Source organism: Capricornis sumatraensis, chromosome 23, assembly GCF_032405125.1.
Source record: "Capricornis sumatraensis isolate serow.1 chromosome 23, serow.2, whole genome shotgun sequence".
Lineage (NCBI taxonomy): Eukaryota > Metazoa > Chordata > Mammalia > Artiodactyla > Bovidae > Capricornis > Capricornis sumatraensis.
This window is the reverse complement of record NC_091091.1, coordinates 12068365-12212543: the sequence shown is the minus strand read 5'-3', so window position 1 is coordinate 12212543 and position 144179 is coordinate 12068365. Positions and strand designations below refer to the sequence as shown.

At 42.1% G+C, this 144179-nt stretch overlaps 1 protein-coding gene and 1 long non-coding RNA gene across 3 annotated transcripts; one reads left to right on the top strand and one right to left on the bottom strand.

Moving 5' to 3' along the window:
* The first annotated feature begins 32811 nt into the window (after positions 1–32811).
* PANK1 (pantothenate kinase 1) lies at positions 32812–90042 on the top strand. Of its 2 annotated transcripts, none has more exons than XM_068961273.1 (7): positions 32812–33493; positions 65468–65820; positions 75205–75458; positions 80135–80311; positions 80814–80937; positions 84218–84343; positions 88552–90042. In XM_068961273.1, exons 1-7 carry the CDS (start codon positions 32812–32814, stop codon positions 88609–88611), a joined length of 1776 nt encoding a protein of 591 aa, XP_068817374.1. In that variant the 3' UTR covers positions 88612–90042. The 2 variants fall into 2 exon arrangements, with proteins under 2 accessions (XP_068817374.1, XP_068817375.1); XM_068961274.1 differs by lacking the exon at positions 32812–33493 and adding an exon at positions 34249–34402.
* A 32852-nt stretch (positions 90043–122894) lies between these two features.
* Positions 122895–130011, bottom strand: LOC138070294 (uncharacterized). Its single transcript, XR_011144146.1, has 4 exons — positions 129905–130011; positions 129077–129373; positions 125714–125897; positions 122895–124245 (listed from the first exon to the last, which is right to left on the bottom strand). It is a non-coding gene; the product is annotated as an uncharacterized lncRNA (long non-coding RNA).
* Between the last annotated feature and the right edge of the window lie 14168 nt (positions 130012–144179).

The following is a 144179-nucleotide window of genomic DNA, read 5'->3' as shown; positions in this document are numbered from 1 at the left end:
AAACGTCTCCAAAGACCAGAGGCTGAAAATGTGTGGCCACCTAATTGCTAGCCTTGAACAGCGTGTGTTTATCAGTGAGCAAGAGACGATGACTGTTGACTCATTTAAACAGAAGCTGCTGGAGTCCCGCTGTGGTCCAGTGGCTAAGAATCCACCTGCTGGTGCAAGGGGCATGAATTTGATCCCCAGTCCAGGAAGAGTCCACCTTCTTTGGGGCAACTAAGTTCATGCAGCCACAACTCCTGAAGCCCGCTTGCCTAGAACCCGTGCTCCACAAGAGAAGCCACCACAATGAGGAGCCTGCACAACACATCTAGAGAGTAGCCCCTGCTCGCCACAGCTGGAGAAAGTTCTTATGCAGCAACAAAGACTCAGCACAGCCAAAAATAAAACTCAGTGAATAAATAAATTTTTTTTAAAAACAGAAACTGCTTAAACACAAGCCTGAGTTTAGGGAAACCAGTAACACTGAGGAAAGTCTTGAAAAAGGAAAGTCTCTCTGTGTTTGTAAACACTTCATCACTTGAGGTTTCTATTTCTGGCTCCTCATCAGATGTTCAGCTCCAACCTGGTTTCACAGGCAATGGTAACACCAGCATCATCTCTTCAAGAGGTGATATTTGCTTCACGTGTTACAGGTTTGTTTCCATCAGTATAAATTTTAAATATTGCTAAGACCTTTCCTAGAAATAAGCTTTATCATAAGCAAGGAAAGAAAGAAACTTGGGACTTCCTTCGCAGTCTGGTGGTTTAGAGTCTCCCACTGCAGGGGACACAGTTTCAATCCCTGGTTGGGGAACTACGATCCCACATGCCCAAATTTGCTAATTTATTTACATAAATAAGGTGTATTTTTTATGGTCTTTTTTTTTCACTTTGAATTTTCATATATTTCTTTGCAGAAATATTAATGCATTACACACCCATTTGTAGTGTTACAAAATCTGGAGTGTATGTACCATATTCCACGGAATTCCAATTTCTTTTTAGATTGAAACAAAAATCTAATTTCCAAACACATTCCTCCCCAGGCTTTTGGATAAGAGATTGTAGACCTGTAATACTTACCTGAGAGATATGTTGTAAAGACCCCATGAAACGCCTAGCACATAGTAAGCGCTCATTTAATGTAATTACTATTATTATTTCATTCCCCTGCTCTTAAGAGTAAAATGTTGGATAAGGTCTTTTTGGCATTGAAGTTAATAAGTTGACAGCAAAGGTAATAATAATCATGAAGTTAATAAGTTAACAGCAAAGGTAATAATAAGCATTATTCAAATTTTATGACCCTAATAGATGCTTTGGAAATATACTGCTGATAATATTTACTAGGAGTTAACTCCCTAATTTTCATCTAAAAAGCATTTCCTAAATCAGAGAACAGAAAATGTTATGCTACAGTAGGCTACATTGCACGTTAGCCCTTATTTTATTCATCAAAGAAATACAATTATTAATACATGCTTATCTGTTAACCATTCTTTCAGCTCTCTCTTCCGTAAGTACCATATAAACCATAATTTAATCTTCCTTGTGAGCAAGGATTTATCCTAACCCTCTGTATAGTCTCAGCCGCTATCATAAGATCTTGGACATGGCTAAATAAATAAAATTGGCATTGTGTTTTATAAATAAAGCTGTTGTTAGCCTGATGAGTGTGAATCGATTCTCTATAGCCTAGTCTCCTTTGTTTTCATTTTTCTGTAGTGTTTGTATATTTAAAATATAAGGTTCATTGCTTTTCTCTCATAAAAGGCATACATAGCTATTGTAGAAAGCATGACTTATAAGGAAGAAAATTGACTCACTCCTAGTTTTACAACCACTTCCAGGTGGCTTAGCAGTAAAGAATCCGCCTGCCAGTGCAAGAGATGCAGGTTTGATCACTGGGTCAGAAATATCCCCTGAAAAAGGAACTGGTAACCTACTCTAGTATTCTTGCTGGGGAAATCCCATAGACAGAGGAGCCTAGAGGGCTACAGTCTATGGGGTTGCAAAAGGGTTGAACATGACTTAGCGACACTAAAAGAACAATATTACAGCCAGTGATAATCACTCTTAACCTTTGTTTACTTTGAAAGCTGTGCTGATCTATAAGCCTTCAGTTTAGTTCAGTCGCTCAGTCGTGTGCGACTCTTCGCGACCCCATGAATCACAGCACGCCAGGCCTCCCTGTCTATCACCAACTCCCAGAGTTCACTCAGACTCACGTCCATCGAGTCAGTGATGCCATCCAGCCATCTCATCCTCTGCCATCCCCTTCTCCTCCTGCCTCCAATCCCTCCCAGCATCAGAATCTTTTCCAATGTGCTGGAGTTTCAGCTTTAGCATCATTCCTTCCAATGAAATCCCAGGGTTGATCTCCTTCAGAATGGACTGGTTGGATCTCCTTGCAGTCCAAGGGACTCTCAAGAGTCTTCTCCAACACCACAGTTCAAAAGCATTTCCATTCATTCCTCTTGTCTGCAGTGCCTTCAGCATGTACTGTAGCAGGCATATAACAGATTTAAAGAAAACACACCCTCACACCTTCAGGGATCAAACAGTGTTCACAGGTTCTTTTATCCAGATTATTTTTAGTTAACACTATCTTGTATTTTCCCATATCAGTCCTATTTGATCTGACAAAATCTGCTTTTCTACACTGCATTCTGCTTATCCTCTTTACTTCAGGACCTCTACTCCCTAGCCCTGGGGGAACACTGCCGCAGCCCCTCTGCCAGACCAGCCTTCCTTTCTCTGTTGTCCTCACCGCTTCCCCATCAGAATCAGTTCAGTTCAGTCGCTCAGTCGTGTCCGACTCTTTGCGACCCCATGAATAGCAGCACGCCAGGCCTCTCTGTCCATCACCATCTCCCGGAGTTCACTCAGACTCACGTCCCTTGAGTCAGTGATGCCATCCAGCCATCTCATCCTGTGTCGTCCCCTTCTCCTCCTGCCCTCAATCCCTCCCAGCATCATAGTCTTTTCCAATGAGTCAACTCTTTGCATGAGGTGTCCAAAGTACTGGAGTTTCAGCTTTAGCATCATTCCTTCCAAAGAACACCCAGGGCTGATCTCCTTCAGAATGGACTGGTTGGATCTCCTTGCAGTCCAAGGGACTCTCAAGAGTCTTCTCCAACACCACAGTTCAAAAGCATCAATTATTTGGCGCTCAGCCTTCTTCACAGTCCAACTCTCACATCCATACATGACTACTGGAAAAACCATAGCCTGGAGTAGATGGATCTTAGTCGGCAAAGTAATGTCTCTGCTTTTGAATATGCTATCTAGGTTGGTCATAACTTTTCTTCCAAGGAATAAGCATCTTTGAATGGTCCCTGTCATTTCCCATTATCTCATGCCCTGCCTCTCTGCAAGCTGCTCTTAAAAGGTATAATAACCTTCACCTTCGTGTGGACTCACAGGTATCCTGACTGGAGATTGGTTCCCATTCTCCACTCAGCACTGTTCTTGGATTGGGACGAGCTGATGTTGTGCAGGAAAGGCATGGCATGGAAGAGAGAGAGAGTCTCCACAGAGAGAAAAACAGCAGCAACTCCGTTTTGGTAAGTAGGGATGTGAGGGGTGGGCCCTGTGTCCTCCGTGGTACCCACATCAGTCTCCAAATTAGTCACTGAAATAGGTGTGAGCCAATGGGAAGACGCCTGGAGTTAACTGTGCTGTTATGGAAATCTCAGCCCAGCTCGTGATTAAAAGTGCACCCCACTGGTATGTAAGCCAGATGAACAACTAGCCCTAGATGACTCTAGAGTTGGTATTGTGAGCCAGACCCTGGGAACTGGCCTTGTGTGATTTTGTTTTTGGACTTTATTCCCATGTGACGCCAGGGTTTTCTATAATTTTTGTAAAATTATAATAATAGATGATGGTCTCCTTCTCCCAAGTAATATGCTTTACTTTAGCTGTTAATTTCTTCACTTAGGGATAATTTTTAAATTGTCATCTATCCTTAGTTTTCTGAAATGTTACCAAGTATCTGGATGTGATCTGGGTTTTGTTTTGTTTTTCTGTTCATTTTAAGCAGCACTGATGGGCTCTTTTTATTGGAGGTGTCATGTCTTTCATTGACAATGAGCTATTTTGTCCTGTTGGTTTTTTAATATTTCTTTCCCTTCATTCCCTCCATTCTTTCCTTCTGGGACGCCTCTCTGTTTTTCTTCACGTATTTGGTGATTCTCAGTTGTTTTTCCATTTGCATTCTCAGTTGTCTCTTAGCCTTGCGTATATGTTTGAGTTGGAGTTTGTCGTTTCTGCTTCCTGTGGTTATAGAGGAAGGACATACCACCAGATCAAGTGGATCAGTAGCTGGTCTTCTGAGCATGGGAACTCCCACTTCTTCTGGGGTACATACATCTCTCGGTTACTACTCTGCTTATAATCCCCAAGAGGTCCCACTGGAATTACTTTGGCTGTTTGTTGCGTAGCACAGGTGGAAGGAAAGAAAGAGGAACTGTCTGATTTTCCCTGCCGCTGGAATGCTACCAGAATCACCCTAAATGTTGGTTTGGGACTGCCTCCTGACCGTGTATCTCCTTTCCCTAACTACTGGAAAATATTAAGTATTGGAGCAGTACTGAAGCCTGACTCACAATTTATAGGTGCCCTCTTCTTTAATGTGGGACAATGGGTGCCTTTTCCATGTTATCACAGTTCTACTTTCTGTGTTTCTGCAGTTCTTGCAGAATGTTTGATCCATTTAGAGAAATTCTTCTTGCAAGTCAACAGGATCTTCAAATATCTATATATCTAAAGACATATAGAATCTATATATAAGTATCTGTAGATATATATCCTTTAGGTTAGTTTTAGGGTTTAGATCAGAGGAGGAAGGCTGGATAAGCATGTTTTTGTTTGGATTGCCCTCTTGATCCAATATTTCTGTAGAAGTTTTCCAACATTTTTAAAAGACATACTACTTTTCAAACAAAATCTCGTGTAGAGGATCAATGTATTAAGCAGATAAATGCAAAACTGATCTAGTTGAAACCAAGGAGTCAGCCCTGTATGTGAACTCATTGGTTTCATTTTGACCCTTCACTGCAGCTCCTGAGACCCTCCATGGAATCTTAGAACTCCACAGAACAGATGAAAAACCTCTGACAAGATTTATAGTCCAGGAATGTCTGATCCATTACAGGTTCTTAATAAATACTGCCTATCGTTATGAATAAAAGGATACAGTATGTGGCTAGAATGGAATACTACTCGACCATAAAAAAGAATGAAGTTTTGCCATTTGCAACCATGCAGATGGGGCTGAATGGCATTAGGCTTAGTGAGATAAGTCAGACAGAGAAAGACAGGTATTTTATATTAGTTCTTCTGTGTGGAATCTGAAAAATGAGACTAGCGAATATAACAACAACAACAACAGAAGACTCACAGTTATAGAGAACAGGGTTAGGGTACTAAGAGAGAACTGAGAGATGTAAACTAGCATACATGAAAGGAGCTACTAGGGCATATTATACAGCACAGGGAATATAGCCAGTGTTTTATAATAAGTATAAATGGATTATAATCTTTTGAAATTGTGAATTTTTACTTGTGAATTTAAAATTGTGAATTCAGGTACTGTATACCTGAAAGAAATTATTGTAAATCAACTTATGTGCACTTGCATGTGTTCCCAGTCGTGTCTGACTCTGTGGCGCTATGAACTGTAGCCTGCCAGCTCCTCTGTCCATGGGGTTTCCCAGGCAAAGTTACTGGAGTGGGTTGCCATTTCCTTCTCCAGGGAATCTTCCTGCTGCAGGGATCAAACTTGAGTCTCCTGCCTCTCCTGCATTGGCAGGCAGATTCTTTACAACTGAGCAACCTGGAAACCCCAAATCAACTTAAACCTCAATATTAAAAAGTCCCCAGTTAATAGACCCCCCAAAAAATTAGCAATCATTATTATTACTTTTAAAATCACTGCTCCTCTGCCTTCCCTAACCCAAAGCCTTCCATAGGTCCAGATACCAGCTTCTGCCATTCATTCTGGCAGTCCCATCTTGAGGAGAAGGAAAAAAAAATTTTTTTAGAGAATCAACAGCAACCAACCACCTAGTGAGTATGGCCAACTGCCTTCCCCATCTTACCCTAACTTAATCCTTACAGTGATGCTATGAGGCAAGTGTTTGACCTCCAGGATATGAGGAAGAAATAGAGGTTCAAACAGCCAAAGCAGAAATATACACAAATTCAAATGAATAAGAAATGTCCAGTTATTTTATTCTCTAAAATTTAATTAAATCTAACTCCTAACATGGCTCCGCTGGAATGGCAAGAAATGACATCTCAGCCATTTGAGGGCTTCCTTCATGGGACCTGACTCAGGATTCCAGTTCTTGCCCAGTGTTCTAAAGCATGGAGGGGCTTGCTCCTGTCCTTTCTTATCCAACTGCAGGATTACCTGCTGGATGCCCATTTTCTGTACTAGGAAATGTCCTCTGAAATGAGACCTGCCATGTCTTCTGTGTGACCTGCAATGTCAAAGATCTTTGAGGGGCTGGGGTAGGTCAAGGTACACCTCACCACACACCTTTCCTCTCTGGGCACTAGCATCCTCCTCTAGCTACTCAAATCTCTGGGCTCCTCTCCTTCCCAGGCCTCCCCTTTTTTAGTGACAGATATGTTTGTCTCTTCCTTCTTGCTTCCCTCAAAGAGTCTCCCTTTCTCCTCCCTTTCTAAGAATGCATAGAAGAAGCTGGCCGAGTTTGAACTTTAACAAAGCAAAAAGTGGTCCATGGCAAAGTCTTTCCTTGTGCAAAAAACCCCAAGGCAGGAAAATACCACGAGTCTTCTGCTGAGAAAGGGGATGGTGAGCACAGGGTCTGGAGAATGTAAAAAAAATTGATTCTCAATAAGTTTTCCTGCCACAAAAAGTAAGTTACCGATTAACCCAAAGCCCCACAGTAGTAAGATGCAGACCAACAGCAGCTGACTAGAATATGCCTGGATGGACCAAGTTCCAATCTCTGCAGGGCAGGTGCTTGGGACAGGGGAGAGCAGCAGCTGCAAATGCCAGCCCAGAGCGGCCCTGTGACCACACTGACGGAGATCATGGCTGGACCACATCCAGGGACTTGAGTCTTAGCAGAGTCTGCTGTCGGAATCCAGAGCCATCTCACTAGAGGGACATTCCGTCATCTTACACGAGACAAACACAGTGTGTCCCCAGGAGAGAATCTGAATTATTCTGACCTTGGAATTTCCACATGGGGATGCTTATGTAAAGCTGTACTTAGAAGAAACAGCATGGCAACACTATTAAAGAGCACTTACATGGAAGAAACTCAGCCTCCTTAAATTTTAGTATGTGAGTTACGTAAGGGAGAATTAAAACGACCTTTTTACACATAAATGTGCTGCTTTCAGACTTTCAAATTATATCCCTGTGAACAATTTTTCTATTTGTGTATGGAAGACTTTTAGTCCTTTTTTGGACAACCAAGAATTGCATTTTGTTCTGAATTAATTTACTTTCAATGCTAATAGGAATAGTTTGTTGTTACTCAGAGATAAAACTTTAAATGGCCAAGAAGTTAAATCACAGAAAAGACTGAGCCACCTAGTTTTGGACCTTTCGTTATTTTTATGTTTACAGTAGTAGTTTTATGTTGACCTCAACTGTCGAAAACACATTGAAAATAAAAAAGCGGGGGTGTGGGTGGTAGTGTGATTTCTCTGAACAGCCAGAATAGTGGTACTAATGTTTATGTTTTTATAAGTGAGTCCCTTAGAGACACAATTTTTATGTTTATCCCAGTTCACTTTTTCCTTACTAAACATCCTACATGCGTCCTAAATTAGGAGGGGAAAAAAAAAAGAAAATTGAAAGTTCAAAGAAAAACTGTCCTGGAAATCTACCACCCAAAGACTACCACTGTTAACATTTCCATCAGTTTTTTTTGGGCTATTTTCTTACACATCTGTTTCAAATTCCCAATACTGTTCCTGTTACTTCTTTCTTTTATAGTCAGCGTTGACTTCTCTTTTGTCTTTTTTACTTATTATCGTAAAATAAGAAATTCCCCCATTTAAAAATTATACTCTTCATAAGGCTTTTTAATGGCTAATGTATGTGACTACATTACAATTCACTTAACTAGAGAGATTGTCTTGCAGAGAACCCATTCCTCTGGGTTCCATACCTTTCCTCTCAAATGTGGCTAAGGGTTTCTGGATGCCACAGAATACATACCTGCATGTACATTACCATATGTAAAATAGATAGCCAGTGGGAGTTCCATGTATGATGCAGGGAACCCAAACCTAGTGTTCTATAACAACCTAAGGGGTGGGAGGGAGGTTCAAGAGGGAGAGGACATATGTATACCTAATGCTAATTCTTGCTGATGTATGACAAAAACCATCACAATATTGTAAAGTAATTATCCTCTAAATTATATATATATAAAATAAAGTAACCAATTTTCCACAAAATTAGAAGATGCATTGTAAGATGAATCCAGCTCAGACATTATGAAATAGAGCAAGAAATGTAAATAAAATTTTAAAATAAAGCAGGAAAAGGATATTTTAAATTAGATGAAATGTGATAGAAGAGAAAATTATTAACATTTGTGAAACGTCATCACAACCCGCAATGTGATGGCCATTTGCGATTCATATAATATTCGCAATGTGATGGCCATTTGCGATTCATACATTTGTCTTTTTGTGACTGGCTTATTTCACTTAGCATAATGTCCTCAAGGTTCATCCATGCTGTAGCTTGTGATAGAATGTCCTTCTTTTTTACGGACAGATAATAATGTTCCTGTAAACCAGATTTTGTTTAGCCATTCATCTGGGGGTGGACATTTTTGTTGCTTCTACCTCTTGGTTACTGTGAACAGTGGTGTCAGGAACATGGGTGTGAAAATATCTCTTTGAGATCCTGCATTCCACTTCTTTGGATGTACACCCAGCAGTACGATTGCTGGATCATGTGATGGTTCTGTCTTTAACATTTTGAGGAAACTCCATATTATTTTCCATAACAGTATAATCCATTTAAAAAGGAGGAAGGTATACAAAGAAACATCCTATTTGTAGAAGGTCAGACTGGGCCAACACTCTTGATTCACAGGGCATAGAAATTCACTTAACAACGTCAGTTGTTCCCATTCCTTTCCCTGACAAAGCCCTGATTTTTGTTCAGTTATCCACTTTTTCTTCAGGAGGCCCAGTACTCAAAGGAACTGAACCTCATTCCTGGCTTTGGGAGTGTGTCTTGCTTCCCCTGACTCGTGGTAATCCCGCCACCTTGCCGTTGAATGGTTCAGGAACTCAGGCTTCAGTCATTCATGCCACAGCTCCCTTGGGGAGTGTAATTGGCAGAGGAGTGGAACCTGTGACCTCAGCTGACCCCTCAGTCATCCTGAAGGGAAAGGTTTCTGTGGTACAGTGGGTGAAAGGTGGTCTTTTTCTCCTGTAGAACATGAAGAAATGTGTGTCTGCATTTGCTCTCGTAAGCCATTTATTCACAGTGAGGGCTCTAATCTAGAGACAAAACTGATACACAGGGGAAGACTGAACCGGGAGAGCGTCACGGAAACGGAGGGAGGCCCTCATGGCAGTTGCCCTGCAGCCCGTTGAGCTCTGGACTGCCTGTTAATAAATTTATCTGTGTGTAATCTAGCCTCAGCTGGATTTTCGGTTATTTGCAGCCCTAAACATCCTAACTGATAGAACTCTCCTCTACTCTTGGGGAACCTTTGGGGGAAGGTTTGAGAATCAGCTCCTCATCTTACAGCCCTGAGGTCGGCATCTCCTGTTTACACACTGGCTGGTCAGTGTCGCCTACCCGCTGCCAACTGAGGATGTCGCGCCTCGGGATATTTGAAAATTTGAGAGAAGAGTTCTGTTTTGCAGCTGAAGGAGAGATAAGGGAAGGGGATATCCCTCCGCCAGCAGATGGCCTACGTCTAGATCTGACCTGGACGAGGAGAGGCTGTACCCTGGTGGTGGCTTTGCAGGAAGCGGACTGCAGGACCACTGCTCACCCACACTGAATTAGAACAAAAAAACAGCCTTCCCGAGACAGTTTACCTCCATATCATGATAAACTGTCACAATACTTTGTTTTTACCCACAATGAATTAGAACAAAAATATAGCCTTCCCAAGACACTTTACCTCCATATCATGATGAACTGTCACTGCTGCTGCTGCTGCTAAGTTGCTTCAGTCGTGTCCGACTCTGTGCGACCCCGTAGACAGCAGCCCACCAGGCTCCCCCTGGGATTCTCCAGGCAAGAACGCTGGAGTGGGTAGAAACTGTCACAACACTTTGTTTTTGTTAGCACAAAACATTTTCCTTTCATTTGCCAGAAAGCTGTCATAATGAATATACAATTGTATGCTATCTAGGGTGTGAATAGTTCTCAGATCTGCCACCACTGAGCCTGGCACCATCTGGACAAAGAACAGGTCAGCCTCTTAGAGACAGAATACAGAGCAGATGAGAGACTGGTGGAGACATACTTGCAGTTCAGACATAATTTTGATAAGTAAACACCTTTAACAGGTGAACTGGGTAAGGCAGGTTTTTCTTAATTTCTAATTTTAAAATAATTTCAAACTTATAAAAAATGATGCAGGAAAAAGTCACCCAGAACCAAAAATAAGTTCTCATATATCCTTCACCCAGTTTCCAAATGTTCACAATGCATAATGATAGTACAATTATGAAGAATAGAAAATTTTCTTACCATACTATTAACTGATATACAGATATTATTCAAATTTCCCTAATTGTCACACTGATTTTTTTTTCCTGGTCCTGGATCCAATCCAGGATCATACATTACATTTAGTTGTCATATTTTTCTATCTTCTTCACGCTGAGACACTTCCTCAATTTTTTTTGTCTTTCATGGCATTGATACTTTTGGGGAATACTAGCCAGTTACTTTGTAGAATGTCCTTCAAGTTGGGTCTGATGTCCTTATTAAATTTAGCTTGTGCATTTTTGGCAGGAACACTATAGAGGTAATGCTGTGCGCTTCTCAGGGCATCATTTCAGGAGTCACATGATATTGCTCTGTCTCATTACTAGTGATGTTAACTTGGATTACTTGGTTACGGTGATGTGAGCCTGCTTTCTGCACTATGAAGTTACTATTTTTATAGTTGAGTTTCTCATACTTTTTAAATATGCATCTATCCTGTTTTTCATCAAACTTTCCCTCACTAATTCTACAATCCATTGATGGATTTTACCTATATCAGTTATTATTGTGGCATTGGCCAAATGGTGAGACCAAGATTTGGGCTTTAGAATAAAGTTTGGAAAGAGTTTCCAAATGTAGGTGAGGAATATCTCACAACCTGCCAGTATAATCGATACTATAAAATGAGAGCAGGAATTTTGCAGTCAGACAGATCCACCTTCAAATATTGGCTCTACTGTGTATTAGCTGTGTGATCTTAAGCCAGCTAACCTCTCTGAGCATCAGTTCCCTTATTGGTAAAGTAGGGATGATGGAGTCCACTTTATAGAGTTTTTAGATGGTTATAATGAATAGAAAAACTTTTGCAGAGTCTCTGTCACACCATAAATGCTCAGTAAATTTTAGCTATTATCATGATAATGGTTCATCTTCAGCAGAAAAAAAAAAAAAAAAAAACCGAAGGTACTTTCTTGGCATAGTTACTTATGGAAAAAGTGCCTTTTTTTTCTTTCTTTTTAATTTTTAGCTTTTTGTTAAGTCTAGCTGGGAAGAATGTACTTCTGATGTACCAATTAGATGGGCAAGAAGCAAGAATGAATACACACACACCATGTGCCCAGCCCTTTGGATATGATGACAAAGGAAATATACTAGCTGCGATAAAAACTAATATAAACACAATATCCAGGATTATTGAGCACTTTGGCAGATACCACTGGATTGTTTGTTTGTTTGTTTTTGATTTGTTTTGGTTGTTTTTTGTTTGTTTGTTTGTTTTTTAACCCAATAGCCAATCTCCCTTTCACAGGAGAATTCTGCTCTATGAGTAAGTGGAAATGTGCTCAACTAAAAAAAAATTTTATTTCCCAAGTTCCTTTGCAACCAGAGGTGGCTAATATGACCAATAACAAAAGTCTGCTAGATATGACTTCTAGGAAGCTACTGAATTTTGATAAAAGAGACATAGCTGACATGTGCCTTTAAACCTTCACTCTCCATTTTCCTCTCTGGAACTCAGAAACCGTGCTTGTACTTGCAGCAGCCACCTTGCAACCTAGGGGCAGAAGGACACACACTGAAGATGGCAGAACAGTTAGAATGAAGAAGCCTGCTTCTTTATGCAACTTTAATTCTCTTATTAGAAGTGAGGAAACCCAAGGCTCAGAGGTGTTAAGCAAAGTATCCGTGGTCAGTTAGCTCTTAAGCACTGCAGCTGGGACCCAAATCTATGTCTATATGACTTCAAAGTTGTCTGCTTTCTACTACAATACAAGCTTCCTGGACTACCTTGGTGGTTCAGATGGTAAAGAATCTGCCTGCAATGCAGGAGATGTGGGTTCAGTCCCTGAGTCAGGAAGGTCGCATGGAGAAGGGAATGGCTACACACTGCAGTATTCTTGCCTGGAGAATTTCATGGTTAGAGTAGCCTGATGGACTGCAGTCCATGAAGTCTCAAAGAGTCGGACTCTACTGAGTGACTAACACTCTGACACTTTCACAGGCTTCCTGAAAGGATGAACATACTTAGAACCCTTTCTCCCCACGTTTACATATTATGATGGACAAAACAAAGTGTGATGGCAAAACAAAATATCCAGTGGCTGACAGGAGAGCCACAAACATTACTTACTCTTTCTCTTTGTTGAGGACCAGCAACCCCAGTCCGATAAGCAGACATGATCAGCAGTTCCCTGGCACTTCATCTCCTACTCATGCCAGTAAATAAGGCTTCAAACCATGATAAGAAACTTCTGATGAGTGTCACCAACAAGTAGTTGCCACCTAGAGAGCACATCCAGAACATCCTGGCCTATGTCAGAGGTCACAAAGAAATGGTAGATGTGTCTTGATTGCCTGATTTGGGTGCTTAGTTAATTGCTTGAGCTAAGAAATATCCCATAATAACTGAGATTCTTGCTGCTCTTACAAAACCGAGGCCTGAATTCCTGGGTGGCAACATTTGACTAGAGTGGCCCCCACTTCCAGTTCATCATTCCATTCCATACTGCTGCTCTGATGCTAAGCCAGAGTATTTGTTTCCAATTATCATCAGGTTTGTTCACTTCCTAGTGTCGACTGAAAAAAATGCACAAGGGAAGGGTTGTGAAGTTAAGTTTTTTGGGGGGCAAATTGAAGACTATAGCCTGGGAGACGGTTTCTCAGGAAGCTCTAAGGAACTGCTCTGAAGAGGTAAGGGGGGAGGTCTGCATACATGTGGTTTGGGAGGTGGGGGTGATATGTGCAAACAAGCACATATTTTGGCAGAAGGTTACTGCTGGTCACAAGAAGGTTGGTGCTTGTCAAGAGGAGCAGATTTCTCCATTAATTATTTTAGTGCTTTTCTAGCTGTGAGCAGATACAAGAAATTCTGTTCATAAAATCTTCTGAAAATATCTAACTATCTGAAGGACTATTCTGCGAGTTTTTCCCCAGAGCACAGAGTGCCTCATTCCTGATTGCCTCCCTGAACTCTTTTCATGGGCTGTAGGTCACCAACTGTGGTGGACCTAATCTTTGCAGAGGCAGATGGCAAATGACAAATTTCAGTTGGCAGTGTAAGAAAAAAATGTTTTCTCTTTATTAAATATTTCATCTCTATCTGAAACAAAAATTGATAGAGCTATTTCTTATACCTGGGCCAACTTAAGGTATTTCAGTTACTTACCAGGAAGCACAGAATTGAAAGAACTCTCAGACATACGCTTTCTAAATCTGTTTTCAGATTAACACCCCTCTGGCTCATTCACAGTCCCCCCATGTATATTACTTTCACGAGCCTTCTCAACAACTATTAAAGTTGGTATTGTATTATCTTTCTCACTGGGATAGGATAGGTGAGATGAATGTTTGGAAATCTTGTGTAATTATTGTGTTGGTTAGCATTTTGACTTCCATTTTGTTGATTTGCAAAGTTGTTTTCTCTGATTATTCTTTTTAGAAATCAGGAATGGAAGAGACTTTTCTGGTAGTTCAGTGGAGAAGACTTCTCACTCCCAATGCAGACTTGGCACAGCCAAATAAATAAATAGTAAATTTTTTAAAAAGCAAAAGGAATCTGTAGAAAAGGTAGGCCAACAGACTTTTGTCTCACATAAATTGGTAACCTCACATCTTTACATCTTCACTACCCTCTTCCTTAGCATTATAAGTTCTGTGCCAGTCATGGTGCCAAGGGCATTAATTAATTTATTCATCATAATAACACTCTGAAATCTGTTGAAGGAAAAATTTTTTAAGTTGAGTCATGACTCACAAATATAAACATGTGTCTGGTTTGATTAATTTAATTAATGATATAATAACTAAGATGTTGCAGCCAGTCCAAATGAGAATCCAAAGAGCAAATACATTAAGCCATCAGGAATGCTTAAATGCACTTACTTTATTGGTGTAAAGCTGATCTTTATCCATGGGCATACCCCTGGACACAATTTGCATTTCTATGTATAAGAACATTTGCATTAATCTGTTTTCTACAAATTGTAGAGTTGTAAAATAAGTCAAAGCCAATGAAATGCAGAGAATAAACTTTTAATAGATTAACAGATAGGACACCCAGTAATTTTTTCTCATTTCAAAGTATTTCACAATTTCCCTCCTCCCCCGAGAAGTACTTCTGTTCTCATTCCTTTCGTCCAATTAAGGAAATTGTAGTCGAAAGAGGTTAAGTAAATTTTCCAAGGTCTCATAGCTGGTAAATAGTGGAATCATGTTTAAGCTTCAGTCTTACTGAATCTGGCAAAAGTAATGCAGTTAATTAAATCATTTTCCCTCTTGGATTTATCATGCTTGAAAAGTTCAATTCAAAGCAAGCAAGACTCACAAAAAGGGAGCCCACTGTTTCTTGCTTTACCTATAGATGTTATAAATTGGTAACCTGAATTCAGTAGAAGGAATTTTTTTTTTTTAATATACAATGTTTAAATTTTTAAAAAAATTTTTTAAAAATGGGGCTTGCCTGGTAGCTCAGTGGTGAAGAATCCACCTGCCATGCAGGAGACATGGGTTTGATTCCTGATCCAGAAAGATCCCACGTGCTGGGCAGCAACTAAGCCCATGAGCCACAACTAGTGAATCTGTGCTCTAGAGGCTGGGAGCCGCAGCCAAGAAGCCACCACCTCACAACCAGAGAAAGGTCCATGTAGGAACCAAGACCCAGCACAGCCAAATAAAGTATTTAAAAAATGTAAAATATGACTTATGACCATTATTAGTTATCCATTGCTCAGCAGAAAACTGCCAAAAAATTAGTGGCTTAAAACAACAAGGAAAAAAGAAATAAGAATCTGTTAACTCAGAGTCTTTGCTGGGTGGTTCTAGCTCACAGTCTCCCATGAGGTTGCAGATGTAATATCAGCTGCAGCTATATCATCTGAAGGCTCGATTGGAGACGGATGATTGATCAAAGTGGCACACTCGCATGGTGGGCAAGATGGTACGACTCTTGATGAGAGCTATCAGTAAACCTATGTAGGCTTCTTCACAGACTGCCTGAGTGTCCTCATTCCACAGTGGCTGACCTCCCCCAGGGTGTGTAATTCCAGAGAAAGCAAGATAGTCTTTCTTATGTCTTATGACCTGTCTTTGAAGTAGGTCACATATCATCAGTCACTTCATATTTTGTTGGGTCATTCAGATCAGCTGTGACACAGTGATACACTTGGGATAAGTAACTACACAAGGACATAAGTATTATGGTCAGAAGATCACTGGAGACCATCTCAGGGAATGTCTAATACATGAACATTTAAACATCACAGTTCAATTCAGTCACTCAGTTGTGTCTGACTCTACGACCACATGGACTGCAGAATGCCAGGCTTCCCTGTCCATCGCCAACTCCCGGAGTTTACTCACTCATGTCCATTGAATCATCCAACCATCTCATCCTCTGTTGTCCCCTTCTCCTCCTGCCTTCAATCTTTCTCAGCATCAGGGTCTTTTCAAATGAGTTAGTTCTTCACATCAGGTGGCCAGAGTATTGGAGTGTCAGCTTCAACATCAGTCCTTCCAATGAATATTCAGGACTGATTTCCTTTAGGATGGACCGGTTGGATCTCCTTGCAGTCCAAGGGACTCTCAAGAGTCTTCTCCAACACCGCAGTTCAAAAGCATCAATTCTTCACCGTTCAGCCTTCTTTATAGTCCAACTCTCACATCCATACATGACTACTGGAAAAACCATAGCCTTGACTATGTACTTTATTGTCAAAGTAATGGCTCTGCTTTTTAATATGCTGTCTAGGTTGGTCATAGCTTTTCTTCCAAGGAGTAAGTGTCTTAATTTCATGGCTGCAGTCACCATCTGCAGTGATTTTGGAGCCCCCCAAAATAAAGGCTGCCACTGTTTCTACTGTTTCCCCATCTATATGCCATGAAGTGATGGGACCAGATGCCACCATCTTAGTTTTCTGAATGTTGAGCTTTAAGCCAACTTTTTCACTGTCCTCTCACTTTCATCAAGAGGCTCTTTAGTTCTTCTTTGCTTTCAGCCATAAGGGTGGTGTCATCTGCATATCTGAGGTTATTGATATTTCTCCCAGAAATCTTGATTCCAGCTTGTGCTTCATCCAGCCCAATGTCTCTCATGATGTACTCTGCGTATAAGTTAAATAAGCAGGGTGACAATATATAACCTTGACGTACTCCTTTCCCTATTTGAAACCAATCTGTTGTTCCATGTCCAAATCTAACTGTTCCTTCCTGACCTGCACACAGACTTCTCAAGAGGCAGGTCTTGAGAAAGACCTGGCTTTTGTGGTGATCTATACAGTCAAAGGGAGAAGGCAATGGCACCCCACTCCAGTACTCTTGCCTGGAAAATCCCATGGGCACAGGAGCCTGGTAGGCTGCAGTCCATGGGGTTGCTAAGAGTCAGACACGATTGAGCGACTTGACTTTCACTTCTCACGTTCATGCATTTGAAAAGGAAATGGCAACCCACTCCAGTGTTCTTGCCTGGAGAACCCCAGGGATGCGGAGCCTGGTAGGCTGCCATCTATGGGGTCTCACAGAGTCGGACATGACTGAAGCAACTTAGCAGCAGCAGCAGCATACAGTCAAAGGCTTTGGCATAGTCAATAAAGCAGAAATAGATGTTTTTCTGGAACCCTCTTGCTTTTTTGATAATCCAACAGATGATGGCAATTTGATCTCTGGTTCCTCTGCCTTTTCTAAATCCAGCTTGAACATCTGAAAGTTCATGGTTCATGTACTGTTAAAGCCTGGCTTGGAGAATTTTGAGCATTACTTTACTAGCGTGTGAGACGAGTGCAATTATGCGGTAGTCTGGACATTCTTTGGCATTGCCTTTCTTTGGGATTAGAATGAAAACTGACCTTTTCCTGTCCTGTGGCCACTGCTGAGTTTTCCAAATTTGCTGACATATTGATTGCAGCACTTTCACAGCATCATCTTTTAGGATTTGAAATAGCTCAACTAGAGTTCCATCACCTTCACTAGCTTTGTTCATAGTGATGCTTCCTATGGCCCACTTGACTTTGCATTCCAGGATGTCTGGCTCTAGGTGAGTGATCACACCATCATGATTATCTGGGTCGTGAATATCTTTTTTGTAGAGTTCTTCTGTGTATTGTTGCCACCTCTTCTTAATATCTTCTGCTTCTGTTAGGTCCATACCATTTCTGTCCTTTATTGTGCCCATCTTTGCATGAAATGTTCCCTTGGTATCTCTAATTTTCTTGAAGAGATCTCTAGTCTTTCCCATTCTATTGTTTTCCTCTATTTGTTTGCACTGATCGCTCAGGAAGGCTTTCTTATGTCTCCTTGCTCTTCTTTGGAACTCTGCATTCAGATGGGACTATCTTTCCTTTTCTCCTTTGCTTTTCACTTCTCTTCTTTTCAGAGCTATTTGTAAGGCCTCCTCAGACAGCCATTTTGCTTTTCTGCATTTTTTTCTCTTGGGGATGGTCTTGATCCCTGTCTTCTGTACAGTGTCACAAACCTCTGTTCGTAGTTCATCAGGCACTCTGTCTATCAGATCTAGTCCCTTAAATCTATTTCCCACTTCCACTATACAATCGTAAGGGATTTGATTTAGGTCATACCTGAATGGTCTAGTGGTTTTCCCTACTTTCTTCAAGTTAAGTCTGAATTTGGCAATAAAGAATTCATGATCTGAGCCACAGTCAGCTCCCGGTCTTAATTTTGCTGACTGTATAGAGCTTCTCCATCTTTGACTGCAAAGAATATAATCAATCTGATTTGGGTATTGACCATCTGTTGATGCCCATATGTAGATTCTTCTCTTGTGTTGTTGGAAGACAACATCACCAGACTTCACATAAAAGTATGGATTTCTGGCTACTTTAGAAAAATCAGATCTGGCAACCCTGCATTCCCACCTGACAATAAGCAGTTTTAGTTGAGTGGCTGCTGCTCACTTTAGAAAGAATATGCACTTTCTGAATTCGTCCTGGTTCCTATTCAACTCACTTACATAACCTCCTGAGCTTGTGTGCCATACTGGTGATTTCTGACAAATGAAATGTATGCAGAGTGAGACCACCACTCACAGACCCAACTCCTAAAACAACCCAAATGATCATCTGTGCTCTCTGTCCTCTCCCAGCTGCTGGCTGTATATCTATGCTCAGAGCACCCTTGGGAGTCATGCATTGAAGATGATAGGGCCTCTGTGAGCCTCCTCTCTGACTGCACAGCTCAGGGTTCCCTCTCCACACTCGCCCTCACGTGTACATTGGACTGTGGGGTGAAACATGAACTTGACTGTGTTTGTTGTCTTAAGGTACTGAGACTTGGAGGTTCTTTTTATGCAACTAGCATTAATACCATAACAAACAGCACAAATGGGACCTTGATGTGGGCGTTGCTGTTGTTCAGTCACTAAGTCGTGTCCGACTCTTTGTGACCCCATGGACTGCAGCCCCTCAGGCTTCCCTGTCCTTCACTCTCTCTCAGAGTTTGCTCAGACTCGTGTCCATTGAGTCTGTGATGCTATCTAACCATCTCATTTTCTGCCACCCTCTACTCCTTTTGCCTTCAATCTTTCCCAGCATCAGGGTCTTTTCCAATGAATCGGCTCTTTGCATCAGGTCGCCAGAGTATTGAAGCTTCAGCATCAGACTTTCCAATGAATATTCAGGGTTGATTTTCTTTAGGATTGACTGGTTTGATCTCCTTGCAGTCCCAGGGGCTCTCAAGAGTCTTCTCCAGTATTACAATTTAAAGGCGGGAACTCCTAAAATAAAAAACCCAGAAAACCTAAAATAAGTGCCACTGGCTTAGCATGCCAGTTGTGGGAAGAAAGGAAACTGATCCTGGAGGCAGAAAAGGTGGCAATGCATATGGTGCCTGGCAAAAACTTGGCAAGAATTCTCAGTTGAGAGGCCAGCCATATGCTTCCTGACTGTCAGCTCCAAGAGAAGCAGTTGGAAGGAATCAAACTGTTAGTGCGTTTTGGCCACAAGTGGCTGGCACATTTCGGCAGTTTGCAGGAAGAAGTGAAAGAAAATAGAAAAACTACATAAATTGGAAGTCTTGAAGTAGACTACATCTAGACTTCAAATGGTAGAAAACGAAAGTGAGAAAATTGTGAGCAACAAAGAACTGCTAGGTCACCACCACCTCTGGTACAGATCACCTCCCAGGTGTGGCTTTCCATTTCGATCCTGACATCGTCCAGGTGGCTGCCATTAAGATGAGGGAGGCATGAGGATAAGGGAAAAAGATATAAAGGATGTTGAGAACACTGCCTGGGACACTGTTTGGTCTTCAGTTTGTGGCATAGGAACTGTCTAGAAGGAAATCAATGGGAAGTCTGTTAGGTTTTTGCACAAATGATATTTCCAAAGAAAACAGAAGTCTGGGACAGAGACGAGTCAAGGCACAAAACAGGACTTCCCTGGTGGTACAGGGAATAAGAATCCACCGCCAATGCAGGGGACATGCGTTCCGTCCCTGGTCCGGAAAGTCTTCACATGCTGCAGGGCAACTAAGCCTGGGCACCACAATGGCTGAGCCCTGACTCTAGAAATCCTGCTCTGTAACAAGAGAAGCCGCTGCACCTTGATGAAGAGTAGTAGCCTCTGCTTCCCCCAACTAGAGAAAGCCTGTGAGTAGCAACGCAGAGCCAAAGCAACCAAAAATAAATAAATGTTAGAAAAAGGTACAAAGCAACATCCAGCCTTGGACTTACAGGTTTCCATGAGAGGGAGGCAGACTACAAAATCTGCATAGTGTCAGAGATAATTTGCTCCTCATCACCCACTTCAGATATTGCCACAGAGGATAGATAATGAACAATGAAGAGAATTCCAGAAGAGTGGAACCAGGAGTCACAGAGAAATATGGACAAGATAATGCCTCTCATAGAGGAGAGAGAGAGTCCAATCAAAAGACATCTTCCAGTGCTTTCTGGTCAGGGAAATGTCACAACGCCTGACCAACCACTTTGGACCACCGTCGCCTTTCTTTTATTTCTTCCTTTTCCAGATGGGACCCTGAGGTTCCTTGTCTCTGCTCGCCAGTGTATATTTGGGGATGAGGAAGGAGCAGGGGGCAGACGACTCCTCTTTTTAGTTTGTAAAGTACTCAACCAAAAAGAACAACTTGTGAACCAAATAGAGCTGGCTCAGCATCACCCAGGCCTGCTGCTGCTGCTGCTGCTAAGTCGCTTCAGTCGTGTCCGACTCTGTGCGACCCCATAGACGGCAGCCCACCAGGCTCCCCCGTCCCTGGGATTCTCCAGACAAGAACACTGGAGTGGGTTGCCTTTTGCTTCTCCAAAGCATGAAAGTGAAAAGTGAAAGTGAAGTCGCTCAGTTGTGTCCGACTCTTAGCATGCACTGCAGCCTACCAGGCTCCTCCATCCATGGGATTTTCCAGGCAAGAGTACTGGAGTGGGGTGCCATTGCCTTCTCCAACACCAAGGTCTAGAGCTTTGGATAATGTTCTAGGAAGTGAGTGGGGAGGAGTTTATTCTACAAATGGGAGAAATAATGAAATGTAGTTACTGACCATGTATTTTCCATGGTCATTTCGTTTTCTTCCTAGGCATTAAGTTAAACTACACTTCTCAGGCTCTCCTGCAACTGGGCTGGGTATGCAGAGGGAACACGTGACTGAGTTCTGCCCAATGAGATGTGGCCAGAGTTGATGTATGCTGTTTCCAGTTTTGGTCCCTAAAACACCACCACCATCCTTTCTACTCTCTTTTGTCCCTCTTCTGCTAGCTCATGTCAACATCTAGGGCACCACTAGTTTCCAAATGAACTACACAGACCAGGCACCGCCCCAGCTGACAACATTGAACTCTTTGAGAACAGCAAACATACTTTTATTGCATTAAGTCACTGAGTTTTAGATTTATTTATTTACACAGAAACTAGTATAAAGTATGCTAATAAAATTTCCAGTATACTAATTGAACATGCTACATGTTATATGACCAATGGACTGTTTAATGTTTATTCAGAAATTCCAGACCTTTTAAATACATTATTTCAGCTGTTAGATGATTGCAGCCCAACTGACTTGATAAATTTTAATTTTCTGAAGGTTGCATTTCTGACACAAATATACCCACCCGTAATGGAATAATGCAGAGAAGGTAATGGCACCCCACTCCAGTACTCTTGCCTGGAAAATCCCATGGACGGAGGAGCCTGGTGGGCTGCAGTCCATGGGGTCGGTAAGAGTCGGACACAACCGAGCGACTTCACTTTCACTTTTCACTTTCATGCATTGGAGAAGGAAATGGCAATCCACTCCAGTGTTCTTGCTTGGCGAATCCCAGGGATGGGGGAGCCTGGTGGGCTGCCGTCTATGGGGTTGCATAGAGTAGGACACGACTGAAGCAACTTAGCAGCAGCAGCAGCAATGGAATAATGAATATCATACCTCAATGGGCCTGAGGAGTGGGCAAAAAAGGGATGCCATGGGAAGTAGATAAACCCTTAAAACTGTTTTTGGGTATGGTCCTAGGTCCAATCCTGAGTCAACATCATAGATGGTCTGTCATCTAACATCCAACCAGGGTGTTCAGAAGAGAGAGAAGAAGAAGCAGAGAAGCTAATCAGAGGACAGTGAGGCAACACAGACATTAGCAATGGCACGAAGCCATCACCACCTTAGGCTGGCAAGAACCAGGGAGAAAGTGATAGAATCAGATCCCAGGAGTTACAGTCACCAAGCAGAAGACAGAGTTAAGGCAGGCGTGTCCGTAGGTGATGGAGACCCCAGAAGAGGGTTAGCAACTTTGGGGAGATGCCTTCCTACACAACGAGGGAGGGAAGAGAAGATTCTGCCATTCTCACCAACATTTCCCACTGACTAAGCCTGCTGGAAGACAGCTGACCCTGGACCCCAAGAGAGCTGGCTTTCCGGAGCCAGCCCCCTGCCTCATCAGGCAGGGCAGGGGCATGGCAGGCAACAGATCTGAGCACATAACCATAAGACCCACAGAAACTGGTTTAAAAAAAAAAAAAAACAGATATAGAACATTCTATTCTCCATAAAAATAAAAGCTCAAGTGTCAGAGCAACTTAAAAGAGTGTTGCAATCAAAGGTGGGATATTTTTAAATGTCTTGCTTTTGAGAGGTCCTATTCCAGTTGTTGCGATTTAAGGCATCACTTTTTTCATGTTTTATGTTAGGTCATGGAGAAGCCCGCATGTGGGTGAACTTCTTTATCCTGTGTCCTCTCACCCCCTGTTATTCTGCAAAAGCTCTACCGTGTCACTTCCTTTATACTGCGGACTATAAACTGTAGGTGTTTTATTTGTTCACTTGTTAAATGGGTCTGATTGCCTTACTGGTTGTAGGCCTCAGGATGTTTTCCTGAGCACAATACCTGTAGATGCTCACAGAAGATACTGTATAAGTATTCATTGAATAAATGAATGAAGTAGATACCACTATTATCCCCATTGTATACAGTGCCATCCAATACGGTAGCTACTGGGCCCATATTACTATTTGAGTTTAAATGGTTCAGCTACTATGGGAAACGATATGGCTATACTTCAGTGTATACTTACAAATTTGCTAAGTATACACTGAAGTATAAGTCCGTAGATGTTATATTAAGTGTTTTGATCATCATCATCATATAATAAGAGGGAAAGGGCAGAAGGAGACTTTTGGAGGTGATGGATAAATTTATGCCAAATTGTGATGATTTGACAGGTATATACTACTTATCTCTAAACTCATCAAGTGGTATACATTAAATATGTACAGTTTTTATCTGTCAATCATAGCTCAATACAGTTATTTTTAAAATAAGCTAACTTTTTAAATGTCAATTAATTAAAACATAAACACAATTTAAAATCCAGTTCTTTTGTCACATTAGCCACATATCAAGTACTCAGAAATGATGCATGGCCAGTGACACATTTACCTCATCACAAAATTCTTGGAAAGTGCCAGATAATAGAGGAAGCTGGCTGAGAGGAGGAGCTGGGATTCAAGCCTATGTCTGAGTGACTTCAAAGATGGAACTCTTAACCCCGTAAAGTAGTATCATTGTTATTATTAGTTGCTTAGTACTGTTTTCAGTTTTGAAGGATTTATAGGGAGCTTGAAGCCTGGCTGCCTCCTGGGGTAAACAGTTGTCCCATGGGATTTGCTGGAAACAGAAAACTTAGGCAAACAGTGCTACTTCATCATCAAGATTCTCAGTTGAGGTTATTGCAGGCAAATAGATGGACTTACTCAGCTCCATTTCAGCGCCCTGTAACATGCCGTACACAATACAAAAAAGATCTTAATGACCCAGATAACCACAATGGTGTGATCACGCCCCCAGAGCCAGACATCCTGGAATGCGAAGTCCAGGTGGGCCTTAGGAAGCATCACTACAAACTAAGCTACTGCCGGTGATGGAATTCCAGTTGAGCTATTTCAGATCCTGAAAGATGATGCTGTGAAAGTGCTACACTCAATATGCCAGCAAATTTGGAAAACTCAGCAGTGGCAACAGGATTGGAAAAGGTCAGTTTTCATTCTAATCCCAAAGAAAGCCAATGCCAAAGAATGTCCAAACTATCACACAATTGCACTCATCTCATACACTAGCAAAATAATGCTCAAAATTCTCCAAGCTAGGCTTCAACAGTACATGAATTGAGAACTTCCAGATGTTCAGGCCAGATTTAGAAAAGGCAAAGGAACCAGAGATCAATTTCCAGTATCTGTTGGATCCTAGGAAAAAAACAAGAGAATTGCAGAAAAATATCTACTCCTGCTTCGCTGACTACACCAAAGCCTTTGACTGTGTGGATCACAGCAAACTGCAGAAAATTCTTAAAGAGATGGGAATACTAGACCACCTTACCTGTCTTCCTGAGAAATCTGCATGCAGGTCAAGAAGCAACAGTTAGAACCAGACATAGAACAACAGATTGGTTCCAAATTGGGAAAGGAGTACATCAAGACTGTATATTGTCACCCTGCTTATTTAACTTATATGCAGAGTACATCACGTGAAATGCCAGGTTGGATGAAGCACAAGCTGGAATCAAGATTGCTGGAAGAAATATCAATAACCTCAGATATGCAGATAACACCACCCTTATGGCAGAAAACGAAGAGGAACTAAAGAGCCTCTTGATGAAAGGGAAAGAGGAAAGTGAAACAGCTGGCTTAAAACTCAGCATTCTAAAACTAAGATCATGGCATCTGATCCCATCACTTCATGGCAAATAGATGGGGAAACAATGGAAACAGTGACAGACTTTATTTTCTTGGGCTCCAACATCACTGTGAACAGTGACTGCAGCCATGAAATTAAAAGACACTTGCTCCTTGGAAGAAAAGCTGTGACCAACCTAGGCAGCATATTAAAAAGCAGAGACATTACTTTGCTGTCAAAGGTCCATCTAGTCAAAGCTATAGTTTTTCCAATAGTCATGTATGGATGTGAGAGTTGGACTATAAAGAAAACTGAGGGCCAAAGAATTGATGCTTTTGAACTTTGGTATTGGAGAAGACTCTTGAGAGTCCCTTGGACTGCAAGGAGATCCAACCAGTCAATCCCAAAGGAGATCAGTCCTGAATATTCATTGGAAGGACAGATGCTGAAGCTGAAACTCCAATACTTTGGCCACCTGATGAGAAGAGCTGACTCATTGGGAAGCCCCTGATGCTGGGAAAGATTGAAGGCAGGAGGAAAAGGGGACGACAGAGGATGAGATGGTTGGATGGCATCACCAACTCAGTGGACATGAGTTTGAGTAAGCTCCAGGAGTTGGTGATGGACAGGGAAGCCTGGTGTGCTGCAGTTCATGGGGTCACAAAAAGTCAGCCATTACTGAGCAATGGAACTGAGCTAAACATGCCGTATCACTTGCTACACATGAGAAAATTGAAGATGTCGGTTTCCCAGGCCCTGTTAGTGCCCGGGTCCTGTACACCACTTAGCTCTGCCAAGCAGATGCAGCTGGACAGCATGTGGAAGTCCAGACGGAGGAGGAAGCCCGACTTCTGCCGTTTTGTGTGGTGGGCAGTGCCATGGCAGCAGGGGTCCTGGTGTCTTGTCCTGGACACCATGGATTTGGAGAGACAGAATATAGGGCATGAATTCTGTAAGTTTGCATTCAGCCTGAGACAGTCAGCCCTGGACCCAGGGGTGCGATGACCCCCTGGTTTCCTGGTTTTTCTATTGTACCAGAAGTAGCAGCTCCCTTAGAGCAGTTCACTTAGGAAGCTGATCCTGTGGTGGGATTCACTGCTGGGAGCTCAGCCTAGAGGCCGTTCCTTTAGCCTTTCAGAGATTTTTATTCACCCAGTTCCCTGTACTAACTCATTTTATGTAAGAATGAGTTAAAGCAGCTTTTATATTTGCAGCTGAAGAAACTTCCAGATTCAGAGGGGACTTCACTCAGAAAACAGGAAAACTATAAGACAAATTTGAATGTTCTGAATGCTGAGACCCTAATCAAAGACTCTTCCGTCCACTGCTGTCATCCTCAAAGGAAAATGCTTACCCCTTATTCATCAGCGTCCCCCCAAATATTGGAACTTTGGTGATGAAGAGATGAATATATACATATGTGTATATATTCATATGTATATATACACACACATACACATATGGATATAGAAGTAGGCTTCCCAGGTAGCACAGTGGTAAGAGTCCACCTGTCAATGCAGGAGACGCAAGAGACCAGGTTCCGTTCCTGAGTCAGAAAATCCCCTAGAGTAGGAAATGGCAACCTGCTCCAGTATTCCTGCCTGGAAAATTCCATGGACAGAGGAGGGAGCCTGGTGGGCTACAGTCTATGGGGTCCCAAAGAGTCAAACACACACACACATAGATATAGGTATATCTGTTCCTCTTCCATGTGCTGGAATGCTCTTCTAAACCTCTCTTCACAATGCTTCACACCTCAGTCTCTCAACCCTCAGAAACCGGTATCTGTGTGGCTTCCTCAACTACCTGCATGTAAACAGGTTCCTTTCTTCCAATAATTCTCTGTCACATCATTTCGTTTAATTTTTATGTTACTTAACACAGACTGTATTTATTGTTTATTTTCTGACTTTCCTTGTCCCCCTCCCCAAAGGAATGTGTGCTCCGGAATAGGAAGGACTTTTCTGCCTTGCTCCTCACTGTAACTGGGACAATGGTTTGCACATCGTTTTAAAATATTTGTTGAATAGATATACAAAATAGAAAAATGGCAATAGCTGGCACATTTATTTAAAGGTGGGGGGAAGCCCTTTTGGAAACAAAAGTCTAAGACACTGGACAGCATTTCAGTGAGAAGTAAAGGGACTCAATAAGTTTAAAAGGCACTGTTGTGTGGGCAGTGGAATACGATATCAGTTTGCAACCGTGGTGTAAACTCTGCAGGTGACAGCAGGTACACCATCTTTTGGGAGGGCAGCATGGTGATTGAGTTACAAAATGTGAAGTTCTAGGGCCACCCAGACCTGACTCAAATGTCTGTTAGATTTTCTGCTCTGTGAACTTGGACCCATTAGCCTGTCTAAGCTCTAGTTTCCTCATACAGAATATGAGCTAATAATAGTATCCAGATCCTACTCACATGACTACCTTGCTAATTAAAAAAGATGACACTTACAGTGTGCTTAGTCCAGTGTATGGCATGTAAGAACTCAATCAATGTTAGATATAAGCCTGCTGTCAATTTGCTAAAGCCAGATACATCCCTAAACTTATGCCCAGTACTTGGGGGTCACTCTGATTATAGCTTATCAGATTCCTAGGTAGTCACACTCTCATCTCCCTTCACCAAATCATTATTGGTAGGTGCTCAAAAAATATTAGTCACAGAAAGTTAGTTCATGTGGGGTGTGTTTCATTCCTGTACACACAGTTATTACTGTAGTGGCAGCTGCTGATGTTATGTTTTTCCACTGCTATTGACCAAAAAACAGAAACAACAACAACAAAAAAAAAACCCAACAACAAAAAACTAAAATATTCCATCAAGCCATATAGAAAAAACAGTAAAAGAACGGGATTGGCCTAAACCCTCTCCAGTGGTTCATTTCGGTGAATAATCTTCCTGACATTCGATTTGCCCTATTGAGAGGAACAGGGTCAATTCATCTTTTCAGTCAGCAAGTATTTATGAAGTGCCTAAATATTTATGACATAAGAGAGCTTAAGAATGCCTCCTCCACTTCTACCTCCACCTTCAATTCAGTTCAGTTCAGTCGCTCAGTCGTGTCTGACTCTTTACAACCCCATGAATTGCAGCACGCCAGGCCTCCCTGTCCATCACCATCTCCTGGAGTTTACTCAAACTCACGTTCATCAAGTCAGTGATGCCATCCAGCCATCTCATCCTCTGTCGGCCCCTTCTCCTCCTGCCCCCAATCCCTCCCAGCATCAGAGTCTTTTCCAATGAGTCAGCTCTTCACATGAGGTGGCCAAAGTACTGGAGTTTCAGCTTTAGCATCATTCCTTCCAAAGAACACCCAGGGCTGATCTCCTTCAGAATGGACTGGTTGGATCTCCTTGCAGTCCAAGGGACTCTCAAGAGCCTTCTCCAACACCACAGTTAACCTCCACCTTAGTTAACTTCTATTCAACTTCAGAATTCAGCAAATGCCATTTCATCTACTGAAGTTTAAGACAAGTCCAGGTCACCCTGGTATGTGCCCTCATGGCTCTGAGAGTCTTTCCATTTTTGCATTTCTCGGAATGATAGTTACACTTTTGCTGTTGTGGTGATTACGTGCTTAAGGCCTGTCCATTCTGTCATCTGGATAAGGATGGGAACTTTGTTTTTGCCTAAGAGTATATCCTTGGTACTTAGTATGGTACCTGCTGTGTAGTAGTTGCTCAGTTCTGAAGAAAGGAGAAGAGGGAGGCTCTGATGAAGTGGTCCTCAGAATCTCTCCATAACACTGTTACTCACAGGGCAGTTTTTGTTGGGTTTTGGTGGCCTTTGACTCCCTGAAGCAGCGCTACTCCCTAGGGCCCTGAAGAAAGCAATATGAAAAGCACTGTCATCGAAAACAGCACAGTACTTGAAAATAGCCTCCTGAGGTGCCTCATGCGAATCTCTAAGAAAGGCACCGATGCCAATAGCAAAAGAGGCAAAAATGAAAGAAAGAAGTCATCTTGGGTCAATATTATTCTGACAGTTAAAATTCTAGTAATTCTTTTTAAACTATGTCTTGAAGAGTATCCTTTCCCAGGCTCATACTGTGTCATCAGTGTGGTTATTAAGTGGTAGAAAGCTTGGGCACATTGGACTTTATTTCCATTTTAGCAAGGAACTAGAATTTCTACAGTGATCATGTGTAGTGATGGCGTGGTGGACAGGTTTTAATCTGTGTCTTCAAAAAAATTAAGAGTAAATTAAAAGTCTAATTTATAGTAGTTAAAAACTAGCGCTGACCTCCCTCTTTTTATGGGGGGAGGGGAAGAGAGAGAGAGGGAGGAAAGAAGGAAAGTGGTAAGTGCTGAGTTAGACTGAAACAGACAAATATTGATATGGTTTACATATCAGTGTAAGTACAAGAATGTCATGATCATATCTACATTTTTAAAGGATCACCCTTCTTAAATATAAATCCCAGAGAGAATATAAGTAAAAGGTCTTGCTCCTTTTCTGCATATTTTATCTTACGTGCTGAAACCACCAGATTCCCAGTTGCCCAGACTGGAAACATAAAACTTATCCTGGCCTTACCTCTTCCTCGTTCTGCAGTTGGTTACTAAGTCCTATAAATTCTTTAAACAGTTTTTGAGTCCACTTGGTGATCTCATTCTGAATGGTATGTCCTTCACCTAGTCCCATCTCATGTCTTTCCTGGTTGTTTCCAGTAGTCTATCTGGTCCCTCCAACTAGGAAGCTCCTCTTCTATTTTATTCTCCAGACTGATGCCAGAGATCCTTCCAGAATGCAAATCTAGGAGTTTTTCCACAATCTAAAACTCTTCAGTGGTTTCTCGTGGCTTTCAGGAAAAAAGTCTGAATTGATTCCTGTGGTACAGAAAGCCATCTGAGATTTGGACCCCATCTCACCTTTTTGGGCATCACTCACCTCCTCCCTCGGTAGGTTGCCTTTCAGCCTTGTTGATCTCCTGGCAGGTTCCCAAGCATGCCAGATGGTTTCAAACCACCCGCAGGGTCTCCACTCCCTCAGTTCTGAATGGATTTCCTTCAGCCTTCCATGATGAAATTCCATCATTGGTCAAACTTCAGTTTAAGGGTCATTTCCTCCCTGAAGCCTATTTTAACACCCATCTCAGCCCCATCTTTCCCTTCTCTTCCCTGTTCCATCATTGCTCACTCTCTGGAGTCCTTTGGAGTTCCCTTCCATAGCATAGGTGACACACTTTGTTTTATTCACTGCAAAATTCACCGTGATGACAAGCGGGCCTCAGGAAGCGAGCTCTACCCTTAGGATATGTATATATTTCTGTATGTATGTTATTTTCAACAAGAAGTTTAAAAGGAAAAACTCCCTAGGTTATTCTTATGTACCCAGATGATGGAGAATCATTGACTTATCTCTCTGTCTCTGTCTCTCTCTTTCTATGAATTGTAAGCCCTTAGAGGGCAATGAAGCCATTTGTTTTAACTTTGTACTTACTCCCAGCATTTATTTTACTGCCTACAACATAGTGCACTCATAATAAATGACTGGTAAATAAATGAATGAACAGAGGGAAAGAGTGCCTTGTGGGTTCTTCCTCCCTCTCTCTCTTCCAAACATTATTTGTTCCATTCCCCTGCTGGAGCACATCGTATCGTTCATACCTCAAAATTACACCTCCGAACCGCAACCTCCCTGTGCCCCCCTGACTCCCTCACACCCCATAAACCTGTGATATGCCGCTTGGCTTCCTCTCTATCACATGCAAGGCATAACTGATTCAAGGCACCCAGAGCAAAGATGGGAGAAAAGAAGCAGGTAGAGGATGTTCTGTCCCCAGTACCAGTGCTCCTGCCCTACCTGGGTCTGAGCCACCTGGCTCAGCCCTTCCTCACCATGCCTGGGAATCATGCTGGAGAGGATATGTCCTTGGATACACTGCATTGCTAAACCTACTCTCTGCATTTCCGCTCTAAAGAGCTTCCTAAACTACTGAGCTTAAATTATGTCAGAATTTGAAAGCTTTATATTTGAATATTTAGGAGTGACAATCCAGGCGTTTTGTTTTTAGCAAATTTACAGTAGAAAGTGAGAGACACCTTGGGGAAATATCACCCAAGTCATTTTTTCAGTCACAAATAATTACCAAGAGCTTCCTAGGGATACAGTTATGAAAGAGAGTCATCTGCCTTAATGGAGATTACACTGTAGTGGGGGGAGACGCACAATCAAATAATATTGAGCATTTTTTATAGCAATTATGATGGGCTGGACACTTTACATATCTATTCATTTTATCACTGTAACAACTCAGTGATGTCCTATTATACCCCCATTGTGGTGTTACAAACTGAGAGTCATGAAGGTCAAGCGTAGGAGGAGGGAGCTCTAATCTTGTTCTAAGGGTCAGGGAAGGCTACTTTAAGAGGTTGAAGTAGAGATCTGAAGACTGAGTTGGAATCTGGTAAACAAAGACACCTGGGAACACACAAGGGAACACAGCAGATGAGAAGGGATGTTCGTGTGTTTGAGGAACTGAAAGGCTGCTCTATAGAGGGAGAATCAGGAGCTCAAGGTGAGGCTGGGGCTGGGTCATCTAGGTTTTTCCTTCATATTTGCAAATAATATGATAACATCAGGGAAACAAAAATAGGAGAATTAAGATTTATTCTTTAATGTGCATGCGAGCTCAGTCGTGTCCAACTCTGTGCAACGCTGTGGACTCTTAGCCCGCCAGGCTCCTCTGTCCATGGGATTCTCCAGGCAAGAATACTGGAGTGGATTGCCATGCCCTCCTCCTGGAGATCTTCCCCACCCAGGGATTGAACCCAAGCCTCCTGTGTTTCCTGCATTGGATTCTTTATCATTTAACCACCTGGTTTATTCTTTGCATTGTTCTTAATAAAAAAGAAGTCAAGGGACCAGTGCACTCAAGTGGTCATGGGTCCTAAAGCTGATTCCAGGTCAGACTCTGCTGGAAGGAATTCCCATCCAGGTACAGGCCCCTGGCTGCTGCTGAGTGCTCTGAGGCCTCTGACTCCTCTGTAGATTAAATAAGTACAGATGATGGAGAACATCACACACAGTAAGTTACACAATAAACATGACTGCGAGTATGGTTTATTCCCCTTTTTGGAAATGAAGGGTGATCTGCTAATAAGTGTAATAAGGATAACCAGCTCTTTGGGGCATTTACTGTGCACCAGGACTGTAGAAGATAGATTTCTCAAGACAGTTTCTAGAGTCAAGAGCTGAGGCCTCAAGGGATTGCACAACTTTGGGAAGGTCCTTAGCACCCAAATTTGTCCTGCCTACTGAGCATGCCCAGTCCTGTTTCCTGAAACCAGGTGTGTTAACTTGAGCAATGAGTTTCTCAGGGTTTGTTGAGTGCCTGAGTTGGAGTTTGAATCCAGCTCTGACTCCAGGGTTATGATGCTGTCTCCCCTGTGATGCTGCCTGCCCTTCTGAAAACACAGGCAACTCCTTACTCTATAAATAGGGTGACATTGTCTCCTGAGCGTCCTTTCTGGGTGAGGAAAGTGCTTTTTATAGCTTGGGACTGCTTCTGTTTACTTGGTCTCTTCCAGCACCGGTTAATCCCGCCTACATCTATGTCCTTCACTGTCCTTACACTGTATTCCTAGGTTCCTCCCTGTAAAAGACAACTCCAGGAGGCCACATGGTGTCTGTGAGTGCCAGCAAATAAATTACACTCCCCTCCCTCTCCAAATCCGCCTACCTGTCTATAAATAATCGTTCTCCTCCTTCCCCTCGTGCCTGTGAGTAGTTTGGTCACTTAACTAAACCCAGAGAAACACAGAGACGCTCACAAAGCTTTCAGGGAGGAGGGGACAACGTGAATGACCTTGCAAAGGTATCTAGCTCAGTGCGGACAGGATTAGCAAACCCAAACCTCTACATATATTTATTGTCTCCCCCCCTCCCCCCGCCCGCATTCCTCCCAAAGCTGCTCTTTCCTCTCACGCCGGCCTCGCCCAGTGCCTTCTCGGCTGGCTCCGCCATACAAAGCCCAGCCCGCCCATCTCTTTGCGAAGCCGGAGAACTTCAGTCCCCATGTTGAAGCTCGGCGGTGGCGGGCAGGACTGGGCATGCTCAGTAGCGGGAACAGGTCTGGGAGGCGAGGAAACCTCGTTGGAAGTCGCGCGACTGGGGCAGCGGGGGAAGGCGGCCTCTGGGGGCCCCGGCTGGGGGTGCGCGGGGATCCCCGATTCCGCGCCGGGAGCGGGCATGCTCCAGGCGGGCGCCGGGGGGCCGGCGCTCGAGGGGCAGGGCGTAGAGGAGGTGGGAACGCCGGAGGGAGGAGGGGAGGAGCGCCCGGCTCGCCATCCCCCAGCGCCGGCTCTGCGGCTGCTGAATCGGAAGCCGCAAGGAGGATCCGGGGAAATAAAGACGCCCGAGAATGACCTCCAGCGAGGCCGCCTGAGCCGGGGCCCGCGCGCCGCCCCACCAGCCTCTGGCATGGGCGACCACGGCGGGCAGCCTGAGCGCTCGGCCCCGCACGCCCCGGGGACTCCCGCCGGCGTCGGCGCTGCAGCCGTGAACGGGCTGCTGCACAACGGGTTCCACCCGTCGCGCCTCTGCAGCCGGGGCCCCCCGGGCGGCGGCGACGCGGCACCCCAGCGCCTGCCGCTCCAGCCAGAGCTCCAGCCACAGCCGCCGCCCCCTCAGCACGACTCCCCCGCCAAGAAATGCCGGCTGCGGAGGAGGATGGACTCCGGGAGGAAGAACAGGCCACGTAAGTCTCTCAGGGAGGGGAGCGCGGGCGCAGAGCTGGGCGCGACCCCCGGGAGTGGCGGGACAGGCACCTGAGCGCGCCCGGGGCATCCCAGCCCCGGCTCTCGGGGGACGGCTTTGAGGGGGCGCACGGGACTGATTCTTTCCCCAGGGGCGCTAGGCGCTACAGATCCCTTTCCTGCTTCCATCTGTGGAATGGGCCGATTTGACTCGGCTTCTGAGCTGCCCCTCGGGTGACGGCTCTGTAGAAGGCAAACGCGCTGGCCGCCTTACTAATTTGTCGGTGGGAAAATGCACGTGTGTCAACATTTGGTGAGGTCCGGGAGTAGGAGTCGAGCAGCGGTGGGGGGAGAGCCTGAGCTGCCGTCGCCCTTCTCCTCGTCCTTTTCTCTTCTGAGAGCTCATCTTTCTGGGGTTGGCGCTCAGGCAGTCAGCCTGTCCTTTGAATCGCAGAGGAGCCGCCAGCTCCCTGGGTCTATTGGCGAGCTCGAGGTCTGGAGGCGTGGAGTTTGACAGCCCCCCAAATCACAACCTATTAGAGGCTGTTTCCTCTCAGCCAATGAGAGGACTTGTTGGGAGGGACACACCCACTGATACCATGTGGGCCGGAACTATGTGGACCAATGAAGATTGGAGGTGGATTTTTTTTATTTTTTTTTCCTGAGAATGGGGAGGTAGAGTTGAGGTTTCCAATAGTAATATACAGTGCAGAAAGCTGAAATGCGTTATTTCACCATCTAAAGCTTGTATATATGTTAGTTCGTGAAGAGTCTCTCCCCCGCTGAAAGTTCTGAGATGCAAATTTGTAGATCAAGTTTTTACAGCTGTTTCTTATCTGAGCCGAACTTCTTTCAACTTGTTACCTCTTTCTGGGTCTCCCTAATGAAGCTTATAAATGGCAAAAAGCAAAGTAAGTAGAATGCATGCTAATAACGTGATTGCATTCAAACATGCATATTTGCGTATAGGTTATTTATTCTGTTTGATACAGGGAAATTGCTAGATATGCTTTAGATTCATCTGTAAAACCTTGATATTTGGCAGCTTCACTTTCTGCTGTTTCTGTTTATTGTCTTAGACGCTTAGCTTTTCTGCATTCAGTTCAAGTCTCTGAGACTTTGGGAAGCTTTTTAACCCAACTGTGGGACGCAGTAACTCTGATACTTGTGTTTTGTAAGTCTGAAATGTTCAGGTTCAAAGTTAACTTCTTGACGGGAACTTTGAACCCACACAGCAGATTGGTAGGGTTGTAAGGAAGGCATCTAAAACCTGAATTTCTGTTTTGTTTAGTTTTTTAACCTTGTTAGAAAGTGACTTTATTTATGCATTAGTATCGATTATTTATGATGTATTAACCTATTTCACTTCTTTTGAAGCCACATTTCATTTATTTCTCTGATTTACTTTAACAAACTATATTAGAGTTTAAAATGTAAATAGCTAGCTAAAATATAACAAAAGAGAACTGCTTTGAGTTTTTATTTAGTATTGCTAGCATAAATGGTCTATGTTTGAGTGTATCATACCTCTTGAAATAATTTTTGAGGAATTGAAAATTACTCTCTTAACAATTTTCTCTGCAGGAAGGCAAAGAAATAACCTTGAGCCTTAACTTTTGCTTGAAAATCCACTGGAAGCATTATTTAGAATATAAGAAAGTATAACTTTATGCCTGTGTGTTTTGTCAGGTATTGAAATAGGTTTTGTATTTTTTTTTAATGAGAAACCATAGGTATTTTAAGTTTAGTGATCATACTTATTTATCAACTTTTAAGAAGAATTCATCAAAATTGGTGTTTCATTGGCCTATTTTTTCCTCAAATTTGAACAAACATTTCTGAAATAAATTTTACATATTCTAAGCCACATCTGCTGTGTTCACTACCAAAATTTCTTAGTTGAAATTAGGTTTAATTTGGGATCCTTATACCTTGTGTATTAATATTCAAGTATCTTTTTACAAAAAAAAAGAAAAAAATTGCCCAATCAGTTGATTTTTAGGCAATCTAAAACAAATCTACTTAGACTTAAGTATCTCTCTATTTTCTGATGACTGATAAATTTTACATAAGCAATTATTACAAAGAGTATTTACATGCTTTAAATGAAATTTGAGTGTATTGTTGATAAAATCATCAAAGTTGAACAAATAACTATTTCCTACTTACAGTCTGCAACTTCAGACTCCTGCTTCTATCTGAACCAGAAGTGCTTTAGGACAGCCAGGTATCACTTCTCTCAGATAGGCACCTGGAATGCATATGTGGGTAGATGTGTTTCTATTTGGTAATATATTGGGTAGAGTGCAATACACTTTGAAATACTGCATGTTTGAAAACAATGAATGCAACGAAATAGGCAATTCAGTAGTTTTTGATTATTTAAAAAGATTAAATCTAATCCCTCAGTACAAGGACTGTTCCCAATCTTGTAATCTAAAAATCAGAGTAGTGGCAGGTTGATTTTGTTAAACCAGGAAATCTTGTCCACTCTTTTCATCAAAAGTACCATCACCTCACTCACTGTGCTTATCCTTGGAAAGCTTTTCCAAGACTTAACTGCTTCCTGTCTCTGCTACTGAGCAACTGTGTGGCCTCAACCAGGTTAGATCTCCTCTTGGAATGCTGGAGTCCATGAAATGATCTTCAAGGGTTGTTTCTTGTACTTTCAAAGTGCTGAGATACCAAAGAGCTGACAGTTCTTTCTTCATAACTTCCACACTAGTCACCTAGTCTACCACATGGCTTAGCATTTTATTATCATTTAAAAATTTTTTATTTTTGCCTTGTGCTGATTGTTCCCTGCATGTTATTGGTCTTATCTCCCTAATTAAGTTGGAAGTCTTATTATAGATGATAGTTTTTTTCATATGCTTTGCAACTTGGGTACATGAATACTTGATTGATGTTGACGAAAAAGGTACAAGTGACATCATCACCACCTCATCAAAGTAGCCATTTCCATCCGTGGGACAGACTAGGCAAAAGCCCGTCAATGGAGTCTCGATAAGGTCTGTATAGGGAGAGTCCTTTTGTATGCTCCTTGGTGTTCTGATTCTTTGAAGCATACGTAAGTAGCACCTTATGAAGTCAGCTCATTTCCCAAATATTTTGAAACTAATTTTATAGTCCTAATAAAATGCCAAGAGCCTAATGTTTGTAAATGGTGGAATTATCCAGACTCTGGAGGGCTTGAGTTTAAATTGCATCTGGATGACCTGGGGCTACTTATTTAACCTCTATGCTTCAGTTTCAGTATTCATAAGATGGAGCTAATCATACTATGTGATCAGGTTGATGGGAGGATTAAATAAGATATATATTATGTGTGTATAATACATATATATATATATATGTATAAACGTAAATTCCTCCTTGGCACATAGCAGTTATATGGCAAATGCCAGTTGTTACCACACTTGCAGAACACTGCCCACCGCTAACCCATAGGACAAGAGACTGAGCTGGCAGAGACACCTCAGATTGACTTTCTTGTTTAAAAAAAGGTGGGAGTTGGCTAATATAAGAAAGTCAAAACATTTTATTTGATTATCTATGACACTCCTAGTCCCATGGTTACTTCCAACACCCTTTGTCCATAAAAATATTACATCATACAAAATGGAGAGAACAAAGCAGGAAGAAGTACTCACAAATACCATCACCCAGAGAAAAGGGCTATTTAAAATGTGCCATTTGCTGAAGGTAATTTTGGATCACACTAAGATAAGCTTTCTTTTAATTTTTATTTTATGTTGGACGATAGTTGATTTACAATGTTATATTAGTTTCAGATATACAGCAAAGCGATTCAGTTTTACATACACATATGTCGCGTTTCAAAGTATCAATAGTTTCCAGGGCTATACAGTGGGCTTCCACGTGACTCAATGATAAAGAACCTTCCTGCCAACACAGGAGACACAGGTGACACAGGTTTGGTCCCTGGGTCAGGAAGATTCCCCTGGAGAAGGAAATGGCAACCCACTCCAGTGCTCTTGCCTGAGAGAAAATTCCATGGAAAGAGGAGCCTGGCGGGCTATAGTCCACAGGGTCACAAAAGAGTCAGACACAACTTAGCAACTAAACAACACCAGCAATGCTATACAGTAGGTCTTTTTTGATTATCTATTTTAAATACAGTACTGTATATATCAATCCCAAACTCCCAAATTACCCTTTTTTATTTGAAAATCTTAATAAAAGCATTTTCTTACAGCATTAAAGTGTCATTTGTAGTGGTTGTATTACATTCCCAATATTCCATTATATAGATATACCATAATCTATTTAACCTGTCTCTAATAGCTTTAGGCTGCAGCTTAGAGTCTCTAAACATCATAAACACTGCAGCAGCAACGATTTTGTACGTAACTCTTTTATTTTTGATGAAACTGATGAATATATAGTTTTTGGAGAAGGAACAGAAATGGCACAAAAAAGTATATAGCTGTTGCCTTGAAATCCTGTATATTTTAGACTCTAAGGATACTTGTAGATGAGCCACACTACTGAAGAGAGGAGAAAAATGCAAAGGAGATAACTGAGCCAGCAAACACTACTTTCTACATTTGCTGTGGAAAGGCAAATATTTGAGTGTCCTCAGAAGACTCAAGGATGTGAGCTGCCCTCTTCAACAAGCAGGAATAAGGCCTAGAGCAGTGCCTGCAGGTTCCTAGTAGAAGTTCTGGATTCTGAGATCATCCAGATAGAACACGAGCAGAAAATGGGCAAGAGTTCATTATACCCATAACACATTCATGGGGTATAAACTGAAGAAACACACATCTATTACCAGTTGTAGCTAGCCACCATTGACAAAGTGTAAGTCTTCACTTTTCTAAATATTAGGATATTTAGCTTTGGCACCTAGAATTTCCCCAACTTCTGAATCAGGCTAATGGAAAAACCAGGATATAAAGATAAATAGGTAGAATTCTCTGGCTGGAATATATATATATATATATATGCATTTTTATTAAAAGCATCATCAGAACTTCTAGATGGTGGAGAAGCTTTGCAAATCAGGAACAAAAGACTAGGATGGAAAACAGGGGCACACTCTAGAATTGCTACCTCTGGAATGTGGTCTGATTTCTACGTTTGTCAATAAAGTTATGAATTGTACAATGCACATTTGGATTAGAGATTTATGAATTTAAGGGCCCAAGTGTTCAGTGTCTAAGTGGTTAAATTAGGTGTTAGGATTCATTAGGGACCTGAACACCACTTTTCCCCAAAAGGCCACTAAGTGAATTTCAACGTTAATATAAAACATAGTTTGTTTGGCACAGTAACCAAAAATTTTGATGGAAAGAGTGCTGTTAATTTTTAACATGTGGGACATTCAACAAGGGTATAAGGCAAAATCCAGCATGGTTTTTGGAGACATAATTAGTCAGGAAAGAAGAGTACTGGTTTTAATTAACAGGTTTTGGGTTGGTTTTTTGTTTTAATGTTTGTGATAGCCTGACTTTTAATAGTGTGTGTGTATGTTTTAATATAAACCAATTGGTTTGACTTCCATTACATTTAATTATATGCTTTAGCTTCACTGTGTAGGTCAGTGTTCACCTTGGGATGACAATATTCTGAATCAGATAGGGTGCCCAGAATTTCTAAGTAGACCTTTCCTCTGGATACTGCAGCTATCAAGCTTGGTATCTCATTACTTAATTTATGAGATCTTTTAGATACTTCCATTCAGTTCAGTTGCTCAGTCGTGTCTGACTCTTTGCGACCTCATGAATCGCAGCACACCAGGCCTCCCTATCCATCACCAACTCCCGGAGTTCACTCAGACTCACGTCCATCAAGTCAGTGATGCCATCCAGCCATCTCATCCTCTGTCAGCCCCTTCTCCTCCTGCCCCCAATTCCTCCCAGCATCAGGGTCTTTTCCAATGAGTCAGTTCTTCACATGAGGTGGCCAAAGTACTGGAGTTTCAGCTTTAGCATCATTCGTTCCAAAGAAATCCCAGGGCTGATCTCCTTCAGAATGGACTGATTGGATCTCCTTGCAGTCCAAGGGACTCTCAAGAGTCTTCTCCAGCACCACAGTTCAAAAGCATCAGTTCTTCAGCGCTCAGCCTTCTTCACAGTCCAACTCTCACATCCATACAAGACCACAAGAAAAACCATAGCCTTGACTAGACAGACCTTAGTCGGCAAAGTAATGTCTCTGCTTTTGAATATGCTGTCTAGGTTGGTCATAACTTTTCTTCCAAGGAGTGTCTTAATTTCATGGCTGCAGTCACCATCTGCAGTGATTTTGAGAGTTGGCTAATTGTATGTGTGTATGTTTGACTATATTTTCTCCTTGGGAATGTATTTGAAAGCAGTCAATGATTCCAGGGGATAAGGGAGTGTTATTTTTAGAGGAAGTTACATCAAAATAATGATCTGTGCCTCTAACAGATTTCTCTATAGTTTGGAAAGAAGGTGAAAATATTTAAATGACAATAATGGGTACTTACAGTGGTCACTTTGACCGAGTAACTAGCTTAGCTATGATTGAGCAACAGCTGTGTGTCCCATTCCTCCCTATGTGTCTTTACAAAAGTATGTGGTCACCACTCCCACACTCAATTTTTACTATGGGGAAAGAAAGGCCTGGAGAATTGAAGCAACCTACCTGACGTCAGTGAATGGCAGAGCCAAAATTCAAAGCCAAGTCTACCTCCATTTTCAGCTAGCTGCCTTTCTTTTCTGTCACATTAAGCCTATTATTTTTGGAAAAGGAGGTGTATTCTGTAAAACTTGTAGAAGAAATTGGTATATACAGTTGGTATACCTTTGGCAAAAAGCTCATTCATGTGTTTGTGGAGGTAACAGTAGCTGATGTTAAGGGACACTTACTCTGTGCCAGGAACCAAAACATTTTACATGGATTATCTCATACGGCACTCCCAGCTCCCTATGAGATAGGTCCTACTCTAGATTTATTTCTTGTGTCCCCCCGAAATTCAGATATCAAAATCCTAACCCCCAAGATAATGGTAATAAGAGGTGGGGCCTTTGGGAGGTGATTAGGTCATGAGGACGAGCCCAGAGAATTCTCCAGAGGTTAAAAGCAAAAAGAGAGCTATCTATGGATAGCCAGCAAGGGACTACTGTCTGGCACATGGAACTCCACTCGATGTTGTGTGGCAGCCTGGAGGGGAGGGGAGTTTGGGGGAGAATTGATACATGTATATGCATGGCTAAGTCCCTTCACTGTTTACCTGGAGCTGTCACAGCGTTGTTGATCGGCTATACCCCAATACAAAATAAAAAGCTTAAAAAATAAAATTTAAAACAAGACAGCTTTCTAGGAATTGAGCTCACCAGACACTGAATCTGCCAGTGTCTTAATCTTGAATTCCAGGACTGTGAGGAATAAATTTCCGTTTATCCTTCTCCAAGAAACTGAGCAAGGGCTCCAGGACTCGGGAAAATTGAGCTTAGATTTGGACTCTGCTGGGCCAGGAGACCAGACTCAGGACCCTCTTGGATTCCCAGGATGAATGGGTAGTGTTCTAGAGTGGAAGGAGCTTTGGAGTCACCAGACCTGGATTCAGAGCCTCATTCTACTACTTGTTCACAGTGCAGTCTCAGTTGAGATGCTTAACTTCTCAGAGGCTCACTTTGTTGACTACAAATAACTGACGTCTGTCTTACCAGTGGTGAGGACCAAATGTGGAAAATGGGGCTTCCCAGGTGGCACTAGTGATAAAGAACCCACCTGCCAATGCAGGGGACAGAAGGGATGTGAGTTCCATCCTTGGGTCGGGAAGATCCCCTGGAGAAGGAAATAGGTACCCACTCCAGTATCCTTGCCTGGAGAATCCCATGGACAGAGGAGCCTGGCGGGCTACAGTCCATAGGGTCGCAAAGAGTCGGACACGACTGAAGGGACTTGCACGCACACACACACCTTACCAGTTTTGAGTACCAAATGTGGGAAATGCAGGTGAAGTCTCGTATAGTAGAATGCCTATATCCCGATATGTGCAGAGTAAAAGATATTTTACTATTCATACTAGCTACTATTTATAAAAGGATTCAATATTAATTTTCTTGCTATTATTTAGTCACAGAGGCTTTCAAATCTTTTTGAAACCTCAGGATTCTTATCAACCCATCTTGCTCTGACTGAGGACTTTTGTGGACAGGGTTTCAGAGTATCCTCCAACCTGATCTGACATTGTCTCCTAAATGGAAGCTTCCTTAATTCCTTCTGAGGTTTCTGGAAGCAGGACACATGGCTGTGTCATGTCTTTATCTCCCTGTCACTTTCATAGATGACATGGGAACTCTTGAGACCAAGTACGAGCAGGCCCTGCCTGAGAATGATGTGAATGAGAAAGCTGTGTAATTTATGTAACTGCTAATCTCGTGTCAGGACAAAGTTATTTTAAAACAGGAAGTATCTTCCTTTGATCTTTTACCATTTGATATCTCAGCCCTTGAGTGAGGCAGATAGGCACGATGGAGAGGAGAGAGATTAGGAAAGGGAGCACTTTTCCTTTATAAAAGCTGCACAAATTGAAGAAGGCTTCAGAATTCAGAACAGCCACATCCAGTGCTTAGGTGTTGTTTTTTTAACCCTCAGCCTAGCAAACTTTGTTCTGGCAGAAGATGAGATGGCTACTTCTGGGCGCTTGTTGCCTGCAAGTCCAGAATATGAACCTTCTGGTGTTGTCTGGCCTTGACTCTATGCTGAATCTGAGGCCATGGGACTTTAGATAGAGGCTCAGGACACTGTGGACCTGTAGGGACCTCTGGAAGCTAAGGCCAGCCTAGGTGGTACCAGTTACCAGGAATCCTGGGGCTTACAGAAAAGCAACTGCTTTACAGTCTGAAGTAGGCAGTCCGGGAGTGAAACAGACAGGGATAGTCTTAGCTGACCTGGAGTTCAGTCTCAGTTGACTTGAGAGTCAGCAGTATGGTGCGTCTTCCATCAAAACACAGGCACTCAATAGAAATTATGGGGGTCGATGTTAGAGATCCATCCTTACACTAAGTCAGAATCCATCTCACAATTTCTACCCCGTGTTCCTTGACAATGCAGCACGTCTAATTTATCTTACATAGATATTTAAAGATAGCTATTTTATTTTGACTTTCCCTTAGGGTCCCACCCTTTGAAGAACCAAGAGCCACACTCTCACCTGCCAGATTCCTTCACCCATGTGATTCAGTACAGGTTGTATTGACTTACCAGAAAGTATTAAACTGTAGACTACAGGATGACTTCTTTTAGACTGTCATAAACGAGATCAGGTAAGCATTGACCTGGGTGACCTTGAGGACTGAGATTTAATACTCCTCATGGGTCGCACAGGGGTCAGTCAGTTTTTATTCCTTTGAGCCAAGGGACCGTGCTAGACTCTGGGTGTGATAGTTGATTTCATGTGATTCCAAACTGTAGTGTAGCCTGAAACCAGTTCCATGACTTCATTCTACTCCTATGCTGTGGCAGTTCCTTAAGTCCTGAAACTGTGTCTATGAGTCAGAAGGCTTGAACATAGTTAAAACTGTTCACTGTTCATATTTCCTCAGCTACCTTCATTTGATGAAAAACATCTAAAGCGATACCATGTATTTAGAAGGAAGATAGCATGAGTTTGGTCAGGGAGATATCACATCTTCTTTCCTTTCATGGAAGCTTTTTACTGTGAAGAACTAGCCCAAATGTGATTTATTCTTTGCAGTGACCACATAATATTTCATCAGCAATCTTTTAAATTTTATTTTTTTCTTAATTAGAGGATAATTACTTTACAATATTGTGATGGTTTTTGCCTTACAGCAACATGAATAGGCATTAGGTATACATATGCCCCCTCCCTCGTGAACCCCTTTCCCACCTCCCTGCCCATCCCACCCCTCTAGGTTGTCACAGAGCACTGGCTTAGGGTGCCCCGCTTCATACATGGACCTCCCACTGGCTGTCTGTTTTACCTGTTGGTGATGTATATGTTTCAATGCTATTCTCTCAGATCGTCCCACTCTCTCCTTCCCCCACTGTGTCCAAAACGTCTCTGTCTCCTTTGCGTCAGCAGCCTTACAGAGTGGTTCAGTTCAGTTCAGTCGCTCAGTCATGTCCAACTCTTTGCGATCCCATGAATCGCAGCACACCAGGCCTCCCTGTCCATCACCAACTCCCGGAGTTCACTCAGATTCATGTCCATCGAGTCAGTGATACCATCCAGCCATCTCATCCTCTGTCGTCCCCTTCTCCTCCTGCCCCCAATCCCTCCCAACATCAGAGTCTTTTCCAATGAGTCAACTCTTGTACATGAGGTGGCCAAAGTACTGGAGTTTCAGCTTTAGCGTCATTCCTTCCAAAGAAATCCCAGGGTTGATCTCCTTCAGAATGGACTAGTTGGATCTCCTTGCAGTCCAAGGGACTCTCAAGAGTCTTCTCCAACACCACAGTTCAAAAGCAGCAGTTCTTTGGTGCTCAGCCTTCTTCACAGTCCAACTCTCACATCCATACATAATCAGAGGGCACCATTAACAAAGATGCCAGAACCAGCTTGGGCAAACCAGGAGTTCCAGTGGTGTGCTGGAAGTGGCTACTGCAGGCTCTGGGAGCCAGCTGTATATATTACATCCCAACTCTGCAGTCAGTGTCCTTGCATTGACAGCTTGAAATTGGCTACAGTAAGTGTATTTACACAATGGAAATTGGCAAATGCTGAAAATCAGGGCTTTATTTTCAGAGATCCAGTTGTTAAATATTTACCACTGACCGTAATACAGGTCACATGTCACTCAGAGAAGAGTCCCAGAGGACAGCAGTAATACAAACTGAATTATCACAGCTTTGGGGTCAGAGAAAGGGAGAAAAAGCTCAATATATCTTCTGATACTTAGGACAGTACCAGAATATGAGACATTAGATGATGGAGCCTCATTCTCAGGAAAGAAAGTATTCTACAAATGTTTGAAAACGCACTGTAGTATAAGGGTAGGATTTAGACTCACATACAGTCAACCCTCTGTACCTGAAGATTCTGTATTGGCAGAGTTCAGCCAACTACAGATTCTATTAAAATATTTGAAAAAGTTCCAGAAAGTTCCAAAAGGCAAAACTTGAATTTGCCATGCACTGGCAACTATTTATATAGTATTTACATTGTATTACGTATTATATGTAATCTAGAGATCATTCCAATGAGGGAGGGGTGCAGTTTCTATCCCCTGTATACAGGAGGATGCATGTAGGTTGTATACAAATACTATGCCATTTTATATAAGGGACTTGAGCATCTGAAGATTTTGGTATCCACTTGGTGGGTGGCGGGGTGCCGGGGTCCAGCCCCGGTGGATCCAGGGAATTCAAAGGTGGGGACGGCGTCGGCGTCATTGGAAAAATACATATTTAATTACAGATATATAGAGAGATTAGAAATGGATAGTATAGAAAGAAAATTAGTGGAGAAAAAGAGGCTGAATAACTTGGTTTACGTGGAATAGCATCCATGCTCCAGATGGGAATTCAGCCAGAAAAATGGGGAGCAAGAAAGAAATGACATGGGGGAATCAGTCTTTCCGGAAACTGATCCAATTTCTTTATTTTTGGGTTTGCTTATATACCTTTTGTTACACATAGGGATGAATACAGAGTCACGTAGGGGTCAGCAGTCCTGACCTTAATCAAAATCAGGTGCTTCACATAAAAAGGTCTTAGGGATTTTACATCATCTTCTGGCCATGAGACCTGCTGACATTTTATGATCCTTTCTTTCTGATAACCAAAAAACTTATTTTTTCCAAGGGTGTTTTTTCTTAAACCAGGCACCACCCTCCAAATAAAGTTACATTCCTATAGGGTGAGGGTGTAGTGAGTTACAATCAAGAAAGAAATTTATTTAACCCAAGGTTAACATGATTAATCTTAAAGGTTAATACTTATTTCTCCTATATGCTTAAAGGTTAATACTTATTTCTCCTATATGCTAACTATATTCATTATAAGGGCAGGGAACATGGAGATTTAGCAGCAAACATCAACCCAACAAATGAAAATCCTTTCACCAATGTTCCCCTTAAGATCTATTTAGTCTTAAGATAGTGATAAAGTTACATTTTTACATAGCAAGGACACAGTGATTTATAACAAAGTACAGTGATCTATTACAAAAGAGAAAATCCATTAACTCAAAAAGTCTAGTATTGCTAACCTTAAAACTACTATATTTCCTTTTCTATATTCCAAATACATTGATTAATATATTCCCAGGTGCCTAAGGATATGGAGGCCTGGCGGCAATCATTGACTCAACAATGAGAAAAGCCCTATGCTAATTAAGACTTTAAAAATACTCCAAAAACTCTCTGTGCTGTTTATGGTTGAGAGGTAGTAAACAATCATGTGCATAGTGGCAGCAGTATGGATAATCCTGTCACACAAACTAGTCTGTCAGCAGAGAGATTTGACCTAAGACACCCTTGTCACACCCAGGGCAGGGAATTAGCAGCAATTATTGGCACAACAAATGAAAAAACCCTTCACCAATATAATTCCTAACCAACCCACTATACTAATAATTTCCAACTCCCCAAAAGAATTTGCCTTTAGTAAGTCTAAAACATCTCGTGCCTCTCAGATTGGGAGGCTGTAAACAATCACATGCAGCCGGACGAACCTATACAGGCGGGCTAGATAACCTTCAGAGGAGTCTGTAAGCTGAAACACTCTTGTCACGCCCAGGAATTTTTATTGCCTTGGAGTTGCACGTTTACTCCTTCTCCTAGAGAAACGGTTATAGGGGAGAGCCCCCCGTAAAGTCAGAGGTGTAGGTGAGAGCATAAAACAGACTCTGGTTTTGGGGCAGATGCTCGGGAACAGGGGGTTTCCTGAGGCTTGATCACGCCTTTGCCTATACCAAGCCTCCTTCCTCATGACCTTTGCCATGGGTGGAGTTCTGCCAGGGGCGGGGTGGGTGGTGTTCAGGGTTCTGGAGCAAATCCCCCTTGGATTTTAGATGAACAACTATTATCTGCTTTCCTTTTTCCCTCTGAAATTTCTACATCAAAAATAGTTAGGCTTGGGACTTCCCTGACAGAAGTAGGAAATGGCCACCCCCGTTCAGTATTCTTGCCTGGAAAATTCCATGGACAGAGGAGCCTGGTGGGCCCCACTCCTTGGGATCACAGAGTCAAACATGGCTGAGCACACATGCACACATGCTTCCCTGGTGGTCCAGTGGTTAAGACTTTTGCCTTCCAATGAGGGGGCTGCAGGTTCTATCCCCAGTAAGGAAGCTAAGATCTCACATGCCTCATGGCCAAAGCCAAAGCATGAAACAGAGGCAATGTTGTAACAAATTCAAAAAGACTTTAAAAATGGCCCCCACAGAAAAAAATCTAAAAAATAAAATAGTTGGGCTCCGGTAGCTCAAATGGTAAAGAATCTGCCCGCAATATAGGAGACCTAGGTTTGCTCCCTGGTCAGGAAGATCCCCTGGAGCAGCGAATGGCAACCTACTGCAGTATTCTTGCTTGCACAGAATTCCACGCACATAGGAAAATGGAGGGCTACAGTCCATGGGGTTGCAAGGAGTCCGACACAACTGAGTGACAAACGCTTTGGGGCTAGTGCTGGATGACCCAGCAGGTAGAACGAGCAGGTAGGTGTTAGTGTACCACCAGTGCAGCATGGGAATCAAGGAAAGGAGATGACAACATACGTGTCTTTGTGTGTGTGTGAATGTGTATACATATATGTTCGCACCCATAGCAAAATCATAACCTTGGACTTCTTTATACTTCTTTCATAATTCACCATTGCTTTTATTTGAATAACAAATTTTGAGTTACACTCTTCATCGCTTGTCGATTGGAGAACAATATAATTTTTCTTTCAGTTCAGTTCAGTTCAGTCGCTCAGTCGTGTCTGACTCTTTGCGACCCCATGAATCGCAGCACGCCAGGCCTCCCTGTCCATCACCAACTCCCGGAGTTCACCCAAACTCATGTGCATCGAGTCGGTGATGCCATCCAGCCATGTCATCCTCTGTCGTCCGCTTCTCCTCCTGCCCCCAATCCCTCCCAGCATCAGGGTCTTTTCCAATGAGTCAACTCTTCGCATGAGGTGGCCAAAGTACTGGAGTTTCAGCCTCAGCATCAGTCCTTCCAATGAACACCCAGGATTAGTCTCTTTTAGGATGGACTGGTTGGATCTTCTTGCAGTCCAAGGGACTCTCAAGAGTCTTCTCCAACACCACAGTTCAAAAGCATCAATTCTTTAGCGCTCAACTTTCTTCACAGTCCAACTCTCACATCCATACATGACCACTGGAAAAACCATAGCCTTGACTAGATGGACCTCTGTTGGCAAAGTGATGTCTCTGCTTTTAAATATACTATCTAGGTTGGTCATAACTTTCCTTCTAAGGAGTAAGCGTCTTTTAATTTCATGGCTGCAGTCACCATCTGCAGTGATTTTGAAGCCCCAAAAAATAGTCGGACACTGTTTCCCCATCTATTTCCCATGAAGTGATGGGACCAGATGCCATGATCTTCGTTTTCTGAATGTTGAGCTTTAAGCCAACTCTTTCACCCTCCTCTTTCACTTTCATCAAGAGGCTATAGGTATAAATCCAGCTCCAGATGAGCCTTGCCGATTTAGAATTTCTATGTTGATTCAGAATTTACTGCTGCTGAAGCATCAGGGTGGAGTTGCCAGAATAGCTTCATTTCATGTTTCTGATTACAGTGGGCAGGTTGAAATTTGTCTCAGCCGGGAGGAGAAAGAACTTGGTATGTAAGTTTGCTTCCAAAACAGATCTCTCAAGCGAAAAAGGGACTTCTCCATTTCATCCCCACTTGAATTTTACTCCAAAGGCAGCTCATTGTGCTCCTTTTATTCTCTCACTGCCTGAAGAAGTGTTTGGAGAGTGTTGGGATTTTTGTTTTTAAATCTTTTTATTTAGGAAAATTTCGCACATTATACAAAACTAGAGTATATCGTATAACTAACTGCTAAGTACTCATCGCTCAGCTCAGTTATCAGCTCATGTCCAATCTTATTTTATTTAGGCTATTACATGCAAATCTTCCCCTCCCAAACTGGATGATATTGAAAGCAAATCTCAGATATCGTATCATTTCAATGGTAGATATTTTCATATATATGTTTAAAGGATAAGAATGCTTTAAAAAAATAGACATAATCTGTTATTTGCTAAAAACATTAACAATGTATTATATCCAATTGAGAAAATAGTATTTTATGATGCACAATGAGATGAATAAATTCAGTTATCTAACCATGGTTAAAATCGTTGCATCCTATTTGTTGATAGCTGAAAATCTGATATCATGTTTCCCTGAAGGATTCTTTTTCTGTTTTGGGCGGTTCAGTACCTTTTATCATTTGTTTATCATTAATTTTTAACCATTTCTTCATGGTCAGATTTTGAAACCTTTCTTGGGGTGAAATAGTGCTGTGCCCCAGAACAGATGCTTTGGGATCACTCCAAAATCACTGAGATAGAAGCATCTGGTGTCTCCTATGTAGTTTTTGTCTTGAGCTTGAGAGGTTTGTTGTTGTTTCGTTGCTCAGTTGTTGTCTGAGTGACCCCATGGGCTGTAGCCTGTCAGGCTCCTCTGTCCATGGGATTTCCCAGGAAAGAATGCTGGAGTGGGTTGTCATTTCCTTCTCCAGAGGATCCTCCCAACCCAGAGGTTGACCTTGTGTCTCCTGCATTGGCGGGTAGATTCTTCACCAGTGAACCACTAGGGAAGCCCTGATTGAGAGGTTAGGAACAGTCTTACAAGAATTTCACCCTCCTTTCTTCTGAAGTCAGTAGGGTGAGAACAGGCAAGCTAGCACTCACACTGGAGATAAAGACAAGTAGGATGTAGGTCTGGACTCGGGCCTGGCAATCTGGAAGTGCTAGATTAAGGGTTGAGCCAAGAGAGATGTTGCTGAAATTTGTGAGATATTTGTAATTCCAGGCAATCTCTCCACCGATGACCCTGTATTTCAAGTTAGCCACGAAAGAGAAAAAAAAAATCCTGAATCTATCTAGTATCACTTTTGTTTGTCAAGCATTCCTAGGGATCAAATCAGGTAAACATCAGTGAATTCTTAGTGATATATGAATTCATGTAGTCATGTGGTTAAGGCTGTGCTTCCAATGCATGGAGCATGGATTCAAGCCTTGGTCAGGGAACTAAGATTCCACATACTGCGTGGCATGGCCAAAAATAAATAAAGGGTGTGTGTGTGTGTGTGTGTGTAAACACCTGTATACCTGAAACTAACACAACGTTGTACAATCAACTATACTTCAATTTAAAATTTTTTGTTTTTTATTTATTTAAAAGCTGTAATTAAAAAGCTGGAGATCACATAACTAATGTTTGGGTGGGTTCATTAACCTCTCTGCGCCTCAGTTTTGTCATCTGTAAATTGAGCATAATAATAGTGCCTACTTCATTCGGTTATGAGAATGTAATATTGCCTGTGAAGCTCCTAGCACAGCACCTGGCACGTAGTATGCCCTTAACATTAGTTGTTACAATGCTGCTGCATTTTTTATAGACCCTGGAATCAACTTCTTCAGAATTTCTAAAAAGAGACCTGTGATTGGCATGTGTGCAGCCCTAAAGTATTTTTTGAAATTTGACCTGTGTGTCTATGCCCACATATACAGATAAACTTGCATAAGCTAGTACTTCAGCACACGTTTACCACACTCCATTAAATTTTGGGCAAGGCTTAGGCATATTTGGTTGGCAAATGCTCTCACAAGTAAATGGATAACCTGTTGCGTCCTGATTATTGTTGTCTTAGAGTTTTAGCATGTATAAGATTTAGAGGCTTTTTGTTTGATTTTTTTTTTAATGTTTACTACAAGTAAACTGAGGAGCTGTTAGATATTTTACTATTCAGCTTTTTGTGATACATTTCCAGTAAATCTTTTCAAGCTATTGCATCAGTTTTGATTCAAGAAATCTCTGAGGTTGTAGGGAAAACTGCAAAACCAGTTAGGATTTACGCCTACTGTCTGTGACTCAAATTTGTCTCCGTATTGTGTAATCCAAAGAAAGTGCAGAGATAAACTGGATGCTGAGGTTCCCGACGCTGCACCTGTCATCCATAAATGACAGTTTTCCGGTCTTTATGTTCATCAAAACAGCATCATTCTTATTGGTTAACTTAACGTTAAATAGGTGATATGTTTTGTAAAATAAACCAACTTAAGTAAGATATTGTTTTTACCTCTTTCATATTTGAGATCCAGAGTTAAGATGTTTTAAAAAAAAGCTCCCATGCTCAAGAGTTTGACAGTCTCACCTTAGTGATAGAGAAGGGTACCATGCCTCCAAACTAAGTGGCACCAGGCAGATAGAATATTTTGAATACTCATCTATCTGTGAAGTTTGAATCTCTTTTCCCAATTAGATATTACATCTGGCTGTTCCTGCTGATCACAGCAATGATCACTTCTGGCATCTTGGCAGCGATAACCCAGAAGGCAGCTGAGAATCTGGAAGGAAACAAACACTTCTGACCCGCCAAAAATCAGTGTTGGAAAGTAGATCAAGTTGGAGATGCTTGTGCATTTTACACTTGGAGTACTTCCTGGACTCTCTTGAGTCTATTTACTTTCACCCAAGTCACAGCTTTAACAGACTTGATTTTCTGGTTTCTCTGCAATCATACTTAGCAGGTTAGGGATTGACATTACAGTACACTGACAGCAGCCAAGAAATTAACAGCAATAGCTGAAAAGAAAGACATAGAAAGCTATAACAGAGACAGATGAATACTCAAACCAGAGCAGCCTGAGAAGCACAAGTTTATGTGGTACTTGAGGGCATCAGTATATAGTGGGTACAGTAATTGATTCTCACATGACTCCGAGTCATCAAAAGAGCTAAGATTTTCTTCATGTTTCTTTAAGAATATGAGAAGTGAGCCATGCATTTTAGAAAGATTTCCTTCCAAAACTATTTATAATTTGGCATTTATATCTTAAAAGTCATTGGTAAAATGCATGGATTGGGTCAGAGCTTTATATATGTTATGAAATCTGCTTTATTGAGACATGCTGCTGCTGCTGCTGCTGCTGTAAGTCGCTTCAGTCGTGTCTGACTCTGTGCGACCCCATAACGGCAGCCCACCAGGCTCCGCCGTCCCTGGGATTCTCCAGGCAAGAACACTGGAGTGGGTTGCCATTTCCTCCACTGCATGAAAGTGAAAAGTGAAAGTGAAGTCGCTCAGTCGTGTCTGACTCCAAGCGACCCCATGGACTGCAGCCCACTAGGCTCCTCCATCCATGGGATTTGCCAGGCAAGAGTACTAGAATGGGTTGCCATTGTCTTCTCCATTATTGAGACATATACACATACAATTCACCCGTTTAAAGTGCCCAGTTCAGTGGTTTTCAGCATATTCACAGTGAAACCATTAACACAATTTAGGCTACATCATCACCCCCTAAAAACACCTGATTAGCAATCACTCCCCTTTTCTCCCACAACTCCTAGGCCTGCTGCTGCTGCTGCTGCTAAGTCTCTTCAGTCGTGTCTGACTCTGTGCGACCCCATAGACGGCGGCCCACGAGGCTCCGCCATCCCTGGGATTCTCCAGGCAAGAACACTGGAGTGGGTTGCCATTTCCTTCTCCAATGCGTGAAAGTGAAGTCACTCGGTCGTGTCCGACTCTTAGTGACCCTATGGACTGCAGCCCACCAGGCTCCTCCATCCATGGGATTTTCCAGGCAAGAGTACTAGAGTGGGCTGCCACAACTACTAATCGTTTTGTCTCTATAGACTTGCCTATTGAGGATGTTTCATGTGTGTGGAATCATATGATATCTGGTCTTTTGCGATTGGCTCTTTTCACTTAGCATAGTGTTTTCAAACTTCACTTGTGTGTTAGTTTGTTTCAGTATTGCCTTCCTTTTTATTGCCAAATGATATTTCATTGTATGGACATGTCCTATGTTACTTATCCATTCATCAATGGATGTATATCTCTGTTGTTTCCACTCTTTGACTATTATATGTAATACTGCTCTGATCATTTACATACAAATTTTTGTGTGGGCATATGCTTTCATTTCTCTTGGGTATATACCCCAGACTGCAATTGCTAGATTATAGACAAGCTTATGTCTAACCTCTTGCAAAACTGCCAGACTATTTTCCAAAGTGACTGCACTGTTTTATATTCTGACCATCGGTATAGGAGAGTTCCAGTTACTCCATATCCCCATCAACACTTGTTATTTTCCATTTTTTAAATTATAGCCATCCTAGTGGGTTTGAAGAAATACCTCATTGTGGTTTTGATGTGCATTTCCCTAAAAAAGTGCCCTTACATCCCTCCAACACTAGCATCCTGTGATTTTGAAACATTTAGTAGGTTCAAACTTTATCTGCAGTTTAATTAGAAGGTTCCTGAATGTCTGGGAAGTGTCAGACTTTACTGTGCTCAAAAGAGAACTGTGCACAAAACTGCTGCCCTTTGTAAATATTAAAGGATTGTTTTAATTAAGTAATGTCTGGTACAAGGACAGTGTGAATTTCACTCATAGCAGAATTTTCAATTCTTCTTTCCAGACTTCTTGATTAATGATCAGTCCTTGCAGAGGAGAATGTAATGGCAGGAGACCAGGTTCATTGCTGCATCCTGACTCCGCCATAGTGCCTCCCAGTCTACAGAACAAAGTGTCTGTTCATTGAATCGGTGGCGGCGTAAGCATATAAATTGGTCTCAGGTCACTGAAGGAGGGTCCTTGTGACCTCCTTGATTTCAGCTTGTATTGCCATGTGAGCAGTTAGCACATCTTTTCTCAGTCCCCACCCAGCTAAACCTGAAAGGTTTGCCAGGCTTTCACAGCTAAAATGAATGAACAAAGCTCATTTCTGGTAGCCCTGTTGTTCTCTGCAGTGCCACCTAGCAATGCTGTTCTCCCCAAAGCCTCTTTAATTAACCACTCCCTGGTATTAAATTGTCAATAGAGTCCCTAGAGTAAGGAAGCATGCTCTGGTGGCTTGTCAAGACACAAAGCTAAACCTCTTGGAGATTTAAACTGGGATTTGTTTAAGGAGGTAATGAGATTACCATCTTGAGCTTCAGTGCAGGGCATTAGGAAGCTGGGAGAACCATTCTTAAGTGGATGCTGGGATCAGCTCTGGTGGCTGAAACGGTCACACTGGAGATAGTCATACGGGTGCACTGCCTTCAGGGCCCCTTGGCACATCTCTGCATGGTCAAAACGGTGGCATCTTCTTTCTAATTCATGGACTGTGTTTCTGATGAATTGTTGTTTAGTCACTAAGTCGTGTCTGACTGTGACCCCATGGACTGTAGCTCATCAGTCTCCTCTGTCCATGGAATTCTCCAGGCAAGAATACTGGAGTGTGTTGCCATTTCCTTCTCCAGGGGATCTTCCCAGCCCAGGGATCAAGTCCATGGCTCCTGCCTTGCAGGTGGATTCTTTACCGCTGAGCCACTGGCAGAGCCGTTTCTGATGAGTAGAGTGGTGTAACTAAAGGTGGAGGCCACAGGGAAGATCTGTAATTGCCACCCCAGGTGGTGCAGTGGTAAAAAATGTTTCCTACCAAGGCAGGAGACTCGGGTTTGATCCCTGCGTCAGGAAGATCCTCTGGGGGAGGAAATGGCAACCCACTGCAGTATTCTCACCTGGAAAAGTCCATGGACAGAGGAGCCTGGTAGGCTACAGTCCATAGGGTCCCAAAGAGTAGGACACAACTGAACATGCACACACACACACCCGCTACCCCCCACCCCCAACACACGCACACACACACACACACTCAGCCTGAGAATATTGCAATGGAATGGGAAACAAGTTTCATCTGCCTTTCATTTCTCCTCCTTAAGACCTGTTGCAGGAAAGCAGGGCTGGACTTCAGGGGTGAGGGCTAGAAGATGAGTTTGATTGGCACTGTGGTGACATTCCTCGCTGTTCTGACTTCTTGTAAGAAGGTGGAATGGAGAGAGAGATTCCAGGACCTTGGAAAAGAGATTGCACCTCACTGGGCCTCTCAGCAACTTGTGGAAGAGACTCGAGGAAAAGTTTGTTTTAGCCTCAGTTTGACATTTTGGGTCCCCTCATGTCTGGCTCCCGGAGAAGGCAGTGGCACCCCACTCCAGTACTCCTGCCTGGAAAATCCCATGGGTGGAGGAGCCTGGTGGGCTGTAGTCCATGGGGTTGCTAAGAGTCAGACACGACTGAAGCGACTTAGCAGCAGCAGCATGTCTGGCTCCAACTTGGCCCCACTTCCTCCTGGCCCAGATCCAGGCTAAGAATACATTTACTGGTGCCACCACAGTGGTGACCTGCAAGGCCTTTTTTTCCCTCCCAAATCTTAACTTAAAAAAAAAAAACCACATAACTTTCATGTCAGTATACCTGTTTGTTCTGATTTCATGTGGTTGTCTGTGCCGTGGGTTGCAAATCAGAGAATATCTGCCTGCCTGACCTAAATACACAAGTGCTGTTGCCAGAGCTTACTTCTTTATGGAAGAATGCCTGGTTACCTTTAAAATGGAAGTCATTGAAGAGAGGAGCACATGATGAAGTTTCATTATATGTGTAACATTTCTAGACCCATGTCTGTTGGGTTCAGTCCCAGTTGAATGATAACTGAAAACTTGAGAAGCTGTATTTAAAATGTGAAAATCACCCGCGGCACTCGTGTTATAAATTGTCCAGAAATAATTTCATTAGCAAGCGATGTTTCCAAGTCCCTCCTGGGAACAGGGACGTCAGCCGGGTGATTACCGTGCATTGGCCTCAGTTGGCAGCCTGAGCTCCCTGGCAGTTATGAGCAAAGACAGCTCATTCAGACTCTTGACTCTCACTTTCAAATTGTGGTTCAGTATTTAAGAGCGTTCAAGAGCATTAGTTTCGATTCAGCTAGAACTTTGGTTTTGAACTTGACCCATGAGAATTCCAGGGGCCCCTCCTTGAAAACATTGTCTCTAGTCCCCCTGCTCTGGGCTCTCCAGGTGATGGCCTAGGAGTCTGTATTTTTAACAAGTGTCTTGGATGTTTTTTATGATGAGGCAAATTCAAGAAATATTGTTGTTGATGGCAGTCAAGGTTTTTGTTGTTGTTGTTTAGGTTTTTTAAATATTTGTTTTTCTTTCTTTCTTTATCTGGCTGCACCAGATCATAGTTGCAGCACCCTGCATCTTTGATATTCGCACGCGGGATATTTAGTTGCAGCATGTGGGGTCTAGCTCCCCAACCAGGGATGGAATCCAGGCCCCCTGCTGTGGGAGAGGAGAGTCCCAGCCCCTGAACCACTAGGAAAGTCCCTACACAGTCCGTTTTTAAAACTAATTGAAACATTTGACTTTAAAATTTAGTCGCATAAAATACTAAAATGGGAGTTGCTTTCGGGAAGTACAGTTGTAAGAAAATCATAGAGGTCCAGTTCAAATTGCACATGCAAAGTAGACCCTGATTGGGTTTCACATCATTTCTAACCTGGGGTTGGGCACAGAGAATATAAACAGAGTCTCACTCTGACGGATCTCAGGTACTCTTGACTTTGTGGGCCTCTTGCTCCATTAAAAAGAAAAATGCATTTTACGACTGTTGCTATAAAGTTGGATGTGTTGTTATGTATGATAGCATTTTCTTTGACCTGAAAATTCATGTTTTCTTCTGATTTTTTTGTGATTACTTAAAATATGGTAGGCATGTAACCTGTGGTGCCTAATGGTTAACTGGAGCGCCTGTATGGCAGAGGTGGTGAAATCCAGAAGTTAGTTCTGGTGACTGTTGTGGTAATACTTCTACTTGCCTTGGGAGTTCTGAAAGGATTATTCTCTGAAAGGACTCTTCTCACTATTCTGTTCCCCTTTTGCATATGAGAATATGATCGGCCCTTTGGTTCTTCCCACCTGTCTGGGAGAGAGGGAGAAAATGGATGGGCATCTGAGGCTTGTCAGAAGAAAAGCTATTGTCACACAGGGATGTGGGCCCTTTGCCATGGTGATCCATTCCCACAAACATACCTGTGCTTTCTTAGGTGTGTTCTTAATTCCAAGTTTTAACACTCAGGGTGTCAAGGGTGTGCCTTGCCAACAGTGGGGGAAATCAGGTCTCTTCCTGCCTGAAAGAGCCCTGGTGATGTCAAGCATCTAACTAGCTAAACAGCTCTGCTCTTGAGTGTCAGGCTTTCCCTGTCATTCCTTTTCTTTTTTTTTAATGTGGACCATTTTTAAAGTCTTTACTGATTTTGTTACACTATTGCTGCTGTTGTTTATGCTTTGGTTTTTTGACTGCAAGTTACGTGGGATTTTAGCTCCCCAACCAGGGATGGAACCTGCACACCCTGTGTTGGAATGTGAAGTCTCAGCCACTGGACAGCCAAGGAAGTCCCTCTTTTTTTTTTTTAACCTTTTAAATTGAAATATAGTTGCTGTACAATATTATGTAAGTTAAAGGTGTACAATATAGTGATTCCCAAATTTTAAAGGTTATAGTCTATTTATAGTTATTACAAAATATTGGTTATATTCCATGTACTGTACAGCATATCCTTGCAACTTACTACAGCTAATGGTCTGTACCTCTCACTCTCCTACCGCTTTCTTGCCCCTGACTCCCCACTGGTAACCGCTAGTTTGTGCTCTATATCTGTGAGTCTGTTTCTTTTTTGCTATATTTACTAGTTTGTTTTATTTTTTAGATTCTGCATATAAGGGATAGCATACAGTATTTGTCTTTCTCTGGTTTAGTTATTTCACTAAGCATAATACCTTCCAAGTCCATCCACATTGTTGCAAAGAGCAACATTTGATTCTTTTATTTTGACTGAGTACTATTCCATTGTGTGTGTGTGTATGTATGTGTGTGTATATATACATATATATGTGTGTGTGTGTGTGTGTATGTATCACATCCTCTTTGTAGTGCCATCTTAGATTTTGGTAACAGGCTTGACATGAGCAGAATATTGCTTGAGAAAGCAATTGTTGAGATGAGTAATCCAAATTGTTGAGATGAGGAAATGCAGGCACGCTTTTTCATGAGCAAGACCAGAGATCTGCTCTCTGTTCATTGAAGTGAAATTAAAACATTTTTTTTGTTTGTTTTTGCATCATTACAAAGAAGTTGTGATTGAGACTTTTAAAATAACTCTGCTTATGATGGTTAAACATATTGATTATAAAAACTGAAAAACATCCTATCAGCAAAGCCAGAAGAATAAAACCATAAGCCCACTATAATGGGCTTCCCACATGGTGCTAGTGGTAAAGAACCTGCCTGCCAATGAAGGTAGGCATAAGAGATGTGGATTCAATCTCTGGGTCAGGAAGATCCCCTGGAGGAGGGCACAGCAACCCACTCCAGTATTCGAACAGAGGAGCCTGGTGGGCTATTGGTCCATAGGGTTGCAGAGTTGGAAAGGACTGAAGTGACTTAGCACACACTATCCATAATGCCTGTTAACCTTTTGGCCTGAAGTTTCTAGTCTTGTTTTCTGGGAACAAGTAACTGTTTAATTTTTACACAAAACTGTAATCATACAAAATGTACCACTTAATCACCTGCACTTTTCACCTAATAATATATAATGAACATTCTCCTCATGTCGTTAATTGCTATCTTATAAAATTACTTTGATGGTGATATATTGTTCCTTTGTGTTAATGGATAATCATCTGTAACCAACCTTTTGTTTTTGGACATGAAATTTATTTCCTCAGTAGTAGTAGTTGTAAAACTTAATGATTTTTAAGATAAATTTTTGAATGCATGCGTAATTATTTCTATAGGGTAAAGTGGAACCAGTGTATCAAAGGGCATAGGAATCTGGTGCTTTTTTGTATAAATTTCCAAATAGCCCAGAGGAAGGATTGCAACCGTTTATATTCCCATTCCTACTCTGGAAATGCTTGTGTTCTGATACCTTTGGGCTGTGCTGTGCTAAGTCGCTCAGTCATGTCTGACTCTTTGCAACCCCATGGACTGTAGCTTGCCAGGTTCCTCTGTCCATGGGGATTCTCCAGGCAAGAATACTGGAGTGGGTTGCAATGTGACTAAAATTTCAAGAAATCTGGTATGCATTAATTTAAAAGAAACCATGACTCAAGTTTCTTTGCATAGAGTATTTAATGTTTAGCAGACCGCTCTGTGTACAGTAATTATGGGTTTCTTCACAATGTTATGGAAACCCTTTTATTAAATTTTACATTTACCATTTTCTTCAAGGTCCTTAAATAGTTGTTAGGTTTTCAACTCTTACATTTTATGCTGTTAAAGCTATGCTTTTGGAGGACTTTGTATATGTGTAATTGGAATGATGAAATGTAAGAATTGGTAAAGCATCTGTCTACAATGCAGGAGACCTGGGTTCGATCCCTGAGCCGGGAAGAATCCCTGGAGAAGAAAATGGCAACCCACTCCAGTACTCTTGCCTAGAAAATCCCACAGATGGAGGAGCCTGGTATCCATGGGGTCGCAAAGAGTCAGACACGACTGAGCAACTTCACTTTCACTTAGTTGGGTTAGTCTACTTCATCTTACAGATTAGTAAATGGCTCAAGAAAAAAGCTTGCCTACAATCATTCTGTCTGTGATTGACAACTCGACTCAGACCAGCCTAGCGAAATGGGGAATATGTGGGCTCATGAAACTGAAAATAGTTTCTGTTACCTGCTGTGATCAACCTTGGGTAATCCCTTGATCTTTCCAAACCTCAATTTTGTTATCTGTAAACAAAGTATTGAATTTGACCAAAGATCCCTTCCACCTCTTAAAGTTCAATGCTTCCGTGAATACATTAGCAGAGAATTTCATTATGCTGTCAGTCAAATTTAGACACAGTGAGGGGGGTGGCTAGCACTGAGGAATTTTTAAAGAAACACAGTTTGTATTAAACTGTTTGTATTATACAGTTTGGATCTAAATTAAAGTTGTTACTGGCGGTGTTTTTAACTTGCAGAAGTCCTTAGGCAACTTGAACATAATCGGTATTCACATAGTATAAAAATATCCTCCAAAGGACTTGAAAAGTCTCTTTTCTGTTGATTACACAGTCCTCAAACTTCTTTCCCACCTGTTTATTAGTTTGCTTGGCAATCTGTTAACAAAGAGTGGGGAAAGAAACTCAGTCCTTTTGCTCCCTATTCACAATTATTACAACAAATTTCAACTTGGTGAACCTAGGGAAAACTATGAAACTGTCCTGACAGCAGCAGGTTGCTGAGTCAGACCTGCGCACAGGGGGACTGATCTTGAACACTGAGCACCTACTTTACACATGTCACAAAATAACGACGGTAGGAAACCTCCCTCACCAGAAACACCTTAAAGCTCTGTCGGTTGTTTGAAAGCAGGTGGATTTTCTCATGCCAGGCTCCCTTAGTTTGCTCTTTATTATTGTTTGTTTGACTGGTAGGAAACCTCTCTCTCTGTGTTTGATTTTGGATTCTTTTCAGTCTTTACTCATTTATACTGTTAGAAACTCACTGTGTAACCCTTGCAATTTACTGCAGGAAGCATAAGTACCCCCTCAGAGACTATTCTAGTGTTCTGAGAAATAGGCTTTGTCTTAAAGCCATTGACCACCAATAAAATTTTTAAAATATTTTCACCACGCCGTGTAGAATATAGCTTCATTTCAGGGTTTTCACTACTATCAGATGACCAGTTCAGGTTTGTGCTTGGAGAAGTTTTCAGGCAAATAAGTGCAGCAGAGCCAACATACCTTTTTATTAACACTCAGCAACCACATGTTTATCAACAATATTGACAGTCCCTAGATCTGGTTCTACAGGAACGAGGGAGGGTTCCAGGGGAAAAACCAGCCAAAGATTTTCATGGAAAGTTATAATAGTCAGGACGGGGAAGATCATCCTGCAGTGGGGATAAGCCGCTTCAGTCATGTCCTTGTGGCTCTATGGATTGTAGCCTCCAGGCTCCTATGTCCATGGGATTCTCCAGGCAAGAATACTGGAGTGGGTTACCATTTCATCATCCTGCAGTAACAACCCCCAAATCTCAGTACCTTTAAACAACAAAGGTTTATTTCTCCTTCACGCTGTAAGTCCACTGACAGTGACCGGGTCTCCAGTCTGCCTCATCTTCATTCTACATCCGGGCTGATGGAACAAACATTATCTTGAATTCTGCTGGTTATGGTAACAGGGAAGGAGTTCTGCAGGCTCCAACACTCGCCCTAAGTGTTCTCGCCTGAAAGTAACACACACCATTTCCATTCCCAACTCACTAGCCAGATTAGGCACGTTGCCCAGCTCCATTAGAAAGCGGCCGGGACCTGCAGTGTGACCCTGCGGGCCAGGAGGGAAGGGGACCAGCAACACTGGTGACCACCACAAGGTGCTGTTCTGATTCCCGGGTATTTGGCTCACTCTCCTTCCTCCACGGGAAATACTCATCTCCTCCCCAAAGGAGAGAACCCCACGGTCCCACCCAGTCAAAGAACCTAGATGATGCACAGTTGGCACTAGATTAGGGGGTGAAACAAAGTCATTTCAACATCAACTCTAGGTGTGGGACCTCTTGATCTAGAGGCTTCTGAACAAAAAAAAAAAAAAGCATCCGGGTTTAAAAGGGAGGAGTAAAGAGTGAGTGCGGACATTCTGTATCTAGAAGGAGCATCACTTCTGGCAAACACAGAAGAGATTCTTTTTTTTTTTTAATAAATTTATTTATTTTAATTGGAGGTTAATTACTTTACAATATTGTATCTGTTTTGCCATACATCAACATGAATCTGCCACAGGTATACACGTGTTCCCCATCCTGAACCCCCCTCCCTCCTCCCTCCCCATACCAGTGGTTCAGCTGAATTTATCAAAGCATCTGCATACCCTGGATTAAAGAAAACATGAGTCATGGATGGTGACTGCATTCGGATTTCTTTTTTCCCTTTCTCTCTGTCTCCAACCACAGCTTGTATATGGGAACTATCGTTTAGGTAGCCCTTGATATCAGGAAGATAAATAAAACTGAACATTTAAAATATGATAGTATCCTATAAAAGCATTAAAATGTGAATAGAAGGGCATTTAATTTTTTATGAAAGTAAGGAATGAATATAGTAAGTGAAAGCAATTTCTATTGCCATTTAAACTATAGTTTTCAGATCCTTATTCCCTTTTACATTAACCCAAGCTGCTGATATGACATTTAACTGAATTTTCAAAACTCTACACTTTCCCCCACTGTTTTGCTGAGTTGCTAACAAAAGCTTTGAAATGGAGGAGGTGACGCAGGAAAAAGAAACTGGAATTATAAATAATTTATAAAATGCTTAGCTGTCCCTAGACACATTTTAAAAAGGGAGACCTCTTTTCAGTTGCCTGTACCTAAATTAACAACAGCTAACCATATAAAGGCCACAGGAGCTTTTCTGGGTGACATACAACTTGTTCTGTCCATTCTGCACTAAGATGTCTTATTTTCCATTATCACTGAATTCTTATTTTACTTCCTCATGTACTAAAAGTCCTAAGTCTAGAATTTTCTCATGCTTTTCTCTGACTTCTAGCCTCTACCTATACAATCTACTTATCCCACCATCCTCCGACAATATAAACAACCTGAAGGGGTGGCCTTCTCTACCTTACTGTGGGCTCAGATAATCATAAACACTTGGGGTCTGCCTTCCATCTGCCTGCCCACTCTCCCTTGTTACTCCTTCCTCTTTTCCTTTCTCCCTTCCTTTTTTTTATTTTTCAAACCAGATGGAGTTACATTATTTACACTGCTAAGTATCTCGTTTTTCTCATTCATGGAAGATTGGGGGTATCTCTAGTATAGATCTCATTGATTCTTTCTAATGTCTGCCTAATATCCCATGGTTTGGAAAGTCATACTTTATTGAAGTTTCTCTGTTAAAGGGCATGGATGTTGTTTCCAGTTTGTTTTGATCGTGCTTTTTTGTTTTTCTTACATTTGGCCACTGTAAGGGGTGCAGTGGGCTTCCCAGGTAGCTCAGTGTTAAAGAATCTGCCTGCAGTGCAGGAGACATGCGTTTGATCTCCGGGTCAGGAAGATCTCCTGGAGAAGGAAATGGCAATCCACTCCAGTATTCTTGCCTGAAGAATCCCATGGACAGAGGAGCCTTGCTAGCTTCAGTCCATGGGGTCACGAAAGAGTTGGACACGACTTGGTGACTAGTCAACAAGAAGGGGTGCAGTAAACTTCTTTATACCCATCCTCAAATGCTGGTCCTTTAAAAAATATGGTCCAAGAGAGGAATTAACTGCATTTTAAAATGTATGTGTGCTTTCAATAGATGTTGGCAGAGTCTGTCAAAAATGGTTATCCTAGCAGTGTTCCAGAATACACTTCTCCCATCCTATTCAGTAGTAGGTGTCTTTCCTACTTGGACGAGAATGGATTATACCTGCAACCTCGATTGCATAACCGGGCACCTGTTAACGACATACAGTATATTTCAGTGGGGTTTAAAACTAGGGCTCTGGTTGGCCTATTTGATTGTGGGTGGTTGTGATTTTTGTGTATGTGTTTCTTAAAAAAAAAAAATCCTTGGGAAGTTTATGGGAGGAAGGGATGTGGAGGCCATTCTTACACAGTCCACTCCTTTCACAGATAAGGAAATTTCGATCCAGAGAGGTGAAGGGAGTTCATGTGAGCTAGTTACTGGCTGCTGCTTCTAGGAAGTAGTTGTTCGGAATCCTGAATTGGGACTTTACCTATTACACTGTGGGTTGGGCTTCCCAGGTGACGGTAGTGGTAAAGAACCCTCGTGCCAGTGCAGGTAGGCGTAAGAGACATGGGTTCAATTCCTGGGTCGGGAAGATCTCCTGGCGGAGGGTATGGCAACCCACACCAGTATTCTTGCCTGGAGAATCCCATGGACAGAGGAGCTGTAGTCCATGGGATCGCAAAGAGTTCGACACAGCTGAGTGGCTGAGCACCCGCGCATGCACACTGTGGGCCCTGCTGACAGTGATCTTTAGAGAATGGACCAAGAAACATCATCTATGAGCTAGGGATGAACGGTTCCCAGGTTTCTGTTCTCTCCTGCTAGGATAGGCAAGCTTCCCAGTCTACGCTGAGCTGCATGGGATTTGCTTTGCAAACTTCTGCAAAGATAAGAGGACATTTGTTAACAGTCTTGTTACCAGAATTTGCTTCTCTTAATTTATATAGCTGCACCAGGTCTTAGTTGTGGCATGAGGGATCTTTGATCTTCATTGAGGCACACAGGATCTTTAGTTATGGCATATGAGAACACTTAGCTGCAGCATGTGGGATCTAGTTCCCTGAACTGGGATTGAACCCAGGCCCCCGGCATTGGGAGCACAGTCTTAGCCACTGAACCAACCAGGGAAGTCCCTGCTGTTCTTAATCTTTTAGGGAGTTTGGGAGTTATCATTAGAGTTACCGCTTACCAAGTGTGGAGTAGCTGGCTTGGATCAGAACTAAAATGGCAACAGGGAAGCACAGGAGAGAAGATTCCAGGCAGGAATGGCTTCCTCCTCCCTTCCCAGTATACCGATGGAGAGGGCTACATAGTGGGGCTGCCTAGAGAGAAGACTTCCTCTAAGTCCTAGTTCTGTTCCTGGCAATGTAATCTCTAGGTATAATGTGCACCATGTGACCAGGGCTCAAATGGCTGTTCTCTAGGGCTGAATAAAATAAGCTTTTTGAAAGAAGCCACTTTAACTTCTTTAGTCTTTAAACTCAGTTTTGGTGTTTTTTTTTTCGTTTAGATCTGAGTATAGTTGATTTAGAATGTAAACTCAGTTTTACTGTAAGGTTCCAATTTAGCCCATACAGGCTACTGAGGAAGATGAAAAGGGGTCTCCAAATTTCAGATTCCCATTTGGGTTTGCCCTGGGTTTACTACAAAGCATTCTACAGTCCAGTATTAATTTTCTAGGTTGCCTCTAAATAAAGTCAGCCTGTTCGGGGAGCTCAGCCCATTCCTCACAATAACAATAAAAATAATTACTACGGAAATTCATTTTGTCATAGGTAAGCCTCTCCAGCATTTATTAACTATAAATATATATTTATATATAAAAATATTACACAAAACATGCCTCTGTGTTGTATACCTGGTCAGGAGCTGTGCTTATTTGTAGGCTTGACCATCAGTGGTCATGGTTCTTGTGGTTTAGCAGTTTGCAAGCCTGCAAACTGGAACGTCTGGGGAACTTACAAAAATACTCATGCCTAGGTCCTCCCCAAGAATTAAATCAGAATCGATGGAGGGAGACACAGGGCTGAGGTGAGGACTTCTGGGTGGGCCACTGGAAATGGAGAGAGAATCTCTTCCTTAGTAAAGAAAGGAATTGACTTGTAATTCGATCTGTTCTTTGGAGAAGCCTGTTGCCATTCGAATCATCATGTCTGCCCCTCAGCTCTGATAACCCACTGTCTCTCCTTTCTCCTTCCTATTTATTCTGTTGAGTGGAGCAGTGGAGTCACATTGTATAAAAGTCGGCTCCTGAAGGCAAAGATTGTATACCGTGATATGCCGTGAAAATTATCATCCATGAGTGCTCTGGGAAGAGAGCGTGAGGCTTAGGGGTCAACATACCATCTCTCGGTACATACAGATGGCATAGCAGCATTTCCTCTGGTGTCAGATCATTGTTTCTTTCGCTGAAATTCTGATAAAATAGCTTTGGGGAGCCAGAGTGTATGCAAACTATGTATCTTTAAGTATTGAAATTGCACTCCATTTGGTGACATTCTGGAGCCCTGAGAAGCAAGCAGCAATTGACTGCCTTAGAGAATCCTCTTCTTATCTCATAGTCAATTCTGAGGCCAACTCTGGAGTGGGATGAAAGCAGAATCATGGGCACCATTTTAAAGCGTGTGTTCCACCTCGCCTGTCTCTCCTTTTAGGCACCTGTAGTAGAATTCCGGCAAATTAAATGGTGAATACGCATTCACAAGCAACACCACTGCATTTCAGCCTTGGCTGTTTCTCGAATGTACAGAATTCATGGCCCCTCTTTCTGTCCCCTAGCGTTCCCATGGTTCGGCATGGATATCGGCGGGACGCTGGTTAAACTGGTCTACTTTGAACCGAAGGATATTACAGCTGAAGAAGAGCAGGAGGAGGTGGAGAACCTAAAGAGCATCCGGAAGTATTTGACTTCTAACACGGCTTATGGGAAAACCGGGATCCGAGACGTCCACCTGGAACTGAAAAACTTGACCATGTGTGGGCGGAAGGGGAACCTGCACTTCATCCGCTTCCCCAGCTGCGCGATGCACAAGTTCATCCAGATGGGCAGCGAGAAGAACTTCTCCAGCCTGCACACCACGCTCTGTGCCACGGGAGGCGGGGCTTTCAAGTTCGAAGAGGATTTCAGAACGGTATGTCCGCGTTCAGTTCAGTTCAGTCGCTCAGTCGTGTCCGACTCTTTGCCACCCCATGAATCGCAGCACGCCAGGCCTCCCTGTCCATCACCAAGTCCCGGAGTTCACTCAAACTCATGTGCACCGAGTGGGTGATGCCATCCAGCCATCTCATCCTCTGTCGTCCCCTTCTCCTCCTGCCCCCAGTGCCTCCCAGCATCAGGGTCTTCCACTTTAGCCCTGTGCAAACCACAAAACCACCTCTTAGAGAAACAAAGGAAGCCCCTCCCATGCCCATGGGCATGGTGTCTCCAATGGAAGAACTAGGCTACTGGGCTTGGCAACTTTGGACAAGTTTACCTCACCTCTCACTGCTTCTCAGCTATATGAGAATAAAAATAGTTTCTACTTCATAGGGCTGGGGGGGGAGGATAACATGTACCTGGCACTTACAATGCTCAGTAAATATTAGCTGCCCTCTTTCTTCAGTTTTGTTTCAGTTATGTCTGCACAATGTGCTAAAGACAAGGTGATGTAAATCACCTTCTGAAGTATTTTAGTTTTCCACAGACTCTTGAGTCTTGTGAAAAACACAATTATTGTGCCAGTTTCATAGATACATAGACTGAGGCCTGCAGGAAAGACTTTTTATACATCTCACTAAAAATGATTGCTTATTTCTGCCCATTTTCTCTGTGTCTTTTCTGTTTTATGAATGCCCTTTAAAAGTTTTGTTCACAAACAAAAAATGAAATCTTTGATATTACTTACAGGTAAATTCCTTTATAAATAAGATATAGGCAGTATGGTTCTACATAATAAGAATAGTACCTTATCCTGGGGATATCCTTGGCAGTCCAGTGGTTAAGACTCTGTGATTCTAGTCCAGAGGGTGTGGGTTCGATCCCTGGACAGGGAACTAGGATCCCATATGCCACATGGTGCAGCCAAATAAATAAATAATACCTTATCCTGATGGGCAGCATATTCTGCCTCTGTGTTGCTTATTTAGATTTGACAGAGTTGGCTAAATGGAAGATATGCATGAGTGACATAGAGTCCTAACTTCCTCTTTATTAAGCAATCTCTAACACCTATGTGTTCCAATTTCCCCATTTCTTTAGTCAAGGTAATCTCTTTATTGTCTAGGTTCATCTGACAGGGACTATAATGAGAAGAAAGAAAAATAATAGAGATAATAGAGAAATGTAAATGAACAGAAGTGTTTGAACATAAAAGAAGGAAGGGTTGAAAGATTCTGGGATTAGTCTTGCCAGAAATTTTATCATTAATGAATAAATTAATAAATCAATGCCTTATTCATTGTATTTAATAAAGCTCTAATGCAGATTTATTTGCACAATCAAAAAGAGCATCATTTATCTCATTGATAAGTAGTTTCTACAAGAGCTAGCAATAGAGCCCTGAAACATTTCCTTCAATCAGATTGATTATATTCAGGTGTTGACTTTTCCTTTTGTGTCCATGTTCCCTACCCAGCAGCAGAATTTGATGCTGCCACTTACTTAAATGATCCATGGAATCTTTTCTCCACCAAGTTCAGTTCAGTTCAGTTGCTCAGTCATGTCTGACTCTTTGCGAACCCATGGACTGCAGCACACCAGGCCTCCCAATCCATCACCAACTCCTGGAGTTTACCCAAACTCATGTCCATTGACTCGGTAATGCCATCCAACCATCTCACCCTCTGTCGTCATCCCTTTCTCCTCCTGCCTTCAGTCTCCTACAGCATCAGGGTCTTTTCAAATGAGTCAGCTCTTCACATCATGTAGCCAAAGTATTGGAGTTTCAGGCTCAACATCAGTCCTTCCAATGAACACCCAGGACTGATCTCCCTTAGGATGGACTGGTTGGATTTCCTTGCAGTCCAAGGGATTCTCAAGAGTCTTCTCCAACACCACAATCCAAAAGCATCAATTCTTTGCCACTCAGCCTTCTTTATAGTCCAACTCTCACATCCATACATGACTACTGGAAAAACCATAGCCTCGACAAGATGGACCTTTGTTGGCAAAGTAATGTCTCTACTTTTTAATATGCTGTCTAGCTTGGTCATAACTTTTTTCCCAAGGAGTAAGTGTCTTTTAATTTCATGGCTGCAGTCACCATCTGCAGTGATTTTTTGGAGCCCAAAAAAATAAAGTCAGCCACTGTTTCCACTGTTTCTCCATCTATTTGCCATGAAGTGATGGGACCGGATGCCATGATCTTCGTTTTCTGAATGTTGAGCTTTAAGCCAACTTTTTCACTCTCCTCTTTGGGGCCTAATAATTGAAGAGTTTTGAAACTGAGAAGGTTGAGATCTAGGAGCATGAAAATTAAGTGCAGATTCATAAATGAAAAAGCACTGATCCTGCATTCTAATGCTATTTCTGCATTTAACTAGCTGGGTGCCTTTGGATAAATCATGTCCCTCCTGTGAGACTCAGTTTCCTCATCTTCAGAAGGCAGCAGAAGGTGGCTACAAGGATAAGGAAACTAAAGCTAAAGGGCCATGAAGAGGCATTCATAGTGCCCCCTTAGGTGAGAGCTGAGTGTTAGCTCACTTTTGATTCAGCAGATGCTGACCCACTGCTACTGCTATGAGCTCCCCGGATCCCTCAAGGTTGCCTGTGTCCCTCTCTTCTAGGGAGCCCGAAGTGAACCAAGGTGACCTAGAGCATGTAAGCAAGCTCCGTCAAAGGCTCTATCCCTCCTCTGGGATAATGCCCCAGGAGAAAGTTACTCAATTTCTGTTGGTCATGAGCAAGTGTGTTTCTCAAGGTTCTGACTGGAGAAAGGTCATGTCTTATTTAACCAAAAAAAAACAAGCCTCAGTAACCTCAGATATGCAGATGACACCACCCTTATGGCAGAAAGTGAAAAACTAAAGAGCCTCTTGATGAACGTGAAAGAGGAGAGTGAAAAAGTTGGCTTAAAGCTCAACATTCAGCAAACTAAGATATGGCATCTGGTCCCATCACTTCATGGGAAATAGATGGGGAAACAGTGGCTGACTTTATTTTTCTGGGCTCCAAAATCACTACAGATGGCGAATGCAGCAATGAAATTAAAAGACGCTTACTCCTTGGAAGAAAAATTATGACCAACCTAGACAGCATATTAAAAAGCAGAGACATTACTTTGCCAACAAAGGTCCGTCTAGTCAAGGCTGTGGTTTTTCCAGTAGTCATGTATGGATGTGAGAGTTGGACTATAAAGAAGGCTGAGCGGCAAAGAATTGATGCTTTTGAACTGTGGTATTGGAGAAAACTCTTGAGAATCCCTTGGACTGCAAGGAAATCCAACCAGTCCATCCTAAAGGAGATCAGTCCTGGGTGTTCATTGGAAGGACTGATGTTGAGGCTGAAACTCCAATACTTTGGCCACCTGGTGCAAAGAGCTGACTCATTGTAAAAGACCCTGATGCTGGGAAAGATTGAGGGCAGGAGGAGAAGGGGACGACAGAGGATGAGGTGGTTAGATGGCATCATCGACTCGATGGACATGGGTTTGTGTGGACTCTGGGAGTTGGTGATGGACAGGGAGGCCAGGCGTGCTGCAGTTCATGGGGTCGCAAAGAGTCGGACATGACTGAGCAACTGAACTGAACTGAACTGAACTGTTCCTTCAGGCTGCTGGAGCCTAATAAACAGATTGGTGCAGGGAGCAAGTCTGGAGTACTTGCCAACAGTCCAGCCATCTATAAAAGAAAGTATCAATATACTTTGGAGTTTCAGCCTCAACATCAGTCCTTCCAATGAACACCCAGGACTGATCTCCCTTTTTTCTCACTCACAAAACATATTTGAAATTCAACTCTTTCAGGTCTCTCTTAGCTCTCCTGTGTAAGGAGCAAAGAGCCCCTAGTGTGATCTGTAGTTCAGAGTCAACCATTTTATATGCAGATTGTTCTTGCGCTTAGTAAGATAACCTTTTCTGCCATTGCCAGTATGACTTATAGAGCCAGTGTCAGCAAAAGCACCTTGGAAAGTGTGGGGTATCATACAGATGTATTTTTATTCATTTTGTGAAAGCAACTTAGTGACTTATTTCTCAAGGGCAGGAGAGTGATATAATGGGGTAGGTCCATAGCATACTCCCATAGAGAGCAGGCATGAAACCTCCTCCTGGGATGTTTTATTTCAGATTTATGAACATACATATGTATGTATGAATGCATTTATTTATTTATTTATTCATTCAGCTATTTATTTAGTTACTTTGAAGGTTTATTGTATTGAAGTCTAATTGATTTCCTAGTTGAATCTAATTGAATCCACCTGCAATACAGGAGACCCTGGTTCAGTTCCTGGGTTGGGAAGATCTCCTGGAGAAGGGATAGGCTACCCACTCCAGTATTGGGCCTCCCTTCTGGCTCAGCTGGTAAAGAATCCGCCTGCAATGCGGGAGAGCTGGGTTCAATCCCTGGGTTGGGAAGATCCCCTGGAGAAGGGAAAGGTTACCCACTCCAGTATTCTGGCCTGGAGAATTCCATAGACTATATATAGTCCATGGGGTCGCCAAGAGTCAGACATGAGTGAGTGACTTTCACTGGTTGATTTACAATTGTGTGTTAATTTCTGCTGTACAGCAGAAAAGTTCTCTGTATAGATACACATATACACCTTCTTTTTCATATTCTTTTCCATTATATTTTGTCAGAGGATACTGACAATAGCTCCCTGTGTTATACAGTAGCACCTTCTTGTTTAGCCTCAGTTCAGTTCAGTTCAGTCGCTCAGTCGTGTCCGACTCTTTGTGACCCCATGAATCGCAGCACGCCAGGCCTTTTATATATAATAATTTTTGCTGTTTAGTTATTTATGACAGAGGGAAGCACATAAGGAGAACCTCTTCCAATTGTATCCTCAACATGTCTTGTGTTTATAATCCATTTTTTTTTTTTTTCTAATTTCAGCATACAGGGAATCACTGAATTCCTTTGAGAAATTAGAGCCTTCAGTTTGGAAATGGGTTTCCAAATGTATCTCAGCTTAAGAAGACTGAAATATTTTACCTCTTGTATAAGTTGTATAACTCATGTCTAACTCATCTTTCCAAGGCATTTTCACACAGCCATCTCATCGGGTTCTTGAAAAGAGCCCTGCAAGTTAACTAGGGCAGCTGGTACTGGGGAGAGTTTGTGATTTTATTGAAGGCCTGTTGTCACTGTACTGTGGTGTGATCATGCATTCATAGCAGCTCTTCAGCTCCAACATCTGTGTGGTCGCAGGACCAGCAGCATCTGGATCACTTGGGATATTGTTAGACAGGCAATCAGAAACTCTGGGAGTGGGGGCCCAGCAGTCTGATTTAACAAAGCCTCCAGGTGTTCTGATGGTACCTAAAATTTGAGAATCCGCATTGCACCCATGCTTGCTTGGGTGACTCTGGGAATGGGCAAAACAGAATTAGTTTATCATAATAATAACTTGAAAAAACGTTTTTTTGGTTTTTTTTTTTTTACTTTATTTCTTCCCTTATCCCCATTATTTGCAGAGTTTGAGCCTTAGGGCTAATTTTGATTTCTTGTTTTTAAGTTTGGGGAATAGTTTAAACTTCATGATTTAAGAACTGGCAGAACTCACACTTTCTTTTCTTCTTGGCTGCACTATGCGGCATGTGGGATCATAGTTCCCCATCAGGGACTGAGCCTGGTGCCCACTGCAGTGGAAGCGAAGGGTTTAACCATTGGACTGCCAGGAAGTCCTGCAAATCATATTTTCTGAAAGTGCTAAGGAGAGTTACACGCAGTGGTGTGCTGGAGTCGGCTCCTATTGGCTCATGAGAACCCACTGTGTCTTCCCAACTTTGTGCTTAGTGACATTGTGTTGGCAGCTTGAAGCTGGCCATGGTGGGAGTGATGATACAACTGAAATTGGTAGATGCTATAAACCAGGGCTTTTGCTCCCAGAAAGCTAATTGTTAAACATTTACCAACACACCTTGGTGACAAGGTTATGTTCACTTTAGCTGAAGCTTCATCTGCATATTCGCTGCATCTAATATTTCAGATCTACCATCATCTAAGACCCATTATAGAGATCACCATTAAGAATACATATAAAATTCATAGGAATTTACTGCCTATTAGTGGGAAGTCAGATGTAGCTCACAGCTGTTATGGTGCCCTTCTATGTATAGATATATATTTAATTTAAACTAGCTTCCAGCATTTAAAAATTGGAAGTTTCACGTAAAAATCTAGATTTCTGACTCTTGAGAAATCTGATCACTTGGCAACATTGAGCCCCCATTATCACATGGGCTGCAGTGAATTTTAAACACATGAGGATTGCCTTGTGTGCCACAATCCCTATCCTTCCATTACTTGAACAGAAGTCAAGTCACTTGTTTAGTCAAGGGACTTTACTCCGTTACTGGCTCCTGCAGCATTTGTTTTTGTTTACCCCCAGTATAAAGAAGACTAAGTGCCAAAAAAGAGCGTTTCTCTGTAGCTGTGATCTGAACATGCTGTCCAAGTAATGATTTGACGCATGGCTTACACTTGGGAGCCTGTCCTATTTCCTGGATGAGAAAGACCTTCTAGGGAGGTCTCCGTAGGTCTCAATGAAAGTGACTAATATTTCTGTTTCTCAGTGGGGGGTGCCTGACCTCAGGCTTCAGAAATATCCATCATACTGATGAACCCATTTGCAGGGCAGGAATAGTGAAGAAGACGTAGAGAATGGACTTGTGGAGAGGAAGGAGAGGGTGGCACCAATTGGGAGAGCAGCACTGACGTAAATACACTGCCACGCACAGAAGAGCCAGCTAGTGGCAGGCAGCTCCGCAGTGCAGGAGCTCAGCTCAGTGCTCTGTGCCAACCTAGAGGGGTGGGAGGGATGGAGGAAGGAGGCTGAAGAGGAAGGGAATGCAATATAGGTGATTCACGTTGTTGTACAGCAGAAACCAACACAACATTGTAAAGCAACTATACTCCAATGAAAAAATAAATAAAAACAAATACCCATCCCTCAGTAAAATGCTATAGAAGAGATGTCTGTTTGCAGATAGCACATTATTTGAAAGTGATTTTGAGGGGAAGTTGAGATCTTTCCTTTCAGAGCAAAGTCGCATGCTTTATATGCCTTAACAGGTTCTTCTTTTTCCTGAGCAGTTTCAGGACATCTCCTGGACACACTTTGTTCACGTTTGTGGTGTTAGTTCTGGGCATGGCTTTCAATATTGTTGATGGACCTCTGATTAATTTTTAAGCAGGTTAACCTATGGCCCCAAGACTGGCTGATGAAATCGCTACTTTTCAGTGTGGGGTGATTTAAGAGGGGACAACTTTCCCTGTTCTATTTAAGAAATGTTTATTAAGCCATTATAACGGACAGGCCTTTGAGCATGGTGCACAGGGGCACCCAGTGAACCAGAAAGCACATCTCACCCAGAATTTCACTTGGTGGAAAATGAAATGTTCAGGATCATTTGATAAATTTGCTTTTTATCATCATGTGTTATTTAGAATGCTTTTTCCTGTATATCAAGAAAACGTCCACCATCTTGCTAGCAACCTATTCTAATTCTGCTCTGCAGATAAAGCTTCAGTAGATTTTGTTGTCTGGGACAGTGAGATGACAAAAAGTCCAAAATTTCCTTCTAGCTATTAACTTTCAGAATGAAGATGATGCTCTGTGGGCAATATATCTAAGTATAGTACTCGTGTAGGTGGTTTCCAGATCCCAGAAGCAGGACTCATTATGAATGAAGACAGGAGAAGAACAGCAAGCCATTTGCTAGTTGTGCCACTTAGCGAAAGTTACTTCAGGTCTATGAGCCTCAAACATAGCATTAGGATAATGATACCTCTTCATAGGATTTTTGTGAGAACTAAATGATCTCGTATAAGGGTTGGGCATGTAGTAAACAAAAAATACTAGTTATTATTTTCTTAAAGGGATTTTTAAACATTTAAATTAGACCCTATAAATTATCTTCCATTGTTGATTCAGTTTCATGTTGGTGAATATTAGATTGTTTTCTTTTTTTTCTGGACCAGCAGTAATATCACTCTTGAGGACCATGAATAAACTTTTGAGGATGCAAAGTACCCATTGCCTGCTAAGGCTAGCCCTCAGTTAACTCATTCCCCTTGTCTTTTTCCCCCCAGTACCTAGGAGAAAAGGAGGTTTTTTTCTCAGGAGCATGAAAGGACACTCTGGGACTACCTAAGCTATTAGTAAAAGAGGCACTGTTTTTCAGGTCCTTTGTATTTGCCAAGCCATGTGTAAGCATTTTGTTTTATTTTATTTTTTAAGATATTTATTTGTTTGGCTGCTCCGGGCCTTAGTTGCAGCACATGGGACCTTTATTTATTTGAACTCTTAGTTGCAGCATTTGGGATGTAGTTCCCTGACCAGGGATCAAACCTGGGCCCCCATGCACAGAGAGGGCAGAGTGTTAGCCACTGGACCACCAGAGATGTCCCAGCATTTTATATGTTATTATCATGTAGCCTTCACAACACTATGCTGTGGGTATCATCCCCATTTTACAGAGGAGGAAACTGAGGCTTGAGAAGTTAAGGAGCTAGCCCCACATCCCTCAATTAGCTAAGTGTTAGAGCTAGCATTCAAAGTCAGGCCCCTCTAACTCCAAAGCCTGGCGCCTAGGAAAAGGAGAGCTGGGCTATTTGGGCTCAAAGGAGATTGTCCCCAGCCCCCAGGCTCACGTGCCTCCCTCAAGACTGTGTATCTTTTCAAGGAAGTGTAAAAGTCTTTCTGCTTCCAGAACATTCTCACTCTCTTCACCCCGTGGTATGCTGGGTTAGTTTCCTGTGGCTGATATAACAAATTACCACCCTTCTAGCGGCTTAAAGCCACAGAAATGTATTCAGTCACAGTTCTGGAGGCCGGAAAGACGAAATCAGGGTGTTGCTAGGACCACACTTGCTTCAGAGACTCTTGGGCAGAACCCATGTTTTGCCTCTTCTGGCGTCTGGTAGCTGCTGGCATTCCTGGCCTGTCATGCAGCCCTGTAGTCTCTGTCTTCATGTGGCCTTCTCCCCTGCGTCCATCCAGTCTTCCCTGTGTCTTATCAGGAAGTTGTCCATGGACTTAGGGCTACCCAGATAACCCAGGATGCTCTCTTCATCTCAGGATCCTTAATTTAATTACATATGCAAAGACCTTGTTTCCAAATAAGGTTACAGTCGCAGGTTCTGAAAACTAAGATATGGGTATATCTTAGCGGCAAGCATTTAACCCACCCCACATGCTAGTGGCTGGTTTTCCACTGGAATGACTGAGTCTCCACAAGATTTCCCAATGCGGTGCTAGAAGAATGTTTCCATGCCTTTCACGTTCATGACACATTAAGACCAAAGAAAAGCCCCCAGGACATCCCCTGAGGTGGTGACAGTCTCCCTCCCATGGGCTTGTTCTCTTTCAGATTGCTGACCTGCAGCTCCACAAACTGGACGAACTGGACTGTCTGATTCAGGGCCTGCTTTACGTCGACTCCATTGGCTTCAACGGCAAGCCGGAATGTTACTACTTTGAAAATCCCACAAATCCCGAATTGTGTCAGAAAAAGCCGTACTGCCTGGATAACCCGTACCCTATGTTGCTGGTGAACATGGGCTCAGGTGTCAGCATCCTAGCCGTGTACTCCAAGGACAACTATAAAAGAGTTACAGGGACCAGGTAAATGCGGTTTCCACTAGGAGAACCTGTCTGTGCTTATTAAACCCCGGCCTCTTCCTTAAAGACCAGTTTCTGAAAAGGTTACTCATATTGAATACATTTTTAAAAGAAAGATCTTACCTCCTCAACCAACCAAAAAGGATTTATTGGATGTGTTATACAGGGTGATTGATAGAAAGGTTAATAAAACACAGCTCTTGCTCTGGTGGGAAACTGGTCAGGTGCGGGAAAAGGGTCACACAACCCAGAAGCCAGGTGGAAGGATGTTTGTGATGGTCAGAGGGCTGCAGAGAAACCCTTCCTTTGGAACTACCTTGGTGCCTAGCACAGAAAGAATTGCTTGAAATAATGTCATTCCAATCAGTGAGCCAGACTGTTTACAGTGCTTTTTACCCTCAGATAAATGCTCCTGCTGCAAACTGGAATAGTCAGCACACCTCACAGGGAATTTGGAAGTACAGTGGATAGGCTAACAGCCCTGTGATGGCAGTGGGGTGGAGTGAGTGTTTCTTTGTGTATACACACCCTATGGGCACGTGGGCTCAGCTTCCGGTTAATGGGGATTCAACACGGAGCAAAGATACAGGGTCAGAAGTCTTTGAGAGATCATAGTGTAAACAAAATTACAAGGGTTTTCTTTACTTGTAAGAGGATTAGAATGAAGTTTCTTATTGGACCACAAGAACCCATTTTTGGAGGAACGATTTAAGGAGCTAGCACTGTGTGACATGTGCTTTGAGACATGATGTTGAAAGTGTTGTTTTTGATAGACGAAGATATCATGTAACTCCCCTGAGCCTCAGTATCCTTGTTTGTGCCACAAAGTGAGTTGTTTCTTAATTTGTACCTGCCTCTCCAGTACTGACACTCTGTAATCCTACTCACCCATAAGGAGGCGAGCACTGCTTTTCTCCTGTATTAACATGCCTTGTCTGCATAAATCAGTGGTTCACCACTGGGGAAGGGAAGATTGAGCCCCTCAGGGGAGGGAGGTTTGACAATTTTTGAAGACACTGTTTTTTGATTTTCACAACTGGAGATTCAGTGATACTGGCATCTAGTGACCAAGGGTGTTGCTAACTATCCTACAATAGCTCCCTACAGCAAGAACGTGTCAAGTCCCAAATGTTAACAGTTAGTGGTATAAGGAAACCCTGGTACACACATCCTGACTGATCCTGCTTTGTGTGTGTGTAAACTGCCTCCAGGCAACACACTTTCTTACTAAGAATACAGCACTAAGCTGAAGAATCACAACTAATGAGGCCCCATAGCCTCATTAGGCCTGTCAGAAGTATCAGAGACAAGTAAATATTTTGGCTAGGCTGGGTTTACCTGGAGAGAGTGATCTCCTGAGAAAGGTATAATCTTCAACTACAGGCTTCCTCCCAAAAGGGGCCATCGAATTGGTACAGCTAGTCCCAAGGTAACAACAAACTAACCGTTGTCCACAATTAGAGATATTTATAGTTTTGTTGATTAACACTAAACAAAGTCACGATTTATATCACAGGTACATGCTCTCAACCTTGGAGGTTCCAAGGATCTGGTTGTCTTTGAATAATGAGCCAAACTGTGATGTTGGTATCTGGTATATGTGCAGTAATGTCTATAAATTCCAATGACTGGTAAATGCTGGTTAATGACCAGTGCTTTGCAATCAGCGAATACTGTTTGGATGCCCAAGCTTTCTGACAGGCTCCCTTTAGCCAGTAGTTTTGGAAAGGTATTGCAGGAGACTGAAGGTTATGAGAGAGCCCTTTCCAAGGCTGCCACAGGCTGGGGAGGGGAACAAAATACCAAGTCTCTGGACCCCAGGTCTTCTTTGTCCAACCAGTTATTCTGCCAGAGGTTTTTTGTTTTGTTTTTGATCCAAGTTACAAAACCACTTATCTATAAACTATAGGCATACCTCAGAGAAATTGCAGGATCAGTTCCAGACTGCTGCAATAAAGCCAGTATCACAATAAAGCGGATCACATAAATCTTTTGGTTTCCCAGTGCATTTAAAAGTTGTGTTTACACTATACTGCAGTCTATTAATTGCACAATGATATTATGTTTAAAAATACATATATATACCTTGATTAAAAAATTTTATTCCTAAAAAATGCTAACCATAATCTGAGCCTTCAGCAAATCATAATCCTTTTATCATAGTAATTCCAGAGATCACAGATGTATAATTTTACTGCATCCTAGATTCGTAGCAACATTTCATTTCTGTTGACACAACTCCAATCATAGCAGTCAATGGAAAAAAAAAAAAAAGCAGAACTTAACAGCTTCTAAATGTGTAATCTATGAAAAGAGGAAAGTAGAGACTTTTCAAGCTTCAGTGAAATGACCAGTGCAGCTTATTTCATTCTTTTGGAATCTATTTTAAGGGCATGAGCATTCATGTAATTGGATTCTTTTAGTTTCTTCCTGAAATTCCTCACTACACATTTGTTGGGTTTTTAAAAAAAAAGAATGATGTTTTGGTCTCTGATTTGCTGAGGATTTTGCTATGTGTCTGCTGAAACAAACATGCATCTGGTGATGAGCGAGAGAATCACTAGACTGGATGACGGGGGGCAGGTTGAGGATGTTAATAAAGTGCTCTTCTGCGACTGTACAGTCTTCCCTCCCACCTGCAGTGTCCCAGCTGTGCCAACGCATGCTTGCTTTCCCCATTCAGCACCGATTCTTTGTCAGTCACCCGTCATTTTCCAGTCATACAAAACCCTCGTCCCTTTTCACTCATACCAACACATCAGATGATGAGTTGCCTTCTTTCTAAGTCAGCCAGTGCCTTTAAGTGCTTATATGTTTGGAGTCAGTTGCTGAACACCTTGAGGAATACAAATACCTGATTTCAAAGACAGGATATTAGTGTGGATGAAAGGTAGAAACTAGAAATGGGAGCTAAGCTTTATTTTTATATATACATATATATATATATATATATAAACACGCACACACACACACATATACACACACTTACAGAGAGAAAACAAGACAAATTCATGTCACACAAGCCCAAAAGTGTTCCCATTAAACCATGCTAGCTATGTGAGGCAGACTAAAAACTAACATCTCATGATGCACCATGTTAAATATAAATAAGCACAAACTTTCTTAGAGGAAATCCAAAATTTCTGCTGCTACTGAGTTGTCAAGGCGGTAATGCCCGTGGAGCGCCTTTTGTCCTCATGGTACTGCACCTGCAGTTTGGATAGCTGTGACTGGTGTCTAACTACCTAATTTGCTACGAAGACACATCATTTCAATCAAGTATGTATTTTTGTAAGAATCACTATTTAAGAAATACTACAGTTATACCTTAGATGTAAATTCTAAAGAACTGTGTGTCTATAATCTGCTACCTTTTTGGTAACAACTTTTTGACAACAAATACAGTTTACCCTAAGTTTTCTCTTTTTTTTTTAGATTTAAGTTTTGAAAATAACCTCGATCTCAATTTGAATTTTCTCTTAAAAGCCAGTATCCAAACACATATGGAATCCCCAGGGCTGGCAGTTCTTGGAATTTCGGAACAAACTGATACGCATTTACTCTTCTGTAAACAGAGAGTAAGGCCCATTCATGGCCATATCAGTGCTCTTCTCTGCCAGGCGCTCACTGCTGACAATTTTATTCTGAATCTGCTTTTCTTCCCCTCAAATAACTTTGATATTAATATACAATTGAGTTCCCTCTCAACTATCATGATTGGTTTCGAATTTTGTCTCAAAAGACTTGTAGAGGAATTCCCTGCACCCCCGCCCCCACAAAAAAAAAAAAAAGCTTTTAAAACATGGTTCAAGCACTGAGACCGTTTTAAGATCTCTGTTACTATTTTTTGACTATCGGATGGTAAGTAAAATACTAATAATCTTTTCCAAAGTTTACTAGAAAAAAAATCAAATATGAGATCCATCAATTGTTTCCTTTTCGAAATTTCTGAGAACCTTCAATGACGTTACTTCTGCTGGAGAAGCAAGGCCAGAGGAAAGATATGGCTTTAGGACTGGCTATTCCTGGCAGAGTCCCTGTTCAGTTTTGTTCTCATAGAGTCTATCTCTCTAGATTTGAACTATGCTGCATGTATACACAGTTTCTAAATATTTGTATTTAGCTACATATTTTTTTTTTAATAACAATCATTTCTCTGGTTATTTGCTGCTTTCACACCACCCAAATTGGAGAAGGAAATGGCAACCCACTCCAGTGTTCTTGCCTGGAGAATCCCAGGGACAGCAGAGCCTGGTGGGCTGCTGTCTACGGGGTCACACAGAGTCGGACACAACTAAAGCTACTTAGCAGCAGCAGCAGCAGCAGCAGCAGCTCATGATTTGGCCCCATTTTCTAGGTGGGACGATTGCATGAAGCACTTAGGTCAGCGGCTGGTTGAAGGTCTCACAACGGAAATCAGTGAGAGTCTTTCTCTGGGTTTTGTCCTTAAACTTCAGGGCAAGTTTTCCTTGATGTTTCTTTTAGTCTCTGCCCTCTTTTTTTTTTTTTTCAATCCAATCTACCCTAAAAGCTCTTTTTCACCCAGCACTTTAATTCAAGTGCCCCTTAGTTTTCTTCTGTTTTTATTCACCCGTATTAGTGATCTTGATGTAGTTGGGGACTTGGACGGGCAAAGTCTTCCAGTAAAACTTAAAAAATAAACCTTATTGTTCCTTCAGTCTTGGAGGTGGAACATTCCTAGGCCTTTGTTGCTTGCTGACTGGTTGTGAGACCTTTGAAGAAGCTCTGGAAATGGCAGCTAAAGGCGACAGCACCAATGTTGATAAGCTGGTGAAGGACATTTACGGAGGAGACTATGAACGATTTGGCCTTCAAGGATCTGCGGTAGCATCAAGGTAGAGACTAAGTAGCTAGGAGCACTAGTGATTAAACACAAGGCAGTCTCTCCACCCTGGCTGTTAATTTAGTTTTTTGTGTTTTTTTCTTTAATGTCAACCTACCAGCGTGGTGCAAGGATCTATGGTATTGGAGCTCAGACTTGATCTCCTGCCCTTGATGAAGCACTGAGATGTTTAGCTTTGGATACCTGTGCTTAAAATAAGGCAGCTTTGAAAGAAGGTTCTGGAAAACTGCAACAGTTTCCCCTGTTCCATTCAGATATCTAGAGGCATTAAAAAAAATTTTTTTTTCCCCATTAATAGCCATGCTACTTTGCCCCTATTAAGAAAAGGGCGGCCAATCATCCATATGGTGATCCTGTCAGCTTGTAAACCATGATAGCTAAATCAGGTCATTTGAGCTTGATCAGAGTTATTCATAAAACTCTCCGCTACTTTGGTGGAAGCATGGGGCCTGCCTGAGGATGATTTTGAACACTCGCTAATATTTCCAACATAGCTTTGGCAACATGATGAGTAAGGAAAAGCGAGATTCCATCAGCAAGGAAGACCTCGCCCGAGCCACCCTCGTCACCATCACCAACAACATTGGCTCCATTGCCCGGATGTGTGCACTGAATGAGGTAAGGCCTTAACCTCGGGACGGCCATCTGTCATTCATAAACATCGTTTTTGGCAGTGCAGTAACTGTTGACCCTCACAACATGACAGATCCTTGGAAAACCTGCTGTTTCTCATAATCATACCTTATAGAACAGGAGGGATGTGTGTTGGGGGAGGGAGAGGAGTATGTGTTTTATGTTTAAGGAGGCACTGGGTGATGACAAATAAAACCATCCAACCGGGGTAACACAGTAAAAATGACAGTCCATACTATAACCTCTCCAACCTCATGGACACACACCTATTGAACTGTGGGGGAAATCTCATGCCTCCTTGTAAACAGTTGCAGGTAAAACATTCCACTTGCAATATTCGATATTCTCTCTGCTTTCAGCTTCTTTACAGTGTTGCCTTGTGGCATGGAGTTCAAGCAGCATTGTACAGGGCTATCAAAGCACAGAGAGCTTGCTACAGCTGAGGCCAGCCAGAGTCCCAGGCACAAGAAAGGGCAGAGTTGGTGACTGACAAAGCTTTGGTAACGTGTTTTAAAACATTGCAAAATTACTTTGAGAAGAATAGAAACCTTTTCTGAAATACAAGATGCATCAAGTAGAATAGTTCTCACCGAGTTGTATTAGGAAGACAAGAAAGAGGCATTAGGATGTGGAATAAGTCATAGTAAAAGTATTAAAGAATCACTGTAGCATCAGTAGTGGGGCTTCCCAGGTGGCGCTGATGGTAAAGACCCTGCATGCCAATATTCTTGCCTGGAGAATCCCACAGACAGAGGAGCCTGGTGGGCTACAGTCCATGGGGTCATAAAGAGTCAGATACAACTAAAGCAACTTAGCACTGGAGCATCAGTAATAGAGTTTTCAAAATATGAATTTTCATAGAAATGTGACAGACATACAGAAGAGGGCTCAAATCACAAGGGTACAGCTGACAAACTGTCAGATACACGTGCCTGTGTGCACACACACACCTGTATAGCCACCACTCAGATCAAGAGTTAGAAGTCTACAGGTAGCTGCAGAAACCCTCTCCAGCCCCTTCTAGTTGAACAGTGGAATATTAAACAGGGTAGGAGGCAGCCTTTATGACAGGTGGGTGGCAGCCCTGCCTTTGAACTCTAGGGTTAGGAAAGAGACACACTCCTTTTATAGTATTGAACAGAATTTGTCACTGGCCTAGGGATCAGTGTCATGCTTTTTGTAAGCCCCCATTTCGACTGGAGTTTAAATGAGGGTGGTATTCAGATGAAAGTATGTATTCCAGAGACATGCCTTTTCAAAGTCCAACATGGTCATGGGATTCACTTTAACAGAGAATTTTATTTTTTGACATTAACCTTTGAGGAAGGTTTTCCTAAGAAGCCAAACAAGCCCTAGGACTAGTATGTGTATAGTTGGCTGTGCCCATAAACTCTCAAAGGTCACTTGGGTGGAATGTCTCCCATCCAATAGAGTAATAGGTGCTGTTTCCCCTACTTTCCAGAGAGCTGCAGTGAGCCAGCGAATCTTTTTACAGGTATCATAATCACTTTATGAACAGAGTAACTGCTTTTATTTTTCACTTTTATTTCAGTGTCAATACCATTTATTGTTGGAGTATAGCGTCGCCATGGTACATTCTGTTAATAGTTGGCGTAACCCTTTTGAATGTTTCTGTGGTGTTGAATGAATGACTCACGGATCACTTGGGGCCAGGGTTCTGGTAGCCAACGTCCTGCCAGCCATTGCTTTGCTCCCTGGAATCACTGATTGGAGGATCTTTGATTCCAGCCATTTCATGGAGGGATACCACATTTACTGACTCTAAAATATTGTTCTGTGATTATTGGAATGCTATCAAATAGTTCTCTACCCACTTTTAAAGTTTGCGTTCTTCTTTTTTTTTTGGAATAGAGAGTACAAACACATAATACAGAGCTCTGAAGTACAGTATACATGGAAATGAGTCACCACTGCCATCCCATCCCTCAATTTTAACCTCTCTAGAGGTAGCCATTGGTTTTAGCTTTTCTGTTTTGTTTTGACTCTATACTCTCTGCATTATAGGATAAACATACTGAATAAATATTTGATTTTTAAATTAAATGTCAGACTTTTCTTTAATGGAGTCTGAGTGTTATACCTTTTCTACTTCCACATTTTTAAAAAGAATTCTTCCATGTTTTCTTTGTCTCTTTTTTTTTTTTTTAACCTTTATATCTTTGACCCACTTGGAATTTATTTGAAGTGGGTGTACCTATCACATTCTAATGCCATTTCCCTTTCTTCTGGCTTCCTGCCAGAGCAATGCAGGACTGAAAGTTTGAGCAAGTCCTACCTGGGCAGTTTGTGGCTACAGTTCTTATTTGTGGAAACATTAAAATTACCTCCCATACCCCTACCCAGGGAAAATGTTCACTGTGGTTAATAGATTTGTTAACATGTACTGTTGAAATCTGCGACAGTTAGAAAGTGATGTTCCCACACTCTGGTTGCTCTTGATAAATTGAACAGAAAATAATGCCAGATCCCAAGACTCTGTTGCCTTTTATGTGAGTGACCATAGCAACCGGCTCTGTGAGTGAGTGATGGTGAGCAGCGTCTGTGTGGCAGACAGGCTGAGTTCAGTGTGAGGCGTGTGTTCAGAATGCAAATCTATATCCATGACAACAAAAATATAAATGCATTTTTCATTATCTTATTGTAACCCACATATTGATCAAACCAGATATTTCATCATATATCCTAAGGGGCGAAACTGGGTGTCATTTCTTTTTTGTATTCCCAGTGTTTGCAACAGAGCAACCTAACCAGACTTGTTAGATGAATAACTCATACCATAACCATTTAATTTATGAGTTGGTTGTGCGTTCTCTGATAGCCTAGTGGTTGGGATTTGGTACTGCCATTGCAGCACCAAAAACTTTTTTTAAAAACAGATAAAATTTATTAAAAAAATAATTTACAAGTTGATGATATTTTAGAGTTGGAAGTTTGGGGGGTTGAAGGAATGCACAAGCAATTTAGATGAAATGTTGGGAGGTGAATTTTATATTAGACCCAAGGCAACCTGACATGATACCTGTAAACAAGCCCAATATCAGTCTCTGCCTCACCCATGCAAATTGTGGAATGAACTATGAGGTTGGTTTGGCTTCCTCTTGGAAATCCTGAAAGAATTCTGCTTAACGACAACAAATTCACTCTGCAAGGTCCTGGAGCACAGTGATATACAAAGCACTGGGTCTGTTAAATGCTATTTTTATGCCGTGGTTCACTGTTTCTCTTTCATTTTTTCTTTTCCCAGAATATTGATAGGGTTGTGTTTGTTGGGAATTTTCTCAGAATCAATATGGTCTCCATGAAGCTGCTAGCATACGCCATGGATTTTTGGTCCAAAGGACAGCTAAAAGCTCTGTTTTTGGAACACGAGGTAAGTTGAATTCACATGGACTTAACTGTCCTCTGTGGACATTTTTGGGTTGTCTAACATGTGAGCAGGTTCCTTAGTTTGTATTTATGCAAAAGATAAGGAAGAACAGTATATAAAATGGAAGCTCTCTTATCCAACAATCAAGACTGCTGCTGCTGCTAAGTCACTTCAGTCGTGTCCGACTCTGTGCGACCCCAAGACGGCAGCCCACTAGGCTCCTCTGTCCCTGGGATTCTCCAGGCAAGAATACTGGAGTGGGTTGCCAATTTCCTTCTCCAATGCATGAAAGTGAAAAGTGAAAGTGAAGTTGCTCAGTCATGCCCGACTCTTAGCGACCCCATGGACTGCAGCCCACCAGGCTCCTCTGTCCATGGGATTTTCCAGGCAAGAGTACTGGAGTGGGTTGCCATTACCTTCTCCGACAATCAAGACTAGTAGATGGTTAACTCTTTTAAAAGTTAAGACATGAGTGATCCTAGGAAAATACCTCCCTATTTTCAACATTCTATTTTAATATAAAATGTATAAATGTTCATTTGCTCACCAATTTTTTGAGGTAGGTAGGTCCAAGACCTAATTTTGAGCATGGGTTCTGTTGATGGGAGCTTTGTAATTGTCTTTTTTTCCATAATCCACAGTATTATGTACCTTTTTTATTTTTGGCTTGTTTCTTTAAAGTAGATCAAGAAATTACAGATACTTCTTATTAACTAGCTTTTTTTCATCTTTTTAAAGAATTTAACTGGATTTTCATAGAGGTGACCATTCATCTTGTACTTTTTATTGGTTTTGGTGGTATATAATTACATTTAGATTATTACATTAACAATGAAATCGTCATAAACAAATTTGAGGATAAACACAGCTGACCCTTGGCAAATAAACAACTCAGTCGATGAGAACAGAAGTGTTCAGACTACTCTTAGTAACCTGGTGGCCTTGAGAGGCTAGTGTGCTAGACATTAGGCAGCCTGTTTACAGAAGTAGAGAGCTCTGATTAATTCAGAGTCCCTTATACCCAGTTTCTACACTAATAGAAATTGGAGGTTTCTAAGAGTGAGCAGGGGGGCCCTCTTTTCTTCCCACCTTCTCTATCCTCCTTTAAAATCGACACTGTAGGGTTTCCCTTGTGGCTCAGTGGTGAAGAATTCGCCTACCTGCGCAGGGGACACAGGTTCAGTCCCTGTCTGGGAAGACCCCACTCGCCGTGGAGCCCTGAGCCAGCGCTCTCGGGCCCACAAGCTGCACCTGTTGAGCCCGTGTGCCACAACTACTGAAGCGTGTTTGCCATGCTCAACGGGAGAAGCCGCTGCAGCAAGAAGCCTGAGCGCTGCAGCTGGAGCGTAGCTCCGGCTCACCAGGAGAGGAAAGCCCGCAGGGCAGCGAAGACCCAGCATAGCCAAAACTAGATTCATTAACTTTAAAATGGAAGAAACTAAAACCAATGCTGTAGAAAGCAGCTCTTTATCATAGCAGGCACCCAGTGCCTCGGATAGAATGCAGCAGGAAGAACAGGAAGTGTCATAAATTTCCATTGTAATATTGTGGCATTTTTCTCATTTCCAAATTGAATTATTTATTTGAAAAGTTGCTGATGCATTTGTAAGTTTTTTAGGGCTCTCCAAACCTATGTTCAGTTTGATTAAAGCATATAAACCAATAGGAAGTTAAATACGAAAGAGTGAAAGGCCAATGATAGACATGAATACTAAAGAAAGTTTTTGTTTTTGTGGTTTTATGCAGGCTAAGAAATGATGATAATTTTTTTGCGGGGAGGATGGGGAGTCAGAATTTTCACTTTCCTGGAGAAGGAAATGACAACCCACTCCAGTGTTCTTGCCTGGAGAATCCCAGGGACAGGGGAGCCTGGTGGGCTGTCGTCTGTGGGGTCACACAGAGTCGGACATGACTGAAGCGGCGGCAGCAGCAGCAGCAGTGACTATATAACATCCAGCTGAAGACTAGCAGGGGGGTACTCTTTCTGCCCCCTTCTGATGCCTATGTCAGAAGCTTTCTCTATCTCCTTTATACTTTAATAAAACTTTATTATACACACACAAAAAAAGAATTTTCACTTTCCTTCCCCCAACCAGAGCATCTCCCTTTCTATCTACTTAATCGATTTTCCTTGTAAAGTTTTGTTTAAAAAAATACACTCTTCTGAATATCTGTGCTAAGTCGCTTCAGTTGTGTCCGACTCTTTGCGACCCTGTGGACTGTAGCCCATCAGGTTCCTCTGTTCATGGGATTCTCCAAGGAAGAATACTGGAGTGGGTTGCCATGCCCTTCTCCAGGGGATCTTCCTGACCCAGGGGCTGAACCTGCATCTTCTGCGCCTCCTGCATTGCAGGTGGATTCTTTACCACTGAGCCACTGGGGAAACCCTAGTGTTACTATATTTAGCAATCAAAAACATAGGACACAGTTATTTTATCTAGCATTTATCTGTTTTATCTGGCAACCCTAAGTTATGATCCTCTTGGACTAAGAATACAAACGCTGGATGCCATCAGGGATTAAAAGCCATCTACAGGGGCACACAGGTAGTTAGTTGATGGTAAGATAGGGAGTAAGACCCAATGTTTTGGGGAAACCCACTTCTCTGGGTATAAAGGCATATCCTTCATACAGTCTTAGGCCTCTGGATGATAGCTATGGTTTGTTACTAAGTGTTAAACTCAGTCTCTATGGCCAGTGAAAATTGTATCTCCTTGTAGGTACTTCTCAGAAAATTCTCTACCTCCTTGGTTCACTCTCAGTTAGGCAGGTCTTTCTGGAGGAAGGTAAGGAGAGAGAACTTTTGGGAGGGCTGGTAAGGTGGCTTTCCTGCCCTGCCTGGAGTCCTCACTCAGTCTCATTCATTTCACTTAGATGAGTGAGCATCTCCTAAGAGAAGTGGACTCCCCAGGTGGCTCAGTTGTAAAAGAATCTGCCTACCAATGCAGGAGACACAGAAGATGCTGGTTTGATCCCTGGGTCAGGAAGATTCCCTGGAGGAGGAAATGGCAACCCACTTCAGTATCCTTGAAAGAGGAGCCTGGTGGGCTACAGTCCATAGGGTTGCAAAGAGTCGGACCTGAGTGAGCATGCACACGCACGTATCTTGGAACCTAAGAGAAATAGTCTAGCAGAGCAGTTGAGAACACAGGCTCCCACTGACTTGGAGACCTTAGTCAAGGACTACTCCATTCTGTTTTAGCTTTTGTAAAATGAAGTGATAATAGTATTTGTCTCATAAAGTTATTGTGAAAATTAAGTGAAGAAATTCATGTAAAGTTCTTAGAACAATTTCTAGCTTATTTCAAGCCCTTATAGCAAGCCCAATAAATGTTAGCAGTTAGCAGTGGAGGCAGAGATCCCTGCTGGGTAGTATTCTGACATCTGCCACCCATTTCTTCAGGAAGTAACCATGGAGCCAGGCGAATGCCAGAGAAGAGGCATCTCCTGCCTTTTGGAAACCAACTTCTCTAAAAATTTCTGGTTTTCAGGTTCTTTCATTTTACAGATGAGAGAAGTTTAGAGTTCCTTCCCGTGAGACATTACAACTTCGGAGTCAGATAGATTTTGCGATTGAGCCCGGGGAAAAGGCATGTGACCCTGAAGGGGTAATTTACTTTATTACCTTCCATTTCTCAGCTGTGGAGTGGGGGTAATAACGTGAATTTTGCCATGACAAGGATTAAAATGAAATAATTATAATCCGAAACATCCTAAAAATACTCAACAGCAAGGTAGTAGTATATACTGTGGTGCTAGAGATTTTTCTAAGCACTTTACATCTGTTAATTTATTTAATGTATATAAGCAAATAGATACGCAGTGCATTATTATTATTATTCTATCATGTTTCATACCAGAGTTCAGGTTTTAAATTTCTCATTATCTACAGCTTCCCAGGTGGTGCTAGTGGTAAAGAACCCACCTGCCAATGCAGGAGACAAAGAGCTGTGGGTTCAATCCCCGGGTCAGGAAGGTGCCCTGGAGGAGGGCATGGCAACCCACTCCAGTATTTTTTCCTGGAGAATGCTATGGACAGAGGAGCCTGGCGGGCTACAGTCCATAGGGTCTCAAAGAGCCAGACGTGAATGAGTGACTGAGCATGCACGCACACACAGCATTAATGGGCAGCATTCCTCAAATTATGAAAAACAGCAGGTATTGGGCCAAGGTTCAGAGATAATCATACAGAAGTTTTCCCATTGTTGTAGGGTTACTTTGGAGCTGTCGGGGCACTGTTGGAACTGTTCAAAATGCCTGCTGACCAGTAGAGATGAGCCATAGACATGAAGCAGCCCTCTGTGAGGACAGGGACGCAAGCTCTGCTGCTGGAGAGGGTGAGAGCCACTGGGATGGAAGCCAAGCCATTATGGCAGATGAACCTGCTGGATTTGTACATAGTTTAAAATCCTTCTTGCTGATCTTTTACTCTTGGGTTTTGAGCTTATGATTCAAAGTGGGGAATACAAGAGTTTTTTCTGTATACTGTATTTTTAAAAAAAGAAAAACATTTGTGCAGCGTGGCCAAACCTACCAATTTTATGCATTGACTTTGAAAAATTGAATGATGTTTAAAGAAGGACCTGAAATGTAAGTGCTGGTTATTTTTCTTCTGGGGTTTACTGATCAGTGTGATAATTTTTAATTTCATTTAGTAATGACTCTAGAAGATTTTACCTTGACATATTTTTCATGACGTTTCATGATTTGCTGTTGGTTTCAAATGAAACTACAAATCTGGCATGTTTTACTGTGAACACTATTTTGTTTGTTTGTTTGTTTACCTTTTTTCGGTCTTGTTTTTTCTGTTTGACTGTCTTATGGAAAAAGAATCCTTCCCTGTTTCTGTCCTCGGATGACTCCCCCCCCCCACCCCCGCAACACATTCGTTCTTTAATGTCGTTGTTCATATTAATCAAGGTGCTGACCAACTCAACACAAAGTTAAGCATGAGATCTAAAGCTCTCAAAAGTGCCCTTGAAGAGGAAACTCTGAAGAAGTGTTCGTGAATTTAGTGAGTCTGGCAAAAGTTGAAAATTATTAACATATGCAATTGTGTCATCACCCTTATGAACATAAAGTGTTGCATTGAATTTCTTTTATGTTCGGTTATAATATTACATTGAAATGCTCTCTGATTAAATGTCCTCGTCCATGCAGAGCATATGAGTGGCAGCAAATACTGTGCAAGATGCTGGGATTTACGGGAAAGTCTCCCGGTAGATGGATGTTCACACTGGGATGTTTAGAAGTCGTGGGTTGAGGTGTCATGTAGTAATATCTGTGTTTTGTACATGTATGTACCTAGGAGCTTTGTAACAATGCCTCTTAAATAATAACAAACTTTTTAATTTAATATATTTTAGACTGAAAACTGTATTTCAATCCCACTTTCTAAAATTAAAAAAAAATTATGATACTGATCTATATATTTTTTTTCTGTTTGAAAGATATCATTGGGACCGATGGGTAACTTTAAAATGAGAGCTTTGTACAAATATTGAAATACATGAGATCTAATGATTTAGAACTAATTAATCTTTTGAATTGAGCATATTGTCGAAAGGGATTTTTGAAGGGCAGTACCATTGTTCCATGATGAAACTTTCCTTCTTTGCCTTCTGGGCACCATCTTTAATTTCCATGTCTTCAAGTCTTGAAGAAGTTGATGTCAATGAAAGTATACTCTTGTCTGGTTGAAATAAAGCCTGTTTCTGTTGTGATTTGTTTTAGTGTATATGTCATTTTCATATCTTAACCTTCATGTCCATATTATCTGCTTTTATATCATAAAATGAATATGTGTTATAATTCAGCTACTCTACATTTCATAATTTGAAGCTTTCACATAAGCTTGGTAAGGTCCAAAACACTGTCTTCAGTTAAAGCCGTAGTGTAGCCCTCTGCAAGGATTTATTTTTTTAATGTAGCTTTATTATTCTTACACAACTAACTCCTTATTCCCAAAAGATCACTACTATATTTGATAATTCTGAAAGAGTTTCAAAATTTGGTCATCACAAAAACATTTGATCAACTTCCACCTGGCTTAAAAAAATTCCAGAAACTAAGAGGTTTTTGAAAAAGGTAAGTGTGAAAACCCACATATCATCTGTGACAGTACCTGTTTCAGATTGTTCTCTTCCATTCCTGCTCTCATCCGTCAGGGAATAGTACCCCTTGGATCCTGGTTCTTCAAAAGAAATCAAGGCAAGTTAGTGCAACTACATAATTTTTAAATTATCTGGAATCACTTGATCTCACATTACAAATATATATAACATTGGTTTAGCTGAGGAAATAAATTACTCCATTATACAAGTATCAGTTATATGTTTGCTACTTATAGCCAGCCTTTTTTTCTTTTTTTTTTAAACAATGAGGGAGTAGTACCCAGAGGAATTTTTTTACATTCACTTGAATAACAGACACTTTGGCTCAACATCATGAAGAAATTTGGCAAGACTAAGAATGCTAAAGCTGAAACTCCAATACTTGGCCACCTCATGCGAAGAGCTGACTCATTGGAAAAGATCCTTATGCTGAGAGGGATTGGGGGCAGGAGGACAAGGGGACGACAGAGGATGAGATGGGTGGATGGCATCACCGACTCAATGGACATGAGTTTGAGTGAACTCCGGGAGTTGATGATGGACAGGGAGGCCTGGCATGCTGTGATTCATGGGGTTGCAAAGAGTCGGACACGACTGAGCAACTGAACTGAAGAATGCTTATCTTGAACTCCATGAAGTCAGGGTGACCAGAAGGTCCACAGCAGGGCATCTGGTTGTGAGGCAGCTTCTGTTTGAATCCAGCCTATCCACTGATGAGCTGTGTGGGCAAGTAGTTAACCCTCTCTTTAAATCCACTTTCTCATTCATATGTGTGCATATGAGTGCTAAGTCGCTTCAGTCGTGTCCGACTCTTTGTGACCCTATGGACCATAACCCACCAGGCTCCTCTGTCCATGCGATTCTCCAGGCAAGAATACTGAAGTGGGTTGCCATGCCCTCCTCCAAACATCTTCCCAACTCATGGATCGAACCTGCGTCTCTCATGTTTCCTGCATTAGCAGGCAGGTTCTTTACCACCAGCGCCACTTGGGAAGCTGTTTCTCACTTATAAAATGAGGCAAATAGTAGTTTTTACCTGTATACTTAAAAAGCTTAGCACAGGGGTTGATACACAGTATATAGTTCATTAATGCTAGCTATGCTGAAAAGAAGAAAAGTAGATGTTTTAAACAAACAGGTTAAATCAGTGATTTCTAACCTGGAATGTGGGGAACCCATTTTAGCATGAAAATACTATACAGGGTCTCAATATGCTGGTCTACATCTACAGCCTCACATCCACAATTCTGAAATCCCAAACTCTTAAAATTTATCTTGATAATTCATTTCACAGAAAAAGTTGACTTGAGCATTATTTATGACACTTTGGAGGTTTCTACACGTTGCAAAGAAATTAATGTGTTTGATTACAAGGTACTGCCCCAGACCCTACTAAGGGTGTTAATTAGGTAGGGAAGCATTCTGAATTTTGAAACACATCTGGTGCCAAGAGTTTCAGATAAAGGAATTCTGGAAATACTTACTTGTATTCTTCAGTTTATGTATTCTTCATCCATCTTTACATGGATTCAGAGTCCTTTGTTGAGAACCACTGTTACAGGTAATTTATACTTGACATCATTCAGTTGTACAAGGAATATTAAGAAGTTATTTTGTGCCAGGAAGGGGCACTGAGTAGACTAGGAGGAATAGGTTATAACCACCTCCTATCAAGTGTGGGGAAGACAGACGTCTTCAACCAACCATATAATTTCAGGTGTCATTCATTCATTCACAAATATGCACAGCGGTAAACAAAACTCAGACCCATCCTCAGAGAGCTTACATTCTGGAAGGGAAGACAGATAACATTACTAATCACATAATGTTATATCAGTACTACAAAGAGGAAAAAGTAAGATAGAGGGGCCAGAGAGAGAGGTAATTCTGTTGAGAAAATGAAAAGGAGAAATTTCTTTGGTTAGAATGCTCAAAGACAACGTCTCTTAGGAGGTGATGCTAAAGTTGAGGAGTTGAATAAAGTTGAGGACACACCATGGAAACACCTGGGAGAAATTCTTGCACTCCTGGGAAATGTCAGTGGAAGTGGTAAGGAACTGTAAGGAGGCCGGTGAGCCTGGAGTCAACAATGGGCAGAGTGGTGGGAAATGTAGTTCTAACTAGCCTTGGACCAGGTCCTGTTTGAAGTCCTCCAAGTGAGGGTAGAAAGCTCAACTTGAAGGAGACATTGGGCCTCCTGGAGGAGGGTACAAGGAAAGGTTTCACAGAGCCTTAACCAACAAGCCCAGAGCACTGAGCAGACCAGGAGGGGAGAGAGCAGGCTGAGAGAAGCACCGAGGGGAGAAGCAGCCTTGCTTATTCGGGAAACCGGATGCTGTCTGCTTCAGCCGGGCTGTGCTTAGAGAGAGAAAAACCAGATGCAGGGCCAGAGTCTGAAAGGACTCGTTTTCTGGTCTTTTCCGTGGTCAGTGTGGAGCCGTCAGAGAGTTTCAAGTAAAGTGAAACTAGGATTAATCTGGCTTCAAAGTGATAGTAGAGGAAAATGTCCTGTTACCGTGAGTAACCCGGGTATTGTGCTTTTGGATGCATACTATTCCATTATCACGGTCACTTTATTTCCTCTACTGTGCCAAACCTCGTGCAGGAGCTGCTTAGCGGACCACATTTCTCTGTAACTAAGATGGTTATATAAACTCTTGAGCATTTTCCCTCAGGACAAAGGCTACGACTAGTAGCTACAGTTCTGTTGTGGTTCTGTTTAGTGAGCGGGAAGGTTTCACCATCAGCGATTACCATAAACTCCATTACTGGTGAGAACTGTTTAGAGAGAAGGCGCTTTAAAAAAAAAAAGAAAGAAAGAAAGAAGGCACTTTTCCTCCCAGTGACCAGAAGATGATCCTTCCAAATTTGTTGAAGACGATTTAATGGATGCACCTTTTCTACACGGTCTTCTAGGTACTCACTCATTCTCTCTTCATCTATTTGCTTTTGACTGAATGCCTACGGTCCGGAAGGCACTGGATAACATTCAGAATACATTCTTTTGTGAATAAGACAACAAGATCCCTTCTTTCATTTGGCTTCCATTCTGGGGGGGGAAAATTGACTTTAAGCAAAGACCAGTAAATAAATGAGAAAACAATCAGATAGTGAAAAATGCTACAAAAGAAACAGGGTGATACAATAGGAAAGAAAAAGACTCCCCTTAGTCACGGGTGTAGGGGTATGCTCGGTCGCTTCAGTCATGTCTGACTCTTTGCGACCTTACAGATGTAGCCCGCCAGGCTCCTCTGTCCTTAGGATTTCCCAGGAAAGAGTACTAAAGTGGGTTGTCATGCCCTTCTCCAGAGGATCTTCCCAACCCAGGGATCAAACCTGCGTTTCCTGTGTCTCCTGCACTGCGGGCAGATTCTTTACCCACTGAGTTGCCTGGGAAATCAGATGGGCATGAAATACAAATATGATTAAGTTATGGCCTCAGCTTCTAAGGAATGCCAGTTAGTTAATCTTGCTTTCATTCCTTACCACCACCTCCATGAAAATGAAAGATACTTTGGGGAAGCCATTTGATGGCTAATCCATCTCATAAGCTTTGAGTGTTTAATTTAGTTCACACATGTGTGATCATAGTTCTCTGACCAGGGCTTGAACCCACAACTCATGGAAGCACGGAGTCTTAAGTACTGGACTACCATAGAATTGCCTCATCGCAGAGTCTCTTATAAAACTTCTTGAAAATTTAGAAATAAAAATTTAAGCAAGGATATATTATCAAATGTGAGAATGCTAATTAATTAGAGACATTCAAAATATGTAAAAATTAAACAATACACTTCTAAGTAATCAATAGGTCAAATAAGAATCACAAAGAAAACAGAAAATACATTGAAATGAATGAAAATTTCAACACAACATGCCAAAGCTTTGTTGCATGCAGTTAAAGCAATGCTTAGGGAGAAATTTATAGCTATAAATATTACTTAACCATAAAAGGAATGAAGTACTGGTATCTATTACAACATGGATTAACCGTGAAACTGCTATGCTAAGTGAAAGGGGCTAGTTTCAAAAGACAATCTGCCTTCAATACAGGAGACCCAGTTTTGATTCCTGAGTTAGGAAGATCCCCTGGAGTAGGGCATGGTAACCCATTCCAGTACTCTCGCCTGGGAAATCCCATGGACAGAGGAGCTTGATGGGCTACAGTCCATGGGGTAGCAAAGAGTCGGACTCAACTGAGAGATTAAACCATCACACAATATAGAGATAGTTAATTAGCGGTTTCCTAAGTCTAAGGATTTGGGAGAAATGAGTTACTGTCCATTGTTATGAGCACATCATGTGAAATGCCAGACTGGATGATACACAAGCTGGAATCAGGATTGCCGGGAGAAATATCAATAACCTCAGATATGCAGATGACACCACCCTTATGGCAGAAAGTGAAGAGGAACTAAAAAGATTCTTGATGAAAGGAAAAGAGGAGAGTGAAAAAGCTGGCTTAAAGCTCAACATTCAAAAAATGAAGATCATGGCATCTGGTCCTATCACTTCCTGGCTATAGATGGGGAAACAGTGGCAACGGTGGCTGACTCTATTTTTCTGGGCTCCAAAATCACTGCAGATGGTGATTGCAGCCATGAAATTAAAAGACACTTACTCCTTGGAAGAAAAGCTATGACCAACCTAGACAGCATGTTAAAAAGCAGAGACATTACTTTGTCAACAAAGGTCTGTCTAGTCAAAGCTATGGTTTTTCCAGTAATTATGTATGGATGTGAGATACAGACCATAAAGAAAGCTGAGTGCCAAAGAATTGATACTTTCGAATTGTGATATTGGAGAAGACTCTTGAGAGTCCCTTGGACTGCAAGGAGATCAAACCAGTTAATCCTAAAGGAAATCAGTCCTGAATATTCATTGGAAGGACTGATGCTGAAGCTGAAGCTCCAATACGTTGGCCACCTGACGCAAAGAACTTAAGCACTGGAAAAGACTGTGATGCTGGAAAAGATTGAAGGCAGGAGGAGAAGGGGATGACAGAGGATGAGATGGTTGGATGGCATCCATGACTCAATAGATATGAGTTTGAGCAAGCTCCGGAAGTTGGTAATGGACAGGGAAGACCTGGCATGGGGTCACAAAGAGTTGGACTTAACTGAGCAACTGAATTGAATTCTCCTGTACGTTCCTTGAATCATCACATTTTCAGACACAATAACCAAGTGCATTTAGTCAAATGTGTATCACAGAGTTGATGTGGTAACAATAATAAATCATAAATGCCAGCACCCTCAGTCCCAGTTGTCTCCATTTTCTTTTTTTTAACAAATGAATTTCTCTTTTAATTTTTGCTCTTACAGCTTAAGAAGAGTTTTAATTTTCCCCTTTGGTTGTAAAGCAACTAGAAAGAATTGGATCTTTTTAATATTAGACTTTTCCTCTCTCTTTTCTTCCCTCTGCTTTCCCTCTGTTCATGAAATTTGCAGCTGCTATTCTAACCAGGTTTGGCATCTAAAAAATCTTGCCATTTGGCTGCCATAATGTGTCCAGTGAATTATGTCTATTTTAGCATGTTCCATAGTGAGGCAGGTGGTATATGTCTTCTGTATCTTTAAGAGATATGTAAATTGTAATTTTAAAAGAAAACTTAAATGTTGAAATAATTGCTTTTTCATTAACTACTCAAGTTAGCTTACCCTGACTGGTTAATATTTTTTCATGGAATGTTCTCAGACTACACTTTCTAGCATTTATGTGTATGTGCTTGTGTGTGTGTGTGTGCAGACATGGTGCACTGGGGAAGAGATAAAGCCCAGTGTTAATCCTGCCAGTAATGCATCTGGAATTTATATTAGAACTATAATTTACACAGAGTATATTTTTAAATTCAATACTTGAACAGTTTGTCAAATGTCACATTATTTTAAAAATAGGCCAAGAGTATTTTTGTATTAAGTTCCACAAGTGTGTGGGTTGAAATTAGGCCAGTTAAACAGGATCGTGAATGTTAAACAGGAATATTTTTAAGCAGTCTCTTTTGGGGTTTGATGACAATTTATGCTGGAATTATAAATTTTGAAACAAGCAGTCACTCTTGTCTGTCTGTTCACGTGCCAACATCAACACTGAATTTATCAAGTAGTTATTTATGCAATGTTTAGACAAGCAAAATGAGATGGAGAAGGGAGGCAATTATCTGTAGATCCTACTCACACAGCTTTCAGTGACACCAGAGAAAAGGCTTGGTTGTTGAGAACAATTGAGTTTTGTTGACTGTACCCTGAATATTCAGTTAATTACACAATTCTTCCTGTCCTTTAGCCTGTGTTTCTACAGCCAATGCCTGACCTCAGCTGTCCTGACCTCACAGCCTCGACCATGGTCATTTATTAACCATGATGACTACTCAGCAAAATCAGACTGGAGGAATATCTGTGCATCACAAAGTTGGTCTCAGAAAACCTTAAGGACCATTTCATCTGTGGCATAATCTGTTTTCGTGGCCATAGAGAAAGACATTAAATATGACCAAGATATAACCACCCGTTGATATTAAAAAAAAAAAATCATCCTTTCTAAAATGGTATATGACATTAAGATTTGCTTTAAAAAGAAAACACCAAATTATGTCTAGTTTTGGGATGCCAAGCAAATTCCAAATATATTTGTATACAAACTTGAAGACTTATCAACTCATTATGTAATGCTAACTACTGATTAATTATTGCTCTTTTTTTTTCCATGGTATAGTTTAATTATAGAGCAAAGTATGAAATACCTGTCAGGAACAGTCTTTAAAAAGCAGCAAAAGTAGGCAACATGAAAGCCAGAGAATCTGCAAGGCATCCCTTGGAGACACCAGGGAAAACATGATTTTCATATTCACTAATGACCAATCTCATTGAAAAATGAATTGGACATTATAGCCCTTATAAACAAAGCATAAGTATTAAGTGTGCTTCCCTGCTGGCTCAGAGGTTAAAGCGTCTGCCTACAATGCAGGAGACCTGGGTTCAATCCCTGGGTCAGGAAGATCCCCTGGAGAAGGAAATGGCAACCCACTCCAGTATTCTTGCCTGGAGAATTCCATGGACAGAGGAGCCTGGTGAGCTATACAGTCCATGGGGTCGCAAAGAGTCGGACAAGACTGAGCGGCTTCACTGTCTGTCACTGTATTCTAATTGTTAATTAGGTTTATTTATACTCTGCTGCTGCTGCTGCTGCTAAGTCACTTCGGTCATGTCCGACTCTGTGCAGCCCCATAGACAGGAGCCCACCAGGCTCCCCTGTCCCTGGGATTCTCCAGGCAAGAACACTGGAGTGGGTTGCCATCTGCTTCTCCAGTGCACGAAAGTGAAAAGAGAAAGTGAAGTCGCTCGGTCGTATCCAACTCTTTGCGACCCCATGGACTGCAGCCTACCAGGCTCCTCTGTCCATGGGATTTTCCAGGCAAGAGTACTGGAGTGGGGTGCCATCGCCTTCTCCATTATTTATATATTAGATTAGTTTTTAATTTATTTTTATTTGGAGTATAATTGCTTTACAGTGTTGTGTTGGATTCTGCCACACAACAACGTGAATCAGCCATAGGTATATGTATGTCCCCTACCTCTTGAACCTCCCTTCCACCCCCTATCCCATCCCATCCTTCTAGGTTGTCACAGGACACCAGGTTGAGCTCCTTCTGTCATACAACGGCTAATGTTTTAATGTCAGCTTATTGATTCAGTACTGCAAAAGAGAATCTGGAAGCAATAATGGAGTCTTACATTTCAACTCAGGGGAAATTAGTTTTGATCGTTCAAGTGGTAAGTGACAAAACTATGCTAAAGCTTCACCCAAAGCAAGTATGAGAAGTGGAAATTACACTTTATGCTTTTATTCTCATTTTTAATTCCTAAATAAATGTTGAACAACTGTTTAGGGAATATCAGTTAGGAAGGAGTCAATTTATTAGCCTGCTTTGAACTCTTTTGAACTCTCACAGTTTCTGACCTGGCACTGGATGAAGAGGGAGAGATTGGGACAGGGATGACCTTTAACATTCTTCCAAACCTGCATTTCTGATTCTAAGAATCAGACACTGAGCCTGCCCTTTATAAAGTTATCACTTTTATGAGAAAAAAAAGTATTAACACAGAAAAGAGTTCATAACAAGGACAGCTCTGAGGATTAAGCCGTTGACGCGCCTGGCATTCCATGTACGTAACCTCCTTTAATGTACCCAGCATATGAACACGGCAGGCATTCCTGTCTCACCTCACAGAAAAGATCAAGGCTTGGAGAGGTAAGGGAGCATACCCATGATCATGTACCAGTCATCAAGGATCTTGAAATGGCCTTCTGGGAAAAATCAAGGTTTCTCTGAGTTCAAGTAATCCAGATATTTGCTTCCATTTTCCGAAAGGGATTGTATATAGGTACAATGCCTGATTGTGTAACTCTCACTGCTATCATTCATCTTTTTGAAATTTCCTCATGCCCAGGCTCAGGATTTCACACTGGCTGATCTGAGGTCTCAGTTCAAGGACTTTCCTTCTTTGTTATTCAGTTAATGTTGCCATTCCACCACTTGGCCTTCTCTTTCTCTTTTCTTCATACTTCCACTACATTTTACACAAACATTGATGCTAGGCTTGCACTTCTAGAGTTCTTATAAAACAGAAAACAAGAAACTTACTGACTACATTTTTCTGAGGTTAAAATAATTTGTATTTCATCTAGTCCAAGTAGAAATACTTGGGTCTACAAAACACTGACCTGTCATTGTGAAGACGCATGTCAAAATTATTTTTGTAAAATGGAATAATTATTGACTCCTATATCAATTTCCTCTATTATGATTTGAAATAAATTCTATTCTAGTCAATCCCTTACACTTCTTAGCTGTGATATGACTTAGAAGACTTATATTTCTCATGAAACAGCTCATCTTGAGGTGATTTTTTAACCAGTTCAATTATTTTGAAAGAGAGGGATATAGAAATTTTGGTATTTGGCTTTTAGTATTTCTCATTAGATTTAAAATATTTAGTTTCAGCAAGTAAACCTTTTCTCAATAGCTAATATTTAAATGACATACTGTTTTTGTCTTGATTATAAGTTATATTAGGAAGACCTTGTCTTCTAAATCCACTGCCATCCTTAAAGAGAGTTAGAAGAGGAGTTCTTTATTGAGTTATTTTTATTCCTATCCAACATTTTTGTCCTTAGAAATGATGTAGGTCAAAGACAGTTTTCTTTTTTTCAAATGAAATCCTACATTCTCAATAACTTAGCCCAGCATAATTACTAAAATAATTGTATCATCTCAGACGTCAAGTGGCTTTTATAGAAGGAGATGCCCAGAATATAGAGTATCTTAAAGTGTGGTGTAGGCCAACATGCCTCAGAATAACCTGGAGGGTTTGCTTAACATGACTATTTGCAAGGGTGGAGAGGTTGCTTCTCAGATGGCGCTAGTGGTAAAGAACCCGCCTGCCAGTGCAGGAGATGGAAGAGGCACAGGTTCGATCGCTGGGTTGGGAAGATCCCCTGGAGAAGGGTATGGCAACCCACTCCAGTATTCTTGCCTGGAGAATCCCATGGACAGAGAAGCCTAGCAGGCTATAGTCCATAGGGTCGCGAAGAGTCAGACACGACTGAAGCAACTTAGCACACGTGCATGCAGGACTATTTGCAGACCTCCCCCAGACTGCCTGGGACTGAATCTCCGGGCCTGGGGTCCCAGAATGCACTAAAAAAAAAGATCTTCTAATTGTTAGAAACCTAAAGGTTGAGACTCACTGTCTCAACAGTTATGTTACCACTAACATTAAAAACCATATCCACACTTAAATGAGACTTCCTGATTTTCTGGCAGGTCATACCTAGTTGTAGGAAAGCAACATTGTTTGATGATCAACTACGGGTTAAACAAACCCAATTGCTGTCTATGTGTTAAAAATGATGGCACCATATAGATGTCAATCCACCATGGCCACTACATAACAACTGACAGCCTTCAAAACAGCAGACACAAATAGCACAGTTTAACAGTTGGGTTTTCAGTTGCTATTCCACTCCCACATTTTTCTAATACCTACTTTGGTGTTTAGTTTTTAGGAAAGAAAGTCTTTTAGCTGGGCAGTTACTCCTCTTAAGATTGTCAGAGGTTCGTCTTGAATGAGATGCACTATCCTCACTCCAAGGATGGAAGCAACGAAAGACATCTTCATGAGGTCAGCCTGCACTTACCCTGTTGTCACCTCTGGTTACTAAATAAACACTTGGCATTGTGGGAGTGCTCTGCAAACACACTGGAAACTTTAAGGACAATGTGCACAGAAACTTAAAGATTTCATCTCTCCCCCAAAGACCATTATACTAACTGACAGAGGCAACACTGTATCATTATTTCGCACTGTGGGAAAATAGCAACTACACCTTGCAGTCATGTAATCTTTCTTCACCTCCTACTACTTCTAAGTCACTTCAGTCGTGTCCGACTCTGTGCAACCCCATAGATGGCAGCCCACCAGGCTCCGTTGTCCCTGGGATTCTCCAGGCAAGAACACTGGAGTGGGTTGCCATTTCCTTCTCCAATGCATGAAAGTAAAAAGTGAAAGTGAAGTCGCTCAGTTGTGTCCAACTGTTAGCGACCCCATGGACTGCAGCCTACCAGGCCCCTCCATCCATGGGATTTTCCAGGCAAGAGTACTGGAGTGGAGGGATCCTCCAAATTTTTCCAGTAGCAACGACAACAATCTACGACAAAAAACTCAGTTTTCTAACAGCATGTTCATAGAGGTCTCCATGTCACAAGTTAGTAAATTCAACAAGTACTTATTAATCACCTCTCAAGAGCCTGGTGCTTGTGTTTGGTCCCCAATCCCATCTCTGGGTTGGCAGAATCCAGGTCTCTCTCATTAGCTTGAAAAATGTCTTTGCATTTCCCTCTGTTGAGAAAATGAAAGTCATTATTACTTCCTTTTTAAAATTTTTATTTAAGTATAGTTGATTCGCAATGTTGTGTTAGTTTCAGGTGTACAGCAAAGTGAATCAGTTACACATATACATATATCCACTTTTTTGTTTTTTAAGATTCTTTCCCATATACGCCATTACAGAGTACTGAGTAGAATCCCCTGTACTGTACAGCAGGTTCTTATTAGTTATCTATTTTAGATATAGTAGTGTGTATATGTCAGTCTCAACTTCCCAGTTTATTCCTTCAATCCCCATATCCCCAGGTAATCAAGCTTGTTCTCTACTTCTGTTTTATAAATAAGTTCATCTGAAGCCGTTTTTTTTTTTTTTAGATTCTACATATAAGTGATATCATATGATATTTGTCTTTCCGTGTCTGATTTACTTCACTCAGTACGACAATCTCTAGTTCCATCCAAGTTGCTGCAGATGGTACTGTTCTGTTCTTTTTATGACTGAGTAATGTTCCATTGAATATATGTATCACATCTTCGGTATCCGTTCCTCTGGTGGTGGACATGTAGGTTGTTTCCTTGTTCTGGCCATTGTAAAATGCGCTACAATGAACACTGGGGTACATGGATCTTTCCAAAGTATGGTTTTCTCTGGGTGTATGCTCAGGAGCAGGACTGCAGGGTCACATGGCAGTTCTCTCTTTCATTTTTAGAGGAACCTCTGTACTGTTCTCCATAGTGGCTGTGCCAATTTACATTCCCACCAACTGGGCAGGTGGGTGGTGGGGTTCAGTCACTAAGTTGTGTCCAACTCTTTGTGACTCCATGGACTGTAGCACACCAGCCTCCTCTGTCCTCCACTATCTCCCAGAGTTTGCTCAAACTCACGTCCATTGAGTCAGTGATGCTATCCACCTCATTCTCTGTTGCCCCCTTCTCATTTTGCCTTCAATCTTTCCAAGCATCAGGGCCTTTTCCAGTGAGTTGGCTCTTCCCATCAGGTAGCTGGCCAAAGTATTGGGGCTTCAGCATCAGTGCTTCCAATGAATACTCAGGGTTGATTTCCTTTAGGATTGACTGGTTTGATCTCCTTGCAGTCCAAGGGATTCTCGGGAGTCTTCTCCAGCACCACAATTCAAAAGCATCAATTATTTAGTGCTCAGCGTTCTTTATGGTCCAGCTTTCACATCCATACATGACTACTGGAAAAACAATAGCTTTCACTACACAGAATTCTGTCAGCAAACTGATGTCTCTGCTTTTTAATATGCTGTCTACGTTTGTTACAGCTTTCCTTCCAAGGAGCAAGCATCCTTTAATTTCATGGCTGCAGTCACCATGTGATTTTGGAGCCCAAGAAAATAAAATCTCTCAGGTTTCCACTTTTTTCCCCTTCTATTTACCATGAAGTATGGGACCAGATGCCGTGATCTTAGTTTTTTTAATACTGAGTTTCAAGCTAGCTTTTTCACTCTCCTCTTTCACGCTCTTCAAGAGATTCTTTCGTTTCTCTTCACCTTCTGCCATCAGAGTGGTATCATCTGCATATCTGAAGTTGTTGATGTTTCTCCCAGGAATCTTGATTCCAGCTTGTGCTTCATCCAGCATGGCATTTCGCATGATGTACCCTGCATGGAAGTTAAATAAGCAGGGTGATGATATATACAGCCTTGTCATACTCCTTTCCCAATTTTGAACCAGTCCACTGTTTCATGTAAGGTTCTAGCGTTGCTTCTTAATCCACATCCAGGTTTCTCAGGAGGTGGGTAAGGTGGTCTGGTACTCCCATCTCTTGGAATTTTCCAAAGTTTGTTGTGATCCACATAGTCAAAGGCTTTAGCGTAGTCAATGAAGCAGAAGTAGATGCTTTTCTGGAACTCCCTTGCTTTCTCCGTGATCTAACAAATGTTGGCAATCTGATCTCTGCTTCCTTTGCCTTTTCTAAACCCAGTTTGTACATCTGGAAATTCCCAGTTCACATACTGCTGAAGCCTACCTTGAAGGATTTTGAGGATAACCTTGCTAGCTTGTGAAGAGTGCAGTTGTACACCAGGAGGGTCCCCCTTTCTCCTCACCTTCTCCAATGTTCGTCTTTTGGAAACTTTTAAATGATGGCCGTTTTGACTGGCATGAGGTGATACCTCATTGTAGACTTGATTTGCATTTCTCTAAAACTTAGTAATGTTGAGCATCTTTTCATGTGTTTTTTGGCCATCTCTTCTGTTTTAAAATAAGCAGAGTTCCCCATGAATTGAGAAAAGAGGAATTGCCCTAAATTCTTCAGGCTCAGGAATGTCAAAGTTCCCAAATGACTGAGTCACTTATTCACTTAGGTATTTATGTTTCTTTACAAAGATCTATTAATTTCCAGCATATCCTGAAGCCCTATTATTCTGAAAAACTGATACCATATTAAATTAAAGATCATTAAAATAAACATATCATTTTCACTCTTAGCAGCAGCAGCAGCAGCATAACTGCTAAAAATTTACTCCCTGGGGTCATTTATCTAGAACTAGAAGCATGTTTTCTTCCCACTTAATGAGGTGATAATCAAGTGAAAATATAAAGGAAAAAAGCCCACTTTTTGTTTTTGCTTTGTATACACTCTATTATTCTGAAAGGTCCATCATTCTGAAAGTTTAAAGTATATGTACATTTCACTGCAAATGTATGTACACAGGTCTACATCCACGCCTGCAGAGCTGTTTCATGACTTTAAATATGTGTTCACAGATTGCTATTATAGCTTTTCATTAGTAAATATTTATATTATATTTAAAAAAAGCTCTAAAAACAGGATACAAATGAACTTATTTCCAAAACAAAAAGAGACTCACAGACATAGAAAACAAACTTATGGTTATCAAAGAACAAAGGAGGGTAGGGGAAAGGATAAATGTGTAGTTTGGGATTAACACGGGGCTTAATCCCAGGTGGTAGAGTGGTAAAGAATCCACCTGCCAAGGCAGGAGACCTGGGTTCAATCCCTGAGTTGGGAAGACCCCCTGGAGTAAGAAATGGCAACCCACACCAGTATTCCTGCTTGGAAAATTCCATGAACAGAGGAGCCTGGCAGACTGCAGTTCATGGGGTTGTAAGGAGTTGGACATGACTGAGCAACTGAGCATGGGATTAATATACACACACTACACATATAAAACAGTTAACTTACAAGGAGTTACTGTATAGTACAGGAAACTCTACTCAGTATTTGTAATAACCTATAAGGGGAAAGACTTTGAAAAAGAATATATATATATATATATATATATATATATATATATACACATATGTGTATAACTGAAGCACTGTGCTATACAGCTATAATGAATATGATGAAAGTGAAAGTTGCTAAGTTGTGTCCAACTCTTTGCGACCCCATGGACTATACAGTCCATAGAATTCTTCAGGCCAGAATACTGGAGTGGGTAGCCTTTCCCTTCTCCAGGGGATCTTCCCGACCCAGGAATGGAAGCAGGGTCTCCTGCATTGCAGGCAGATGCTTTACCAGCTGAGCCACAAGGAAAGCCCAAGAATACTAGAGTGAGTACCCTACCCCTTCTCCAGCAGATCTTCCCAACCCAGGAATTGAACCTGGGTCTCCTGCATTGCAGGAGGATTCTTTACCAACTGAGCTATCAGGAAGCCAGAAGAACATGATATTGCAAATAAAATATACTTCAAGAAAGCAATTTTTTAATAAAAAAACTCTATTCAAAGCATGCTTTCATTAATTGATGCATTTCTTGCAGTTATGACCTCTTACAGCTTCCTTGTAGCACTTAACAAAGAGTCAACAGGGAGTATACAAAATCCCCAAATGATTTTGACATTTGAGCCAATCACATCACTTGGGCCAAGACCCTTTGTTCTCACAATTGCAGCTGGCGGTTCTAATAGTTGGCTGGCCACCCAGCCCACCAAGCAGGGGTGTTTTTCAAGACTGTGAGGCACACATCTACTTCCAGCATCAACATTGCATAGTGATTATTTCTCTCTCTTTTTGTTTATTTGTTTCTTTTCCCCCATTATTTTCAATAAACTTGACTTTCCTGAAGGGAAAGATTTAGGAAATAGGGATCATTCCTTCAAAAAAGTCAAAGCTAGCATTTTAATTCCCCAAAGGCAGGGACGATAAAGAACATTCCAATCACATGACCGCAGCACATTTTTGTGTTTAAGTCGGAGTTATGATGGTGATTAATAACACACACTAACTCAAAGAGTCGGCTGGCATGATTAGGAAGGGCAAACTTTTCTGGTTTAGTGAGGAAACCAAATAAGCATGGAATTGACCTTTGCATTCCATTCTACTCAATGTTTTTTCTAGCCTTTTAAAAACTCTTCATACTTCTTTTCCATATCATACTTGAAATTAGATACTTTACAAATGTACCATTAACAAAATTTCGTCTTGGCAGCTGGTTTAAATATTTAAGATATGTAGCAGTTGTGGCAGCCAGAATTCGGAACAGATGGCAGGCCTATATTGGCACCCTGTTACTGGCAGAAGTGGACCATTTGAACTTCCTGAAAATGTTGCTGCTTTGAAGTTTGAGGGGCCATAATTTACCCTCTTTTCCTCTGTCCTTTGGGGAGCACAGAGCTGTTCAGGGACACGAACTCAGAAATCATGACTCCGGAGATGTGTACATCTGCTGAGGGGAGTGAGTCTAAGCGGGAGGTACCCACAGGGTTCTCCCTTCCCCTCTCTTTCCAGCTCTCTCATACTGTCAGGAGGCTTACTTCGTTTTCTGAGTCTCTGGAGACTTACAGCTGGCACACATCCCCACACTGGGACAATTCGGGATGGAAGGCTGTGTGGAGGCAAAATGCAAGGCCCCAGCGTCTCTCTGGCAATGTCAGCTATTAACGATCCAAAAGGCCACCTCGTGGCAGAATCATAAACGTTCTAAAATTCAGCACAGGATCTGGAACCTGGTATTAACAGGTACTCAGTAGATCTTGAACCACTGAATGTTTCCTTCAACTAGTCTTTCCTCAGCCTTTTTGTTTCTTTTAAATTGGAAGTACAGTTTATTTACAATGTTGTGTTATCTCAAACAAAATAACAAAGTACAGCAAAGTGATGTAGATATATATATGTATATATATACACTTTTAAAAGTTCTTTCCCATTATAGGTTATTATAAGATATTTAATATAGCTTCCTGAGTGAAGTCAGAGACAAATACCATATGACATCATTTATGTGTGGAATCTGAAACAGGACACGAATGAACTCACCTATGAAACAGAAACAGACTCACAGAGAACAGACCAGTGGTTGCCAAGGGAATGAGGGTAGGGGAGGGATGGAGTGGAAGTTTGGGATTAGCAGATGCAAACAATTGTGTGTATATATGTGTATAACTGAATCACTTTACACCAGGAACTGACACAACATTGTAATTCAAGTATATACTTTGATAAAATGAATTTAAGAAGTATAAATCACATTTGTCTTGCCAACTTAAAAATTATAAAAATAACACAACCTCCATGTAATCATTCAATAACACATCAGATAACTACCTGTTTCCCCTTTTCCACTCTTCCTGTCTCCCCAGAGGGAAGCACTGATGGCAGTTCAGTACATACACTGCCAAGTTTTTCCTATTTGCATTTATAGGTACTCGTGGAAATATATCATTTCAATAACATGTATTAATTATGGATGCATATTAGAAATATAAAAATATTTTTATATTTATGAGAAATATAAAATATGCATGGGAAGCATAAGTCTGAAGTTCAAGAGAGGGTTATGAAAGAGCTGCCCTCGGTTCTCAGCACGCGGAGTGTGAGAGGTCACGTTCAGCTGTGTCTGCTGCTGACAGGTGAGAGCTCCTTTTAGAATATGAGCACCTGGGTCTCGCTGCTAGAAGAGGCGCCAACAAGACGCACACTGCTGCACTGATTGGACTTCATGGCAGCCTGTTTAAATTTAAGCTGAGTTCTCTCCACAGTGTGTTGGTTTCCATCAAACTCCAGCTCTGAAACCAACTTCTCTGGGAGGCTCCCTGCACGGCCCCCCTGCCCTGGGCCCCGCCGTGAAGCGTGCTGCCCTTCTCCAGGAGGCAGAGTACAGGCGCACTTGGTTTTCTTGTGTTCGCTTTATTGCACTTCACAGGAGTTGCATTTTTTAAGAACTACAGGTTTGTGGCCACCCAGCACTGAGCAAGTCTAGCTGTGCCATTTTCCCAACAGAATTTGCTCATTTGATGTCTTTGTGTCACATTTTGGTAATTCTCACAACACTTCAAACTCTTAAAATTATTATATTTGTTACAGTGATCTGTTGACACTGATCGTTGATGTTACTATTGTAATTGTTTTGGGGGCACCGAGAACCTTATCAAAAAATGTTGTGTGTGTTCTGACTGCTCTAACAACTGGCCATTTCTCATTGCTCCCCGTCTCCTTGGGCCTCCCTGTTCCTATGAAACATTCCATAATATTTCCATTGGCCATATTGAAATTAGGCCAATTATCAATCCTACAATGGCCTCCAAGTGACAGGAAGAGATGCCCGTTTCTCACATCATTATTTCCCGCCATGCAGCTTGTGAGATCTTAGTTCCCTGATCAGGGATTGAACCCAGGCCCTCAGCAGTGAAAGTGCAGAGCCTTAACCACTGGACTGCCAGGGAATTCCCCAAAGATACACACCTTTCACTTTAAATCAAAAGCTAGAAGTAATTAAGCTTAATGAAGGAGGCATGTTGAAAGCTGAGTGAATCAGTTATACATGTACATACATATATATATGCACTCTTTTTAAAAAGATTCTTTTCCAATATAGGCTATTACAGAGTATTGAGTAGAGTTTCCTGTGCTATACAGCAGGTTCTTACTAGTTGTCTGTCTTATACATATAAATGTGTATATGTCAACCCCAATCTCCCAGTTTACCCCTCCCGCCCTGCCAAGAACAGTTCTTAAAGAAAATTAAAAGTGTTACTATGGTGAACACAGGAATGATTTAAAAAAAAAAAAAAGTGAAACAGTCTAATTACTGACATGGAGAACGTTTTAGTGATCTGGATAGAAAATCAAACCAGCCCCAACATTCCCTTAAGCCAAAGCCTAGTCCAGAGCAAGGACCTGACTCTCTTTAATTCTGTGAAGGCTGAGAGAGATAAGGAAGCTGCAGAAGAGAAGTCTGGAGTTAGCAGGGATTGGGTCATGAAGTTTAAGGGGGGAAAGCCATCTCTATAACATAAAGCAGCAGCAAGGCGAAACAGCGAGAGTTGATGTAGAAGCTGCAGCAAGTCCTCCAGAAGATTGAGCTGTGATAAGGAATGCAGGTGGCTACACTAAACGACAGATTTTCAGTGTAGCTGAAATAGCTTTCTGTTGGAAGAGGGTGCCATCTAGAACTTTCACAGCTAGAGAGGAGAAGCCGATGTCTGACTGCATAGCGTCAAAGGAGAGGGTGACCCTCTTGTTAGGGGCTAAGGCAGCTGATAACAGTAAGTCAGAGCCAACGCTCATTCACCATTCCAAAATCCTGGAACCCTTAAGAACCACACGAAATCTACTCTGCCTATGCTCTGTAAACGGAACAGCAAGCCTGGATGATAGTACATATGCTGACAACAAGGTTTACTGAATATTTTAAGCCCATTGTTAAAAACTACTTCTTCAGAAAAAAAGATTCCTTTCACAATATTACTTCTCATTGACAAGACAGAAGTCATCCAACCGCTTTGATGCATATGTATAAAGAGATTAATATTGTTTCACACTGTGACGCAACATCCATTCTGCAGCCCGGGGATCAAGGAGGCGTTTTGACTGTCTTATTATTAAAGAAATACATTCCATGAGGCTATCACTACCATAGATAGTGATTGCTCTGAGTGGATGTGGGAAAAGTCAACTGAGAGCCTTCTGGAAAGAATTCAGAGTATGAGAATTCATTCCTTTTCACGGTTAACTAAGTTACTCTATATATTTTATTTGCAAATTATTGGAGGTATATGGCCATCTGCCTGATTTTACCACTAGATGGCATTGCTTTCTTGGGAATTTCCTGGTCTGTCCCAGTATTAGTGAAATTAAACTGTGCAACTGTATCCATTCAAGAACTACGTTCACTGCAAAGCCAACTGACTTCTAATGAAACGGCCATTATGGATGGTTTGACACCCCGCAACATACAATAGGCGTGAATCTGGCCATTCTAAGCTGTTACAAGTAACACTGGCTTCTGCGGAAGTAGATACTACTTTTCAGATGTGTTTTGAAAATATCTACTTCTTACTGAATTATTGTAGCTTGAATCTGTTCGTCAAGCTGGCAGTAAATGATAAAAACTCTGTCAAGACAGGGATAACAAAATATGATGGAGGGATTTTGTAATGTCATTGTGAAATCTACACAATACTTGGTTTGATTATACACCTGGCTCTACCTATTACCTAAAGGAACATGGGCAAATCTCACTGGACTTGCTTAATCCTCTAGAAAGAGATGAAAGTAGATTAAAAGTTCCTTATGGGATTTTATGAGTATCAAATAAAAATGTCTGTGAAAGTACATTGTAATCTGGGAAACACAGCTAATTGTGACTAATTTTGAGGACTTAAAGATTCATACTCATTGGTGTTTATATTATGCATACAATTGTTATTTTCTTTAAGGTAGTCAGTGTAATTAAGCTCAAGGCTTCTCATGAATTTTAAGTTTAAAAAGCAACTCCACTTTGAGTATCTTTCTGAGATTATTTGGAGAGAATGGTCTGAGAAGATTCTGTGACGAATTCTAGCACGTTTAAGTAAGTGAACTTTGTGCCAGATACTCCTAATTTGTTTAGTTATAAGAGGTACCTTTGACTTGATGGAAATATATTTTGGATGAGAAGGATTTGTCCTCTCTGGTGGTAATAATTTAGAGCTTCCTTATACCTTTAGTGCCCAGTTGACACATAATAACCCTTAAATATACAATGACAAATAAGTTCCATTTCCTAAAGAGAGTGTATAGGGTGAAAGTCACCCAGTCGTGTCCGACTCTTTGCGACCCCATGGACTATATACAGTCCATGGAATTCTCCAGGCCAGACTACTGGAGTGGGTTGCCTTTCCCTTCTCCAGGGGATCTTCCCAACCCAGGGATCAAACCCAGGTCTCCTGCATTTCAGGCGCATTCTTTACCAGCTGAGCCACAAGGGAAGCTCTATTTCCTATAGTTCTTTATTTGACTAGGATTTTCTCTAGCGTAACAATAATTTTATTCTGTATTGAATTCTCACTACCAAATTTAGTGCCTATCAAACACAAAAACAAAAAAACCCAACCTACCAAACAAAAAAGAGAGTGTTGGTTGGATGCAAAATGAACAAATTACTAGATACAAATACTGCTACCAAAGATGCACAAAATATAGGTTTAAAATAGTTTATGTTTTAAATTATTAACAGCGCCTTTCAAAATTACCCATTCTCCCCTCGTTGACCTGGCTGCTTAATTAAAGCTTCCCAAGCAGTTAACATCTGTAGCATCTTTTGACAGATAAAAATCAAAGCAAGTAGCTGGTATTCAGAGGTTGGTCTACAAATGATTCATGTGCCCTAAATTTCTTAAAATGTAAGCAATACAGAATTCTCTGCATGGGCAGGGAGCACTGGGATCTTGAAAACAGAACAGGCAGAGGCTTGGAGACAAATGGATGAGACGAGATAATACACACAAAGCGCTCAACTCAGTACCTGGCTCCCAGCACTGCTGTGCTAATTAGGAAAAGACCCCTGTGGGCAGATGCAGCCCTCCAGGGCTACAGTCGGCAAGCCGAAGGTGGACTGGATGGTTGTCCCCAAGTTCTCTTGGGCGACAACCCTGCACAACACACAACCTGCAGAACTTTTGGAGGCCCTTGGGCTAGCTTTTGTCATCAAGAGACAGCATGACAGAGTAGTCAGCGTTCCCCAGTTCACCAGTGGGTACATAGTAGCAGAGTAACCTTTCTATGGCTTTACTCACTTGTGAGATGAGACCATACAGCTATTCACTACACTGGGTCACTATGCAGACGGAATCAGTGAATGGATGTAAAACACATAGATACGTGCATGGCATATGTATATATTTCTCAGAATGTTGGGTATTATTATCAATATTGAACTAGTTCTCAATAACAGATGAGGCAAAGTGGTATCAACTCTTTGATGACCTTGAGGCCTGGGGTTTAGGACAATTAGGCTTTGAAGGAAGGGTTGCTGCCGTCACAAAGCTCCTGGTCTTACAAAGGAGCATGAGCAATTAAACCCTACAGAGAACCGTCCAAATTTAGGGCTGTGAAATTCTTCCTCAGAACGCCATGATCTTATTCACCACCTTCATCCCAGTGACTTCCATCCAGATGTTCAATACATACTAGCTGGTGAGTTTTATGATATAATTAAAAATGTCTAAAATCTTTGCTCTCCATCCAGTGTTGTCAGCTGGTCTGATAGTTGACATTGATAGTTTATTTTAAAGTCAGTGAGACAGTTTCTTCAATCTCTTCTCTAAGATTATTTATGAGTACTTTCCAAATACTGAAGCATTCTTTCTTTAAAATCTTTCCAGATTGAACTTTTAATTAATTAATTAATTTGAAGTATAGCTGATCTACAGTAGTATATTGGTTTTCGGGGTACAACATAGTGATTCAATATTTTTATAGATTCAGTTCAGTTCAGTCACTCAGTCGTGTCCGGCTCTTTGCGACCCCATGAACTTCAGCATGCCAGGCCTCCCTGTCTATCACCATCTCCCGGAGTTTACCCAGACTCAAGTCCATTGAGTCGATGATGCCATCCAGCCATCTCATCCTCTGTCGTCCCCTTCTCCTCCTGCCCCTAATTCCTCCCAGCATCAGGGTCTTTTCCAATGAGTCAACCCTTCACATGAGGTGGCCAAAGTATTGGAGTTTCAGCTTCAGCATCAGTCCTTCCAAAGAACACCCAGGACTGATCTCCTTTACGATGGATTGGATGGATCTCCTTGCAGTCCAAGGGACTCTCAAGAGTCTTCTCCAACACCACAATTCAAACGCATCAATTCTTCAGTGCTCAGCTTTCTTCACAGTCCAACTCTCACATCCATACATGACCACTGGAAAAACCATAGCCTTGACTAGACGGACCTTTGTTGGCAAAATAATGTCTCTGCTTTTGAAAGTGCTATCTAGGTTGGTCATAACTTTCATTCCAAGGAGTAAGCGTCTTTTAATTTCATGGCTGCAATCACAATCTGTGGTGATTTTGGAGCCCAGAAAGATAAAGTCTGACACTGTTTCCACTGTTTCCCATCTATTTCCCATAAAGTGATGGGACCAGATGCCATGACCTTTGTTTTCTGAATGTTGAGCTTTAAGCCAACTTTTTCACTCTCCTCTTTCACTTTCATCAAGAGGCTTTTTAGTTCCTCTTCACTTTCTGCAATAAGGGTGGTGTCATCTGCAAATCTGAGGTTATTGATATTTCTCCCAGCAATCTTGATTTCAGCTTGTGCTTCTTCCAGCCCAGCATTTCTCATGATGTACTCTGCATAGAAGTTAAATAAGCAGGGTGACAACATACAGCCTTGACGTACTCCTTTTCCTATTTGGAACCAGTCTGTTGTTCCATGTCCAGTTTTAACTGTTGCTTCCTGACCTACATACAGATTTCTCAAGAGGCAGGTCAGGTGGTCTGGTATTCCCATCTCTCTCAGAATTTTCCACAGTTTGTTGTGATCCACACAGTCAAAGGCTTTGGCAGAGTCAATAAAGCAGAAATAGATGTTTTTCTGGAACTTTCTTGCTTTTTCAATGATCCAGCGGATATTGGCAATTTGATCTCTGGTTCCTCTGCCTTTTCTAAAACCAGCTTGAACATCAGGAAGTTCACAGTTCACGTATTGCTGAAGCCTGGCTTGGAGAATTTTGAGCATTACTTTACTAGTGTGTGAGATGAGTGCAATTGTGTGGTAGTTTGAACATTCTTTGGTATTGTCTTTCTTTGGGATTGGAATGAAGCTGACCTTTTCCAGTCCTGTGGCCACTGCTGAGTTTTCCAAATTTGCTGGCATATTGAGTGAAGCACTTTCACAGCATTATCTTTCATGATTGGAAATAGCTCAACTGGAATTCCATCACCTCCACTAGCTTTGTTCGTAGTGATGCTTCCTAAGGCCCACTTGACTTCACATTTCAGGATGTCTGGCTCTAGGTGAGTGATCACACTATTGTGATTACCTGGATAGTGAAGATCTTTTTTGTAGAGTTCTTCTGTGTATTCTTGCCACCTCTTCTTAATATCTTCTGCTTCTGTTAGGTCCCTACCATTTCTGTCCTTTATCGAGCCCATCTTTGCATGAAATGTTTCCTTGGTATCTCTAATTTTCTTGAAGAGATCTCTAGTCTTTCCCATTCTGTTGTTTTCCTCTATTTCTTTACATTGATCGCTGAGGAAGGCTTTCTTATCTTTCCTTGCAATCCTTTGGAACTCTGCATTCAAATGGGAATATCTTTCCTTTTCTCCTTTGCTTTTCACTTCTTTTCACAGCTATTTGTAAGGCCTCCTCAGACAGCCATTTTGCTTTTTTGCGTTTCTTTTCCATGGGGATGGTCTTGATCCCTGTCTCCTGTACAATGTCATGAACCTCCATCCATAGTTCATCAGGCACTCTATCTATCAGATCTAGGCCCTTAAATCTATTTCTCACTTCCACTGAATAATCATAAGGGATTTGATTTAGGTCATACCTGAATGGTCTAGTGGTTTTCCCTACTTTGTTCAATTTAAGTCTGAATTTGGCAATTAGGAGTTCATCATCTGAGCCACAGTCAGCTCCTGTCTTGTTTTTGCTGACTGTATAGAGCATCTCCATCTTTGGCTGCAAAGAATATCATAAATCTGATTTTTATAGATTATATCCACTTAAAATATTTACAAAATAGTGGCTATGTTTCCCTGTGTTGTACAATTTATGCTTGTTGCTTATTTATTTCATACATGGTAGTTCATAATTCTTAATCTTCTACCCCTAACTTGTCCCTCCGCATTCCCTCTTCTTTCTGGTAACCTCTACTAGTTTGTTCTCTGTATCTGTGTCGGCATTTTAGTTCAGTCGCTCAGTCGTATCCGACTCTTTGCTACCCACATGGACTTCAGCATGCCAGGCTTCCCTGTCCATCACCAATTCCTGGAGTTTGTTCAAACTCACGTCCATCTAGTCGGTGATGTCATCCAACCATCTCGCCCTCTGTCATCCTCTTCTCCTCGTGCCTTCAATCTTTCCCAGCATCAGGGGCTTTTCCAGGGAGTCAGTTCTTCGCATCAGAGGGCCGAAGTATTGGAGTTTCAGCCCAAGTGTAGGTTGTAAGTTTTAATACTAACCACAAGGGAGCAGTGTTCAGCCACTTATCCTTGCCCTGGCGCCATTAAGAAACCTGATTTTCATAGAGCTTTTTTTTTTTTTTTTTTTTGAAAAAAGTCAAAACTTCTATTATTTTTTTTTGGAGGCCAATTACTTTTCAATATTGTATTGGTTTTGCCATATGTCAACATGAATCCGCCACGGGTGCACACGTGTTCCCAATCCTGAACCCCTTCCCACCTCCCTCCCCATCCCATCCCTCTGGGTCATCCCAGTGCACCAGCCCCAAGAATCCTGTATCATGCATTGAACCTGGACTGGTGATTTGTTTCATATATGATAGTATACATGTTTCAATGCCATTCTCCCAAATCATCCCACCCTCGCCCTCTCCCACAGAGTCCAAAAGACTGTTCTATACGTCTATGTCTCTTTTGCTGTCTCACATACAGGGTTATCATTACCATCTTTTGAAATTCCATATATAAGCATTAGTATACTGTATTGGTGTTTATCGTTCTGGCTTACTTCACTCTGTATAATTGGCTCCAGTTTCATCCACCTCATTAGCACTGATTCACATGTATTCTATTTGACAGCTGAGTAATACTCCATTGTGTATATGTACCACAGCTTTCTCATCCATTCGTCTGCTGATGGACATCTAGGTTGCTTCCATGTCCTGGCTATTATCAACAGTGCTGTGATGAACATTGGGGTACACATGTCTCTTTCAATTCTGGTTTCCTTGGTGTGTATGCCCAGTTGTGGGATTGCTGGGTCATAAGGCAGTTCAATTTCCAGTTTTTTAAGGAATCTCCACACTGTTCTCCATAGTGGCTGTACTAGTTTGCATTCCCACCAATAGTGTAAGAGGATTCCCTTTTCTCCACACCCTCTCCAGCATTTATTGCTTGTAGACTTTTGGATCTCAGACATTCTGACTGGTGTGAAGTGGTACCTCATTGTGGTTTTGATTTGCATTTCTCTGATAATGAGTGATGTTGAGCATCTTTTCATGTGTTTGTTAGCCATCTGTATGTCTTCTTTAGAAAAATATCTGTTTAGTTCTTTGGCCCATTTTTTGATTGGGTCATTTATTTTTCTGGAATTGAGCTGCAGGAGTTGCTTGTATATTTTTGAGATTAGTTCTTTGTCAGTTGCTTCATTTGCTATTATTTTCTTCCATTCTGAAGGCTGTCTTTTCACCTTGCTTAGAGTTTCCTTTGTTGTGCAGAAGCTTTTAATTTTAACTAGGTCCCATTTGTTTATTTTTGCTTTTATATCCAATATTCTGGGAGGTGGGTCATAGAAGATCCTGCTGTGATTTATGTTGGAGAGTGTTTTGCCTATGTTCTCCTCTAGGAGTTTTATAGTTTCTGGTCTTACGTTTAGATCTTTAACCCATTTTGAATTTATTTTTGTGTATGTTGTTAGAAAGTGTTCTAGTTTCATTCTTTTACAAGTGGTTGACCAGTTTTCCCAGCACCACTTGTTAAAGAGATTGTCTTTTCTCCATTGTATCTTCTTGCCTCCTTTGTCAAAGAAAAGGTGTCCATAGGTGTGTGGATTTATCTCTGGGCTTTCTATTTTATTCCATTGATCTATATTTCTGTCTTTGTGCCAGTACCATACTGTCTTGATGACTGTGGCTTTGTAGTAGAGCCTGAAGTCAGGCAGGTTGATTTCTCCAGTTCCATTCTTCTTTCTCAAGATTGCTTTGGCTATTCAAGGTTTTTCGTAATTGCATACAAATTGTGAAATTATTTGTTCTAGCTCACAGAGCTTATTTTTAAAGACTATCTTAGTAAAAGAAGCAAAGTCATTATTCCTTTAAGACTCAGGCTTATTGTTTTTCTTCATTACTGCCTGGAATATATACCTATCCTTCTGTAGAAATAAAATTGAAACCTAGAAGCCTGATTGGATTTGTACCCAGGACATGTTAATAGGGAGTGATAATGAAGGATAGGGAAGCTGGCTCGCTGCAGTCCATGGGTCACAAAGAGTCAGATACGACTGAGACTGCACAACAACAAAATATTTAAATAAAGCATTTTAAGCTGGCTATCCGTCTCTACTGGGTAACATAAAATAGAATGATATTGCAATTAAGGTAGTTGTCTGGGTCCTCTTAAACACTAATTTGCTCTGTTAATCACCATAGATCCTTTCCAAAGTTAATCGCTAATCCTGAATACTTCATTCCACAAATGTTTACTGAATACTTCTATGTGCTAGGGATTTTTCTGGGGATTTGCTGGAACCCAGACAGGGGATTGTATCTTTGTGTTTAGACTGGTAATACTCTTGTCAGGAGAGGGAGGGAGGGATATACCTGCCTGCAGAGGTTAGACTCTGAAAGAATATCTTAAAATGATTAGATTTATTAAGATGCAGGAGGATTTAGAGATTTCCTAGTGGGAACTCAGATGACTAAAGGGACCAGATGGATAAATAAATAAAATGGGCCAGGTGGGGACTGCGATTAGGTGAAGAGCAGGTGTCCAACTTAAAGACTACTCTCTCCTCAGCAGTTCAGGCCAGAATTTTCTTCTTTTTTAAAAAACCCAAACAAGACCGGCTCCCCTTGACACACACACACCTTCCCCTAACGTTAGCAGACAGAAAAAACTGCTCTAGGGAAAGTGGGTTCAGAGAACCAGAAGGGACAAGGGGGCAAGATAAACCCTTTTGTCCTACACCCTTAGTGAGCGAGTGAGTGAGTGAGTGTGTGTGCGAGCGCGGTCAGTCCTGTCTGACTCTTTGCAGCCCCATGGACTGTAGCCCATCAGGTTCCTCTGTCAATGGGATTTTCCAGGCAAGTACTGGAGCGGGTTGTGATTTCCTACTTCAGGGGATCTTCTCAACCCAGGGCTTGAACCCGTGTCTCTTGTGTCCCCTGCAAAGGCAGCAGTTTCTCCAACCTTCCTCCCCACACCCCAAATATTTTTTTAAACAAATGCATTCAACCAGAGCCATGATGAATACTGAGCAATGCAAGGTCACAGCATGAACAGTGGCCAAAGGTGGTCGTATAGGTGAGGTCTCTGTTTCTCTTTCCTCAAGGAATTTTCCAGACCATCAGGAGAGCTTCCCTTTACTGAGCCTGGTTCTTCTAAATCTCCTGTTAGATTTCAGCAGGAACAGGGCATGGGGCGTAACCATCTTCAGGTGCCCTCAGAAAAGAAATGCAAAAGGTTAGCAGTGGCTTCCTCCCTTGTCATTAGCGAAAATATGAGGATTTGAGACAGAGGCAGGGAGTCTCTGGAGCCAGACATTTCAAGGGAATTCAGATGTTGCTCTTTCAAACAGAAGCTAGAAACCTGGAGTTTTATAGGAAATCTCTCAATTTGAGACAGCTGTCAGTGAATTAATCTAAATGTTGTGAAGGCCATTTCAAGCCACCTGAGAGCAAAATTTGCCTACCCTCCAGTAATTTAACCTCTAACCTAATTAAATCCTTCAGTTTTACAGATGAAATAGCAGGCTCAGAGAATTTAATGATGTGCCCAACATCATCACATAATCCGTAATTTTTTTTTCCACTAAGTCATAAAATAGCTGAAAAAAGTAGAGGAAACATCTGGCAAGTAGTCAGACAACTATTGTCAACTTTAAATAAAAGGTAGGTGTCGGACTTCCCTGATGTTCAGTGACTAAGACTCTGTGCTCCCAGTGAAGGGGGCCGGGTTCGATCCTGGTCTGGGGACTAGATCCCACATGCCGAAACTAGGAGTTTGCAAGCTGCAACAGATACCTGGTGCAGCCAAATAAATAAGTCAATATTCTGCTTCAAAAAGGTAGGTGTGAAAAGAGCCAGCTACTTGGCGATGTTGGTGCTGAGACAATTCAGAAGAGTATGATTTATACTAACAATGAATATACTACCTAATATGGAAAACGATGATGACTGCAGAGGGGCTAATCCGAAAATAAAAGGCGCACTACTCCGGCTGCCATGGGTTACAAACTGGCACCGTGGTGTTCCATCAAATGTGAGTGAGTAACTGTAAACACAACAGGGTACTGGAAAACAGCCGCAGGATTGCATATCATGAAATTCTGGGCAAGACAGAATTCTATTATTTCATAAATCTAATAAGAGAAGTGCATATGGATTTTACTATTAAATTAAGGAAAAAATGGCTCAGTATCACCCAGGAAATACAATAAACATGTAGCTATGGTGAAAGAGCTCCAACAAATGAGGGGATGAAGGAACATTCAAGAGAAGGCAGCTGAGATTTCAAATTCCGGGGCCATTTCAAATGCGTCCAGTGGTCATTTCATGGAACTGGGGATTAAAATATTCTACACCACTCAAGAAAGTGCTATTAAAAAAAAAAAAGAAAGAGTTTCTTTTTATTGTTCACTACACGGCTAATTCTTGTGCCAAACTGACATTCTAAGAGGACAGCCAAGTACTGACTGATGTCACCATCTGGTTTTGCCCAGTCGTGCTCGCCTCCCGTTGACCATCTCCAGATCCTGTGAAGACAGAGTGGGTGTCTACATTGTTCACGGTCATGATCCCAGCTCAGCTCCTGGCATACAGAAGGCCCTCCATAACTGTTTAACTAGGCTGACTTGGCTCAGCTGGAATGGAAGAATCAGAAGCAGTTGGAAGGGAGCTGAGAGGTCGTTCTCATCATCCTCACCCACTCCCACTCTCCCCGCATGACATCGCCCTCTCGTCTCCCACGTCCGCCTCCATCAGGGATGCGAAATGCAATGTGCTGCTTAGCAAGCAGCCAAATCTAATTCAATAACCCTGCCTTAGACCCTCTCCAGATGATGCTAACGCCAAACTAGACTGTCATAATGTTCTTGGCCAGAAGCCTAAACTCTGGAAATGAGATTACATAGGCTTTGTATGAGTTTTAATATAACCATAACAAGTATTAATAATGCATGTTGTATAATCAATTGGCATTCTCCCTCAAAGTACTGCAACTCTTATTTCTTACTTTGATACATGCATACATACAGATAAACAAGAATACATCTCTCTCTGTCTCAGGGACTCCACACCTTGAAAGCTTTGACTCCTTTTAACCATTGATTCATCCAATAACTGAGTTCCTAATATATGCCAAGCACCATGCTAGGTTTACAGGCACAGTAGTGAACACAACGGGTGTAGTTCCTATTCTCACTGAGCTTTTAGTTGAAGGTCAAAGAAAATGAAAGCAAACAGCAACAAAAAGTTGCAAAACAAATTATGCAGGGGGAAAATAGTGCTAAGAAGGAAAATAATGGAGGAGGGAGATAATTGAGTTTAAGTTAGAATGGTCTGATAAGACCTCTGGGGAAGGGATATTGAAGCTGAGGTCTTTGCAAAAAATGATGAAGAGCTTTCCAGGCAAGAGAAAAGACAAAAGCAAAAGCCTCTGCCTCCTTGGCTTGATGCTAAAAAAAATAAATAATAGACATGGGGAATGTGGCACAAGATGATGCAAAGACAGGCAGGGGCATGGCACACTTATGGACCATGGTCAGAAGAACCCAGGTTGGTACTTGGGGAACCATAGAAAAGTTTTAAGCTGTGAAGCAATGTGATCTAATTTAAGTTTCATTTTTTAATTTATTTTTAATCTGGGTTGTGCTGGATATTCACTGCTGTGTGCCGGCTTTCTCTAGTTGTGGCAAGTGGGGCTTACTGTCTAGTTGCAATGGGCCAGCTTCTCACTGTGGCGGCTTCTCTTGTTGCCCAGCGTGGGCTCTAGGCGCGTGGGCTTCAGAAGTTGCAGCGCATGGAGTCAGTAGCTTGGTACACTGGCTTAGCTGCCCTGCAGCATGCGGGATCTTCCCAGACCAGGGGTGGAACTCATGGCCTCTATGTTGGCCGGCGGATTCTAAACCCACTCGACCACCAGGGAAGTCCTAATTTAAGTTTTGAGAAAAAGTTTCTTAGTGTTCTCATGAGAATGGACTGACTGGCAGAGAGGCTTAGGGCAGAAACAAGTAGATGGGTTAGGATGCTATAGCAGGAGTAAGCAAGAGAAGATTGCAGACTGGATTAGGGTGTTGGCAGCGCAAATGGAGAAAGGAGAGGCAGATTTTGAGCTCTATTTTGACGAGATAATTGACGGGACTTACAGATGGATTGATGTGGGAGGTAAGATTACTTAAGACTCCTAAGAGAAAACTTAGATTTCTGGCTTGATGAATCGAATGAATTGGAAGCCCAATACAATAAAACCATAAAAGAGAACTATTTTACTTAAAGAGGCAGAAAAGGGAAAGAAGGTCCGGTCCACTGGGGTGCCTTCCCCCTTTCCAACGATCCTTGGAATACGTAGATATACCTAAGTCATGATTCTCAAATTTAGGACTCTGGACCATTTGGAAAGATTATGAATGTACCCGTTCCTTCATGCAGTTTTTCTGGAGCATTCACTTGGATCAGGTATACACCAGGTTAACGGGGATGAGTCTGCTTACAAGTACACTGCCTTCACTAACCTTCGCATTGGTTGGAGACACTCGAAGCAACTGGAAAGCAGTTTATACAAAGGTATAAAAGCCGATGTGGCCTTTTTTTCACTTTGTGCTTTTCTAGTCTTCACATTCTGCTGAAATAAAATATAACCAATGCCTATTATTTATATTGCTAGAAACTCTTTGAGTGGTTCTTCCAGTGGCTGGGATGAATTGTATTTTCTTCACTTAATGATGTTGTCATGGCGTCACCTATAATCATGAGACTAATTCATAGGGATGTGTAAACGCGTCTCTGATGAAAAACCAGAAACGGTAGCACCCAGTCAGTACATGGTAATTTATGTAACACTTAAGATATTTTAGCATAGAAACTAAAAGGGGGTGTGACCACTCTTTGTTTACCTTGGTGCCTTATCTATTTGGGTTGGCTTTGTCCTCATCAAATAGTTTGTTCACTTTGCACTTTCTGAATCTATCAAAATGAATAAAGGTGAAGGAGGAACTTGCTAATTAATCCATTAAGAAGATCAACAGAGAGAGTCAAAAAGGGTAAATCAGTCCCAAACAAAGCTGGCTGATTTTTTTTTTTTTTTGGCAATTAGAGTCTAATCGGTCTTCACTGTGTTTCTGATGTTAGCAGGTGAGCTGTCTAGCTGGAACCAGGCGCCTCTTCAAATGACTTCCAGAAGCCATGTGGGAGCAGGTCCTGCTTATTATCACTCACTCTTCTCCTGAAAGAGAAAGTTCTGTTCTGCTGTGTACACCCCTCTTAGCCCTGAATGGTTATCCCTCTTCTGTGACTCACGTAGCACTTGCTCCATCCTGCTTAGCTGTCAGCTACGCATCTTCCTTATCTCCCTTACTAGACATTGCGGGCATTCCGCAAGGTCCAGGCCTTGTCCTTTTGGTCTGGTTTCATCTCAGCTCTCTTGCACTGAAGATTTTCAAGCCTTATCTCTAACTTTGACCTTTTCTCCTGGCCCCTGCCCTAAATTTCCAGCAGCCTGATGGGTATTTCACGCCCACCCCAAGCTCTACATGTATACTGAATTGTTCACCAACTGCTACCTCTTAACCCCTCTCTCTGTTAATGATCACCATCCTCCCAGTTGGAGACACATGTGCTTGTCCTGTCTCTTTCACTCCCTATCTAATCAGTCACTTTGTCCTATTGATTTTCCCTGTTCTCATCAAAAAGACTTATTTACTCACCGCCAAACACACCTTGCACTTTCTCACTGCTAATGTTATTACCTGCAGTTTCACACTACCACGAGGGCCTTCCTATCTGCTCACTGACTTGCTCCAAGGAGTTCCAGAACCACCTGTAAAGTCAGCATTTACCTAGTTTCTGTCACAAGCATTTAGATTCTCCCCTGAATTCTAGCAGAGAGTCGGACACAACCTAGCAACCGCTCAGCAACTACTGAGTTAGGGCAAACACTGACTTCCTTTACCAAAATGATCATGCACCTTCTCTTTCTGAAGTGGTAGCGTGTGGTGATGGTGTTTTTGAAATCTTTTATTGTTATTCAGCTTCTCTCATTTGCATTTCTACTTCAACTAGATTGTAAATTCCTTGATGACAGGAACCCTGTCTTAAAATACTATTGTACCACGCACAGCCTAGACACTCAAAAGCACTGGTTGATTTGATTATGCTGGATTTGTCTGATGATAGAAATGAAGAGGCACACACTGTAGTTCAGTTTGCAATTCGATCACTCATTAAATTGGCCCATTAAACACAAATACTTTCCTTTTTCTAACATATTGCTCACAACAGGGTTTTTTTTTTTCCCCCTCTTGAGTCACTGAAAAGAGCATAATAGCATGATAAACCCTGGGGAAGAAAGACTTCTGATAGACATGTTTGCAAAAACTTTTATATTATTACAAGGTAAATACAAGATCTGCAGATGTTGTGAATTTATATTACTTATCTCTTGATTAAATAATGCTGCATGACAAACCACCACAACCCCGCAGTGGCTACAATAGGAAACCTAGGAAACCTTTATGTTTGAGCCTGTGTAGGTTGGCAGGGCCGTTCTACTGATCTGAGCTGGTCTAGATGGGCTCACTGGTGCACCCAGAGCCTGCTGTGGGGCTAGCAGCCAGCGTTGCTAATCTTGGCTTGGCTCTCCCGCTGTCTGGGGACTTGGCTGGGGTGACTGAAATGACTGAGCTTGTTTCCATGTGTTCGCTCATCTTCCAACAGGTTAGCTCAGGCTCATTCTTGTGGCGATGAAGGGTACTGAGAGACAGAGCCAGTGGGGGCATGGCCCTAAGGTCTAGACTCAGTATTGGCCCACCACTCTTCCTTCCCACTGGTTAAAATAGTCACTGGACCAGCCCTGATTCACAGGGTTGGGGAAACAAGGCCCCACTTCTTGATGGTTGGGGCTAATTCACATTGCAAAGGATATGGAAACAGGAATGGAGAATACCAGCTCTTTTCGAAATCAGTCTACCCCAGAGTAAACAGACCTGGCTTCATATGCCAGCACAGTTTTCTAGTTGCATAATATTGAGCAATTTATTTAACCACTCTGAGCTCTGTCCCTCAATAGGAAAATAAGTCCTGTGAGGGTAGAAGGAAATGTATATACCCAGAGTCGGGGACATTAAAGGAACTCAATAAATATCAATAAACTCCTCACAACTCTCCCAACAGCCATTCAGATAAGGAAAGGAGGTATACGACATCTCTTAACATGATGAAAATTATGTAATTTTATTTAAATTTGACTTGGAGATACAAAATGCTAAACTCAAATGCGTATTTCAGGGGGAAAATGACATAAAAGTTTGAGCAATAATTTGAAAGATTTTGAAGAAATTAACTGGAAAATGAAGCTCAATGTTATTTACATCAGTAGGCCCTGCGTGCTGGTCCTATGGGTCAAGAAAGGGTAGGTCACAAGGTCTGTGGCCAGACCACAGGGAATTTCTCGCCAGTTTTTTGGGTCATACCTCACATCTAGTCGAGTGAAAAACCAGCAGCTACTCTCTCGTTCCCAGTCTCCATGTAAATTTTCTTATCCCAGGTGTCCTCAGAAGACATCCGAGCTGGGTCAGGGAACTCTCAAGCCGCACATGAGCCCTGAGGCAGGGAGCAAGTGGTAGCATTGGGTTAGATGTGGGGCTGTCATGGTCCTGCCAATGGCTGGTGACTTAGTTCAGGGTAAATGTTGTAAGTACTAATCAAAGAGGAAGAATCACAGAGGTGACCACAAAGGTGAGGCATAACTAACATTCACTCATTCCAAAAGGTTTACCGGAGTTCCTGCTCTGGCAGCGTTGGGGGAATGGTTAATGAAACCGGGACGTCTCCTGCCATGAAACAGCTTACACTCCCTGCGGTCAAGGGAGGAGTGTTTGTATTCTGCGTATTTTCAGCTAGCATTTATTTTATTTTTAATTCCCCCTCTCAACTTATTGAGGTATAACTGACAAATAAAAATTAAACCTATTTAAAGTGTACAACATGATGATTTGATATATGTATACATTGTGAAACGATTACCACAATCAAGCTAACTAAAACCAGTAACATATAACACAATTATCTTTTTTGGTGTGTGTGGTAAAAACATTTACAATCTACTCACTTTGCAAATTTCACTATAAAATACAGTATTGTTAACTATAATCACCACGCTGTAAGTTCAGTTCAGTTCAGTTCAGTTCAGTCGCTCAGTCGTGTCCAACTCTTTGTGACCCCATGAATCGCAGCACGCCAGGCCTCCCTGTGCATCATCAACTCCTGGAGTTCACTCAGACTCACGTCCATTGAGGCGGTGATGCCATCCAGCCATCTCATCCTCTGTCGTCCCCTTCTCCTCCTGCCCCCAATCCCTCCCAGCATCACAGTCTTTTCCAATGAGTCAACTCTTCGCATGAGGTGGCCAAAGTACTGGAGTTTCAGCTTTAGCATCGTTCCTTCCAAAGAAATCCCAGGGCTGATCTCCTTCAGAATGGACTGGTTGGATCTCCTTGCAGTCCAAGGGGCTCTCAAGAGTCTTCTCCAGCACCACAGTTCAAAAGCACATTGACGTGAAGTGAAGTGAAGTGAACTAGCTCAGTCGTGTCCGACTCTTTGCGACCCCTGTGGACTGTAGCCTACCAGGTTCCTCCCTCCACGGGATTCTCCAGGCAAGAATACTGGAGTGGGTTGCCATTTCCTTCTCCAAAAGTACATTAGATCCCCAGAATTCACTCATCTTATAACTAAAAGTTTATACCATTTGGCCAATATCTCCCCACTTCCCACGGCACCCAGGCCTTGGCAACCACTGTTCTATTCTCTGCTTCTATGAACTTAAATTTTTTAGACTCCACATGTAAGTGAGATTATCCAGTATTTGTCTTTCTGTGTCTGGCTTACTCATATAGCAAATTGTCTTCCAGGTTCAACCATACAGTTGCAAGTGGCAGGATCTTCTTTATTATGACAATAATATATATATATATCACATTTTCTTTATCCATTAATCCATCAACAGACACAAAGTTTGTTTCCATATCTTGGCTACTGAGAATCATTCTGCTAACATGGATTAAGTACTTACTATGCATTAGCTGGCTTCCTAGGTGGCTCAGTGGTAAAGCAACCGCCTGCCAACACAGGAAGACCCATTGAGAAAGGGAACGGCAACCCATTCCAGTCTTCTTGCCTGGGAAGTCCCATGGACAGAGTAGGCTAAGGTGGGCTAAGGTCCATGCGGCCACAAAGAGTCAGACACGATTTTGGGTCTAAAACAACAAAAACAACAATACATTAGCCACTGTGCTAGGCACTCACACATATGTCTCATTTTTTTTCTTTTTATTTTTTATATATGTCTGATTTAACCTTCAAGGTAGTCCTAGAAGGAAGGTGCTATTTTGCTGTTTCATAAATGAAGAAACTGAAGTTTTGAGTTGTTATTCATCTTACCCAAGGTCACCCAGCTAGCAAGTTCTTGATAGGTTAACATTTGAAGCGATGGGGTGGGGAAGATTTAAGTTACAATATCCACTGGGGGCCTGGGAGCTCAGAGAGAGGTCAGAACTGGGAATGCACTGCCTCTGACAGGCGGGTGTTTGGTCACTGCCGTGACAAGGCAGGGGTAAGGATTTGGGTGAAGAAAGAAAAGCAGAGAAATAGATGCTGAATTCTAAAACTTTCAGAAGAAGTCATGTGATGGAATAAGAACCAAGGAAGACAATACACAAAGTAGAATCTGAAAGGTGCCCACAGGATGTGATCTTATTAAAGAAGTCAAAGAAAAAGAATTTGAGAAGACGGTTATTCAGAAAGCTGTTTCCTGGTGTTCCGTGAAGAATTTCGCGATTTCCCATTTTGTGCACTGCCCTCATTTGCATACCTGATAGCATAAAATACTTGCATCTTTTTAATGCTGTTTACAGTTTATCCTTGGATTCCTTATTAGCCATGGAAATAAACTTTCAAATTCTATTTAGGTAAAAGCTTCATGTTTCCATCCACCTCTACCTCCAACCTCCTGGTAGCTTCCAGCTTGACGTGGACACCCCAAATATTACTTATCTGGAGCCAATGTTCTCGTTTCTCTCTGCTGAGTCCACACATCCTTGTTTGAGCAAATAACAGGAACAAACAATTCCTTCTATAATGGATGTACCCTAAGGTGTCACGCTTCTGAGAATCTCATTTGACAATCGATTCCCCTGAACCAGGGTACAATGTGACTTTAGTTTACACATTTGTTATTTATTGGGCACGAATGGTAGGGATTTGACCAAGTAGGCTGTGCCTCCTGGCCAAAACAGCACAGGTTAGTGCCCAGCTCACAAAGGGGAGGAAGAAGCTAGCGGAGGGGGCTGGAGCACAGCTGTGGATGTGCAAAAGGTGACTTGACTAATAACAAAACTTTTAAAACTATGAAATATTAATACTGGTTAAGATTTTGTGCACATTTACTATGTGCAGAGGATGGCAACCAACACGTTCTATGGGTTATTCCAGCCTGACTCTCATAAGGACTCAATGGCTGAGGTTTAATGATCAGGTCCTCCACTTACCAGAGGACAGATGAGATTCTGACTAGAATTTGGAAAAGGTGAAATATCTGGGTTCACCTCCTCACCAAAATCCTGGCCTCTCGGCACCACTGTCCAACAGAACTTCCTGTGATGAAGGAAATGTTTGACATACTGTCCCCTACGGTACTAGCTACACACTGGTGTAGCGCTTGCAATGTGATTGCTGCAATGGACTAGCAACAAGAGACAAACACAAAAACCTTGAATTTTGATTAAAATTTAAATGTAAATAACTACATTTAGGGCCTCCCTGGTGGCTCACTGGTAAAGAAACCACCTGCTAATGCAGGAGATGAAAGGTTCCATTCCTGGTCCAGGAAGATGCCCTGGAGAAGAAAACAGCAACTCACTCCAATATTCTTGCCTGGGAAATCCCACAGACAGAGGAACCTGGTGGCGTCCATGGGGAGTCCCTGTGGTCTCAGACTTAGCAACTAAACGACAAAGCCACATTTCACAGCCATTTTGGACTGCACAGACAGAACATTTCCACCATTACAGAAAATTCTATTGGATAGCACTCTTTACGAGAAATGCTTCATTTTCCCCTTCTTTCCTCATTAGATTTCAAGGCAAGGAGAGGGGTTTGTCCCCCTCCTCCCCAGCTCCTCCGGCCTCACGGAAAGGAGATTCCTTTCCTCTTTCCATCTTCTCCAACTCGACCTCCACACCACCCACCCCTTGGAACCATCCTTGCATGGGAGGGGACCCTGAAGGGGGAGGCAGATGGGAGTGACCTTCTCTATCAACCCCATCATCAATAATCCACCAAGACTCACCTCTCAAAAGATGAAAATCATTCTGTCAGAGATAGGATCAGCCCAGCTAAACCTGAACAAGCAAACACAACCGACCAACACTTCATGACAGAAATAAAAGAACTGCTCTCGGCTTTTCTAGGGGCCTCTATGACAAGGGATGCAGATGGAAGAAAGCCTGTGAGGTTTCTTCCTTTTCTTCAAAACTTTTAAAAACAGCTGGTTACCCTACATGATTGAAGTGGAAAATGCGGCTTCTCAGCCACCCAAAGCAATGTTTAACTAAGAAAAGTATTTTTCTGAACCAAAAAGTACTCCAGCCTTTACCTAAAAGACCTTCACAGTTGAAAGCTCAGGGCTCCCCGCAACCTCAACATTTTAAGTCCATATTCAATGCTAATGAATTCTTTTACAAGTCCTATTTGCAAATTCTGCTGCATTTTTTGTTTGCTCATTTTGCAGGAGGTATGGAATGGAACTCCTAAGCCCTGTGTTGGAAGGGGAGTCTTAACCGCTGGACCACCAGGGAGTCCCTCTAAAGTGTGTCTTAAAGGTATCTTCACTAGCCTTTACTTTAGGGTAACTTAGAGCTTTCTTTTACAAGTGAAAAGAGCTCATCCAGATTTATAAAGAGCAGGAAACTGAGGAGAGGGGAAGAAACAGCCAGATGTAAAATGAGGAAGGACTTTGCTGGTCTATTTTTAAAAATACCCTAAGGTATTGTGTGGCCACTGCATCACAACTTTCTAGTCCCCTTCTCAAGTTTTCCAAAATGTCAGATTCATTGTGAAACTCTGAAGCACCACCGACTAAATCCCCTAGGGAGTCTTGTTTTAAGTGGCTCTGGGGTTGGGCCTGCAATTCTGCATTTCTAGCAAGGTCCCAGATGACGCTGATGCTATGGAGTAGCAAGCATCTAGACCCCAAGAAGTTGGAATCGGACCTCAGTTCAGAGACTTCGCTCCTGACAAGAAGTGGAATTTACAGAAGGTCCCTGGGGCAGCTCCTTGGTCAGGCCCGTGGGACAGCCGACTTTAGGGCGACGGGGGCGGAGGGGCCGAACCTTAGCACGAGCAGCAGCAGTAAGTTTTCCTGGGGTGTGTTACGTACCGGGCTCCTGCGCCTCATTCATTTTGTCCTCTCATCAAGCACAGGAAGTGGACACTATTATCGTCGTTTTACAGGTGGAGACACTGAGCTCGGAGATTTAAGTAACTTGCCTACGGTAACGGCTTTTCGGGAGAGTTGACTCTAGGTCCTCAAGCTCGAAGAAACAGCCCTTTAAACACGTCGGAGCCTCAGTTTTCTGTGCTGTGAAATGGACGGGCTGCAAGGGCAGTGATCCCTGCAGCGTCCACCTCAGGGAGTCCTTGGATTCCTGAAGCAGAGCTTGCTTGCTCTTTGACCCTGCAGGGGAAAGTTCTTTTTGAGAACACCGAGCCCCTCTGCCTGCCTGTTAGGTCAGGGGCAACGCACCGCCGTTCCCGGGGAGGGTCGGGCAGTCCGCAGCGAGGTGGCTTAGGTCACAGCGGGCAGGTCCATTACATAACCGCGAGGCGGCCCCTCACCCCTCGCCAAGCCGCGGCCCGTAGAGCGGATCCCGGGATAAATCCCATTCACCCGCCGGCCAGAGTCCACGGCGGAGCTGGGGGCGTTGAACTCCCCGGTGCATTTCGGAGGCTGAGCGCGGGGATTTTCCCTGCCACGCTCTCCGCCTCCCGCGCTGCCCGTGGGGCCCCAGCCCCAGCCCCGCCGGCGCCTCCGCCCCGTCCGCTCCCCGCCCCTCGGGAGCGCGGACCACGGCGCCTGGGGCCCGGGAAGGGGCCACCGCACGGTGGGCGCACCCCGGGGGCATGTCCGCGCGCCACCGCCCGGGCTGCAGCGGTCCGCGCGAGGTGAGCAAGCGGAGCGGCCGGGAGGAGAGGGGATCTGCCTTACTCGGCGGGCTGCGGAGGGCTGGAGGCTGGCCCGCCGGGCTGCCGGGGCGCAGTCTCCCGCCGATCGCTCTGGCACCAGGATCCCCAGCGCGCCGGCCCGGGAGCCCACTGGCACACGCTCTGTCCGCTCTCAGGACGCGGTGGCTCAGGTGACCCGGGCATCCTTCGCGGCCGGGCGGCAGGCTCTAGGGCTGGGCTGGGTGGAGGTAGCAGAGGGCGCTCCCTTGGGTGCCCGGCGACGCACCAGGAGCCCGCCACCATAGCTTGATCCCTCGGAGCGCCCGTTGTGTCGGGGAAAGACACATGCCCACCTGACGCGGCGGTGCTGGGCCGGTGCTCGGGCAGTTTCTGGGCCGGTGGGTGGACAGGGAGCGGCTTTGATCCCCACCCACCTCCTGTGATTTCCAAATGCCGACTTCTCTTGCAGGAGAGATCGCACAAGATTCCTTCTGGATTCTGTACCTAACGTATCTTATTTATTTAGAATCTTCCCTTTCCCTCAGGTGATAATGTATAGTTAATTTCCATTGGCTTAATTTCTTAGTTGCTTCTTGTCCTCAAAGAAAATCAGTGATACCCATAGTGTAGACTCAGGGAAAAGTGCTTGTAGTAAAATTTGAGAGCAGGGTTCCAGTAAGTCCTGAGGCTATTTGGTTAGCCTTTGGCTTTCACAACTCAGCATTCATTCTGAATCTCTTGTAAATTTTTTTTTTTTTTTGGTAATAAGTCAGCTGGGACCTACTAGGGCACTGGTTCAATCTTTCCATTCTGGAGGGACTCTAATTAGTTTAATTTACCATTTCTTTGCTGAGAGTTTGGCTCTCTTGTGGCTGCAGTCAGCTTAACCCAGAAGCAAAGTCTTCAGACCCTCCATATTTAGAAACACACTCTCATCAGGTGTTCGGGAGATCCTAGCTTTTAAAATCATCAGCTGCCTGGCCATAAACCTCACGTCAAACTAGGCAAATGGTGTCTGACCCTCCCAGGAGTAGTAATTAAGTGACTGGATTTGGTCACTTATAATCACAGGCTCTTGGAAATTGTTCAGGTTTTTAGAGACCGTCTGGTCAGACTTCACCAGACAGCCTGGGAAGCTCAGTTTCCTGTTGGTAAGTGGTTAAGTTCATTGGTGACTGAGGCAGTACCAGAATCCAGGCCCTCTCCTTCCAACTCAGTTCAATTTTCAAACCATATTACTTTCAGGCGTTTAGAACAAAATTGATGATTAGAATCATCTGATCATGTCATTTTCCTGTTATTATTTTTTGTCCATCTTTTTCTTTTTAAACTGGTGGGATTCTGAAACAGTTGAGAGGTCGATTTAGTCAAACCACCTTTTAGTATAATTTTTAAAAATACAAACCCTTAATTTTAAGTAATACGTCTTAAATGCATGAATTTAAATAATAATATGAAGATGAATATGCAGGTACATTACAGGTGAACTGCCAGGAGAAGTAATCAAAACAGATGGATAAAATGTATCCTCATCTATCTTTGGAGTCTCTTTGGGTTCTTACCTTCCTGTGCTGATCATTGGTTAGAATTCAGAGTGTGATTTGTGACTTTGGAGCTGGCTTGGGAAAAGTGGCTTATATGAGGACAATCTGTGTGTTGTGATTAACACGATGTCCTATAACAGTGCTCAGAGAAAGGAATTTTTAAAGAGACTCATTTAGCATTTTGGGCTCCCCAGATGGCTTAGTGGTAAAGAACCTGCCTGCCAGTGCAGGAAACTTGGGTTGATTCCTGGATTGGGAGGATACTGGCAGAGGAAATGGCAACCCACTCCGGTATTCTTGCCTGGGAAATCTCATGACTAGAGGAGCCTGGTGGGCTACAGTCCTTGGAGTCTCAAAAAGTCGACATGACTTAGGGACTGAACACACACATTTAGCATTTTCGCGTTACATTACACATTTTTTATGTTTTTCAGTTACTTTAATAGGTATTTATTGAGTGCCTACTATGTGCCCAGTGATGTTATGGTCACTCAAGGTATATCAGTGAATAAAACAAAGAACTTTGGTCTTATGAACCTCAGGTTACAATTTATTTATTAGAATTTTTCCAGGATTGTTTGGCAGATGGAAGAGAATTTCAGTTTTGACTAAAATAGGCAGATATTTCCCAGGCAAGAATACTGGAGTGGATTGCCAGTTCCTTTTCCAGGGAATCTTCCCAACCCAGGGATCGAACTCACTTCTGCATTGGCAGGCAGATTCTTAACCACTGAACCACCGGGGAAGCCCTTAAAGTAGGGAAATGAACATAAGTATTCCAAATTATCTACCTTCCAATCCCATAATTCTGCTGATTTTACAATCAGTGTGAAAGTAAATACAGAAACAAATTCAGGTAAAGTTACTTTGACTTTTATGAGCTGATGTACGTGAACTCTACGTGAATAGAAATTCCCACACTTGGTGACTTTACATGTGTTCATTCAGAGTCCCTGAAATGACACTTCCTTTAGTTCAAGGACATCACTGTGGTGACATTAAACTTAATGAAGCATGAGAGGGTTAGTTTTCTCAATGATGTTGGTGCCCTGGTGTCAGTGTTGTGGACTATAATTGTATTAGTTTTAAGATGTAGCTTCTTGTTTATTTATGAAGGTAAGTGTTGTGCTTTGATTTTGTCTCAGTTTGCATTGTCCCCTGGTCCCCTCCATGTTAATAGGCAGCACAGTGTTGTGACTTATTGCTAAATCTGTTACCACAGAGGTTTTTCTTTTTAATCAGACATTGCCGTTTTAAGCGTTTCCTCGTCTTCTCAATTGCTTTTTCTTCAGAATGCCATAGTTTGCAAGCTCAGGCATGTTTATTGTTTTTAACAAAGGCTTATCAAAATGAAGTTGGCACTTTTTCAGTCATATACAGCCAAAAAAAAGTGTTCAGTACAGCTTTGGGGGTTGTTTATGCATTCCTTACCAAACCAATGGCTTTACTTTTAAATATCGACAATTTGGAAGCGATGTTCTTCTGAGTCCCTTTCTAAGATATCTAAAAACCCATTCAAGTTGTATAATACTTTAATTTAGAAAAACTAAATCCACACTTGAAGACATTGGGCGGTTTTGAGTACAAGGATTTTTGTCTCTGTTTTTAATTTGTTCTGCATCAAAGGACATCAGAAAGTGTCCTTATCTAACAATGTCCTATTTGAAAGTGATCTCTCTTAAACACTTGGAGGAGAGTCATGACACCTGACAGCTGCTAGATACCCAGGAGCAGTTGATTTTCTTCCTTTGCCTACCACTATGCCCCCATCAGATTCTTACCTACCCCCCACCATCCCACTTACTGCACACTGAAGAAAGAGATGTGTTGCTCTGTAGCCAGGTAAGAAGTTCCACACCTTTAATTAATTGTTTAATCAATGTACTCATTCATTATTTACTTTACAAATATTTATTGAACTTCTTATTACAGATTTGTTCAAAGATTGTGTCCTGCATCCCTCGTTTCCTGTGCCGGTAGGGGATATAAAAACATGCTACTTGCCTCTGAAGCAGTCTGGTCTCATATGTAAGAAAAGATAGTGTGTAACTAGCTATGTGGCTTCCCTAATGCCTCGGTGGTCAAGAATCCTCTGCCAATGTAGGAGACTCAGGTTTGATCCCTGGGTCAGGAGGATTCCCTGGAGGAATGCATGGCAACCTACTCCAGTATTCTTGCCTGGGAAATCCCATGGACAGAGAAGCCTGGTGGGCTACCGCCCATGGAGTCACAAAAGAATCAGACACAACGTAGAGAATAAAAGAGCAGCAACAAGTAGCTACAGAATACCGGTTATAACTACCATAAGAGATAGAGAACTACTTCAGAAATTAAAAGGAAGGAGAGAGAGCAGGTAGGCACTGAGGAGTCGAGGATTAGGAGGAGGGCATGTTTGAGCTGATCCTTAAAAGATAAGTAGGATGGTAAAGTTTTTACTGAGGCAGCAGGGTATACCTATCTCTATGGGAGCCCATCTTTGCTTCTTTTGAAGATTTAGACATACGGAAGACTTCCTTTTGGGATAGTTGAAGTTGTGTTGTCTAATAGACACAGATCATCTCTACACCTCTGCATACACACTGCTTCATCCTAGGTAATGGAGTACCCGTCAACACTAATGCATCTGATGGTGTTAACTGTTGCCCTCCTCTCCCTCTGAAAAAGGAGCCTGTTGTTGCTCAGAACGCAGAGGCCACTGTGGCAAATAACTGTCCTCATAATAAGCTGGTGTACTTTACTTTTATCAGCTCAGGTTCATGCTTACAGTGGTGTTTGGTCACAGTGTTGTTTATTTTAATAATACTTGCTACTGTAATTTTGTGATTTAATTAAATATTAAATAAACTGATATAATGGGAGTGCCAAAAAGGAATGCTATTTCTGTGAAAACTTGATTGCCTCAGAGATTTGTAAAAATAAGCCATATTTAAAAAACAATATAAACAGCTACAACCTGGATGAACCATGAACACATTATGGTGAGTGAAAGAAAGCAGATACAAAAGACCACAAATTGGGATTCCACTTGCATGAGATATCCACAGTAGGTAAATATACAGACACGAAATGTACATTTGTGGTTGCCAGCGTATAGGGTAGGGGGAATTGACATTGACTGGTAATAGGTACAAGATTTCTTTTTGGGGTGATGCTGGATTCTGGAATTAGTGGTGTTGGTTTTACAGCATCTGAATTATATACTTTTAAAATATATATATATATATATATATATATATAGTTTGCTTTTATAAAAGATTAGAAAACTATAGTAAAAAAAAAAATACTAGAGAGATTTTTACCCTCAGGTTTTTTCACAAGTGCCTTTAAGGTACAAATGCATTTAAGAAATGGAAGGAGGAAATCTGGCCATGGTTTAACCAGGAAAGGCAACACAGAACTGAAATCATCAGGGGACATGCAATAATTAGTGAATGATTTCCCCTTTATTTATGTGACTAAAATTGAAATATGTTTGAAACATGATGTTATCAACTTTTTGACTCCCTGCTTTTACTGACTTCTGATTGTTTCAATTATGAGCGCTTATAATGTTCCAACTTCTTAGGGTACCCCAGTGTCTCTTGAAAACAGCTCATCTCTTTGGCTCTAGAGGGAAATTCCATGTTTATGAGTTTCTCTTACGGATGTCATATTAGTCCCTTATGATTGCAGAGGAGGCTGGAACCTAATTTTCAATCTACTAAATCACCATAAAAATCACAACCCATTTTCCCCCAAACTGTCTTATGGCTTCCTGGATATACATGTAAACAAAGTAGCAACATAAAATCTTAACTCTAGCCATAAGTAAACACTTGTAGACTTGACAATTTTTCAAAATATTTTGAGCACAATTCACCATTTTGTGGTTTAACATCTTACAGATTAAGGCCATAATTGCTTATTTTATAATTCATTTTTATTTGATGAAATACTTTCCATAGAAGTGGACTCATATTTATCTACCAAAACCAGTTGTATTTATTGAAATAGAAATTTCAGTTCTCTAAGTGTTAGTGAGTGTTAGTCACTCAGTTGTGTCTGATTCTTTGAGACTTCCATGGACTGTAGCCCGCCAGGCTCCTCTGTCCCTGGAATTCTCCAGGCAAAAATACTAGGATGGGTAGCCATTCCCTTCTCCAGGGGGTCTTCCCAGCTCAGGGCTGAACTCCAGTCTCTTGCATTGAAGGCAGATTAGTTCCAGTCTGAGCACCAGGGAAGCTGAACCTATATCAAAACAATGACATTCACAGCTTATGAAGGAGCCACCAAAAAAACCACCCCCTAAACCCCCAAACCCACACTCTTGGCAAGGTTAGATCTGCTTTAAAGGAAAAGAGACCCTTTTTAGTCAGATATGGGTTGACCAGACAACCTTGTATGTGTGTGTTAGTCACTCAGGCATATCTGACTCTTTGCGACCCCATGGACTGTAGCCTGCCAGACTCCTCTGTCCAAGGGATTTTCCAAGCAAGATTACTGGAGTGGGTTGCTATTTCTTCAGAGATCTTTCTGACATAGGGATCAAACCCAGGTCTCCTGCATTGCAGGCAGATTCTTTACTGTCTGAGCCACCAGGGAAGCCCCAAGTACCCTTTCCCATCATTATTAACTTATCATGAACGGGGGAGCCCAGTGCACAGGCATCACTGCTATCACAAAGGAATGATTTGTTCAGATTGACGTTTGACAACTGAGTTGATCAGTCAATTCAAGACCATATTGATGACTCTGAAGCCTGGTGACATGTTAGAATCACTTGAGGAAGGAAAAAAAACACTGGTACCAAGGGCCCACCTCAAAAATTCTGACTCAGTAGAACTAGGATAGATCCAGGATATCACGAATTTTTAAAGCTCAGGTGAATCTCATGTGCAACCAGGGTTGAGAACCACCAGTCTACATAATACTTAATCATTTGATGCTTTTTCAAAATAAACGTTATTGAAACAAATGGTTGTTAGAGTCTCTTTTTATCATATCTGAAGACAAAATTAAATGTGACCATTTTTTCTCCTCTTTTTTTTTGGTTTGGTAATTTCTGTGTACAGTGTCCACTCAGTATATGAGAAGCTTTCCTAATGTTGAGTGAATTTCCCCTGATTTTTCCCCTCTTGAGATTCACGGAGGCAACCAAACTGATATCATGACAGTCAGCCAACCAATGGGCTGCTTTACTTATGTCACATTTTCGGTAACTGTAATGTCACAAAGGTCTGTTTCTTGAGGACAGCAGGTAGAGGTTTTCCTCTTCAACAATGTGTTTCCTCTGTAATGACTTACAGATATGTTCTTGTCTGTTATGTATTTCTTTAAGTTGATTGAGTTGTTGATCCTAATGTTCAGATTCGCCTCTGGATACTTTGCATTTAATTGTACCAAACTGATTTTGAAAATATAGGGCTTTATATAAGAAAGAGGCAGCTTAAACCTGGCCTTGTGTGACTTAGACAAAATATGACTGATTTTAGTTTTTTCCTTGTCATTGCAATTTACTGTCTTTGAGAAAATGTGGTGAAGTGGTTGATGTAGGACCTGTAAAAGACAGATCTGGCTCACTACTTAGAATTGACTTTAGATTTAATGACATTTGTTCTTTTACTTAATTATTTATTTGATTTTTTAAGAAATGAAGTATAGTTGATTTACTGTGTTGTGTTGCTGAACCAGCAAAGTGATTCTGTTTGCTGCTGCTGCTGCTGCTAAGTCGCTTCAGCCGTGTCCGACTCTGTGCGACCCCATAGACGGCAGCCCACCAGGCTCCCCTGTCCCTGGGATTCTCCAGGCAAAACACCATTGAGATATATAGATATACACACACACATATGTATATAAATACACATTCTTTTTTAGATTCCTTTCCCTTATAGGTTACTATAAAATATTGAGTATAGTTCCCTGTGCTATGCTGTAGGTCCTTTTTGGTTATTTATTTTCTGTATTGTAGTATGTATCTATTAATACTCATGGAAACTCTGATCCACAGTTACCAATTAGCTTTCCCAAATTGTGCTTCAACTGTTCATTTTTGTGTTAAAAACAGCACTATCGTGGATCTTGACCAGTAGTTTTTTGAGCTAGGTTTTCAGATTTCTGGGAGTTTCAAGGAGCCTCAGGGGCTGTTCCAGGGCATGGGGACAGACATTAGAGTGTGTCCAAGAGTCCAGTGTTCATTTATAGTTCCTTTCGGTGGTCTGTTCTGCAACCTGACCAGGTGGGCTATTCTTGATTTCACATTTTGGGTTTCCAAGGAAGATTTTATTTGAACAAAGGATTTTTTGGCAAAAACAAGTTGGTAAATCCCTAGGCCACGTTTCTAAGTGTCTGCTTTTCTTTCCCTGCCAAATTTGGTTTATGTAGTTCTGGTAGCTCCTAATTGTTCTCTAGATGCTTCTGTGCAGGCATGCATGATGCTCAGTTGCTCAATCATGTTAGCCTCTCTGAGACCCCAGAGACTGTAGCCCGCCAGACTCCTTTGTCCATGGAATTTTCCAGACAAGAATACTGAAATGGATTGCCATTTCCTCCCCTAAGGAATCTTTCTGACCCAGAGAGCGAACCTACGTCTCCTGCAGCTCCTGCATTGGCAGGCGGATGGTTTACCTGGAAAGCCCCCATGACTGTGCATCTGTGTTGAAAAAGCACGGGGAAGACTTGGGTCATATTAACTTTATATCCTTCATGCTTGTGGGGATAGAGAGCCAAATGAACAGTTAGATATTCTGGGCAAGAAATATATAATAGATTGGAAGTTATCAGCATAGAAACTCAATTTAAGTCACGTGGTGTGTGAGTGTGTCTGTGTGTGTGAAGTAATTACTCACCGGGAGTGTTTATAAAGAGGCGATAAAGATTAAGTCGTGAGGAGCAGCTGTGCTAGGTCAGGTAGCCTCTTCTGTACTCGAATTAATCCAGTACACATTGGTCAGTGCTGTTTCCTTTTTATATTTTAAGTTATTTCCCCACATAAGTTGTGCATAACTGTCAAAAGAGTTGGAGCATGAACGTATATGTGGGTGAGTGGGGTGTAGGGTAACCTGGGGGGCCCGGAGCACAGGGTGTGGAAACGACCCAAGGAAGTTCTCCCACTTTTCAAAACCCTACAGCCTGTACAGAAACTGACTACAGGGCTCCTGCTCTATGTGTATTGAGGTGCAGAGTGAGAAGGTAAACTTGAGCAGTTAACCAGTGGCTTTGGCAGTGTAGACGGCCATTGTGGTATTTTCGGCATAAAATGATTTATGTATTGTGGTTTCTTGACTTTTAAAATCCAGACATTTCCCCATGCCTTCATTCTCTCTTTTGCAATTGGACCTAGTGACTGTTAGGTTCTGACTGTGATCCCAGTGAGCCCAGGGGTAAAGATTCATTCCACATGGATCTGAAACTTAGATTTTGTTTCATTGACACAACCCTGCCCTCCATCCTGGCCAGCTGTTTGTCACTTTTAGTTACAAGGCTCACCAGGCAACAGTGTATTAACTTCATTAAGAAATACTCACAAACCTTAGAACTCAAAGTACCTGGGTAAAGAATAAATGTTCATAAACAAGACACTGTCAAAAAAATTTTGCTCAATAAGTAGGGTGTTCCAATGATAAAGGGACTGGTCACTGGATCAAAAATTAAGCCCCACACGTTTCCCACTTCTTTTTACACAAATTTTATTGAAATATAGTTGATTTACAATGTTGTATTCATTTCCGGTTCATTCAGTTATACATACGTATGTATTCTTTTTTATGTTATCTTTTAATATGGGTTATTCCTTTTTTACTTCTTTAGGTTGACTTCTTTGATTATCTTCCACATTCGCATAAAATATAGGCAACCATATATTTAAATTTTATTAGAGGTGGAGGTCTAACTAGAATTTCAAATAACATTGAGTCATTTTACGCCCCCAAATTGGCATCTCAGAAGTGTCCTGATATATTCTGCTTTCTTTATAAATTCCTGCATGATAAGATACCTGTGCTGCGCTGTGCTTAGTTGCTCAGCTGTGTCTGACTCTTTGCGACCCCATGGACTGTAGCCTGCCAGGCTCCTCTGTCTATGGGGATTCTTGAGGCAAGAATATGGGAGTGGGTTGCCATGCCCTTCTCCAGGGCATCTTCCCAACCCGGGGATTGAACCCAGGTCTCCTGCATTGCAGGCTTTACCGTCTGAGCCACCTGGGAAGCCCCATAGTATACCTAATTGGTTCCAAATACAGCTTATATTAAGGTAAAGTTTCAGTTTAGTTTTTTTTTTTTTTAATAGTTTTAAATACTCTTAAAATTCTCTTCTGGGGAATTCTCTGGCTGGCCACTCGTTAGGACTTGGGGTTCATCCCTGACTGTGGAACCAAGATCCTGCAAACTGCACAGTATGGCCAAAAAAAAAAAAAAAAAGGCCCTAATAAAGAATTTTGTGGTTATTGTTGTGGTTTAGTTGCTAAGTAGCCCGCTAGGCTCCTCTATCCATGTGATTTCCCAGGCAAGATTACTAGGATGAGTTGCCATTTCCTTCTCCAGAGGATCTTCCTGACCCAGGGATCGAACCCACCCTTCTTATATCTTCTGCATTGGCAGGTGGGTTCTTTACTGTTGAGCCACCAGGGAAGCCCGGTATTGTGGTTAAGGGATGTTAACTCAGTGAGTTTACCTCTTTCCCCGGCTGAGTACACAGCACGTGCTAGACACCGCCCTCAATGCTGAGGACCCACAGAGAACAGGCAGGGTTCTTTCTCGGAGGCTTACACTGTCCTCAGGGAGACGAGTGTGTGGGCAAAGAATCATAGCACTATGATGAGTCCCAGAAGTGATCGCCTTCCATGGGAGTTCAGAGACAGAGGCACTTAACTCTGCCTAGAGTGGTCAAACAGTTGTAGAAATTCATGAGGTGAGCAGCCGGAGGAAGGGCAGGTCTAGGCAACAGGAACAATAGGTACAAAGACAATGAGGTGGAAAGGACACTAGATTGAACTGCCTGGTTCTTCAGGGTGGTTTGGTGTGGCTGACGTGTGGGGTGTACTGTATGTGACTACACAGATGCAGGAAGAGCAGGCAGGAGCTAGGTCATTTAGGGACACTAAGACCGAATTTCAGTTTTGCTTTGGCTCCTAAGAATAATCCTTGAAAGCTTTTAAACAGGGGAGTTGGGTAGGACTAGGGGTTTGCGGATAAAATCAGCTTGTGTTTAACAGATAACAGTCAGGCTTCTAGAAAGTTCAAGAGGATGACGAATCAGGGAGTGTGCTGATGTGATATGGATGGGAAATAAGATTAATACCTCAGGGTAAGACTTCTGCTTTGTTTATGTTTATAATTTTGGTGCTTGGTGCCCTCTAGGACATGTGGTAGAGAAGTTTGGTAGGCAATATAAAATTCTCTGCAAATAATGTAAAATTCGGTCATCACTGGCTACTAGGTTCAGTTAAAAATCCCACGATGGGATGTAATTTCCTGGGCAGTATGTAAAGAGTTGGAGAAGGCAATGGCACCCCAGTCCAGTACTCTTGCCTGGAAAATCCCACGGACAGAGGAGCCTGGTGGGCTGCAGTCCATGGGGCCGCTAAGAGTCCGGTGCGACTGAAGTGACTTAGCAGCAGCGGCAACATGTGAAGACTGAAGTGTGAAATGGATCGGAAACATGCTTTCGAGAGTCACTACAGTGTGTTCACATTCTCCCTTGGTCACTGTACCTTTCTTTATGTTTTCTGATTGTCTAGTTACATGCTGATCTTTTCCCTAGACAAAGTGTGAGGGCAGGAGCTGAGCCGTGTCACAGCCGTCACACAACTTCAGATGTCTGAAGTACCGCTCAGATGTCTTGAGTCATGGCATCTCACCGTGAATAGAGCCCTCTGGAGCTGGGTTTCAGCTGTCCCTGCCTAACTGGTTGCAGCAACTGTCATGGTCCCTGCCCTTTGGTAAGTGTTCAGTACACGTGTTGAAAAAACGAATGAACGCTTCCCTGGTGGCTCAGCGGTAAAGAATCTGCCTGCAGTGCAGGAGACGCAGGAGACTTGGGTTTGCTGCTGAGGTTGGGAAGATCCCCTGGAGGAGGAAATGGCAACCCACTCCAGTATTCTTGCCTGGAGAATCCCACAGACAGAGGAGCCTGGCGGGCTACAGTCCACTGGGTGGCAAAGGGTAGGGCAGGACTGAGCACAAAATGAATGAATTAAATCTAATGAGTGGTCAGAGGAGGAAGGATCTAGCCAGAGAATTGGGAAGGACAGGTTTGAGGGGAGGAAAGCTCAGCAGGAGAGACTCCTGTCATGGAAATTCAGGGGAGAAAGAGTTCAACAATGAGAGAGAAGTCAGCAGGGTCAGATGATACAGAAAGGGTCAGTTAATCAAGGATGGCACAGCCACCACTGACAACTGGGAGTCACTGGTGATAATGTCAAAGATAGCTTGCATGGTGTGTATGGAGGCGGGTGGCAGATTCCATTGCATGGACATGGGAATGGAAAAGGGGTGAGGAGACAGTCAGCCTAGATGGGCTCTGAAGAGGCTGGGAATGTGAAGAAAGAAAATGATCGGAGGTAGCTAGAAAGGGTGGGAAGGCAGAAGGGGAGTTTTCACCCCTTCTCTTTCTGTCATTTCCCTTCTTTCTTTTCTCTCATTCTTCCTGTCCAGTGGCCCCAATTCTCTCTAAAATAGTAACTGACACCGATAGTTTTGGACAGTTTTTATTCTCTAAGCTTTGTTAAAATTACGTATATTAACTCGCTAATTTCTTGCAACAACACTTTAAAGATGGAATTATTATCCTAATTTTACAAATGAGACAGAGCATAGAAGGGTTAAGCAAGTTGTCTGGGGTTGTACAGCTACTAAGGGGCAGAGCCAGGGTGCAAGGCTTTTCCCCATTGTACTCTGCTGCTGCTGGACATGGCAGGTGCGTTGAGTACTTAAGATTTTCAACCAATGTGCTTATGGAATTGGTGTAACATATTGTCACGTATTACATTGTAACATATTGTTGTTGAGTCACTCCGAGCACTTAGCCTGTGTTGGAAATCATAATTGTGTCACACCATTAATCTGCAAGGTTGAGAGAGTGCCTCTAGCAAAACAAGCCTTACCAGTTATAGCAATGGAAATGTTTGGATGTTTGAACTGATGTGGAGTGGGAGATTGGTGGCTTGGAAGGATTGGGGATGCCAGAAAGAGAGCAATGGATATGATGGATCATGAGCTTTAGCCTCTAAGGAGAAGGAATCTAGAGCAGGATTGGCTGATGACATGGGAGAAAAGGGAGAATCAAGGGGCCTGAGGGTTCAAGGAGGTTGAAAGCTAGGTGCAATAGCATTGGAGGAACTAGAGTCTTGGGGAGCATAGAAAGCTGGGCTTAGAGAGGGATATTTCATTCCCACAACAACCCCACATTTCAGAAGTGAGGATTAAAAAAAAAAAAAGAAGCATAGGCACAGGTGATGATAAGTTGATGCTGTGGCTTTGGGAGGAGATGACTCAAGTGGATTGGAGGTAAATCTCATGAGGTCAAGGTCAAGGCTGACATCACTAGAGATATTGGGTACATGTTTTTTTTTTTTCTTATGTGGATTCTGATTTACGGAATAAAAAAGCCATTAATTCTAAAAACATTTCAAGGATTAGTTCACTGAATAATACAAGCAATCAAGTTAGCCTTTTACTAAATCCTCCTGCTTAAGTGATAGTGCTTTACAAAGTTTTTCCTGTTTTGATTTTGAGCAACTGTAGGGTAGAAACTAGATGAGCAAAAGAAATTAGATAGATGTGAGGGCTGTTGTAGGTAGTCAATAATAGAATGTTTATACAAAATAATTCAGTGCAAGGACCAAAGGTAATAATAACAATGAACATAGTGCCTCACTATGTGTTTATAATAAACAGACTTGGGGAAAGCACTTTCATGCATGTTTGTCACAGAAAATATTCAATTAAAAAATAACAGTTATAATTAGGATGCCAATAAACTCAAACAGGAGAGGGAGACCCTCCTTCTCCTGGGAGGGTTGTGCTGAGAAGCTCTGAAGACTGGTCTAGAGTTTAGAAAGCTACAACTCAAGTGTGTTATGGTTTCAGGGAAAGGTACAAAAGGGTAGCTGATACCTGACATGCAATAAAAATCACTTCAATGGTCTCAGTAGAACATTGGCAGAGAGTTGAATTACTTCTATTTTGCACTGTAATTTTTTGAATTTCATGATATTATTACATTGTTTTATTTTACTTTTAAGTTAATTTTTATTGGAGTGTGGTTGCTTTACAATATTGTGTCAATTTCTGCTGTGCAGCAAAGTGAATCAGCTGTACGTGTACATATATGCCCTCTCTTTTGGATTTCCTTCCCATTTAGGTCATCACAGAGCACTGAGTACAGTTCCCTGAGCAATATAGTGGGTTCTCTGCATTGTAATTTTTGAAAAAAGAATGTGAAGTGTTAATTGACAAAACAGCACATTTCACAAGCAAGTTTGGGTGCTTTAGCCAAACTGCTGTTATCGCCTTGGAAAGAAAAGAGGACATGCGCTTAAGAAATCACCTCCTCCTCTTCCTTCTCCTTCCTCTTTCTTTCTTCTGGTCGTGTGCTGTATGATGTCTCTGGGCATGGAGAGGCGGTTGAGATCATCAGGCTTCGAGCTTTGTTGTGATTTGTGGGGGTGGGGATCGTGGGAGAGGGGCCGGAAACTTCACTGGGACTCAGCGTGGTGTCCTTTGCTTCTATAGTTAGCCGTGTGGTGGGAACCAGCTGTATATGTTCCCTTTGTACAGCTGTGCATAGCACTGTCTCCTT

What these genes read in the sequence shown, in the direction of transcription:
- PANK1 (XM_068961273.1), top strand. Translation starts at nt 32,812, where the DNA reads ATGTTGAAGCTCGGCGGTGGCGGGCAGGACTGGGCATGCTCAGTAGCG. An exon ending in CGGGAGGAAGAACAGGCCAC is followed by an intron (nt 33,494 to 65,467) that starts GTAAGTCTCTCA and finishes TCTGTCCCCTAG; the next exon opens with CGTTCCCATGGTTCGGCATG. An exon ending in AAAAGAGTTACAGGGACCAG is followed by an intron (nt 75,459 to 80,134) that starts GTAAATGCGGTT and finishes TTGTTCCTTCAG; the next exon opens with TCTTGGAGGTGGAACATTCC.